This window comes from Protopterus annectens, chromosome 2.part2, assembly GCF_019279795.1.
Source record: "Protopterus annectens isolate FY-2018-M chromosome 2.part2, PAN1.0, whole genome shotgun sequence".
Taxonomy (NCBI): domain Eukaryota; kingdom Metazoa; phylum Chordata; order Ceratodontiformes; family Protopteridae; genus Protopterus; species Protopterus annectens.
The window spans coordinates 175,737,536-175,881,714 of NC_056730.1; the positions used below are offsets into that span (position 1 = coordinate 175,737,536).

Here is a 144,179-nt window from a genome sequence, read left to right on the forward strand (position 1 = left end):
ACTGGAAGGAGTGTCCATATCATTTTTTTAGTAGAAATGGGCAAATTAAGTCACCAAGTTTTAAGAACAACAACAAAAATTTGGCAGGTGGGTGAACAAAAACATGGAGATTGAATCAGAGCAGAAGTAAAGACCTTGGAACTTAACTCTGAGATATGTTCACAATATACAGCCATTGCAGAATACTGTTAAAAACTACAACCTAAGAGCAGCACAGGATTGTTGAATATCACTGAAACAGAGCAAAACATATATACTTATATCAGCTTTATATACTTATATCAGCTTTGGATTTCCAAATGGCTTTAAAGCAGTAATTCTTGTAGCCAGCCACCGGTGAAGGCACAAAAGAGCAGAATCTTACAGAATTAATTCATTTTCTAAAGTTAAACCCTCAGGGCAATCAGACAGAAACACAAAGAGCTGTAGACCAATATTTCACACCTACATAAAATGGAGACTGAATCAGAATAGAAGTAAAGACAAGTATGGAAACTTTGGAACTTAACTGTGATATATGCTTACAAACTACAACTGTTACAGAGTACTGTTAAAAACTACAACCTAAGAGCAGCACGGGATTGTTAAATATTACTGAAACAGTTAGAGCAAAAATATATAGCTGTATCAGCTTTATATATTTATATCAGCTTTGGATTTCCAAATGGCTTTAGAAGCAGTAATACTTGTAGCCAGCCACAGATGAAGGCACATTACATTACTTATCTCCTTATGACTAATCATTTACTTTCACCACAGAAGTCTATTAGTAGTGCCTTTGTTCCCTTTGGGACAGATCTGTGTCATATATGTAGCCCCCCCCCCTTTGATTTGCCTTGACTATAATTATTTTGAATCTGAGTGGTATATTAGTCTGCTTAGTGTGTCTCTAAATTACATACAGGAAAATACACTGCTTGAAAATAACTCGGGTAATATTGTTATGGGGCTCTAACATATCTCAACTCCATGGAAGGCAAACTATCTAGTCTTGCTTAAAATAATATATATGATGTTGTCCTATCTTGCCTTCATTCTTACTAGGTGGGGTTCGGATTCGATCCTTGGATCCTTCTCTGCCTTTATTTTCAAGTGCAAGGCCCTTTGCCAGCTCATGGCTAAATCCCTATCCCAGCATGCACTAGAGCCATCCCCAGATATAGTTTGCCTGTAAATAAGATTGAGCGTTTGTCTGCTATCTCTGGCTAAGTACAATCTTTTTGATTACTTTTTGGTCTATAATTCTTAAAATTCTTGAATATTGGATATTTTATGATTTTTATAATAGAGTGTGTTTACTTGCGACATGATAGTTGTCATTTTTGAGGTGTTTCTGACTTTGGCAGTCGTTTCTTCACTAGGCCTTGAATTTTTTTCTTCCCGGCTTGTGTTAACTGTAGTTGCCTTATGAGTGAAACAGTTCATTTAATTTAGCAAACTGTTATATAGCCCATTTAAGTTAGAGGGCTTTTGACCCTATTGTTCTTGCCCTTTCCTTCTTTGTTTTTCACTTGTGCAGTTGCTGATTGTAGTATTGCAGTTTGTTTAACTTAGAGAATTGTAACAGGGCCCATTTAAGATAGAGGGCTTAGTCTTTGTCTTTTCTGTGTGTGTTCTGTGTCATGGCCATTTTAGTTAGAGGGCTTAGTCTTTGTTTTTTCCCTGTGTGTTCTGTTTCCTCCATAGCTCAACCTGTTTAAGTTAGAGAGTCCAGCTTATATATATATATATATATATATATATATATATATATATATATATATGTTGTCGCCTCACAGTAAGATGCTGTCCGGTTCGTTTCTCAGCAAGAGCATCTTCTGCGTTGAGACATGCGTGAATGGGCATACCTTGGTTGAAGATTGTGCATCAGGGCTGGTAACTCGGCATGTAAAAATCAACTACCAATCATTGGCGGACTGGAGTTCCGCTGTGGCGACCCCTAAACCGGGAAAAGCCGAAAGATACAACATATATATATGTGTGTATATATATATATATATATATATATATGTATATATATATATGTATATATATATATATATATATATATATATATATATATATATATATATGTATATGGATCTACTACTACTACTACAACGAATTGTCACTTAACTAAAAATGAAAAGTAGAACCTCACTTCAGCAAAAGTGCATGTTCACTGAAGTCTAGGCGCCTGATCGCCTCACAAATAAAAAAAATATATAACAAAAACATGCTTTTGCAGGGGGGCAAGCACCCCTGCACCCCCATGTGTACTTAAATATACCAACTCCGAGATCCCACTATAGTGAGGAAAAGGGAATATTCCCATTCCACACTGTATTGTGATCTCCGTAGACAGTTTTTAAAGTTTCAGTACTTCGAAAAAGTGGGTTTGTACAAGTGAAGTTCGGAGTACTGAAACTTCGACCATAAACAGTAGACCCATGAACATTCAATGTTTCAAAGTGAATCTATATATAAATATATATATATATATATATATATATATATATATATATATATATATATATTTATATATAGATTCACTTTGAAACATCGAATGTTCAGAACATCGACGTTCTCATCATTGAGACCAGAACATCGATGTTCAGAACATCGAAGTTTCAAAATGAACAACACAAACACCAAATAAATTACACAAACTATGTTATGCAGGGGGGCTTTGCCCCCCTGCACCCCCCACACCCCCCCTACTTTAATATTCCAACTCCAAGATCACACTACAGTGGGGTAAGGGAAATCTCCCATTTACTGCTATATGCGGTAGCGCTAAATGGGAGATTTTCCGTACCCTACCTGCAATGCCAACACTCAGATGGCACACACACACAACATGCAGGGCACCTTGCTGCCCTGCATACACACCCACAATTCTACATTTTCAGTTACCTGGCACTTCCACTTTAAACCTTCGATGCTCTGAACATTGATGTTCTGGTCTCGATGATACCACGACAGCAAACCAAACACATAATCACACAAAAACATACTCGGAGGCTCTAAATAAAGATCTGCCAAAGCAGCAGAGACCTCCAAAGCAGACACCCAAGCAGCCGCTACCCCAAAACAAAACACGTGCAACACATATCTCACAAAGCCAGTGTGCCAAACAGTCACAGCCCTTAAGACTAAACAACACACCTGATACACTTGTAATAGGTGACTCTATCGTCAGACACACTGACGTCCCGCTCACCAGGCTGAACAAGGAGAGGGTCACGGTGAGCAGCCTGTCGGGTGCTAGGATCCGCCACATAACACAAGCACTCAGGTCACTCCAAGGCAAGTACAAATATGACTCAGTCATTGTCCATGCTGGTGTGAATGACCTGAGACGTACCTCCCTGGACTACATGAAAAGAGACATAAAGGAGCTCTCTGAGCATGTAGCCCAGGCCGATATGACCCTGACCTTGAGTAGCATCTTACCCTCACCAAGAATGATGCCACAATATGAAGACAAGATGATCAATTTCAACAATTGGCTTAAGTACTGGTGTCATTCAAAGGGGATCCAATGCCTGTCAGCTTGGGATGATATGCTCGACAAGCCACGATGCTTCGCTAGGGACGGCTTGCACCTGTCACCCCTGGGCTTTCGGATATTGGCAAAGGCTCTTGCTACCCCCATAGTGCCTTTTTTAGGCAAGGCTCAAAAGACAAACCCACCTCCATAGGTATCACAAGGGATAAGAAACTAAGAGTAATGCTGCTCAACGCCAGAAGTCTAAACCTCAAGATGCACGCACTCGAAACTCTCCTTAGTATGGAGAACATCGATATCTGTGCAGTAACAGAAACCTGGTTCAGAGCTCCCAGCACTACCAGGTTATACCTCATACCATGCTTTTCGGCCCCAAAACTTGGACCGAACCACAAAAGGAGGGGGAGTATCGATATTCATCAAAGATACCCACACCTCCAGGTTGGTGGCAAAGCACGAAGCATCAGAGACTATCCATGTGCAACTAACAGTGGGTAAAACTGCCTTCCAGTTTATAGCCTGCTACAGACCACCCTCCCAAACCCAGGAACCCCACTCGGCCTTCCTGAGAACACTGGAAAATATGAAGGTCTCTCCAAACACCATTATATTGGGCGACTTCAACTACCCAAACATAGACTGGGAGCATTACTCTAGCTCCAACACCCTAGCCCAAAGGTTCCTAGAATTTATAAACTCAAATGCTATGGAACAACTTGTTACCACTCCCACAAGAGGGGAAATCATACTGGACCTGATCATCACCAACATGGGGACTCTATGCTCCAGACCAGAAGTGTATCCCTCACTGGTAAGATCAGCCCATAAACTAATCTCACTGGATATTCACATCCCGACCCCACCCCCTGCCCAGAAAACCACAGTGAAAAACTTCTCTAAAGCAAATTTTACACTCCTCAAAACTGAGGTGGAATCCTTCAAAGCCCCCGGGCCTGTGGAAAATACGGCCCAGACCGCAGAATCCTTTATAAACGCATTCTATGAACACCTTCAGGAATGCATGGATCATGCGATCCCAAATAAAACCAAGACCCAATCCTCCAAAGGCAGACGTCCTGTCTGGAGGACCCCAGCCATAAACAAACTATACAATAGAAGGAGGAAGCTACTAAATGATAAAGCAAAATCCCAAAAAGGGAAGGCATCACTGATCAGTATTAGCAAAAACTACGGGCACACATAAAATTGTCTAAGGCCAGCTTCGAGAGAAAAATTGCACAGGACACTAAGGATAATCACAAGGCTTTCTTTAGTTATGTTAGGAACCTGGGTGGTAATTCCCAGATATGCTCAGAATTAGTCCAAAATGACAAAAATACACGAACCCACAGACATTGCCAACATCCTAGGTGACAGGCTCAGCGCAAACTTCTCCCCTCCCCACCAAAAGGGCAAATATCTATCCCAGCAGAGTGCTGCCCCCCTGACATCTCAGATGCTCAGGTAAGAGCCGCCCTCTCCAAAGCAAAAACACAGCATCAATGGGACCAGATGGTGTCCCGGCTGCCTCCTACATGAACTCAAAGAAGAGCTAAACCCAAACATAAAACTACTGTTCAATCTCAGCCTTACTACAGGATATGTGCCCAAAGAGTGGCGCACAGCAACAGTGGTCCCTCTCCATAAAGGTGGTGCCTCAACGGATCCTGGAAACTATCGCCCCATAAGCCTGACTAGCTTGGTCTGCAAAGCTATGGAAAGGATCATCATGGACCTCATAAATAAAGATATTGGGGACCTACAAACACTGGATGCTACCCAGTTCGGCTTTGTTAAGGGCAGATCCTGCCTCTTAAACCTGGTTGATTTCTTTGAAACAGTCACCAAGGCCTTTGACGAGGGGAAGGTGGTCCACACAGCCTACCTGGACCTCGCAAAAGCCTTCGATACAATACCCGACTCAGGCATTATAGATAAGCTCACCAGCTTAAATATAAACCCCTATGTCACTAGATGGATTGCAAACTGGCTCAAGGACAGAACTCACATGGTTAGAATTGCTGGAGCCATGTCAGACTCCAAACCAGTTACAAGTGGTGTCCCACAAGGCTCAGTCCTGGGACCTCTCTTGTTCGGTATATATTTCTCGGAGGTACAGGCCAACACAGAAGGACTGTGGCTGACCAAGTTCGCAGATGACTGCAAACTGGGTGCCATAATCGACTCTCCAGCCGACACAAGCATCCTCCAAAAGGGCCTCATAGAAACAGACAACTGGTGCCAGTGCCATGGCCTCAAGCTAAATGCCAAAAGTGTATAGTCATCCCTTTGGCAAAAACAAAGTGCCTACAAATTACCACATAGGTGGAAATCCATTAAGTACAGAAGAAGTAATTAGGGACCTGGGGACCCAAGTTGATAGCAATCTCTCATTTGACAACCACATGGCCAAAGTGGTTAGAAAAACATTTTATATAGCCCACCTAATCATGAAGGGATTCACATCTAGATCAGGGAGGTCATCGTGCCTCTTTACTCATCCCTCATCAGGCCCATAATTGAGTACAATGCCCCTTTGGGATGTACCTTACCAGACACCTGCAGCAACTGGAAAGACCCCAAAAGTACCTCACCAAGAGGATCAAAGGGCTCAAACAGATGCCATATGCTGCCCGGTTAAAGAAACTCCAGCTCTACTCAGTGGCATACCGCCTGTTCAGAGGCGATCTGTGCCTGACGTATAAAGCCATGTCCAACCCGAATTAATGGACATGCTGCACCTCAGAAAATCCAAATCCCATCGAGCTACACGCTCGAGAGACTTGAACCTCAGCACTGAAATAAATAGGACATGCTGGAGGGACAGATTCATAACCCAGAGGCTCCCTTCACTCTGGAATAAAATCCCAGTCCAGGTTAGGCAGAGTCCCTCATTGACTCTCTTCAAGAGGAATCTTGATGAGTGGATGGGAGATCGTAGGTTTACCCCGGGTATCACTTCTGTGTCACTGTTAGATAGAGGCACAGTATACTAACCTCGAAAAAGGGCATAGCAAAATAAATTTAAAATGGGTGGCGAAAGCCAAACACATTCTGGCTAGGCTTATAAATGCCCTAGGGCAGATAGCCTAGTATGAACCTATGAACCTATGATCAGAACATCGATGTTCTGAATATTCGATGATTTAAAGTGGAATAAAAAACTAAAAAGGCAAGAAAGTGGAATCATATATATATATATATATATATATATATATATATATATATATATATATTTTTTTTTTTTTTTTTTTTGTGGTTTTCTGTTCTGGTTTCCTTTAAAATGTCTAGCAAAAATCCCAACCAGTGGGTTTCAGAAAGTGTGACAAGTGTAGCAAGAAGTTGCCCCTTAGCAATAGACACCCTCTTTTTGTTTATTGTCTTGGGGCCATTCATCTCCAGGAGTCGTGCTCCATTTGCCATTCATTTAATCATAAAGCACTTCTGGAGGGGAAAAATAAGCTGACCCTAAAAGGTCTTCTTAAAACCCCTTGTTCAGAGGCACTGAAAGAAGGCTCAGGTTCATCTAGATTTGATATGCCTTCTTCTTCTAAGTCGGACAATTCAGACAAATCTGGAAAAAGACCTTTCTTTTCTACTTCATTGGATCCGACATACAAAATTCCTAAACTGTCCTCCTCAGATCTGAAAACTACTGGATCAGACAAAGCTACATTGGTTTCGACACCTTTTGCTCGGTGCCAATGGAGTTTGAACTTAGGAGCCCGTCTCCCCGATTTTGAGATCTGCCATACTTCAAAAGGTGACATCTCCCACCCACTCAACCCAGTCTTCTAGGAGGCTTTCTGATGATGACATGAATCAGGTGGTACAGAAGCATTTACAGACACTGGTGCTGGCTACATTACTATTGGATCTGACCCCCAGGGCTTTGGATCCGTCAACATCCTCCTCCTCTGCTCCAAGTTCTCCTCTGATTCAACCTCTGTCTTCAGAGTCGGAAGGTCCAGAGTTGGAATTAGTGGAACTGTCAGATCTGAGACCCACCACGGGTTCCATGGATCTAGCCATGGCTCAGATGTCCTCTGCTCCATCGGAGCTGGAGGAATCTAGGAGCTGACACTCACCAGTCGGGTCCGGGGGGGGGGCGAGTTGAATCGGACAGCTGTCGAATCCAACTTTACCTCTCGGGGCCTTGGCTCAGGTGAGTTTGACTCCTACCTCAGCCTCAGGTCCACTGTCTTTGGTTCCAGTGGTCATTTGGCTTCTTTAGATTGAGGGACATCCTTGGATCAAGGAATGGGGGCTTTTGAGGTAATGAAGAGGGTGCTGTCTCCAGAGACACATCCATAGTCCTCTCCAGATATTCCTCCTTCAGAGCACTGGTGCCTGCTTCTATACCCCTGCATCTACAGGGACACAGAGCTCCTAGGCCTCAGGATGCCCCAGATGGCATCCCCCACTCTTCCTAAACCTCCTCAGAGTACCCCTCTGAGGAGGTCCCTCGGAAGAGACTGTGCAAGAGGAAGCACTTAGACTCCCCAGAAGAGTCCATCACTTCTGATACAGACCCACAGTCACCTCCTGATGATGTCTCCTTTGGTGACATCCTGGAAATGCTAAAGCAGAGAGGTGGCTGTAAGTCCTCTAACCCTTCAACAGTGGGGTCCATATACCTGAAGACCTTTGGCTCTCACCCTTCCACCTCTTGGGTGACTCCACCTTTCAATGAGCTCCTTGAACTGGTTTCTAGAAAGGCATGGAAGTCCCAGGATTCCATGGAGCCTACTCCTAGGAGGCCAAACAAATTCATTACATCCCCTTCTGATAAATCTTTTCTAATGAAGAGAGTCCCAGTTGATGTCATGGTCATGGCAACTGCCACTAAGAAGGAACTTTCAGAGACATCTTCTTCTGTCCACCCCACCCCCCAAAAAAATAATGAGTCTAGGACCATGGACAGGTACATAAAGTGCAAATTTTCTTCAGCAGCCTTTTCTCTCAGATTGCTGAACTACCTCACCCATTTTACGAGACTGCAGAGGGATCTCCAGAAAGAGCTAGGAGATACCCTTCAAGGTTTAGTAGTTGAAGGGTTGATGAAAAAGTACCTTCTCAGCTTGCTACCTTAAATTCAGTTGTTAATGCCTCCATGAGACTCATCTCCTATGCAGCTGATGGAGTAAGTAGAGCAGCGGGTTCTGGAATTTTCGTAACTAGATTTTCTTGGATGCGCTTATGGGACTTTGTGAAACCCTTTAAGTCTTCCTTTGTAAATGCCTCATTTAATGGCTTGTCCTTGTTCAGGCCCAAGGTAAAGGGCACACTCACCAGGTGTGAACAGGAAGGAAAGACTGTGTCTGCCATAGGAGTCCATTTTTCCATACCTACTAGACCTTATCCCAAATGTCAGAGAGGTAGTGGTAAGATGTGGTTCCGGAAATCACCGAGATCTTTTCAGGATGCACATGGTGAAACTTCCCCCAGAGGCAGAGGGAGAAGTAATAATGGAAAATGCTGACCACATGGCAGAGGAGGTCCGCAAAATCAGGGTGACAGAGAATCCTTCTTTGGTAAGCCCTTTCAGCTCTCCTGAAAGGAGGCCCAACTGTCCAGCTCTGGAGGCAGTCGAGGGTAGTTTATCTTTGTACCCAGAAGCCCGGCGTCAACTAACAAAAGACAAATGGGTACAAAGCATCATATCCAGGGATTATGTCATTCTTTTCTCCCTTTCCATCCCAAAGATGAAAAAAGTTCCAGACATTTTACCCAGTCAAGAGGAACAGGCAGCTCTAGAAATTCAAAAGTCACTAGACAGAAGAGTCATCCAAGAAGTCCCCGCAGACCAAATAGGATCTGGAACTTACACAAGATTCTTTTTAGTTCCAAACAAAACAGGGGACTAGAGACCAGTTCTGGATCTCAGCATTCTAATCAAATTAGTAAAATAGACCAAGTTCTGGATGGTGACTGCAGTCAATACTCCCATTCCAGGGAAAAGACAATTGGATGTGCTCTATAGATTTCCAGGATGTATACTACCACATAAAAATGGACAGATTATCCAGGAGACACCTTCACTTTTGGCTGGGAGCCAGTCTACCAGTTTTCAGCTCTGCTTTTTGGCCTCACTACTGCCCCTAGAGTGTTCACTGAATGTATGGCAGTAGTAGCAGTTCACATGAGATGTCTAGGATTCCAGGTGTTTCCATACTTAGACAACTGGCTCTTGACCGCCACAACCAAGCATCTGCAAATCAAGGCCAGGAATACAACCTTGCAACCCTGCTCCTGCTTAGGGATTACCATAAACTATGAAAAGTCTGCCTTAGTGCCTTCTCAGCATGTGGTATTCATAGGGGCAGAATTAGACTCAATACGAATGACGGCGAGAATTCCACCAGAAAGGATCCAATCTCTAAGGTATCAGGTGAGATATTTTTTAAGCAGGAAGAAAGCCCAAGTGAAGATGGTCCTCACAGCTCTGGGAATCTTGGTGGTATTGATAGTCTTGGTTCCCCTAGCACATCTGCATATGAAGATTCTTCAGTGGTTGCTATCCACTTAGTGGTTGATGCAAAAACTGCCAGTGTCTCATAAAATAATCATAGCAGAAACTTGCAAGAAGGATCTTTGATTGTGGCTACACTCCACTCAAGTGACTCTAGTTCAACCATTTGTTCCCCCCAACCAGTGGTCATGGTGACCATGAATGCCTCTCAGATAGGGTGGGGGGAGGGAATTATCTGGGAAAGACAGTCCAAGGCACCTGGCAAGATCACGAGGTCCACTTGCACATCAATGTCCTAGAGATGACAGTAGTGCTTTTAGTTTTGCAAGCATTCCAGGACTCTCTTCCCCTGGGAACAATTGTCCAGACAGACAACATGTCAGTTGTATGGTATATAAACAAACAAGGAGGAACCAGATCTTACCTCGTTTGTCAAGAGGTCTTGAGAGTATGTCAATGGGCAACTTCCTCCCAACATTTTCTGGTAGCAATGCACATCCTGGGGAAATCCAACGTGATAGAGGACAGACTCAGCAGAGCAATTCTGATGCCTCACAAGTGGTCTCTGAAACAGGAAGTAGTGGAAAAAATTTTTGAAAATTGGACCAGCCTTGCTGTGACCTCTTTGCGACATCTATGAATGCCAAATGCAGCAGCTACTTTGCCCTCATCCTCCCTCTGGGGGTGTCACCAATGGATGCAGTTGTTCACGATTGGCCTCCAGGCCTCCTCTATGCCTTTCCCCCTTTTCCACTAATTCCCAAAGTTCTTCAGTCCCTCAAACTGACAGCATGGCTGCTCCAATTCCAACAATAGCCAAGTTTCCAACCCTCTCCTCTCGAGTTAAGCACATCCTAATCTTTTCCATACCTCTTAACCATACCGAATTTCTCAGTAAATATCAGTTTTGAGGGCAAAATATTGGGGTGCCAGGAATTCATGAGTGGCCCCTTTAATTTCCAAATTTTTCAGGTTTTAATTTGCTCCTGACGGCATCACATGTAGGGTGTGTGCGATGACATCAGCTTCAAGAGGCAGACAAACAGTCTGTCTGTCAGAATGCAGAGCCATTCATTAGTAGTGTATTTCATTTAATTTAACATGCTGCGAAGGCATCAATGCCACATATGTTTTATTCAAGCAGTGCAGCACAGCATAGCATATCTTTTTCTTCCTCCAGAGTCCAGGTAAAGCAAAAAAAGACTGTAAGGCTTATTGCCTTATGTGCATGTGAGAAAAACTTAAGCTGAAAAGAGAAACGGCATTCTGCAGAAGTGAAGTGTATTTATTGCTTTTCTGTTAAGCTTCTAATTCTGGTGCAGAAAGTGTATTGCTTTTTTATTGGTTAAGCTGAAATGAGAAACGGCAGTTCTTATGTGCAAGAATGGCAGTCTGCAAGTGCAAAAGTGTATGTACATATTGATTCTGATAAGCTAAAGCTTCTAATTGTGGTTCTGGTGCAGAAAGTGTATTGCTTTTTTATTGGTTAAGCTGAAATGAGAAACGGCAGTTCTTATGTGCAAGAATGGCAGTCTGCAAGTGCAAAAGTGTATGTACATATTGATTCTGATAAGCTAAAGCTTCTAATTGTGGTTCTGGTGCAGAAAGTGTATTGCTTTTTTCTGGTTAAGCTGAAATGAGAAACGTCAGTTCTTATGTGTGAGAACGGTAGTCTTTAAAAGTGTATGCATTGCTTCTGTTAAGCTAAAGCTTCTAATTCTGGTTCTTCTGGTGCAGGAAGTGCACTGCTTTTTTCTGGTTAAGCTGAAATGAGAAATGGCAGTTCTTTTGTGAGAGAATGGCAGTCTGCAGAAGTGTATTGTTTTCCTATCTGTTAAGCTTCTAATTGAAAAACTGCAGTCTGCAGAAGTGTATTGTTTTTCCTTTAAGTTGAAACAGGAAACAGAGTTATGGCAGTCTGCAGAACTTGCACTGCTTTTCTAATAAGCGTCTAATTGAGAAACGGCAGTCTACAGAAGTGTATTGCTTTTCCTGTTAAGCTTCTAAGCTTCTAAGTGTGTGTGTGTGTGTGTGCGCGCGCGCGCGCGCCCATGTGTGTGTGCGTGTGTGTGTGGGTGTGTGTGTGTGTGTGTGTGTGTGTGTGTGCGTGTGTGCGTGTGAGTGTGTGTGTGTGTGTGTGTGTGTGTGTGTGTGTGTATGTGTGTGTGTGTGTGTGAAAGTTTCTAATTGAGAAATGGCAGTCTGCTGTTAAGCTTTTCTGAGTTTTTCTGTTAAGCTTCTAATTGAGAAATGGCAGTCAAGTCTGCAGAAGTGTATTGCTTTTTCTGTTAAGCTTCTGATTCTTTGTGTGTGGTATTGCTTACTGCAGAAGTCAATTGCTTTGTTGTATTGCTTACTGCAGATCACTCATACTCGTAGTCTGTTCCTCTTAAAATTTGTGATTTTCTGGCAAATCGGTGAGAACTGAATTTACTAAATGATATCCACTGAGGTTTCAGTCTTCCTATCTTTCTGGAAATGTATGGTAACACAAAATATTTTATTCTAGCAACTTTTCTAGGACTATCCAAGCAATGTTTAAAATGTGTGCCTAGTTTTGGGCCTTTGCACCCCCCCCCCCATAAATTTTGGCTTTTTCCAGATTTCTTGTGCTGCATAGTTCTTCAGGGGGAGAAAAGTTTAGTGCTGCTTATGCAAAGTCTATTTTTGTTAGTAGCACAACTGGTAGAATGCTTGCTTTTAATGCAGAATGTTGTGGGTTCTACTTCCACAGTTTTGTAGCTAGATTGCTGATACTGTACTGTGTACTTTTAAAGGGGGTGTGGATGCTGTAGTCCTGAGAATGTCCTCTTTGGAGGAGAATGGAGATACCTAGTAACTATGAACCTGTTATCAGTTTGCCATCCATTCCCTATTGCAATAGTACTAGCTTATCATTTTTTAATGTAATATAGACAAGTTATTCTTCAAGGGCAACCAGTACTTTATTTTTAGATGAAACAATGAAATTTAAAGTTGTTTGCTAGCAGCAATCTCTTCATTAGTTACAGATCTCTTTAATGTAGAATTATTTAGATGACTTTTACTTCTGCAGAGATTGTGCATATTTACTGATACTGGTGGATTGTAGAAGTTTGAGTAAGGCTTTCATGATGGAAATGTTCTGAATTGGGTAAGTTTTGTTATTATTGGTTCATGCATTTTGTTTCATTGCTTACTGGAAAAATGTTCAAACAAATTTAAAACATGCTCTAATGCTGTATTATAATACAAGGAATATAATTTAATACAATCAGGAAGGTGCATCAAAAAACACATGTATGTTTCGCTTTTGTGTGCAAGGGGCCTATGATTTGAAAACAGCCCAAAGGTAATCTTTATCCACCACTGCCAGATACATTTTCTTTGAATGTGGGTTTCAGTGCTGTTTCAATGAATGTGAGTTTCAAGGGCAGTGAAGTTTTAATGCTAAGTCTATTTTCAATGTGAGCCTGTATTGCTTTGTTTAGCAGATGTTTGTTATTGTTTGTGCTGTAAAATAAAAGTTTTAAATGAAATCCAAATAATCATTGTAAAAGTAAAACAGTATGCAAATTCCAGTGTTTATGGTAAATGGGGCGAAATAACCATGTAATGGGACATTGGAATAGCTGCAGGGGGGAGGGCTGTGTATGGCGGGACCCCCATTCGACCATGATTTTGTGATGGGGTCACGGGGGAAGGGTGGCAAACTCAGACAGCCTCGGGCTGTACAAACTCTAACTACACCACTGATCAGTAGGCCATGGAGAATGACTTTTGGAGGTCCTAGCAAACTATAATATGTTTTTGCTAAGATTAGAATATTGCCTACCATTAAAAGCCCTACTTATTTATTGGCAAGCTAGAAGTGCATTAATTCCCATGTCTAAAACATTTTTATGTATGTACTTTTACCACAAAACCCATGTGGGTCACCAAAAACAAAATCCTAAGGTTCATCTTCTCCATTCCCAGTGAAAATCACTGCTACACATTTAAAAAAAATGGTTACCATTTACTACAGGGTCTGGGGCTATATTTTGCTTATCTGTTCTTCAGTTTGCATTTGAAAGTCGGTATCCCACAATTCCACTGGAGTTGGTGGGGTTGCATAATTATGTATACAAATTTTATATCGGCATACAGATTTGTACCTATTTTTCATGGGCCTTTGTCCTGATTTTTGATGTTTCCAGGCTGCGAAGTATGACCTCTTCTCATAAGGCTTTAGCGTGAAAGATTTATAAAAGCAAATGGAAAAGATTCTGCTTATGGGCTACCGATAATCATGTTGATCCCTTTTCTGGTCCTTTTAGTTTCATTCTGGACTTCCAAGCAAAACCCTTTAATGATGGTGCAGCTGCAGCTGCTATTAGGGTTCAGCTAGCAGCAATCTTGAATTTTCATTTGGAAGACTCTGGCTCCAATATAATGTCTCATAAACTATGCAAAGCCTTTTTCAAGGGTATTATGTTATTAAGACCTCCTATCAGAGACCCTCCAGTGCCATGGGATCTAAATTTCATTCTGTCCTGCATAGTTTTTCCTCCTTTCGACCCAGCATTGTCTTGCAAATTAAAATTTTTGCCTTGGAAAACTATTTTCTTGATAGCAATCACCGCTGCTAGAAGGGTGTCAGAGTTGCAAGCATTGTCCATAAAGCCCCCATATTTGCTTTTCCATAGAGAAAAGGTGTCTTTGTGAACAAACCCTTCCTTTTTCCCTATGGTGGTTTCAGAGACAAATTTGAATCAAAGTATAGAATTACCAGTTTTCTTCCCAAATTATGAAAACAAGGCAGAGTACATGTTGCATCAACTGGATGTAGTCAGACAGTTATGTTTTTACCTACGTAGAACTGCACAATTCCAAAAATCTGATCAGTTGTTTCTTTTTCAGATTCAAAGAAAGGATCCCGTCTCTAAAGTTACACTTTCTAAATGCCTATCAGATTGTATAACATTTATTTACAAGTCTCAAAATAAAGAACTTCCAAAAAAAGTTAAGGTCCATTCTACAAGAGCAATTGCAACTTGTTCAGCCTTTCTGGCTAAGCTGCCAATTGATGCCATTTGTGCTGCAGCAATGTGTGCTAAACCACATACTTTTATCACTCATTACAAAGTTGATCTGGCCTCCAGGAATAGAGCCTCTTTTGGATCCATGGTTCTGAGGCATATTCTCCCATGAGCCACCCAGGATTCATAATGCTAGGGATGCTGTCCCAACCTAGTAAGAATGAAGGTGAGCTAGGACAACATCACATAAAGAGGTTATGTAATAACCATAACATTCCATGTGTGTTGTCTATCTTTGCCTTCATTCTTACATCCCACCTCCTTCCCCCTTCCCCTTGTTTTACTCCTAGAAGACTGGGTCTATACAAATTGGATTACCGGGTCTATACAAATTGGATTACCTTGACCTCTTTCCTTCATCATCATCATCTGAATCTTTACTTGGAGTACACATAACTTTATAATTAGGGCAAACGAGATCTGGAGATGGTTCTAGTGCATGTTGGGATAGGGATTTAACCATGAGCTGGCAGTGGGCCTTGAGCTTTTAAATAAAGGCAGAGACTGATCCGAGGATCGAATCTGAACCCAACCTAGTAAGAATGAAGGAGAAGGTGGACAACACACATGGAAAGTTATGGTGAGTACATAACTTTTTTTGGCAATATTTTAGTCATAAGTATTTATTTAACAATCTGAATAGGCAGTCATCGCTGTTTATTTTGAAGTCAGTTTCATTTGATAAATGTACATATCTGCATGTTCCTTTAAAATAAGAGATGTAAGTTGTATAATCAAATATTTATTTGTTCACATGAGAAGACATTTTGCTTATTGCTGTTAAATATTACATTTAACTAGATGGAATGAAATGTTTGCTTCTGTGCTTGGAAGTAGTTTTATTGTCTCTCTGGAATACAAAGTTCATTGGTATGGTAAAACTTCAAACTTAATACTGAGGTATTTTGATTTATGCTCATTTCATTTAGCTTTACTTTTCATTTGCACTAAACTATGATTTATGCTCTTCAGACATTATTAGCTAATTGCTGCTTTATGTTTCATTGTCCTGTTCTCATTAAAATATGTTTACAAAAAAGGAACTAAGTTGTTGATTTCATATTTGCCACTTTTCAGGTACGGGAATCATAAGAAAGCAGAAAATAGATGAGGTTGCAGCAGGAGACAAGGTCACAAGTTATTATCCAAATGATGCCATGGTCTCCCGTGAAGAAACTGCGAAGCTTGCATTGGAAGCTGTAGGGAAACCTTATGACTATGATCTTATACGTAATAACTGTGAGCACTTTGTTACACTTATGGCCACTGGTAGAGGTTATTCAAAGCAGGTAATAGACATTTTTAGGTAATTTTATGTGTAGAAGTTAAAAACATTATCATATAGTTGGATATTTATTTTTCTTGCATTCAGAATTAAATTAAGTCTGATTGGATTCTTTTGCTTCGGTAAGATTGGGCAAAGCTGCTTTGGCCAACTTCAGTGTCACCAATGTAAATACACCCTTGTCAGTGGACAGATTACCTCAACCCTCATATGCAGAATTTTACCCTGATGCACCTTACTGTTTATCCATAATCTGACATGACAGCACCTTTGGTAAGTTTTGAAATATTGACAGACATGTCAATGGCCAAATCAGTGGTGGCAAAAATATTTGTACCCACTTCTTGCAGTTAGCACATGGATAGCCACATATTTTGTGTTACACTAACAAGTTTTGGATTGTACAAACTTTAATTTATAAATATACTCTGATGGGGGAATACCTTCAGACAGAATGTACCACTAACCACCAATGAACTATGAAGCAAAACTTTACAGAAGACAGACAAGAATACTGCATCATTAAAAATAGTGGCTGTCATAATCATTGAGTGCACAGTTTATTTAGACTCACACTAGACAATAGGCATTATTTCTGTTTTCTTCTACCCTATACCTATAATACGTACAATCTTAGCAGTAGGTTTTGTGACAGGAGCAGAGCATATTGAAAGTGTAAGACCTTCAAGGACATCTCCCTTTACATAAGGGAACACTTATGATAACAGACAAAACCTTACTACAAAAACACAGGGTAGTAAGGGAAAAGAAGGGGAGAAATAGAATGCCATCATAAATATCGAGTAGAGAAAACTATAAAGCAATTAAGACAAGAAGTGTCACTGTTAGAAGAGTATAGAAGAGGGAACAGATCAACAAAAATACTCAAAGATGGGCATGATAAAAGCAACACATGGTATTGGAACAGATCAGGATCTATTGTCCACAATCGCAAATAAAACTAAAAATATCAGCACAGGCAGAAAAACTTAGAATACATGCAGTTAACTATAAAGGAAAAGCAGAAAATAAGCAAGTTATTGATGTCCCAAAACAGTTTTATAGAGAATTGGGAAACAAAGCAAAAGGAATCGAAACACCACCAAAAAAAGAAGAAATAGATACATTCTGGACAAATATTTATGAAGATCCTGTAGAACATAACAAAGATGCTAAATTGATAAAAGAAGTAAAAGAAAGAATAAGAAGTTCAAATGTACAGGATATGCAATGAGATGAAATAATGGCCAGATAGATTGAAACAAAGTTAAGAAAAGCTCCTAACTGGAAAACCCTATGGCCAGATACAGTACCTAACTTCTAGTTAAAAATATTAACATCTTTACATGAAGATTTAGCCATGAGTAAGAACTATTTATATGCACAACCTGAATTAGACACCAGACTGGCTAACAACAGGAAAAACAATACTCCTACTTAAGAGCGAATCTGCAAGTTATCCTAAAAACTATAGACTGATAACTTGCCTTCCAACAACGTATAAACTATACACTGGAAATAATGCTGACAGAGTTTATAGTCATTTAGAAGAAAACTCAACCACGGCAATAGAACAAATAGCAATGAAAGAAAGTCATATGGGACAAAGGATCATTTGAGACAAATGATCATTTGATGTTAAATAAAGTCATAATGGAGAACTGTAAAAAGGGGAAGTAGAAAATATGATACAATAATATGACATGGATAGACTACAAAAAAGCATTTGACAGTTTCCCATATTCATGGATAAAAGAGTGCTTAAAAATGTATAAGATACACCCTACACTGATTGACTACATTGCAGCAATCATGAAACAGTAGCAAACCACTCTGCAGTTAAGCCATGATAAAGGACAAATTATTATTCCAGTGATAAAAATTCAAAGGAGGATGTTCCAAGCTGACTCGGTTTCACAGCTTCTCTTTTGTTTTGCCCTTAACCCATTAAACTGTCTACTTAACAGATTAAGTCATGGCTATAATTTGGCTGCTAGAAAACAACAAAGTGTAAATACTTTTCATCCTCTTTTTGTAGATGATTTAAAACTGTATAGTTCATCAGGTGAGGAACTGAAAGCATATCTGTAAGTGGCCAAAACTTTTTCAGATGATATAAGAATGTAATTTGGTCTTAATAAATATGCAAAAGCAACTTTTAAAGCAAGAAAGCTGCAGCACCAAGAAAACATCAGTTTGGGACAGGACTTCGATATAAAATAACCTGAGCAAGAGGGAATGTATAAATGTTTTGGAATTGATGAAGAATCAATAGTAAAGCATGAGCAAGTGCAAATAAAACCCAGTAATGAATATTTTAGAAGGCTTAAATTAATACTAAAAACAGCACTGACATCCAGGAACAAAGTTCAAGCTATAAACCAGTTTGCTTTTCCTGTCCTTACTTATAATTTTGGAGTGATTGACTGGCCCCAAAAGTTGTTGGATCGTTTGGACAGGAAAACAAGAAGGATGCTTCATGCTCATTAAAAGATTTATAAATATCAGTGCATACCAAGACTATGTACTCCCCATTCTGAAGGAGGTACGGACCTCCTCGAAATTGACTACATGTATAGATCTGCGATAGTAGGACTGCATACATATCTGCTAACCTCACAAGACCCAAATATAGTCATAGTTTTAAAACATGAGGAGAACAAGTCTAAGATGTCTTCCCTGCTTAATCTAGCAGAAGCATATCAGCATCAAGCGGGAATGGAAATCAAACCCAAAGTAGATAAAAATTAGGTAACAACTGATTTTGCCAAAAAACAAAAGAAAGAATATAAGGTGAAGGATCAGATGAGAAGGCAAGAAATGTGGAAAATGCATAAATATAGTTGCAAATATAGGAAACTCTTGGAATAACCTCATGTTAATCTGTATTGAAAGCAGGATTAGTTAAGGAGGGGTGAATTTAAACCAAAAGATGAGAGGTTAATATTGGCGGCTCAAGATAGTGGACTACATACATGTTGGTTTACAAAGTCCACTGAGCATATGGGAGAAACAGACAAATGTAAGTTTTGTAAAATAGAATTGGAAACAGTTGCACATCTTGTTGTTAGTTGTGATATACTTATGGCAGAAGGACTGTATACTGAAAGGCATAATAATGTGGCAAGACTGTCACATTGGGGATTGTGCAAACATTATAATATTGAAGTAGCTGAAAATCACTTGAAACATGAACCACAAAGCATCATAGAAAATCATCATCTTCTTTCAGCTGTTCCCATTAGGGGTCGCCACAGCGGATCACCTGTTTCCATTTCTTCCTGTCCTCTGCATCTTGCTCTGTCACACCAACCACCTGCATGTCCTCTCTCACCACATCCATAAACTGTATCTTAGGCCTTCCTTTTTTCTTGTTACCTGGAAGCTTCATCATTAGCACCTTTTTCCCAATATACTCAGCATCCCTCCTCAGCACATGTCCAAACCAATGTAATCTTGCCTCTCTGGCTTTATCTCCAAACCTTCCAACCTGGGCTGACCCTCTAATATACTTATTCCTAATCCTGTCCACCCTCGCCACACCCAGTGCAAATCTTAACATCTTTAACTCTGCCACATCCAGCTCAAACTCCTGCCTTTTTGTCAATGCCACTGTTTCCAACCCATATAACATAGCTGGTCTCACTACCCTCTTGTAGACCTTTCCTTTCACTCTTACTGGTACTCGTCTGTCACAAATCACTCCTGACACTCTTCTCCACCCACTCTATCCTGCCTGTACTCTCTTCTTCACCTCTCTTCCACACTCACTGTTACTCTGAACTATTGACCCCAAGTTTTTAAACTCATCCACCTTCACCACCTCTACTCCTTGCATCCTCACCATTCCTCTATCCTCCCTCTCATTCACGCACATATATTCTGTCTTAGTCCTGCTGACCTTCATTCCTCTTCTCTCTAGAGCATATCTCCATCTCTCCTGGGTCTCCTCCACCTGTTACCTACTCTCACTACAGATCACAATGTCATCTGCAAACATCATAGTCCACAGAGACTCCTGTTTAATCTCATCTGTCAACCTGTCCATCACCATTGCAAATAAGAAAGGGCTCAGAGCTGATCCTTGATGTAACCCCACCTCCACCTTAAACGTATCCGTCACTCCCACTGCAGACCTCATCACTGTCACACTACCCTCATACATATCCTGTACTACTCTTACATACTTCTCTGACACTCCTGACTTCCTCAAACAATACCACAACTCCTCTCTAGGCACCCTGTCATATGCATTCTCTAAGTCTACAAAAACACAATGCAATGATGAAGTTTATATCACATGGGATCATCCATTACCAACAGTTCAAAAAATAGATGCAAGAAAACCAAATATAGTAGTCCATGAAAAGAAGACAGAAGTAGCATTAATTATTGAAATCACTACACCCAATGACTACATTGTCTTACATACAGAGAGACACAAAGTCATAAAGTGCCAGGGTTTACAGGCAGAAATGAGGGCAATATGGAAGAAAGATATCCAGACAGTTCCAGTAGTAGTAGAAGTGACCGGTCTTATCAAAAAGAATTTACAATCGTACTTGGCTCTGTTACTGATACATGTAACATTACAGGGCATGTTCTGGGTGCTGCGAAGAGCACTTCTAGCTAACATCAAAGACTAAAACAACACTAACTTCATGAACTGTAATCATCTTTGACTTAGGAATGGAGTCCATTCCCGTCATGGTATTAGAAACCCAAAAGACTTGGAGAAATTAAAAAGCAAAACTTTTGAAGCTGTGAATCACAGTGTTTAAAACAATAACCATTTGAAATGGTTTGTACTATAACATGCTACTTTGTGATTTAATATATTTGTACTTGATGTTTTGTAATGTAACATAATACTTTGTGATTTAAACTATCTGTACTTGATTTTTGAAAGATTGCAATTGTGCAGCTTTTCTCCCCGGGCCTGCACTGAAAATAGGCACTTTCTGGCCCACTCGGACTTTCCCGGTAAACAAATGTCAAATAAGAAAATAAGCAAATGTCGAGACCCACTAGTGTGAGTCCCAAAACACATAGCCTGAATGGCCGAAAAAGCAGAATTACATATACCAAGTACAAGATGGCCATTTACTGGAATATTCTTTTCTCCTAGGTATGGCAAGATCAAAGTTGGTATAAATAAGTTTGGTGATAGGAGAATGTAAGAATTTTAAAGGAGAGAGTGATCTTCAAGATTAGTTCTTTGTAAAAACTGATATGAATATAGGACACTGGAATGAACTGGAATGAACTGGAAGAAACTGGATGAGACTGGAATGAATGTCTTTATCTGTTAATTACCCAAACTTGTGCTGAACAGGTGCCAGTCTCTCCTTTATGGGTCAAATCTTCAGAATAAAGTCTGCATACACTCCTAAAGGGCGCCATTTAGAACTGCTAAAATATTTTAATATCTGGAGAATCTTTCTTCATTCTGAGATGTCCTAATTAATGTTGTAACCCTACAGTCACGCTTGGCTCTTCCACTGTAATTGTAATTTGCATTTGATTTTAAAAACTGTGCCAGAAAATGAAATTATAACATTATTTCCTTCCTAAATGATTTTGTTTTATAGTTGCAATACTGAAAATTAGAAGTTTTGAGGCTGCCTTTGATGGTAGTTGGAAGACATAACTAGATATTTTCAGCAACTTTGCTCCAAGTTTGAAGTATACACTTTTATGGCCCTTATAGATAAACAAAAATTCTAATTATTTTTGCTTTTAATCCAAAGGTGATTTCTCTGCATTGAAAGTAAAGTCTATATTAAGGTTAGGGAAAAATATTTGGGCCTAATTCTGAGAAACAGCACCTATCAGATTCATGTCATGAATGCTATACATTTCAGATAAAATAATATTACAGTTCTCAGAACTGTATGCTGCATATGTTGATTTATATGTTGATTTATAATATTGGTCATTCCAGTACTTCAGGCTCACATTTGAGAAAAAAATAACTTATGACTGTACTTCATGAAATAAATAATGAAAACATAAAAATCCTGGGTTCTGCATCGCAGGCTGGGTGGCTTCTTTGTGGAATCTGCATGTACTTCTTACATCTGTATGGGTTTTCTCCAGGTGCTGTGGCTTTGTGCCACTTCCAAAAACATATCCTAGGTGAACTTTAATTTTCCAAATTGCATATTAGTGTGTATGAGTGAAAGTGTGCATTCTGTGATAGACTGGCACCCTGCAAAGAATGAGTTTTAGTGCCTTGCACCCACTAGCTGCTAGGGCAGGCTGTGGTGTCCTGCAGTAAGGAATAAAGTGGGTTGTTTGAAAATGGATGGATTAAAAACCCTGCTGGAAATAGTACTACATAGTAGCCAGCTAATTACTGTTGGGACCACAACTGTATGATTTTAGGGTGTAATTCATGGTGAAAGGACCTATGAATAACAAAATGGAAAGATAAATAGGTAGTTATTAAGTTTGCAGTACAGGGGACCATTGATGAGGCTAGCCCAAATTCCCTGTTGCCCCCAAGCACTTTTTGGTTAAATGACTTGCTGAAGATCACATAGCAGGCAAATGAGGGCATCCAACACTATACCACAGGAACTACAGCTCATAACCTAAACCCTCTGTGCCAACTGGCATTCTGAGCAATCTACAGTATTGCAAAATAACATAGAGGAGCCTCCTTGATGCTTCACAAGGCTGGATTTATTCTATGACTGCACTATTCAATGCTTGGTATCTTTTTTCTAGATGTTCTGTCACTCAGGTACAGCTGCTTGGCTGTGAAAATGCATGCTGCAGCCTTGCTTAGCAACAACACAAGTACTCTGGTACTCTCATCCCTTGTACCCTTTGATTCATTTTGTTTTATGCTTGCACAGTTTGGCTGTCAGTTCTTGCTATCATGTGTAATACTTATTTCTTTTGCCTGCCCTTTGTGTTTATTTTCAGTGCTGAAAGTTTCAGAATTTAAAGTGATGATGGAAGTAGGCTTCTTGTGAAGCCAAGAGGAGGGAGTGTTTGTACAGTTAAGAGCTAGGGCAGACTTTTGGTGCCCAAAACCTTGCAGGACTAGTTGCAGGATAGTTCCTCTAGAGGAATGTCCATATAGTCTGTAATACCCAGGCAGGTATCATTCCCAGTTAGCTGGAGATGGATCCCATCTTTCATTCCTGTGAAGGACTTCAGACTTGAAGAGAAATACACTCAGATCCTACCCTCAGTATGCATTCCAAGGTTTGCTCACCAACTTTTTCCCATCAGATTACCAAAAGATCATATTGGTCATTTTAATGCCCAGCCATATATAGGGCTCAGCCCATCAACACAGCCAGTCATGGATCAGGTGTATTCAGTGTTGAGACTTATTCTCTTTGGATTTCCCACACAGTCTGGCTAGTCTAGTCAACACAGTCTGGCTAGTCTAGTCAGCTGTGGAATAGTAAAGTTACAGGGTGAGCCCACACTTGACATTTCAGGTACTTTTCCAGTTTATTAAGACCCCCCCAAAAAATATAGCCTACTGAAATGAATGACATAAAATAAATTATTTGCATTCTGGATAAGTTCTTCTTTGATGTATGGGGTTTCATCCCCTGCACCTCTTTACTTAATATAACTAACTCTGATATTGCATAAGTTTGTGCTAGGTTATATTGTATTTAGCACTGATCACATTCATAAAAATATGTTTGTTTTGTCCAATATCAGTGAAACAAGTCATTGTAAAGCATATTAATGCCAGTACCAATGTCAAGAGTGGCAGAATTCTCTTCCCTTCAACTTCCATGTTTAATGCACTTGAGTGTGTGCATTGCCCCCCCCACATTCCATACAGAGGTCTTGCATTCACCATGGTACTAATCCTAGAGCATTCAGAGAGTGTAACATTTTCTCCTGTTGGCTCCCCAGGGGTCTGCAGTGGGGAAAACTTCATTCTGAAGACTGATGAAACTTACAAAGTGAAAGACTTATTACACTCATCATGGCATGGTGTCCCTGAAAGGTAGGATATGAAGTGCATTATGGATTGCTTATCCTTTGTTGCCTGCTTCCAGAAAGCCATTGTCCAGCTCTCATAGTATCCTTTACCATCCTTTTCTCACAGCCACTCTTAGAGAATGTCACTGTGCCAAAGCCCCCAGGGAGGACTTGTCTTCCCCCATTTCACTGGAGTAAATGTTTTGTAATATCCCTAGAATTTTATATGAGCTTAATGGGGCTGTAACAGACCAAATGCTATGTTACTCTCTACTTCAGTTAGGGGACGCTGAAGAGAAGGACTGATTTTACAGGTAGATTTATTCTTCTGCCATGTCAGGACTTAAGGCCATCAACTATTTGTTTTAAAAGCCTAAGATTCAGTCCCTCCTGTTGGATTGTTTGATAACTATGCTCAAAGATAGAGTCTAGTTTCAAGGAGGACCTGCTTCTGGCTTTGATAAATGCTATACTTCTGCTGCTAACCTTAGACATTGACTGGTGTCCAAAATGAATACCCTAGCTCAGATAGTGCTTACGAATGTGTGCCTGAATTGCAGGGCATGATTGAAAATGTACTCCTTAGGGGGCAGCCTCAATAATTTCTTGCTAGTTGCACCATTTCACAGGAGTGGGCTATTCAGGCAAAGATTGCTGTCTTTGCTCAGGACTATCCAAGGTGGGCCATAATATTGGAGGATCTACCACTCAGTCTAAATTTCTATTCTTCAGAAAGAAGAAAGAGACAGCCATATGCATACTGATAAAGTCTTAACTTTAGCACAGATAACCCAAGTTAGATTAGTTGCTTGGGTGCCTTTAGTAACTGGCAGGGAGGATTACAGGGAGAAGCCACTGCCAGCTCACCCATCCTTGCCACTTGTGTAACATCTAGTGGTAGCTCTGTGTATTGCACCCATAAAGCATCATCCTACGAGTACATGCTGGCTTTGTACATATGTACATAACTCGGAGAGCATGTAGGAGCATAATCCTTGAGACAGGCAGCAGGTTTGGACTTCAAAAAGCTACCACAAGGTGGGATTGCTCCTAAGGATGAGGGTAAGCTGCCCCACCAGATGTGGTAGTTTGCCTGCTCCCTACCTTCTGACTCTTGCCACAGGGGAAATGAACATGGGCTGATACCTGTGCAAGAATAGTTGGGTCATAGAACTCTTGCCTCTTCCAGGGATGCTTTGTTTTCACCCCTCAATGAAACAAGTATTCCAGCTGGGTAAATGTAGTAGATCTTCAGGAAGATCAAATGGGATTAAAAAAGAAGAAAGAGGCTCCCTAGACACCATAAGTAGATCATCATAAGCATATATCTCAACTGTCCCTGATTTTGAAGAATGCCCTTGATCTTGCCTAATATTTTTGTACCATCCCCTATAAAATTTTTGATTTTTCTGGTAAATCATTGAATATTATAGTCAGCCAATAATGTTATACATTAGAGTTTCATATTTCATATTGTTTCAGAAAATGTATACTGATACAAATCCTCTTGTTCTATTAACTCATTAATGCCTGTGCAGGGGCAGCTCGTCCTATCGGACTGCCGGACTGCAGCCCTCCCACCTAAAAAAAAACAAAAAAAATCTGTAAAACAAAAAATTCACGAGCCCCGATCCCCTCCTCCAGACTGCCTTACCAGCAGTCCAGATAGGGATAAACAGGTACCCAGCAATCATTGCTGTGAGATACCAGGATTCTGTGCGGTGACGACCGCACCGCACAGAAGAGCTCTGGACTGCTTCAGCTGCAGTCAGAACCAATGAGAGGACTGAGCTGCTCTCGCGGGACTTGCGAGACTTTCAGTGCGGTGTCCGCAGGCTTCATGGATAGAAACAGGTTGCTTCAGTCGCTGGGCTGGTAGGTGAAAGAGCAAAGGGTGTGTGCGGATTGCTTCATGTGTTCGTTCGGTTGCAGGGGTCGCTGATCTCTGGATTTCGTTCGGTGGATTACTTGGGCTGGTAGGAGGTCGCTGAAGGAGTTGATCGCTGGATTTTAGTACCGGGTGGGTGTGTTTGTTCGATGGATTACCTGGGCTGGCTGGTAGGAGGTCGCTGATCGGTGGATTACTTGGGCTGGCTGGTAGGAGGTCGCTGATCGCTGGATTACATAGGCTGGTAGGAGGTCGCTGAAGGGAGGTGTGTCTGTTTGTGTGTGTGTGTGTACGTGTGTGTGTGTGTGTGTGTGTGTGTGTGTGTGTGTGTGTGTGTGTGTACTTCATCTTATATCCAGGAGGTGTGAGATGGGAGTTGGATGTTGTCTTGCTGCCATTTATAATTGGTCTGGATTTTGTTCCTTGCACACTACACCTTTTTGACAAACTAGCCCTGCATGCAGAACATACAGTGTCTGTAATGTCAAACCAAATGTTCCTATGTGGACATGTCGCTATGACCCATGCTGGCCAAAAATGTATCCACCTAGGATTAACTTCTTGGATTTCATTAGAGGCCCCTCTACCCATTGGGAAATCCCATTTCTTCATTCCTGCCAAAATAGGAGAGCCACCATTCAGTTATTCACTCATACATTATATGGCCACCCACTCTGGTGCAGGGTCCAGTACTCAGTCCTAGCTCATCTGTTCCATTCTCAAGGCTTAACCTCTGTGTCATTGGAACCAACTCACTGACTGCACATTTAACAGACCCTTACCACACTCTGTTAGACAAAGTGCTCCAGAAGACAAACATCTGACCAAAATCCTTACTTTAAGTCCCAAAAAAAAAAATTAATATGCTGAAGACAGTTCTCCTACCCACACCCAGCACTCACCTTGTACCAATAGAAATGTTCATATTCTGTTATTGCAACATATCCTGTTATCCTCCTTAGTTCTCTCAACATCTGGCAATGCAATTAATTCCACAAGGGTGATGATCCAGAATGCAGACTCAGCACACCCCTGTGAATCACCGCTGGATAACTGGAATCACAGACTACATGCTTTTGACCCAACCTAGCCTGAACATTTTTGGCCTATGCTAATTGAAGCATCTAACCTTTCCAACAGTCCATTGAACCTTTGGCTCCCCTGTCCCACTCCTGTATCACCTAGCTTAAAACCTCTCATCACCATAATGAAGGTTTCCCATTACAGAGTGAGTGAGTGTGTGTGTGTAATGCCCCAGTTACTATATACTGGTGGCTAGAGAGAACAAATGGTGGTTTGGGTAGGGATACCCAGACTTGAACCCTGTACCTTGTATGCAGGTGTTAAGGACCTGAATCCCCTACCCACCACCATTTATAAAAAAAAAATGCAGATTTTTGCCTCATATTTGATCTGATCTGTTCCTCATAATATCTGTGGTATCTAAATGTTGCAATACTTGATATTTGATGGTTCAGTGGTAGCATTGCTGCTTCACAGCTGAAGGTTCACAGGTTTGATTCTTTGCTGGGGTGCCTTCTGTGTGGGGTCTGCATCTTCTCCCTGTGTTTGTGTGGATTTGCTTTTGTGTCTTCCTATGTTACTTACAAAGACATGTCTGCATTATTTCTTCCTGGGACTCTGCTGAAAATTGTTTTTTTGTTCCAAGTCAGATTGTCCTGATTAACAAATGTTAAATAAAATTGACAAGCATTTGAATTTCAGACTTCAGGTTTCTGAATGGTTAATTCCTTGACGTATTTAATGGAGCAATGGTAGCATTGTTGCCTCACAACTGTAGGTTTTCTGGTTTGATTCTTGGTTGGGATACCTTCTGTGTGGAATCTGCATCTCATGTTTGTGTGGATTTGCTCTGGTGTCCTGCCATTTTACAAAGACATGTGTCTGCAGTATTTCTCCCTGGGCCTCTGCTGAAAATTGTTTTTGTTCCGTTCCGTCAAGTAAAATTGACAGGCATTTGAATTTCAGACTTCATATTCTTCAGAAAATACATAGTAACACAACCTTTTATTCTAGCAATTTTGTAAGTTTATAAGATGAATATTTGAAATTTGTCCTTATTTTTGGGACTGTATTACCCCATTATTGGCTTTGTCCAGGTTTTTTTGTGCTAAGGTTGACAGCTATGGCAAGAACTGAATTCACTGAATATGTTTTGAGGGCTGTATTCCCTCATTACTGGGTTTGTCCAGGTGTTTTGTGCTAAGAGGTTGAAAGCTATGGTGAGAACTGAATTCATTAAATGATGGCCATTTAAGTTTCAGTCTTCCTCTCTTTCACAAAGCAGCTGATTTGGCATAGTGGTATGTTGCTCTGACTGTTTTGCACAGGGACATTGGTAGTAAAATGTATGGTGGTAACACAGCATTTTCTTTCACAAAGCAGCTGATTTGGCATAGTGGTATGTTGCTCTGACTCTTTTGCACAGGGACCTTGGCAGTAAAATGTATGGTGGTAACACAGCATTTTATTCTAGCAACTTTCCAAGATTATACAAGCAATGTTTAATGTGTCCCTGGTTTTTGGCCTTTTGACTCCCCCCCCCCCCCAATAAATTTGTCTTTTTCCAGATTTCTTGTGCTGCGAAGTTGAGATACAGTTGAGTATTGAGTAGATTTTACAAGGAGCTGAGAGCTGCAGGGGAAGGAAAGTTTAGTGCTGCTTATGCTAAGTCGGATTGCATTGGTAATAGCACAACAGGTTGTGTACTTGCTTTCGATGCAGAAGGTTGTTGGTTCTCCTCCCACAAGGGGTGAATGCTGCTGTACTGAAAAAGTTAAGATCTTAATTATGAGCCTGTTATCAGTTTGCCATCCATTTCCTATTGCAATATTACTAGCTTACAGGGGCGGCTCGTCCTATCGGACTGCTGGACTGCAGCCCTCCCACCAAAAAAAATCTGTAAAACAAAAAAATCACGAGCCCCGATCCCCTCCTCCAGACTACCTTACCAGCAGTCCGGATAGGGATAAACAGGTACCCAGCAATCATTGCTGTGAGATACCAGGATTCTGTGCGGTGACGACCGCACCGCACAGACGAGCTCTGGACTGCTTCAGCTGCAGTCAGAACCAATGAGAGGACTGAGCTGCTCTCGCGGGACTTGCGAGACTTTCAGTGCGGTGTCCGCAGGCTTCATGGATAGAAACAGGTTGCTTCAGTCGCTGGGCTGGTAGGTGAAAGAGCAAAGGGTGTGCGGATTGCTTCATGTGTTCGTTCGGTTGCAGGGGTCGCTGATCTCTGGATTTCGTTCGGTGGATTACTTGGGCTGGTAGGAGGTCGCTGAAGGAGTTGATCGCTGGATTTTAGTACCGGGTGGGTGTGTTTGTTCGATGGATTACCTGGGCTGGCTGGTAGGAGGTCGCTGATCGGTGGATTACTTGGGCTGGCTGGTAGGAGGTCGCTGATCGCTGGATTACATAGGCTGGTAGGAGGTCGCTGAAGGGAGGTGTGTCTGTTTGTGTGTGTGTGTGTACGTGTGTGTGTGTGTGTGTGTGTGTGTGTGTGTGTGTGTGTGTGTGTGTACTTCATCTTATATCCAGGAGGTGTGAGATGGGAGTTGGATGTTGTCTTGCTGCCATTTATAATTGGTCTGGATTTTGTTCCTTGCACACTACACCTTTTTGACAAACTAGCCCTGCATGCAGAACATACAGTGTCTGTAATGTCAAACCAAATGTTCCTATGTGGACATGTCGCTATGACCCATGCTGGCCAAAAATGTATCCACCTAGGATTAACTTCTTGGATTTCATTAGAGGCCCCTCTACCCATTGGGAAATCCCATTTCTTCATTCCTGCCAAAATAGGAGAGCCACCATTCAGTTATTCACTCATACATTATATGGCCACCCACTCTGGTGCAGGGTCCAGTACTCAGTCCTAGCTCATCTGTTCCATTCTCAAGGCTTAACCTCTGTGTCATTGGAACCAACTCACTGACTGCACATTTAACAGACCCTTACCACACTCTGTTAGACAAAGTGCTCCAGAAGACAAACATCTGACCAAAATCCTTACTTTAAGTCCCAAAAAAAAAAATTAATATGCTGAAGACAGTTCTCCTACCCACACCCAGCACTCACCTTGTACCAATAGAAATGTTCATATTCTGTTATTGCAACATATCCTGTTATCCTCCTTAGTTCTCTCAACATCTGGCAATCGCAATTAATTCCACAAGGGTGATGATCCAGAATGCAGACTCAGCACACCCCTGTGAATCACCGCTGGATAACTGGAATCACAGACTACATGCTTTTGACCCAACCTAGCCTGAACATTTTTGGCCTATGCTAATTGAAGCATCTAACCTTTCCAACAGTCCATTGAACCTTTGGCTCCCCTGTCCCACTCCTGTATCACCTAGCTTAAAACCTCTCATCACCATAATGAAGGTTTCCCATTACAGAGTGAGTGAGTGTGTGTGTGTAATGCCCCAGTTACTATATACTGGTGGCTAGAGAGAACAAATGGTGGTTTGGGTAGGGATACCCAGACTTGAACCCTGTACCTTGTATGCAGGTGTTAAGGACCTGAATCCCCTACCCACCACCATTTATAAAAAAATGCAGATTTTTGCCTCATATTTGATCTGATCTGTTCCTCATAATATCTGTGGTATCTAAATGTTGCAATACTTGATATTTGATGGTTCAGTGGTAGCATTGCTGCTTCACAGCTGAAGGTTCACAGGTTTGATTCTTTGCTGGGGTGCCTTCTGTGTGGGGTCTGCATCTTCTCCCTGTGTTTGTGTGGATTTGCTTTTGTGTCTTCCTATGTTACTTACAAAGACATGTCTGCATTATTTCTTCCTGGGACTCTGCTGAAAATTGTTTTTTTGTTCCAAGTCAGATTGTCCTGATTAACAAATGTTAAATAAAATTGACAAGCATTTGAATTTCAGACTTCAGGTTTCTGAATGGTTAATTCCTTGACGTATTTAATGGAGCAATGGTAGCATTGTTGCCTCACAACTGTAGGTTTTCTGGTTTGATTCTTGGTTGGGATACCTTCTGTGTGGAATCTGCATCTCATGTTTGTGTGGATTTGCTCTGGTGTCCTGCCATTTTACAAAGACATGTGTCTGCAGTATTTCTCCCTGGGCCTCTGCTGAAAATTGTTTTTGTTCCGTTCCGTCAGAAGTAAAATTGACAGGCATTTGAATTTCAGACTTCATATTCTTCAGAAAATACATAGTAACACAACCTTTTATTCTAGCAATTTTGTAAGTTTATAAGATGAATATTTGAAATTTGTCCTTATTTTTGGGACTGTATTACCCCATTATTGGCTTTGTCCAGGTTTTTTTGTGCTAAGGTTGACAGCTATGGCAAGAACTGAATTCACTGAATATGTTTTGAGGGCTGTATTCCCTCATTACTGGGTTTGTCCAGGTGTTTTGTGCTAAGAGGTTGAAAGCTATGGTGAGAACTGAATTCATTAAATGATGGCCATTTAAGTTTCAGTCTTCCTCTCTTTCACAAAGCAGCTGATTTGGCATAGTGGTATGTTGCTCTGACTGTTTTGCACAGGGACATTGGTAGTAAAATGTATGGTGGTAACACAGCATTTTTCTTTCACAAAGCAGCTGATTTGGCATAGTGGTATGTTGCTCTGACTCTTTTGCACAGGGACCTTGGCAGTAAAATGTATGGTGGTAACACAGCATTTTATTCTAGCAACTTTCCAAGATTATACAAGCAATGTTTAATGTGTCCCTGGTTTTTGGCCTTTTGACTCCCCCCCCCCCAATAAATTTGTCTTTTTCCAGATTTCTTGTGCTGCGAAGTTGAGATACAGTTGAGTATTGAGTAGATTTTACAAGGAGCTGAGAGCTGCAGGGGAAGGAAAGTTTAGTGCTGCTTATGCTAAGTCGGATTGCATTGGTAATAGCACAACAGGTTGTGTACTTGCTTTCGATGCAGAAGGTTGTTGGTTCTCCTCCCACAAGGGGTGAATGCTGCTGTACTGAAAAAGTTAAGATCTTAATTATGAGCCTGTTATCAGTTTGCCATCCATTTCCTATTGCAATATTACTAGCTTACAGGGGCGGCTCGTCCTATCGGACTGCTGGACTGCAGCCCTCCCACCAAAAAAAATCTGTAAAACAAAAAAATCACGAGCCCCGATCCCCGCCTCCAGACTACCTTACCAGCAGTCCGGATAGGGATAAACAGGTACCCAGCAATCATTGCTGTGAGATACCAGGATTCTGTGCGGTGATGACCGCACTGCACAGAGGAGCTCCGGACTGCTTCAGCCGCAGTCAGAACCAATGAGAGGACTGAGCTGCTCTCGCAGGACTTGCGAGACTTTCAGTGCATGGTGCGTGGGCTTCATGGATGGAAAATGGTTGCTTCGGTCACTGGGCTGGTAGGTGAAGGAGCAAAGGGTGTGTGTGGATTGCTTCATGTGTTTGTTCGGTTGCAGGTGTCACTGATTGCTTGATTTCATTCGGTGGATTACTTGGGCTGGTAGGAGGTCGCTGAAGGAGTTGATCGCTGGATTTTAGTACCGGGCGGTTGTGTTCATTCGATGGATTACCTGGGCTGGCTGGTAGGAGGTCGCTGATCGCTGGATTACTTGGGTTGGCTGGTAGGAGGTCGCTGATTGCTGGATTACATGGGCTGGTAGGAGGTCGCTGAAGGGAGGTGTGTGTGTGTGTGTGTGTGTGTGTGTGTGTGTGTGTGTGTGTGTGTGTGTGTGTGTGTGTGTGTGTGTGTGTACTTCATCTTATATCCAGGAGGTGTGAGATGGGAGTTGGATGTTGTCTTGCTGCCATTTATAATTGGTCTGGATTTTGTTCCTTGCACACTACATCTTTTTGACAAACTAGCCCTGCATGCAGTCCATACAGTGTCTGTAATGTCAAACCAAATGTTCCTATGTGGACATGTCGCTATGACCCATGCTGGCCAAAAATGTATCCACCTAGGATTAACTTCTTGGATTTCATTAGAGGCCCCTCTTCCCATTGGGAAATCCCATTTCTTCCTTCCTGCCAAAATAGGAGAGCCAGCATTCAGTTATTCATTCATACATTATATGGCCATCCACTCTGGTGCAGGGTCCAGTACTCAGTCCTGGCTCATCTGTTCCATTCTCAAGGCTTAACCTCTGTGTCATTGGAACCAACTTACTGACTACACATTTAACAGACCCTTACCACACTCTGTTAGACAAAGTGCTCCAGAAGACAAACATCTGACCAAAATCCTTACTTTAAGTCCCAAAAAAATTAATATGCTGAAGACAGTTATCCTACCCACACCCAGCACTCACCTTGTACCAAGAGAAATGTTCATATTCTGTTATTGCAACATATCCTGTTATCCTCCTTAGTTCTGTCAACATCTGGCAATCGTAATTAATTCCACAAGGGTGATGATCCAGAATGCAGACTCGGCACACCCCTGTGAATCACAGCTGGATAACTGGAATCACAGACTATATGCTTTTGACCCAACCTAGCCTGAACATTTTTGGCCTATGCTAATTGAAGCATCTAACCTTTCCAACAGTCCATTAAACCTTTGGCTTCCCTGTCCCACTCCTGTCTCACCTAGCTTAAAACCTCTCATTACCATAGTCAAGGTTTCCCATTACAGTGTGTGTGTAATGCCCCAGTTACTATATACTGGTGGCTAGAGAGAACAAATGGTGGTTTAGGTAGAGATACCCAGGCTTGAACCCTGTACCTTGTATGCAAGTGTTAAGGACCTGAATTCCCTACCCACCACCATTTATAAAACAAATTGCAGATTTTCACCTCATATTTGATCTGATCTGTTCCTCATAATATCTGTGGTTTCTAAATGTTATAATGCTTGATATTTGATGGTTCAGTGGTAGCATTGTTGCCTCACAGCTGAAGGTTCACAGGTTTGATTCTTTGCTGGGGTGCCTTCTGTGTGGGGTCTGCATCTTCTCCCTGTGTTTGTGTGGGTTTGCTTTTGTGTCTTCCTATGTTACTTACAAAAACATGTCTGCATTATTTCTTCCTGGGCCTCTGCTGAAAATTGTTTTTTTGTTCCAAGTCAGATTGTCCTGATTAACAAATTAAATAAAATTGACAGGCATTTGAATTTCAGACTTCAGGTTTCTGAATGCTGAACTCCTTACATATTTGACGGAGCAGTGGCAGCATTGTTACCTTACAACTATAGGTTTTCTGGTTTGATTCTTGGCTGGGGTGCCTTCTGTGTGGAGTCTGCATCTTATGTTTGTGTGGATTTGCTCTGGTGTCCTGCCATTTTTCAAAGACATGTGCCTGCAGTATTTCTCCCTGGGCCTCTGCTGAAAATTGTTTTTGTTCTGTTCCGTCAGAAGTAAAATTGACAGGCATTTGAATTTCAGACTTCATATTCTTCAGAAAATACATAGTAACACAACCTTTTATTCTAGCAATTTTGTAAGTTTATAAGATGAATATTTGAAATTTGTCCTTATTTTTGGGACTGTATTACCCCATTATTGGCTTTGTCCAGGTATTTTGTGCAAAGGTTGACAGCTATGGCAAGAACTGAATTCATTGAATATGTTTTCAGGGATGTATTCCCTCATTACTGGGTTTGTCCAGGTGTTTTGTGCTAAGAGGTTGACAGCTATGGTGAGAACTGAATTCATTAAATGATAGCCATTTAAGTTTCAGTCTTCCTCTCTTTCACAAAGAAGCTGATTTGGCGTAGTGGTATGTTGCTCTGACTGTTTTGCTAAGGGACATTGGTAGTAAAATGTATGGTGGTAACACAGCATTTTTCTTTCACAAAGCAGCTGATTTGACATAGTGGTATGTTGCTCTGACTCTTTTGCACAGGGACCTTGGCAGTAAAATGTATTGTGGTAACACAGCATTTTATTCTAGCAACTTTCCAAGATTATACAAGCAATGTTTAATGTGTCCCTGTTTTTTGGCCTTTTGACCCCTCCCCAATAAATTTGGCTTTTTCCAGATTTCTTGTGCTGCGAAGTTGAGATGCAGTTGAGTATTGAGTAGATTTTACAAGGAGCTGAGAGCTGCAGGGGAAGAGAAGTTTAGTGCTGCTTATGCGAAGTCAGCTTGCATTGGTAATAGCACAACAGGTTGTGTACTTGCTTTTAATGTAGAAGGTTGTTGGTTCTACTCCCACAAAGGGTGAATGCTGCTGTAGTGAAAAAGTTAAGATGTTAATTATGAGCCTGTTATCAGTTTGCCATCCATTCCCTATTGCAGTATTACTAGCTTATCATTTTTAATGTAATAGATTTATTTAATGTGGAATTATTTAGATTACTTTTTTACTTCTTCAGAGATTGTGCATATTTACTGGTAATGGTGTGCATATTTACTGATAATGGTGGACTGTAAAATTGTGCATATTTACTGATAATGGTGGACTGTAGAAATATGAGTAGACTTATGATGGAAATGTTCTCAACTGGGCAGTTTTGTCAATATGGGTGCATGCATTTTGTTTCATTGTTTACTGGAAAGATGTTCTGAATTGGGCAGTTTTGTCATTATTAGTGCATGCATTTTGTTTCATTGTTTACTGGAAAAATATTCAAAACAATAGGAAGGTGTATCAAAGAGCACATGTATGTTTCATATGCAAGGGGCCTATGATTTGAAAACAGCCCAGAATTAATCTTTATCTGCCACTGGTAAAATGTATTATCTTTGAATGTGGGTTTCAATGCTGTTTCAATGAATATGAGTTTCCAGGGCAGAGAAGTTTTAATGCTAAGTTTGTTTAGCATATGTCTTAGTGTTTGTGCTGTAAAATGCAAAATAAAACTTTCAAATGAAGTCCAAATCATCATAGAAGTAAATCAGTATGCACATTAGTGTTTATGGTAAATGGAGTGAAATAGCCAAGTAATGGATCATTGGAATGGCTGCAGGGGGAGGATCCATTCGACCATGATTTTGTGAGGGGGAAGGGCGGCAAACTTAAAGACAGCCCCAGCAGAACTATACCTTCCAACTGTCCAGATTTTCAAAGAATGAATTGATTTTTGCTTCTTATTTTTGGTTTGTTCCTCATAAAACTTGTGGTTTTCTGGCAAATCATTTAGGAATTCAGTCATTAAATAATGACGCACTGAGTTTCAGACTTCATAACCTTCAGAAAAATGCATGCTAAAGTAAGACCTGTTGTTCTATCAACTGTCTCAGTTAATACAAGAGCAATTTTTAGTACTGTTTATATGTTCCTTCAATATATTTGGCCCTGTCCAGATTTAGTGCATTAACAGGTTGAGAGGTACATGCAAATAAATTGCTTTATAGAATTAGGCATAGCCAAACCTCTCAACGGTCCCTGATTTTGTCTCAAAATGTTGCTCTTCCCCCTAATAATCCCTCCACAAAATAGCAATTTTGGAAGAAAACACGGAGGGTTTACAATTAAGAAATAACTGTAATGATCAGAGTTATAGATTACTTTTATTTCAGAAATGCATGTAGATTCTTTTATTTTGTCATCTGCTCAAGTTAGCAGTACTAATATTAAAGTGTCCCTTCTTTGACAGGTTCCCAGCTGTATTGTGTGGCTATTTTATATTTTTACATCACATTTTTGGTCCATTTTTCATAAAATTGTGGTTTTTTTGGCAAATTAGTGACAAATCATTAAAGACTGAAGTTAGAAAATAATGATAGACATTTGAGTTTCAGATTTCATACCATTCAGAAAATTCTAAGTTTATAAGAGCAATATTTTAAAAATTGTCCTTATTTTTGGGCCTTTGTCACACTTCTTTGTATGGCTTTGTCCAGATTTCTTGCTCTGAGGTTGAGAGGTATGACAAATGTGTCAGGGCCATCACAGTCAGCCAGAGACATTTCAAATTGTGACATACTTGATGCACCCCATTCCCCCATGTAGTGACTCTGGATGTGTTGAAGCAAGGCAAGGAGTAGTTATGCAGTGTAAATGTGCAGAGTATCCCCCCATCCAAGGTAGACACAAGTACTAGAGTGGCTTTTCATCTGTCCTTGATTTTTGCAGAATGGTCTGGTTTCAGTCATATTTTTTGTACTGTTGATTTATGCTTATTACTCAAAGTGCCTGTTGCTCTGTGTTTAAGTAGCAATACTTTAATGACCATCAGGTAAGCTTGGCTGAGATTGTAAGATGCAAGTAAGCTTTAATAAGCATACTGTTAAAGAACTGCCAACAATGAAAGCCTTTCTGTTGTCGCCATGTAGAGAATACTTAACTAGATAATGTATAAGTCTTGGGTATTGAAATGCATATGACAGTATTTGTAATAAAGGACAGGATTACATTATTTTAAGAAGCTCATTACACTTGGAGACTTCCAGTCATCTCTGCAGGCTTTACCTGTAAACTAAACAGAATGTCAATCGTGTGGTCCATAACCTGTACAGTAATCCTTTTAAGCAATGTATCATGAGCTTAATTCTTGTTTGCTTTTCATTTTTTACTTTGATCATGTTTTCCCCATGAAACAAGTAGATAGTTGTCAGGCAGCAGGTCTTTTTTTGGATAAGAAACATTTTTACAAGTGGGGGCATCAGAGATTTCTACTTTCAGCATGTTACTTGGTACTTTAATAAAGCTGAATATAAATTATAATTAGAACTGCAGTGCAAGAAGTGGTTTGAGTTGAGTGCTGCTTGTTTTTCTTATACTTGATTTTGACTGGCATTCCATTAATGTATTTAAAGAAGTAATTTATTTTTTCATGCCTCACAACCTTTTTGTTTCCATCTAGATATTAAGTAAGCTGTCATGCAGCCAATGCATTGAAATATTTTTATTCTTCTACACTTCATTTTGTCTTGATTGGACTCTCATAATGATGGTTTGGCACCCAGGGCAGTGTATTTAGTTAGTTTTTGTGGTTTTGAGCATAGCTCCTCCCCTTTCTAGTTGGCCACACCCCTTTCCATTGACACCACCCATTTAGCTGTCTCCTGCAGCCCCCCTTTGATTTGAAGTCACCGGCTGCCAAGTGTTATATGCAGTGTCACACCTCTAGTAGTCTACACACATCTTTATATTCTAAAGCATTTTCTGGGAAATCAACTTAAAAAGCAGAATGCAAATAAATGTAAATATTTTATGAACAGTAAAAGCTATTACAATGGTACAGGTGGGACCTCACAATTGAACCACATCGAAACTCAACTGTTTCACAGTTCAACTGTGCTTTTGGCCACCCAGGCATCCCACAATTCAACAACCATATCACAGTTTGACCCAGAAAGGAGGCTGAAAAGTTGTTCATTGTTTCCTGTTGCTGTTGTTGTTGTTGTGTTGTTTATGTAGTGCACTTGTTTCTTTTAAGTGTTGTGAAGAAGTGAAGAAATCAGGCCAAAGAAGAGTGAAATGAAGAGTGATACTGGCAGGAGAAATAAGTGTCTGAGCATCAAAAAGAATAAAGAAATCATAGACGAAATTGAGAGAGGAGGTAAAATAGGATGAATAGCAGATCTACCATCTCAACATTTTGGAAAAATAGCAACAGCATCATGGTGCTAGGGTGTCAAAAGGACCACCAAAGGTTTTAGACAAACACAGAAAAACAATTCATGACGATAAGGAGAAGATGCTTCTTGTTTGGATCCAGGAGAGGCAGATGAAGGGAGATCCAATAACTCAGACCATGATCTGCAAGAAAGCTAAGCTTATCTTTGAAGACCTAAAAAAAAACACTCCAGGAAATAGCTCACAGTAAGCAGAGGAATTTAAAGCAAGTAAGGGATGGTTCCACAGATTTAAAAAAAGAAGTGGCATCCACAGTATTCTGAGACAAGGAAAGGCAGCTAGTGCTGACAAAGAAGGTGCACAGAAATTTGTCAAGGAATCTGAAGAATTGATAGAGAGAAAAGGCTTTCTGCCAGAACAGATTTTTAATTGCGACAAAATGGGGCTTTTCTGGAAGAGATTGTCATGTAGGACTTACATAACCCAAGAAGAAGCTAGGATTCCAGCTCACAAGCCCATGAAAGACTAGCTCACACTCCTCCTGGCAGCAAACACCAGTGGATACATCAAGCTGAAGCATCTGCTGGTGTATCACTCAGAAAACCCAAGATGCTTTGGAAAAAAGATTATAAAATCAAAACTACTGGTAATGTGGAAATCAAACAATAAAGCTTGGGTCAACAATTTGCCAATGAAAGCTCTTCTGCTTCTGGACAGTGCCTCTGCCCACCCATGAGAGTTACAGGAAATTCTTCAGATATACTATGAATTCATCAAGGTTCAGTTCCTGCCTCCTAACACAACTTCTTTCATTCAACCTGTGGATCAACAAGTCAGTGCCTGCTTCAAGAAGCTCTACACAAAAGCAGTCTTCTCAGGGCTCTTCAATGTGACCCATTCTTCAGATAAAACACTGAAGGAATTATAGAAGACTGTGTTCAGCATTCTTCATGCCATATCATTCATCAAAATTCCTGGGATGGAGTGTTGCAGAAAGCCCTTCGTGCAGCCTGGAGGAAACTGGGTCCGTCCTTTTCCCAGGGTGAAATTGTGGATGAAGCAGCTGAAGTGCTGAAGCAGCTGAAGTGCTGAAAGACACTGTTTCCACAGCAGAGCACCTAGAAATAGGGGAGGTGGATGAGGTGGATGTGGAGGAACTGCTACAAGGCCATGATGATGAGCTCACAGTGGAGGAACTTACAGCACTTTGCAATGCGCAGTTCACAGATTAATAAATGGAAATTTCTTCTGAAGATAAGGATGCCAGGGAAAAGGACTTATGCCAACAGCTTGCTTTAAAAAACTTTTATCCGACTGGAAAAAGGTACAGGCTACAGTCTTGGAGTGGCACCCCAACACAGGTGACATCAACAGGATGATGGACTTGTTTAACAACAGAGTCATGCACCACTTCAAGAGACAAGTCACCCTGGACAAATTCTTTTCACCTACACCTGCCAAAAAAAAGAGGAAACAGGCAGGACAGGGTGAAGAAGACTCCCCTTCCAACAACTAAAGACTAGGTGGACTCTGTAAATAGTGTAAATATGATGACGTGTTTAGTTTTTGGCATTAACACTGGTGGGGGTGGGCAGAGAGAATGGACACAAGTGTATGATCTTGACTCACCTGAATGAATGGGCCAAATAGGGGAGCCACTGCGCAAAGTCCTGGAGAGGGATTAAAAAAAAAACAGACACACCAGTATACACTGTATTGTGTGTTATTATTTCTTTTGGGACTGTGGATAGGAGACTGTTGTAAGATGTTTTAAGTTATAATGATATTATTTCTTTTGGAGTTGTGGATAGGAAAGTGTTGTAAGATTTTTTTAAGTTATAATGTTATTTTTTGGGGGTGTTGATAGGAAACTGTTGTAAGATGTTTTAAGTTATAATTTATATCACATTAATGTGAACTAAATAAAACATTAGTCATAATCAGAGACAACAGATATTCATTTCATAACTGCTATCACACAATAATGTAATGAGCATGCATTTTAGCTGAAAGGAAACAAGTTAGCCTGCATTCTTAGATGGATTTAACATCAAATATATTTGTATGTGACATATGAGCCATAGTTTTAGGAATGTACAGTAGTGCAGTACATTCCTTCTCCATCCCTCCTCCACATTGTCTCCTCCATGGTGAGCTACATTTTTAGTGTATTTTTTTTTAGTTTTGTTTGAGCCAGGAACGAGTAAAACCATTTTCCATACATTTGTATGGGAAATGGCATCTTGCAAGTCAACAGTTTTGCGATTCAATTGCTGTTCCAAACAGATTATGGTGGACTGTGAGGTATCACCTGTACATGCATAAATGTTATCAGTAAAAAGTCTTCTTTGCATTGATAATAGTCAGTAGAGTCAGTCTTTATATCACTGCTGTAATATATTATGCATACAAACACATAAAAGTATTTTTCTCTAATGTTTCACAAATTATGTCTTGTCATGTCTTGAAAGCTGTGCAATGTAAATATGTTTTGTCAATTTACTTTGGTTAGCCAGCCGTAAGCTTTCACATAACTGCAAACAGTTCCTTTCTATGTGCATGTTTACTAAGATATTTATAGAAATATAAAGAATAAGAAGAATTATGGTTATTTCATTATTATGGTTATTTCTACAATTAATAATGCAAATATCCATGAATACATCTTAAGATGTGCAATGTAGAGTGAAAATATTAGCCACAATTTTATTCAGCATCATCTAAGGTTTCATCTGATGTCATATAATATTTTGTATGTCACCTAGTTTTAGAAATATTAAGCAAATAATTAAATATTTCATATTTTCATAATTGCTAGTAAATAACCACCAATATCTCCAGTACAGTGTACTGTATTTGGACATTGACAGTGCACTTTTATTTCTTCCACCAGGGCATTTCAATCTATGTCCCTCTGTAATGTGCAGGTCTGTTGATTATGAAAATATGAATGCGAATATGAAAATATGAATAATAAGGGGAATCATTGGTTAATTTCTCCATTGCAGAACATCTGAGATAAGCAGGTTTTACTATCTTAGATTCATAGGTGTGTTATGCTAATGATCACAAGGGCCTTTATAAGCCTAGCTATGCATCCCATTTCAGGAAAGTTCTAGTACTCTTGGTAAGTGTAAGCAGGGGCTTGGAAGATGAACCATTTACAAGCAGGGGCCTGAGAGAGATGAACCATTTCCAGGCTGCCTGTGTCCATTAGAGGCACAGGTGCCAAACCAGGGATGAACTTCCTGTTCCCCATCCAACTAAGTTACACTTGATTTGGGTTAGAGAGGAACTGTGCTTCGCATAGCTGAGGAGACTGTTTCAGAAAAGGGGTGGTCTCTGGGATATATACCTGGGTCTCCAGCAGGTCCTATTTATATCATTTTGTTAATTATACCATACTCTTTCAAATACGGCCTATTATTAATTGATGGCTCTCTTTGCTAAGGAAGATAGACCCCAAAAAATATCTAAACGCTATAAGGAGCTGTAGGTGTTAACTGGAAGAATGCAAAAAAGGCATTTTAGGCTTGAATGAGATAACTTTTTAATCTTTTAGAGTAATACTTAAAAATTGCCCTTGATTTTGGGTCTTTGTCTCTTCATTATTTTTGGCTATGTCCAGAATTCTTGAGCAGAGAAATTGAGAGGTATAGTCAGAAGTACTAGGGCTGCTAGTGGTCCTGCTAGGATTTCCTAAGAGATTTCTAAGAGATCTGAGGAGTCCTGGACATCCTTATTTTTGTAATGTGACCAGCATGTTGATAGGTTCCCTCCGGGTGCTCCGGTTTCCTACCATATCCCAAAGATATGCAGTAGGTGGATTGGACACTTTAAATTGGCCCTAGGTGTGAGTGTGTGCATGTGTGTGCCTTCTGTGGAAGGTTGGGCGCTGGGCTGGTAACTCAACACTGTAAAACTCCACTGCCAATCATGAGCAGACAGATGATCTGCTGTGGCGACCCCTAACCGGGAAAAGCCGAAAGAAGAAGAAGATAGTTTCATTGGTGTGTACTAGGCTAATGGCCCTGGAACCTTTACAAGCCTAGCCTAAAAAAATTGCCCAGGCACTGTGCCACCCAATGTTAGTTCTCAGTGCCCCTATCTAGTAGGGCACCTGGAATGATCCCTGGAGTGAACTTCCTGTTACCCATCCACTTGTCAAGATTTCTCTTGAAGAGGGCCAGCGAGGTGCTCTGCTTGACATGAATGGGAAGCTTATTCCAGAGTATGGGCAGTCTTTGGGAGATGAACCTGTCCCTCCAGCATTTTCTGGTAATTGTGGCAATGAGGTTATTTATGAAGCATGTGGCGCTGGAGGATTGGGATTTCTTTAGGTGTAGCATTTCAAGTATGGCAGGGTTGGACATAGCTTTGTAAGTCAAGCAGAGATCACCTCTAAGTAGCTGATAAGAGATTGAGAACAGCTGAAGTTTCTTGAGTCTGTTCATGAAGGACATGTGTTTAAAGCCTAATATCCTTTTTGTGAAGTACTTTTGTGGCCTCTCCAGCTGTTGTAGGTGTCTGGTCAAATATATGCCAAATGGGTCATTATATTCAATGATTGGTCTAATGAGGGATGAGAAGAGAGGGATGATGACCTCTTTCCTCCTGGATGCGAAACCTATGGTTATGAGATGTGCCAAGTAGAAGGACTTTCTGACCACAGTGGCAATGTGGTGGTCGAAGGTGAGGTGGCTGTCAATCTGGGTGCCCAGATCTCTTATGGCCCCTTCAGTGTTCAGTGGGCTCCCATCAATGTGGTAATTCATGGGAACTGAGCTTTTTCCAAAGGGGATGATAACGCATTTTTTGGCATTAAGCTTCAGGCCATGGTTCCGACACCAGTCACTGGTCTCAGAGAGGCCCTTTTGTAGGATGCCTGCATCACTTGGGGAGTTGATAATGACTCCTAGCTTGCAGTCATCAATGAACTTGGTCAGCCGGAGTCCTTCTACCTGTGGGACTCCACTCGTGACTGGTCGACAGTCTGTGGTAAATGCCTTCCTTGAGAATTAACAGAAGAGAACTTGACTGTTGAATTCCATGTTCTCTTAGTTCATCCCTTCCTTGTCCTTGTACAGAGTTGAGGGAGTGGAGATGGCAGGTCTAAACTCCATCTCTCAGTAGAAGACAGAAGCTTCTCCTGTCAAAGGGGGAAACAAACTCCCACTCCATCCCCTTAGAACAGAGATGGTGGATGGCCTGTTCCTCCTTAAATACCCCTTTCTTTCTAGAGGGCTATTATGCCTGTCCCTTTCCCACACCATAATATGGGACACCCTTTGGGATGATTGCCCACCCTTCATGGAATCTTTAGTGGTAGTTCCTCTGTGTGCTTAGTGAGATGAAAGGGGATGACCTTTAAGGTTCCTCAGTCCCTAGATCATTCATAGTGTTGGTTCTTGGAGTCTGGACAAGGTATGATGCTCTCCCTCCACATTCTCTTCCTATGTTTCTGACATTAGATTGTCTGCAAAGGATTCATAGTGCAATGGGGGGGGGGGATTAAACTGGAGGTTTCCCTTTCTCCCTGTTAGAGTTCATTAGACTGGCTTCTCCTGGCTTTGAAGTCCCTTTGGTCTCCACTTCAAAGACCATCTGGTCTAAGCAGATTTCCTTGCTAACAGTGCTCTGTTTCCTTTCCTTTGGGATGGCCTATGTTACTTATGCATGTTAGCATGGTTGTGGGGTGGCAGACTAAGATCCATTTGGCCTGAACCACTTGTGGCTGTGTTGCTTCACTTTCCACTGTGTATTTGGGCATCCTGCTTGCAGAAATGGTGTGGCCCTTGTAAGGCTGGGGATTGTAGCTGGACTCTGTGATGCCTAGATGGTGGATAAACAACAGATGAACTGTAGATGTTGATTTAACTTCCAGTATGATATCTTTGCTTACAATGGAGAGTCCAGAAGAAAATGTACTGCATAACAGAAGTATATACTGAATACCTTGCATTCCAGTTTTTTTTTTTTTTAGTTATTACATATGTATTCTGTGTAAATTCTAGAAGGTAGCCCTAACCATGTTATGGCCAATTTCTATCAAATAAAATAACTCTTGTGCACATTTAAAGGCATTTTGTAAATGCAGTTTTCAAGTCTTTTGATAATCTTCCATATCTTGACAGTTTGTTAGGTCTATTCATTCTGGATACCTGATTTTCCTTTTGGGAAAGTTCATCCTGCACTTTTCTTAGACACATAACTTCTAGAGTTCTGCCTTCAGCTCTTGGCTATTAAAGTTTTCAAAGTGTCTTTTTGCCTGTGACAGTACTAATTATGACAATTTTCCCTTGATTTTGGTATATTTGCATTATATAAATATTTGTGATTTATCTTAAATAGATTTTTATCTTCCCCATGAATAATGTTGGAACTTGGCTCAACAGATGGACCAACTACTTCAGGTTCAGGTTGCATTATTTTCCATAGCTTTTGTGTTTTTACTCTTGTCTCTTGACTCAAAAAAATTGTAGTCTTGTTCAGTTTTTATCATGGTAGTATTTCTCCCTCTGATGGCTTATCACCAACACTTCCTTTACTCTGTACTTACTTTCAGGTATCTGCTATGTACTTGAGTAGGTAATTTGCTTTTTGGTCTTCTGACCATCAACAACTGAGATGGTGAGAGACTGAGTCCAGCAATGGAGTAGATCAGTAGTACTGAATTGTAAGATAATAGTTGTTATATTTTTTTCTGCTGCTGTTTATCAGGAGAATCTTTACTATCTTGATAATTTTCTCAGTTTGCCCATTACTGGAGATAGTGTGAACTGAATGTGCAAATTCTCGCTCATGCAGAAATCTTGTATGAATTTTTAACTTTTGTATCACTTACCACTAGCAGATCTGACAATGTCAGATATCCTGTCTCAAGCACACAGACTTCAGTGCACTAATCATAGTTTCATTTGTTGCATCTATCAGTTTGATTATTTCAGGAAGCAGGATATAGTAGTCTGCATGTACCAATTTTACGGCTTAATTTAACTGGAACAAATCTGTACCCATTTTGCTTTATGAACAGTCTGGTACTGGGTATGCTAGCATCATTTCCTTTGAGTTTTTTAAGGTGCCCTTGACAAATGACACAACCCTTTACTAATTGAGTTCAAATTCCTGGCTCATGCATTATAACTCTTACATTTTCTTTGCAGTTGGCTGTTCATAGGTTCATAGGTAGGTACTTGGCTATCGGCCCTGGGGCCTATATAAGCCTAGCCAAAAAGGTTCCCTGGCTTTCACTATCCAAATGTTCTCAGAATATAGTTCACGAATCCTCAAGCATTTGTTTCCTTGGTGTAAAGAGTGTCTTATACTGTCTATCATCAGTATATCCACTGAGACAGAAAGCATTTCAAGGCAAGATGTTTATTATTCATTGTAGGTTTGACAGGTACTGAGATTACACAAAGGCAATATAACATGACAAACTAAAAAAAAAAAACTAAGGACATCATCCAAAGCACTGGCCAGCTTACATGGCACCTTCTGGAATATTATTTCCAGTCATAATGTATATTCTTAAACTGGCAGCAACATCATGCGATTGTTATTCAGTTAGGGCTCACACTGTTACTTCTCGAAATGTTCTTATATTGAAAGTTTCTCATGATCTCACCTGTAATTTTCCTTTCCACAAACAATGCTGCATTCATTACAGTACTTGTAGTAAAAGCAAGGACAAAATACAATGGCAGACTGGCCAAGTGTCTAACTGCTGCTCATAGGCAGGCGATGTTCCTTATGTTTTTATTCTGTAACAAGGCAAGGTTGTATCTTCTATCTAAACTTGTAATGCACAGCTGGAGCATTGTATCTTACTGAAACAATTCTTACAGAACCCTAATATATTTTCTGTCTCAGCTTGCTTAGGAATAATTCTCTAATACAGAAATCATTTTTTACAGTTGTTATGGAACTTATGCTTTAGTGATTCAATATATATCCAACAGTTCTTGCCTTATCTCATTCTGTATCAATTAATTAAGCTTGCATCTACTCAAGAAAGGGGGTATAAGACATCTGGGCAAGAGCCATATCAGATAACCATCTGATTATTTTATCCTCAGATTTGTACTGATAAATAACTAGTAGAATTCATGCAAGGTGCAGGAAAAATGAACACTAAGTTGGAAGCACACTCACTGGATTCAGTATTTGAATGGTAGCATGCACTCCATGCATTTATATGCATACATAATCTATTATTATTATTAATTCCATGTTTAAGTGGTAGTATAAACTCCAATATTAATTCCTTAGCATTTGTTTTATTCAATTTATCATTAATGTTCTACACCTGAAGCACAGCAAAATCAGAATTACAAATGTCGCAGCTAAGGGCCTTTCAAAAATCTTTTTCCCCAACCTGGAAAGAAATTGATTATCCATGCCATAGTGAATGATCAGCACCTTTGACATATAAAAATTGTGCAACTTTCTGAATTTATACTCAAATGATCTTTAAATCTAATTCCACTACTTGGAATCATTGTCCCTTTGCATTTCACACAGTCTCCCTTTTCTCACTGAGAATGAATATATCTCATTTCCCTTTGCTAACTTTAGAAATACCTGTGCTGTCTGCTTGACTTCATATTAACAAGTTCTGGATTTAAGCTACATGAATCCTGCTGCATATAACAGGTATTCTACATTTACCCTATATGTGTTCACTACCCATTACACTTCCACAAGCCAATATACAAATTACATTTTTCACTTTTTGTGTCCTAACATGTATTAAAGTAATGTCTTTTGTAATTGCTGTTTCCCTTAGTGAAATGTCCTTTAATTTCCCATATTCCATGACCATTGATCATTTAGTAACTCACATACTTGAAGCCTGATTCATTATATCCTGAATTTCATTAAATAACCTTTACTGCTTGTTTTCTCAGGTAGTAATATAACTCATTTTGACCAGCATGTCACAGTGTACATATCACTCCACACTATATGCAAATTCCTGAATAGTGTCAGCGGTAATGCTATTCTACAAAGTCTGTTTGATCTGTACATATGTGATGCATATCATGGAAAATATGCACATACTGTGTATATTGTAATAATAATATACACATACTGTGGATATTGTGAAAACTATCTGTGGTTGTAAATGTCATACTGAGCATTAAAATAACTATTTCCTACTGTTATAAGTCTAACAAAATCTTGATTTGCCCTAAGAATACCCATTTATGGAATAGGTAGGCCCACTGGACACACGGTCTATTTTCAGAGACAACCTTAGAAGGCTAATTAAGTAACTGGCTCAAGGTCATGTCTGTCATTCATGTGATGCATCAGATTAAATTTTGCCTCTTAAAAGACCTAGGGAGCAGGCTTCATCTGATGAAGATGTGGATTCTGATGAAGAATCCTTGACCTATTCTTCACAAATTCCCTCTCCTTTGGATTATGGCTCTGAGAAGGAAGAATCTATTAGTCCTGATTCTCCTTTTGAGGAGATTTCTTTTTGTGACAAAATCTCTGGTATGATGGAGTTTTTTTTAAGTGTAATTGTACTCTGGTCTCTGATGCCCAGAATCAAATGGAGTATCCTAAGCCTTCTGCTGTCCCTCCTGTTCTTGCTGCCTTGTTGGATGCCTTTTCTAGAGCTTCTCAGGCTCCTGACTCCCTTCCCCCTGCTCCTAAAAAAAATGATAGGTTTTATAAGGTGTCTGAGGATTGCAGATTCCTTTACAAGTGCCCCTTTGCTGACTGTTCTGTTGTTTCTGTTACTTCTGATAAGCCATCTAAACATTTGCTTTCTACAAATCTGCTTCTTTCGGACAAGGATGGCAGAACTATTGAGAGGTTGGGTAAAAAAGTATATACTTCTGCTACCTTGGCCTTTAGAGTGGTAACCTACCAGACCCATATATTTTACCTCTTCTCTTAGGCCTGTCAGTTTTTTTAGTTCTTCCCGACTCTGAGGGGAAGACTCCAGCTCTATCTTTACTAGGAATATCTTCTGAAGTAGGTCACCATTCTATTAAATGCAGCTGTGATGCAGCTGATGCTTGCCTAGAGCTGCTGCTTTTGGTTCTGTGTTGAGGAGGTATTCCTGGCTTCACCTCCAGCCTTTGCCTGATGATATTAAGGCTAAGCTGATGAATGCTTCTCTAGATAACAAACATCTTTTTGGTGGTGCTGCTGCTGAGCTGTATACATCCTTTCAGGAAAAGGGAAAGGCTTTACAGGATTTGAAACATATTTTTGTTTTACCTGTTCCCAGGTTTCATAAGGATTACCCAAATAAACCTGCTTTTGTCCACAGACAGTCTCACCATACCCCAAAGGTAAGAAGGCTGGTAAAAGGGCTTCTCCTGCTAAGTCTACTCAGACTCCTTCAGCTCAGATGCCTCCTTTTCCAGATAAGCCAGGTGCTGTCTGACTATCTTTGCCCCTCACTTCTCAGTCACATTCCTGTCTTTCTTCATCTTTTCCTGTCTCTTGCTATTTGATTAAAGAGCAGTCAGGATTCTTGTGTTCTATCCATAATCTGCCAAGGGTACTATATGGTTTGGAAATGTCTTCCCCTCCCCTTTCTGAGCATCCCTCAGCCTCATCAGAAACAGCTGTCCTTTTTTCCAGAGGTGCTTCAGGACCTGTTGTCTCCTGAAAGGGGGAAGGGGATTTACTCCAACATATTTTTGGTCCCCAGGAAAGAAGGCACCTGCAGACCCATTCTGGATCTCTCTCAGCTAAACACCTTTTTGAAGGTTCCTTCCTTTTAGATGCTATCCCTTCAAACCTTGTTTCCTATTCTTCCTCAGGCATTTCTAGTGTCCCTTGATCTGAAGGATGCCTATCTCCATATCCCAATTCATTCCCTTTGCAGGACGTTTTTACATTTCTCTGTTGATTCCTTGCATTTTCAGTTCTCTGCTTTCCCCTTTGACCTTTCTATTGCCCCACGGGTCTTCACCAAATTCCTTGCTCCTGTGATTGATTTTTGCAAGATGTGGGCAATATAGATCTTTCCCTTCTTGGATGACCTGCTCATTCTGGCCTCTTCTCCAGAGATTTTACTTCAGCATCTTCAATTTGATGTTTGAGAGTATTTCTCAAACAATCTGGAAATATAGAGCTGATAAGTATATGTTTTGGCACTTTAATTGTTCAGGGTTCTGCACTGTCTTTATTTTTGCTTGACTGAATTATTTATATATTTGCTGGCAGAATTTTGTTTTGTGATCTGTCCTGAAACTTTTTTTCTCCCACCCTAGTGCAGTTGTGTTCTTAAAGTTGGTAAAACTAGTCTATCAGCTTTTGTGTTATGTGATTGTCTCAGTGTTTGGCCTTTGTCTTGCTGGTATAAAAATATAAAACCCTGCATATCATTGCTAGAATCTCCTTATGTTCTGACTGAGAGTGCTTCTCAAACAATCTGGAAATATAGAGCTGATACATATTTTTTTGGCACTTTAACTGTTCAGAGTTCTGCACTGTCTTTATTTTTGATTGACTGAATTATTTATAAATTTGCTGGCAGAATTGTGTTTTGTGATCTGTGCTGAAACTTTTTTTCACTCACCCTACTTCTTTGTGTTCTAAAAAAAATTGGTAAATCTGGTCTAACATCTTTTGTGTTATCTGACTGTCTCAAGGCTTGGCCTTTGTCTTGCTGGTATAAAAATATTAAACCCTGCATATCATTGCTAGAATCTCCTTGTGTTCTGACTGAGAGTGTTTCTCAAACAATCTGAAAATATAGAGCATATTTTTGGCACTTTAACTGTTCAGAGTTCTGCACTGTCTTTATTTTTGTTTGACTGAATTATTTATATATTTGCTGGCAGAATTTTGTTTTGTGATCTGTGCTAAAACTTTTTCCCCATCCTGCCACCCTATTGTTGTTGTGTTCTTAAAGTTGGTAGCTTTTTCAGTTGCCCAACCTTACTGTAAATTTGATCTGGGACACTCCTCCCAGTTCCATCTATTTAGCTCATTCTACTTAATACAGAGATCATTTTGGAAAGCCAACCCCCTTAGTCCCTTAACCTTGAATTATCTTCTGTTCCTGCTCTCTCCCTTTGTACTTTTAAAAAAAAGACACTTTAATCAGCTGCTTATATTTTTCTCATTTGTGTTTCTTCCTACTACTCCTCTATTACTTAATCTTGCTTTGCTTTTCTTGCTACTTGCTGCCTGTTCTCTAAAGTGTTCAACTGCATCTTTTCTGCTGCGTTTATTACTGCTTGTTCATAGCCTGTTTAAATTGTTATTCTTAACTGTTATTCTGAGCTCTTAGTTTTGGTTTAAGCACTTGGACTTTAGGCCCATCCCCTAGCCTTTCTCCTTTATATTCTGACAAATATGGATGGACAGTTTCTTCTGCCAGTCTGGTTGATATGGGAATCCTGAGACAGTGTAGCAACTGCCTCATGTACATGGACAACCATCTACTACTACCATCTAGGAACACAATTTGTGAGAGATGCAATTACATTAGGAACCTAGAGTCCAAGCTCTCTCCCCCCCCTCAAGCCAGTATATCTGGCACCAAAAAGGTTGTCAACACAATCACTACACATCAAACACCACCCACACCTACACAACACACATCTACATATGCAGAGGTCCTCCGCATAAACATACCCAAACAAAGGAGACCTCTAAGGCAAAAACACACGCAATCTCCACAGCCCTCCACACCACATACCACACACAGTCCACACACTTGTGCATCACAGTCACTAAGGCTTCACCATAAAACCAACACATTAGTCATATGAGACTCCATTGTGAGACACACAGATGTGCCTCTCACTAGGCTGGATAAGGAGAAAGTCATGGTTAGTTGTCTGTTAGGTGCCAGAACCTGCCATATCACATATGCACTCAAGTCTCTTAACAACAGGTACTGTTATGACTCTGTCATAGTCCGTATTGGAGTGAATGACTTGGAATACCTCTCCAGACTATATGAAGAGAGACATGATTGAGCTCGCTGATTATGTGTCCCAGGCAGTTATGTCCCTAGTATTAAGCAGCATTCTGCTGTCACCCAGAATGATGCCTCAATACAAACAGAAAATTATTGGCTTTAACAATTGGCTTAGTTTCTGGTGTCATTCCAGGGGGATCCAGTGCCTGACAGCCTGGGAAGATGTGATCGACAGACCATGATGCTTTGCCAGAGATGGCCTGCATCTGTCTCACCTGGGTTTCAGGATTCTGGCAAAAGCTGTTGTCTCCCCTATAGTGCCTTTTTTAGGAAAAGTGATGAGGTTAAAATTACCAACATGAAAATTTCAATAAAACACAAATTAAAGGTCATGCTGCTAAACGCTAGGAGTCTAATCATGAAATTGCACTCATTGCAAGCATTCCTAACCCTGGAAAATGCTGACATCTGTGCAGTCACAGAAACCTGGTTCAAATCTGCGGAGAGCACCCCAACCTTACCTGGTTACTCATCCTATCTTACATTCAGACCCCAAACTGTGGGCTGTAAAGCCAAATGAGGTGGAGTTTTAATATACATTAAAGACATGCACACCTCCAGGCTGGTCAAAAAGTATGATGCACAGGAGACACTCCAGGTGCAGTTAGCCATTGACAAGATCCCTATTCAAATAATAGCTAGTTACCGGCCCCCAAATCTGACTCAAGTTGCCCAATCTGCCTATTTGGACCTGTTTAAACCTATCAAAATTCAACCCTTTACCCTGATTCTGGGTGACTTTAACTTTCCAAATATAGATTGGAAGAACTGCTCATGCTATAATACAAATTCACACAGATTCCTTGATTTTTGTCAATGCAATGCCTTGGAACAACTAGTCGATACCCCCACAAGAGGTGATAATATCTTGGACTTGGTGTTAACCAACATGAGTAACAACTGCAGCATCCCTATAGTATCATCCTCCCTGGTAAGATCTAACCACAAGTCACCATCTCCCCCAAACCCCCTCTAGCTAGGATCAGACATAAAAACTTCTCAAATGCTGATTACAGACTCCTGAAGGATGGTATAAACAGATTCACAGCCCTCCCCTCCTTTGTAGAAACTGGCACCAATATCCAAAACTACACCAAAGCACTATATGAGCATTTATATAGATGCATGAAAGCAGAAATGCCCAACAGGACTAAATTATCTTCCGCAAGGAAGAGTAAACCTGTCTGGTGGACATCTGCAATAAATAAACTCTATAACAAAAGGAAACAATTGTTGTCCAAGACCAAGAAGGAGCAGGTGCTCAAATGGAAGCAATGTCTCCTTAGCCTGAACAAGCAAATAAGAGCACTAGTGAAATCCTCCAAAGCGAACTTTGAGTCCAAATTGGCCACATCTGCTAGAGACAATCATAAGGCCTTCTTGATATATGTCTACAACCTCAAAGGAAGCACCTAGATCTGTTCAGAACTGGTGGTCAAGGATACCACATATACAAATGTCGTAGATATAACAAACTTGCTGGCTGATAGATTCAGCAAAAACTTTACCACTCTGTCCCCCCATATATCAGGACATCCCCAGTACCTGCCCCCTTCCCCCTATATCTAGGGAACAGGTCATCACTGCCCTCTCAAAGGCAAAAAATACAGCCTCCATTGGACTCGATAACATCACAGGCTGCATCCTATGTGAACTCGGGCAGGAACTTGCAACACCATTAGGCCTACTCAACCAAAGCCTGAGTACTGGCTTTGTCCCAGCTGAGTGGAGGACAGCCACTGTCATCCCTTTACACAAAGGTGGAGCGTCCACTGATCTGGGAAATTATAGACCCATCAGCCTAACTAGTCTGATCTGCAAGGCCATGTAAAGGATTATCATGGACCTCATTAACAAGAACATTGGCAACCTCCATACACTTGATCCCACATAGTTTGGCTTCATCAAGGAGAGGTTATGTCTGCTAAATTTGGCTGACTTCTTTGAGACAGTCACCAAAGCCATGGATGAGGGGGGAGACGGTGCACACCGCCTACCCTGACCTGGCCAAAGCCTTTGACACTATTCCCCACTCAGGCATAATAGATAAACTCTCTCAACTAGGCATCAATCCATATGTTACCAGATGGATAGCAAACTGGTTCACTGATAGAACCCACGTAGTCAAAATAGGGGAAGCCACCTCAAGCAGTAGACCCATAACAAGCGGCGTACCCCAGGGTTCAGTCTAAGCAGTAGACCCGTAACAAGCAGTGTACCCCAGGGTTCAGTCTTGGGGCCTCTGTTATTTGGGATATACTTCTCTGAGGTGCAGGCCAAAACCAGTGAGCTATAGCTGACAAAGTTTGCCGATGACTGCAAGCTGGGTGCTGTCATCAATTCCCCTGTTGATATGGAAATCCTCCAAAAGGTCTCACCCAGACAAATGAATGGTGCCAGAAACATGGTCTCAAGCTGAATACCAAAAAAATGCATCATCATCTCCTTTGGGGAGAGTGACGTCTCCACAAATTATCACATTAATAACAACATGCTAAGTACGCAATCAGTCGTGAGGGATTTGGGTACCCATGTTGATAGCAACCTGACTTTTGACCACCATGTTGCTCCTGTTGTACAGAAAGCCTTCTACATGGTCCACCAGGGTATCTCTTCCAGGAACAAGGAGGTCATAACATCCCTGTGTTCTTCCCATATAAGGCCCATTAGTGAGTGCAACACCCCTTTCAGCATATACCTCACAAAGCACATGCAGCAGCTGGAGAGAGCACAGAGGTTCCTCAACAGGAGAATCCAGGGCCTCAAACAACTACCATATATAGATAGGCTAAAAGCCCTATCCGTCTACTCAGTTTCATGCAGACTCCTCAGAGGTGACCTCTGTCTGGCATACAAGGTGATCACAGACCCCACCTTGATGGGACTGCTGCATATCCACAAGTCAAGCTCCACTCAAGTAACCCACATGAGCAGCCTTAGTATTTTAATGTCCTAACTTTTGCTCCTGACAGAATTTGACACTTTAAATGCTCTTTAGCTACAATGTTACTCTCTGTAATTCTGTTTATAAATGAAAGTATTTTTGGAGCTTTTCTCCCCAGGTCTCCACTGAAAATGGACTCAATATCCAGTTGGACCAGCCCGGTTAACAAATGTAAAATAAAATAAAAATAAATAAAATAAATAAACCTGGTCTGTGACATCAACAAGACTTGTTTGCAGGACAGATATTTGTCCCAGAGACTCCCCCATCTATGGAATAGACTCCCTCTCCACATCAATCAGAGTACCTCTTTACCCCTTTTTATGCACATCCTGGATAACTGGATGGGAAACAAAAAATATACCCCTGGGATTCCACCCATGCTCCTGCTGGACAGGGGCATCAGATACTGACTTGTCTAAACATGGGCTAACCTCTTGGCTAGGCTTATAAGGGCCTCAGGGCCAGTAGCCTAGTAACCTCCTATGATCCTATGATCCTATGATTTAATTTTGTTATTCCTTTCAAGGGAAAAGCCTTCCTTCTTCTGTTAAGGCTCATTGTACCAGGACTGTGGCTTCTTCTGGTGCTTTTTTCAAGGGTTTGGGTATTAATTCTATTCTTGATGCAGCTACTTGGACTTCTGTGCATACTTTTACTAAGCACTATAAGTTGGATGTTGTTTCTAGGGCTAGAGCCACTTTTGCCAGGGCTATCCTCCATGGTTTTCTTGAAGGATCTGCTGGTCCTTCCTCCTCCCAACTTTCTTCCTAAGCTTTTGTACTGTCCCTGTTGTAAAGAATACTGCAACAGTGATATGGAAGGACACAGTACAATTGTATAAACTCTTACCATAATGGTAGATGCCCTTCTTTTCACTGTTGCAGTATTCATTCCCTCCCCCTTTTCCTTTTCTCCTTTTGAATGTACTTGTTGCCTCTTTGTATCCTTAGAGTGTCATTCCTGCTGGGGCTTTTCATTTCTGAGGATGGTATGTTTGTACATCAACTTTATGCCCTACACCATGCGTGGGGAGCATATGTGTGGCATACGGTGTCCCTATTACAGCCTAAAGGCTTTGTTATTCTGGCTTGACATCGGGTTATCCCTGGTAGGGAATCCCTATTATAAAGAATGCTGCAACAGTAAAGAAAAGCGCATCTACTGTTGTGGTAAGATTTTACAGAACTGTATTTTCTAGTGTAGTTTGGCTAGAAAGTTCCACTAAAATCTTATTGCACGACATGTAACCCACATAATTATTTCTTCTTCCAAATCATCCATTGCAATCTATAAGAATTATGCCTCTCAAAAATCAGAATATTCTCAGTTTTGTCCTCAATGAATATGGAATAAAGAAATTCTAAAGCAATGTTTATTCTTATGATGTCCATGGGCTCAGTGGATATCAATATGAATAACATTTTTTCTTTATTGCATTTCCCAGGAAGACAGAACATTTAATTATCTAGTTAATACTCAAGAATACATTTTTCTGTTGCAGCACTGCAAATGCATAATGTTCCAGGAAAATTTATCTAGAATGAGCTGAATCCCTGTTACTAATAATTTAACAGTCTTGTGTGCATGCGTTCTTGTGATTAAAATTCTGTGGTTCAAATTTCATAAAAAGACATGAACTTGTACAAGCAATTTGCATTCCCTTCATGAAGTCATCATCATTAATAAAATGCTATACCAAAAAATTCTTGCATAAACCTTAGACTGCCTGTGCTAAGAAAGTTAAATTATTTTTCAGGGCAAGCATCTGTGTGTGGGTAGTGTGCTACATGCATGTGCATTATTTCATTTTCACTCACCCATGAACAGATTTACAAATACCTTCTACAGAAATGCCCTGTTAAAAGTCTTATATGTATGTGCATACATGCATGTGTACATCTGATCTCTAACTACTATGCACAAATCTGCAAATACCTTTTACAAACATCATACAGAAAATACCCTACAGAAGTACTGTTAACGATGTTATACAGAAAATTCTGTTATTAACACAACAGAAAAACATCAGCACTAACCAATTCTCCCTGATTTTCCTTTTTACATCTAAGGAAAATGACATTTGACAACTTTGAAAGTCTAAATGTTCAGACTGTAAGCATATAAATGTGGGAGAAATCCAATCCTGGCATCCTAAAATGTCACAAATGCATGAAAATTTTCTAAAAAAGCAATAAACTATTAGGTTAAAACTTAAAAATCACTTGGCTTACAGCCAGCAACTGGAATTTGTATATAAAAAGAAAACTTGCATTGCTGAAACCATTAAATTGTTAAAACATGTTGGGGAAAAATATTAAAATCAAAGTGTATCCTTGTACGTAACATTCTGATCATACCTCTCAGCCTAGAAACATTAAAAATCTGGACAAGGCCCATGAAAAATAGGTACAAATCTGTATGCTGATTAACATCAAATTTGCATACATAATTACATAACCCCACCCACTCCAATGGAATTGCGGGATACCAACTTTCAAATGCAAACTGAAGAACAGACAACCAAAAGATGGCACCAGAGTCCCCCTGCAGTCATTCTAATGTCCCATTACCTGTCTATTTTGCCCCATTTACCATAAACACTAATGTGTGCATACTGCTTTACTTCTACAATGATTATCATCTGCTAAATAAAGCTACTAAACAAAGCAATACTGTCTCACAAGTCACAATGGAAATAGACTGGGCATTAAAACTTCTCTGCCATTGAAATTCACATTCATTGAAACAGCATTGAAATCCACACACCACATCCAAAGAAAATGCATCTGACCAATGGTGGATAAAGATTACCTTTGGGCTGTTTTCAAATTATTGGCCCCTTGCACACAAAACAAGAAACATACACGTGTTCTTTGATACACCTTCCTGTGTTTATTAAATTATATTCCTTGTATAATACAGCGCACTTGTTAGACAGAATGCATTTTAAACGTATTGTTTGAACATTTTTCCAGTAGGCAATGAAACAAAATGCATAAACCAATAATGACAAAACTACCCAATTCATATATATATATATATATATATATATGTATGTATATATATATATATATATATATATATATATATATAGCATGACAGTAGTGTGAGCCATAGGCATCTTGCACAGCGGGGTGCAAAAATTTTGAAAAGTTGTTAGAATAAAATGGTGTGTTACCACAATGCATTTCACTACCAAGTCTTGGTCCCAAGACTGTGTGTATTACAGTCAGTGCAACATACCACTATGCTAAATCAGCAGTTTTCTGAAAGACAAGAAAACTGAAACTTAACAAGACAGTGTAAGAATCTTCTCTATGTGGAAGATTTTCAGTCCATATATCTCTAGTTAATCACTGTATATTACTCATATCGGACAATAGTAGTAGACGTAGTGAACTTAAACTCGTCTTAAGTCAAAACAAAACAAAACAAAAAATAATAATAAAATATAATAAAAAAAATAATAGAAATATATACATATATATATATTTTTTTCTATTTATATATATATTTTCATATATATTTTATATATATATATATATATATATATATATATATATATATATTTTTTTTTTTTTTCCTATTATTATTTTTTGTTTTGTTTTGTTTTGACTTAAGACGAGTTTAAGTTTGTTACTTCTACTACTATTGTCTGATCTGATTAATATACAGTGATTAATTAGAAATATATGGACTGAAAATCTTCCACACAGAGAAGTTTCTTACACTGTCTTGTTTTTGGACCCACTACACTTTAGTGGGTTGTTTTGAGACTTCGGGGATACCACGGAGAGTACTTGTTTTTTGTTGAAAACTGAAACTTAAATGGCTATCATTTAGTGAATTCAGTTCTCACTTCTCACCATAGCTCTAGTCTCAACCTCTTAGCACAAAAACCTGGGCAAAGCCAATAATAGGGGAATGCAGCCCCAAAATAGGGACAAATTTCAAATACTGATCTTATAAACTTACAAAATTGCTAGAATAAAAGGTTTTGTGTTGCCATTTAGTTTCTGAAGAATATGAAGTCTGAAATTCAAATGCCTATCATTATTTAGTGAATTCAATCCTTCAGTGATTTACCATGATCTTGAAAAAAATCAAAGATTTTATGAGGAACAGATCAAAAATATGAATCTGCAATTCAGAAGTGGTGGTGGCTAGGGACTTTAGGCTCTTTTACTGTGTACCCAAGGTACAGGGTTTGAGCCTGAGTACCTCTAGCCACCAGGTGTATTACATTGGGGGAATTTACACACACACATTCTGCAGAGTGCATTTGAATTCATGTGCTTTGAATAAACACACACACAGACACACTCTGCAGAGTGCATTTGAATAATCTGCAGAGTGCCGTTCGTTGTACTATAGTGCCAGAAATGTGTTTTGAATAAACACAGTCTGCAGAGTGCGTTTGAATAATCTGCAGAGTGCCGTTCGTTGTACTATTAGTGCCAGAAATGTGCTTTGAATAACCCGCTTGCTCGCCATTCCAAAAAAGCTCAATTGCGCATAACTGCTTGAATAACCCGCTTGAATGAAATAAAGCCCTTGAGCTTGCTTGTTTGAATAAACCCACTCGCAGAATCACGGACACATTCAAGCTAGCCAGAAATGAGCCCTTGAGCTCAATTCCAACAGGCTGGGAGCCCTGACGGAGCTGACATAATTGCGCACATGATGATGTCAGCTCAAAATAAATAAAATGGGGAAAAATTAAAAAATAAAAGCTGGGAAAAGTTGGAAATGGAGGGGTGCCACTCGGGAATTGTGGCACCCCAGTATTTGGACCCCATAACTCAGTAAAAACCGAGTAATTCGGTATGGTTGGGAGATATGATTCTGATCTGCATTTGATATTTAGAAACTTACTTGATCAGCTAAGCATTTATTCGTAGGTTCATGGATTCAAACACAATTACTAGTCTAATGGCACAACAGCCTTTACAGGATTAGCCAATAATACCCAGGATATGACAATATTACGTCTTAATTCCTCAGGTATGGGATGGGGTAGTATCAGGGTAATGGGTCTTTGGATGTTCATAGGTTCATAGGTTCATAGGTTCATACTAGGCTATCTGCCCAAGGGCATTTACAAGCCTAGCCCATAGTTTTGTGGCTTACGCCACCCCTTTAGTATGGGGAACTATACCCATTATTTTGCTGTGCCTCTGTCGGGCAGTGACACTGAGGTAATCCCTGGGGTATATCTGCGATCTCCCATCCATTGGTCAAGATTTCTCTTGAACAAGGCCAGCGAGGTGCTCTGCCTCACATATACCGGGATTTTATTCCACAGCATAGGGAGTCTTTGGGTGATGAATCTATCCCTCCAGCACGTCCTATTAATAGCCATGTCGAGGTTTAAGTCTCCCGACCTTGTGGCTCTGACGGATCTAGATTTTTTGAGGTGCAGCATATTCATCAAATCTGGGTTTGACATGGCCTTGTATGTTAGGCAAAGGTCACCTCTGAGCAAGCGGTAAGTGACTGAATAGAGCTGGAGTTCTTTCAGTCGGGCAGCATAGGACAGATGTTTGAGACCCTTTATCCTTTTGGTGAGGAACTTTTGTGGCCTCTCCAGCTGTTGCAAGTGTCGGGTCAGATACATTCCGAATGGGGCATTGTACTCAATCATTGGTCTGATGAGTGATGAGTATAGGGAGACTATGACCTCCCTTGATCTAGATGAGAATCCCTTCATGATAAGGTGGGCAATGTAGAAGGTCTTCCTAACTACTTTAGCTACATGGGTGTCGAATGACAGACTACTATCAACCTGGGTCCCCAGGTCCCTGATAACTTCTTCTGTGCTCAGTGGATTGCCACCTATTTGGTAGCTAGGGGTAACCTTGTTTTTCCCGAAGGGTATGACTATGCATTTTTTGGCATTTAACTTTAGGCCATGGCTCTGGCACCAGTTATCCGTTTCTGTGAGACCCTTCTGAAGGATATCTGTGTCAGATGTGTTTTCTACTATGGCGCCCAGTTTGCAGTCATCTGCAAACTTTGTCAGCCATAACCCTCCTGTGTTTGCTTGTACTTCGGAAAAGTAGATGCCAAACAAGCGTGGGCCCAGGACTGAGCCCTGTGGTACACCACTTGTGACAGGCTTTGAGTCTGACATGGCGCCAGCAACTCTGACCCTGTGGGTTCTGTCACTCAGCCAGTTTGCAACCCATCTTGTGATGTATGGGTTAACATTTAAGCTGATGAGTTTTTCAGTGATACCCGAGTGGGGTATTGTATCGGAGGCCTTCGCCAGATCGAGGTAGGCTGTATGGACTGCCTTTCCCTCATCAATGGCTTTGGTGACTGTTTCGAAAAAGTCAACCAAGTTTAGAAGGCATGATCTGCCTTTGACAAAGCCAAACTGGGATGGATCCAAAGTCTGCAAATTCCCTATGTCTTTATTTATGAGGTCCATTATGATCCTCTCCATGGCTTTGCAGATAAGGCTTGTCAAGCTAATGGGCCGGTAATTTCCAGGGTCGGTGGAGGCACCGCCTTTGTGAAGTGGGACCACAGTTGCAGTGCGCCACTCCCTGGGTACGTATCCAGAGGTAAGACTATGATTAAACAGCTGTCCTAGCTGTGGGTTTAATTCCTCATTGAGTTCGTGGAGCACACAGCCGGGGACACCATCAGGTCCCATGGATGCTGTGTTTTTTGCTTTGGAGAGAGCAGTCCTCACTTGGGCGTTGGAGATGTTTGGGGGCTGCAATCGCTTGGTATAGATATCTCTCCTTTTGCGTGGGAGGGGAGTTTGCACTGAACCTGTCAGCCAGTATGTTGGCAATGTCTGTAGGATCAGTAATCTTCACATCATTTTGAACTAGTTCTGAGCATATCTGGGAGTTTCCTCCCAGGTTTCTAACATAGCTAAAGAAGGCCTTATGATTGTCTTTTGAGTCTTTAGCTATTTTTCTCTCAAAATTTGCTTTGGATGATTTTATGAGAGCTCTTAGTTTTTACTTATAGTGATCAAGGGTGTCTTACCTTTTAAGGATTTTGCTCTATCTTGTAGTAGCTTCCTCCTTTTGTTGTAGAGTTTGTTTATGGCTGGGGTCCACCAGACTGGATGCTTGCCTTTGGTACAAAGAGTCTTTGTTTTGCTTGGGATTGCCTTATCCATGCAGTCCTGCAGGTGCTGGTAGAAGGCATTTGTAAGTGATTCAGCGGCTTGAGTACTGTTTTCCGCCGCTCGGGGCCTTAAAGGAGACCACACTAGTCTTTAGAAGTGTGAAGTCAGCTTTCGAGAAGTTCTTTACTGTGGTCTTTTTATTTCAGGTGGGGTGGGATGAGGACCTCCAGCGAGATTAGTTTGTGATCTGATCTCACCAGTGAGGGTATACTTCGGTGTTGAACATTGTGCTCCCATGTTCATGATGATGAGATCAAGTATGTTTTCTCCTCTTGTGGGGATGGTGACTAGTTGTTCCATGGCATTTGAGTTTATGAATTCCAGGAACTTTTGGGCTAGGGTGTTTGGGCTTGAGTAGTGTTCCCAGTCTATATTAGGGTAATTGAAGTCACCTAGTATGATGGTGTTTGGTGATACATTTATCCCCTCTAGTGTTTTCAGGAAGGCCATGTGAGGTTCCTGAGTTTGTGAGGGTGGCCTGTAACATGCTACAATTTGCAGAACAGTCTTGCCTATGGTTAATTGCACCTGGATGGTCTCCGATGCATCGTGTGTTGCCACCAGTCTTGAGGTGTGGGTGTCCTTGATGAATATGGATACCCCCCTCCTTTCTTGGTATTGTCCGGATTTGGGGGCCGGAGCATGATAAGAGGTAAAACCTGATAGTGCTGGGGTGCTCTCAGGAGCCTTGAACCAGGTTTCTGTCACTGCACAGACATCGATGTTCTCCATACTGAGAAGGGCCTCGAGTGCATGCATTTTGAGATTTAGACTTCTGGCATTGAGCAGCATTACCCTTAGTTTTTTCCTTTTTGTGTTCTAGGATGGTAGGTTTAGAATTTGAGCCTTGCCTAAAAAGGCACTATGGGGTGGCAAGAGCCTTTGCCAATATCCGAATCCCAGGGTGACAGGTGCAAGCCGTCCCTTGAAGCAGCGTGGCTTGTCCAGCATGTCATCCCAGGCAGACAGACATTGGATCCCCTTTGAATGACACCAGAGTTTAAGCCAATTGTTAAAGCTGATCATCTTATCTCTGTATTGTGGCATCATTCTTGGTGAAGGTAGGATACTGCTCAAGGTCAGGGTCATACCTGCCTGGGCTACATAATCAGAGAGCTCCTCAATGTCTCTTTTCATGTAGTCCAAGGAGGTACGTCTCAGGCCGTTTACACCAGCGTGGACAATGACTGAGTCGTATTTGTACCTGCTGTTGAGAGACCTGAGTGCTTGCGTTATGTGGCGGATTCTAGCGCCCGACAGGCAGCTTACTGTGACCTTCTCCTTACTCAGTCTGGTGAGCGGGACGTCAGTGTGTCTGACTATGGAGTCACCAATGACTAGTGTGTCTGGCATTGTGTTTGGCCTTAAGGGCTGTGACTGTTTGACACTCTGACTGTGAGGTCTATGTGTTGCAGGTGTTGTGTTCTGAGGTGGTGGTTGTTTGGGTGTCTGCTTTGGTGGCCTCTGCTGTTTTGGTAGATTTTTGATCAGAGCCGCCGAGTATGTCTTTGTGTGTTTATGTGTATGATTTGAGGTTGTGATGGTACTATGTGAGACTGGGTCTATAGTGTGTGTGGTACATTCTCCTCCTGACTGGTCTTGCCAGTCCTATGTTGAGAGAGCTCAGCCTCCAGTTTGGCCGTATAGTTGCATCTCTCGCATATATTTGTGTTTTGTGGGAGGAGGAGGAGAGGGTTGTCTGTGTACATGAGGCAATTGTAACATTGCCTCAATATTCCCAGGTTCACCAGCTGAGCAGGAGAGGACACTAGCAACTGATCCCTCGACATGCTAGAAGGACTAGACAAAAAAACTTTAAAAGAGATTCCGGGGGACGTGGGTGACCGAGCACTGAGTCATTTTACAGACTGCCTGTACCATAAGGAATGTGGGCAGCACACCTGGAGTGAATTTACAGTTCCCCATTCATTTATCCAAATTCTTTTTGAAGAGACTAAAGGACAGGTTTTGTTTTACCAGGATGGGAAGTTTATTCCATAGACAAGATAGCCTTTGGCATATGAATCTGCTAGTCCAGCAAGTTCTGTAGAGTCACAAATAAGGTTCAGCTTCCATGGAAGGGTAACCCTCATACAGTTTTTCTTGCAAATATGTAACAGTTTCTTCAGGGGAGGATCAGAGAATGCCTTATATGGCAGGCATAAGTCACCTCTCAATAAATGATATGAGGTGGAGAAAAGGGATAGGGCCTTTAGTCTGTCTGCATAAGAAATGTCTTACAATTTATATTTTTTAGTGAGAAACCTCTGGAGTGGCTCCAGTTGGTGTAAGTGCTTGGTAAGGTACGTGCAGTAGGGAGCATTGTACTCGACTGTAGTCCTGATGAGGTCCGAGTACAATGGCACGATGACTTCCTTTGATCTTGATGCCATGCCTTTACTTATAAGTTGAGCCACACAGAAGGATTTCCTCATAACCATAGCCATCTGATGGTCAAAGTTTAGATTACTATATATATCTGTGTTCCTAAGTCCCTCATCACTGTGTCTACTTTTAGGGGTCTGCTGTCAATATTATCATTTGCAGGGATGTCTGATTTACCGAAGGGTATGATTATGCATTTTTTAGCATTTAATCTCAGACCATGGTTTTGGGACCAGTCATTTGTCATTTTTAGGTGTGTTTGTAGGATGTCAACATCATTTGGGGATTTAATAATTCCTCCTAGCATACACTCATTGGCAAACATGGGGAGCCAGAGACTCCCAACATTGGTTTCTCTTCAGAGAAATATATACCAAACAGGAGAGGTCCTAACACTGAGCCCTATGGGACACATCTAATAACAAGTTTCTTATAGTTAGGGGATTCACCTGAGTGGACAGCATGTGTCTTGTCAGTAAGCCAGTTTGTTATCCGTAGGGATTTATGCTTAACTCAGTAAGTTTATCTATGATCCCCAAGTGGGGGATTACGTTGAAAGCTTTGGCCAGGTCTAGATAAGTCATCTGTACTGTTTTACCTTCATCCATGGCCCTGGTGAGTTTCTCAAAGAAGTCCACCAGATTGAACAGGCAAGACCTGCCTTTGACAAAGCCAGATTGGGGGTGGTCCAGTGTTTGGAGATCTCCTGTGTTATTACTGATTAGGTACATGATAATTCTGTCCATGCCTTGCAGATAACACTGGTCAAGCTTATGGGTCTGTAGTTCCCAGAGTCAGTTGATGGGCACCCTCCTATGCAATGGATGACTGTTGCAGTCTTTTATTCCTCTGGGACAAAGCCGGTCCAGAGACTGTGGTTAAAGAGGATTTCTAGTGGCCCTGATAGAGTCACTTGTAAGCTGTTTAAGAAGCATTCTGGAATGTTGTTGGGACCCTTGTAAGCTGCATTTTTAGCTTTAATGAGCGCAGTAATGACCTGTTCCTTCATAATGAATGGTAGAGGGATGGTTGTGGGTGTTTCTTTGGGTGTCGTAGGAGGTGATGCGAGACAGAAGTTTGAAATGAACTTGTCTGCCAGCAGGTATGTTATAGCTTCAGGCTGGGTGTAAGTGTCGCAGTTCATGATTAACTTGGCACAATGTTGAGCATTTCCCTTATGGTTATCTTTCACCTGGGAGGCTATTTTTTCCTCATAGTTTGCTTTGGCAGATTTAACCAGCACTGTAATTATTTTGTTTTGACTGGGGAGTGTCTTTTTGCATGTTTTGCCTGTTTCTTCTTGGCTTTGGAGAGGATTTTTTTTCTTTTCTTTGAATAGCCTATTCATGCTAGGGGTCCACCACTGTGGGATTTTATTGCCGGTAACCATAGGTTTGAGTCAGACAGGTACTGCCTCCTCTATGCATCTATAAATGTGATTGTACAGTGCTTTTGTGAACAGGTCAGAGTAGACCTCGGTGTTATCTGGGTTCGGAGGGGCTCGAAAGTTTAATAAGCTGTCACTTACTTTGAGGTAATTGGCCTTGGCAACATTCTTAACGGGTTTAGAGTTTGATGGGGGTTCTAGGTAAGTTTTAATACTAAAGGAGATCATTTTGTGGTCAGATCTTACTGAAGGGAGTTGATGCATGGGAGAGAGCAGCATCCCCCCATGTTCATGAATACCAGGTTTGGGATATTTGTGCTTCTAGTTGAAGAGCCAACAGGTTGCTCTAGGGTGTTTGCATTGACAACGTTCAAAGCCTCTAAGTGAATTATGGGTTATATAACTCTCCCAGTTTATGAAGGGGTAGTTGAAGTCACCCATAAGTATGGTGTCAGGCTGAATGTTAATAGATTCCAGTAGGTTTAGGTAGGAGGTGTGGTTTTTCAGCCTCATATTAGGGGATCTTTAGCTAGCAAGGATATGATAGGGGATTGCACCAATGACTGGACATGGAGCAGCTCAAGGGAGTCATGTTGCTGGACCAGTCTAGTAGTGTACTTGTCCTTTATGAATACTGAGGCATTTCCTATCTTTGTTTTATCCTTAGCTGAGAGGGATCGAAATGCATGAAAGGCATTGTAGCCTTTGATAGCCGGGGTGCTTTTCATGGTTCTGAACCTTGTTTCTGTGACTGCACATATATCTGCGTTCTCCAGGGCAAGGAGTACTTCCATGGAGTATGTATAAAGAGAAACGGCTTCAGGTAAAACCCAGGTGCACAAAACCAGAACTATATATAACTAAAAATACACCGAGGTACCACACAATAGCGTGTTTAATAACACAAAAAATAAAGAAGAACAGTGGTGAGTGCTTTCGCAAAACTAATTGCTTCATCAGACAAGAAAATAAAACACTCCATTGCTTATATACAGATGGAACCATTGACTCAATCACTGATGTCATAGGTCAATTAAGGCATTAAAGCTATATAAAACTTATAAATATAGAAAAGGCTACATATAGAGAAAACTGCATATAAAAGACACATATAAAATACTGCATGTAAATGCATATAAAAACTGCATACAAAAACTATATACAAAACTATTGGTAAAAGACCTAAGTAATGTGCATAGATATAAACTCCAAAAATACTGTAGCTATGAAAAACATAGATAAAAATAAAAGGCTAAAAATCTGGATCTAGTCATAAAATCTATCTACAATATGTATGTATAACTAAAAGTAGTCTATGTCTCTAAAATATGAATAAATATAATATGTGTAATGGGTGTATGAGGTGCCTAAAATTAAACATGTTTGAGGTGTCTTGCTTTCAAGAAAGGAACCAAGGAAGTAAAGCCATTAAGGCCTGGATATTTATCTGCATTCAATTTAATGATCCATCTCTGTTCACAACTTTCAGTAAAATTTTCCATATCCCCTCCACTGATGTTTTTGTGTATGCGCTGTAGCACAAAAAACTTAAAAGAATGTGAATTATCTGTATTAATAATATGCTGGGGCGAGTGCATTAGTGGGTTTCTTATTTTTGACATCACGAAGATGTTCTAGAATTCTGTCTTTAAGAAATCTATTTGTTTTACCCACATAAAACACCGGACATTTCTGACAAAAACAATAATAGACAACATCAGTGCTCTTGCAATCAGCATAAGTATTAAGCTGTAACTGAAAATGCTTGGTGGGGTGGACATAGGTATTAATACTGTAAATATAGGGGCAGGCACTGCATGACCTGCAAGGAAAAGTGCCCTGACGTGAAGAGGATGGCTTTCTTAGGCACATCCTTGTTACATAACTGTTTCTTGAGTGACATATTGTTCTTGAAACTGAATAGTGGATCTTTACAGGTGATAACCTGCAACTGTGGTACCTCTTGTAATAGGTGCCAATATTTAATTATGTCAACATATTGGTTGGCGTCACCATAAACTGTAACACTACTCTAAATTCATTATGTGGCCTAGAGTTTATGTTAGATGGATTATTACATGGAACTACCTCGTTGTTGTTAAAATAAGGTCTACATTTAGTTGATCTCATATGTCATGCATCAGATATAGTTTTATCAATTTCATCAGGTTGGTATCCTCTAGCTATAAACTCAAATCTTAAATTATTTAATGCTAGTAATGCATCCTCATCATCATCATGTAATCTTAATGTCCTATAAACTTGCCCTTTTAATACATTTCTCGGGATGTGCCTGGGATGCATACTAGTTTTGTGTAGGTATGTATTCTTTCTGGTTCTACTCTTGAAGCAGTTAAATTCAGCTTTAGCTAGATGTACATCAAGAAAATCAATCTCAGCTGCAGATAGCCGGTATGTGAATTTGATGTACATCTAGCTAAAGCTGAATTTAACTGCTTCAAGAGTAGAATCTTCCACAAACCAACCAGAAAGAACACATACCTACACAAAACTAGTATGCATTCCAGGCACATTCCAGGCACATCCCGAGAAATGTATTAAAAGGGCAGGTTTATAGGACATTAAGATTACATGATGATGATGAGGATGCATTACTAGCATTAAATAATTCAAAATTTGAGTTTATAGCTAGAGGATACCAACCTAATGAAATTGATAAAACTATATCTGATGCATGGCATATGAGATCAACTAAATGTAGACCTTATTTTAACAACAACGAGGTAGTTCCATGTAATAATCCATCTAACATAAACTCTAGGCCACATAATGAATTTAGAGTAGTGTTACAGTTTATGTGACGCCAACCAATATGTTGACGTTAAGAAATATTGGCACCTATTACAAGAGGTACCACAGTTACAGGTTATCACCTGTAAAGATCCACTATTCAGTTTCAAGAACAATATGTCACTCAAGAAACAGTTATGTAACAAGGATGTGCCTAAGAAAGCCATCCCTTCTTCACGTCAGGGCACTTTTCCTTGCAGGTCATGCAGTGCCTGCCCCTATATTTACAGTATTAATACCTATGTCCACCCCACCAAGCATTTTCAGTTACAGCTTAATACTTATGCTGATTGCAAGAGCACTGATGTTGTCTATTATTGTTTTTGTCAGAAATGTCCGGTGTTTTATGTGGGTAAAACAAATAGATTTCTTAAAGACGGAATTCTAGAACATCTTCATGATGTCAAAAATAAGAAACCCACTAATGCACTCGCCCAGCATATTATTAATACAGATAATTCACATTCTTTTAAGTTTTTTGTGCTACAGTGCATACACAAAAACATCAGAGGAGGGGATATGGAAAATTTTACTGAAAGCTGTGAACAGAGATGGATCATTAAATTGAATGCAGATAAATATCCAGGCCTTAATGGCTCTACTTCCTTGGTTCCTTTCTTGAAAGCAAGACACCTCAGACATGTTTAATTTTAGGCACCTCATACACCCATTACACTTATATTTATATTTATTCATATTTTAGAGACATAGACTACTTTTAGTTATACATACATATTGTAGATAGATTTTATGACTAGATCCAGACTTTTAGCCTTTTATTTTTATCTATGTTTTTCATAGCTACAGTATTTTTGGAGTTTATATCTATGCACATTACTTAGGTCTTTTACCAATAGTTTTGTATATAGTTTTTGTATGCAGTTTTTATATGCAGTTTTTATATGCATTTACATGCAGTATTTTATATGTGTCTTTTATATGCAGTTTTCTCTATATGTAGCCTTTTCTATATTTATAAGTTTTATATAGCTTTAATGCCTTAACTGACCTATGACATCAGTGATTGAGTCAATGGTTCCATCTGTATATAAGCAATGGAGTGTTTTATTTTCTTGTCTGATGAAGCAATTAGTTTTGCGAAAGCGCTCACCACTGTTCTTATTTATTTTTTGTGTTATTAAACACGCTATTGTGTGGTACCTCGGTGTATTTTTGGTTATATATACTTCCATGGAGTGCAGTTTTTTATTTAGACTTCTAGCACTGAGCAGCAGTACCTTTAAGTAGTTGTGAGTGATTTCTGTTATGTTGGAGGGCTTAACAACTTGGCACAGATTTAAAAAAGCACTATGGGGAGAGTTAAAGTTTTTACCAGTATCCGGAAGCCAAGTGTTGACAAGTGCAGACCAACTCTGGCAAAGCATCATGGTTTGTCAATCATATCTCCCCAGGCTGACAGTTATTGGATTCCTTTGTTGTGACACCAGAAACTAAGCCAATTGTTAAAGCCAGTCATTTTTTTGCTGGTACTGTGGAATCATCATTGGTGAAGGTAGAATGCTACTCAAGGCTAGATGCATACCCATGTGGAACACATATTCAGAGACCTCCATTATGCCTCTGTTCATATAGTTCAGTGAGGTACATCTTAGGTGATTTACACCCACATGGACTTTGACTGTCTCATACTGGTACTTATGGACTCTGACCATCTCATACTTGTACTTGTGGTTTAAAGACCTAAATGTATGTGTGATTTGGCAGATTCTGGCTCCAGACAGACAGCTCACTGTGATCTTCTCCTTTTTAGCCTGCTAAGGGGACTATCAGTATGTATTACAATGGAATCCCAATAACTAAAACCTTTGGCTGTTTGGTGTGTTGCCTTATGGGCTTGGAAGCGGTTCTGATTTGATTTTCAGAGTTATGTGTTGTGTGAGGTGCTGTCTTTTGTTGAGTGTGCTGATGGCCACTGAGAAATGCTTCTAGCATTTCTTAGGACGTTTGGGTAGATTACATGTGAGTACCTCCGCATATGTGTGTCTATGTGTTTGCTCGTTAGAGTTGCTAGTGAGTGTTTTGAGTGTAACCCTGACAGCCTGGTTTGTATTTTTCATGTGTGTATGTGAGAGCTTTGCCTCCAATAGCATTGTGTATCTACATCTCTCACACAGTCTTGATAATAAGCTCTGCCCTTACAGCAACCAAGCAAGCCAAGTACAAGCCTCTCCCGTAACATTCCCTTATACAACACAAAATAGGGATCTGTAGCCATGGATATGCATTTCTCTACAATCTTTGCAGCTAGTGTGGTAATTATGGGAGTTCTGAGCCAATGCAGCAATTGCCTCATGTATACTGACAACCACCTACTCCTTAAACAAACTCATTATGTATGTGAGAGATGTAGTTACACAATGTCACTGGGAGCAATGGTGACATAGACAAGCATTTATTAAACCAAACAGGTTGCCAGTAATGCACACACTATCCACCTCACACAGCCCATACCAGACACATAGACCCACATATGCTGAGGCTCTTAAATGCAATATCCCCAAACCACAAACACTTCCTAGGCATTAAAAAATAAAAGTAAATATCCTCTCTCTAAGCACAAAACTGTCAGTGAAAAGTGAAAAGCAACAAAAGTCTCTATTCCCCATTCATTCGGAATCACCATGAATAATGATTCTATATCCATTGTTACCAAGAAACAACGATTGTTGGTATCTATATTCATCCATTTATCCTAAGAGTTTCAAGAAAGACCTTAGAATCTCTTAGCACAGTCTCACAATTAGATAGGAGTGTATGTAGATTCTTCTCAGTAAAAATAGATAAAGGTTCAGTAACCCACCCTTTACCCGAGACTATGGGGGGCATGGGTGGAATTTGTGAGACTGTGCTAAGAGATTCTAAGGTCTTTCTTGACCATAAGGGAACTACTTCACAGTGTAGATTATAACAAGAACCATTGTGACCTCATTTGTGCTTTGTTGGATATAGTACTGACCAATAATGTTTTCTTATTTCAACAACAGAAATACTTACAGAAGGTTGGTGTGGCTATGGGCACAGCTTGTGCGAATAGCTACACCAACCTTTCCTTGGTTCAATGGGAACGCGAACATGTGTTAACCAATAGTACACATGGCAGGTATATCGAGTGGTATGTCAGGTTTGTGGATGATACTTTTTGCTGTGGAATGGTACAGAGGTAGAGCTAAATGCATTTTTCAGTTACCTCAATAATACCACTCAATTCCTTAGAATACCTCTCAATATTCCATGACTGAAATTGACTTTCTTGATGTCAAAGTAAGAAAAGATGAATTAAACCAGATTAGAACTGGTTTGTTTAGGAAACATGTTAGAAAAAACACATTCCTACATAACACCAGCATGCACCTGAATCACACCAAGGTCAACATCATCAAAGGACAAGTATACAGGATTATGAGACTGTTTAATGATGATGATGAACTACAAATAGCCCTGGACCAACTTAAATCTGAGTTTTTAAACAGGGGCTATGATGCTAGAACTATAGATAGGTGCATTCTAGATGGTTGGAGCAATAGGGCGGGTAGATGTAGACCCTATTATGATACGCACACTACAACTCGAGCAAGCGGGCAAGTCAATGATCGCGATGAGGTAAGGCATATACATACAGACATAGACAACACACTTAGGATGCCACTCACTTTTGCAAGCAACATAAGTGTAGTATGTGATGTAGTAACCAAAAATTGGGGTATTCTATCCACGATTGACAACCTACAGGGTATAATTGGTACTAAGCCAAGTTTCACTTTTAGGAACAATGGAACATTGAGAAATGAACTATGTTATAGTAATGCCGCAACCAATACTGTCAGTAGATCAGATAGATTGGGCACATACATGTGCAGAAATTGTGGAGCATGTAAACACATACACAATGGCAGGACTTTTACACATCCCTCGAAGAAATTCAGCCATAGCAGTAATCTCTACGCTGATTGTACCACATCAAACATGGTCTGCTTCACCTACTGTGTAGTATGCTACAGCTTCTACATAGGTAAGACCAATAGACGCCTGAAGTACAGGATCCTCGAACATTATAGGGATATTAGGAACTGCAAGGAGAATAGTGTGATTGCTATGCACAACATGAATACAGGACCTGAACATATTTTTCAATTTCTGGTTTTACAAATATTGCCTGAGAAATTAAGGTGGGGTAATTTATCTAGTGACACAGAAGCTGCTGAGCAGAGATGGATTATTAGATTTAATGCAGACAAGCCCCCAGGGTTGAATCAAATGGTGTCACTTAAACCTTTTTTAAAAGCTCGACCTTTGAAACATTGATTCTGTTGAATTTTTAGATTTTTAATATGTTACAATACATTTTCTATATATTTTTTACATTGTATTTTAGATTGTCTGATTATTTATTTCTATATATATATATATATATATATATATATATATATATATATATATTAGCATTTTATATTTCAAAACATTTTAATGTATGTATCTATATAAGCTAGATGCACTAGTATTGTATATATATGTATTTTATATATATATATATATATATATATATATATATATATATATATATATATATAGTGCTGTCGCTAGGATTATCAGGTTTTTATTATATATAGTTATACACCATACAAGGTTATACACATTTCTTATTTATCTTAGCTATAATTCCTTTAAGTGTATGGTCTTTTTATTTGCATAACTGTGCTAATATGTACTGATGCACTAATTGTTATGTTCTTATTAGATACAACTGAAATTTTGAAACATCATGTGACTAATCTCCAGTATTTAATGAATTATGGGATTTTTAACTGTTGTCTGATGAAGGGGTAGATCCCTGAAAGCGCTTACCACTGTTTTGTAAGGATTTATTCTTTCTAACTTTGTTTTGATTTTTTCTTTATTTTTGTAATAAATTTCCCAGCTGTGGTACTGTCAGTGCTCTTACTTTTGGTACTTCCTAGGCATTCCAGTCACAATAAGCATCATCAGTAACCTCAAAAGCACTGTACAAAGACAAGACCCAACAAGACACTTACTGTCACATCCTGCTGTGTCTCACCTTCTAATCCCATAAGGCATATCACCACACCCCACTGTGTCTCATCTTCTAAGCCCACAAGGTATACTGCCACACAATCCAGTATTTTGGTCATAGGAGACTCCATTGTGAAATACACAGATGTCCTATTTAGTAGGCTGGGTAAAGGGATAGACATGATCAGCTGCCTGTCAGGCAGCAGGATACATAAGATCATGCATGCACTTAGATTCTTGAAGCATGACCGTGACATAGTTCGTGTTGGCATAAATGACCAGAGACATACCTCCCTGGACTGCATAGAGACATGATGGAGTTCTTGGACTGTGTGTCCCAGGCTGGAATGAACCTAGCACTGAGCAGCATTCTTCCTTCTCCAAAGATGAAGTCACAGTATGAACAAAAACCACTGGCTTAGAGTATGGTGATATTTGAAGGGGGTACAATATTTGTCAGCCTGGAAGGATATGTTTGACAGACCACTCTGCTTTGTCAAGGATGGTCTGCACCTGTCACCTCTTGGATTTTGAATATTGGCTATAACATTGCCTATGCCCGTGCTGCCTTAGTTAGGTACTGCCAACCTGATAAACCTTCCAGTATAGTTGAACCAACCCATGAAAAACTGAAGGTGTTATCGCTCAGTGCTAAGAATCTAAACAAGAAACTTCACTCCCTGCAAGCTCTACTCACCCTGGAGAATGTAGACATCTGCACATTTACAAGCATCCTGGCAGTGCAGGACTACAAATCCTTCTATTCATTTAGACCAACTACTTCACAGGACGGACAAAAGATGGAGATGTCTCTACATCAAAAGGAAACACAGCTCTCGGCTAGTCCATCCGTATGACAAGCTTCAGCTTCTCCACATCTAAATTATCACAAAGTACCATACCATATCCTAGCGAGCTATAGGTCCCCTTCCATAACCCAGGATAACCATAATTCATACTTAAATGAACTGGAGACACTGCTATTCAACCTAACACCATACCCATTGGTAACTTTAACTGTTCCAGAGTAAATTGGAATTATATATATATGACCCATAACTTACAGACCTAGAGATTACTGGACTTTGCCAGCAACCTCAGCCAACTAGTCCATACAACCACTTGGTTCACAAACACCATTAATCTGGTCCTCAAAACCAAAGCTGAATGTTGCACCCTCCCTGGTGTAATGTCTACACCTAGGTAGGTGAGACCATAAGGCTGTCCTAGTTAAAGTAAATGTAAAACTGTAAACACCTACTAACCCTGAAACTTTTAGGAATTACTTTAAGGAAAATCTCCTCTTATTAAGTAACACCCTGGATAAATTTCTAGCCCATCCAAACCTAAGAACACCTCTGCCTATGTGGAAGCATTTTCAGAAACCTCATATAATCATAGTTATACTAACATATGCATAGAGAGAGCTGTACCTACCTGGAGTAAGCACAGGACTAACTGAAAGAACAAGTCATCCTTGTGGAATCCCAGCATCAACAGGTTGTACATCAAGAGGGAAAACTCGGCAAACATTAGGAGGTGTAATACCCAGCAAGGTAAAAACACCCTCATCAACCTAAACAAGCAACTCAGGAAGCTAATAAATCTACCAAAACCAAATTTCAGGTAATAGTAGCCTCCTAGGCCAATGACAGTCTCAAAGCTTTTTTCAGCAATGTCTGTAACCTCAAAGGCAATATGCAACAGTGTACTGAATTGATTGTAAATGGAGCCATCTATATAGAACAGGAAGTTATAGCAAATCTGGGTGACAAATTTAGCTCCAAATGTACCACCCGATGCCCCTTAGGAAATACCCACACCCATAACTCCTACAAATATCACAAGAGAGCAGGTCTTCACTGCACTCTGCAAGGCCAAGAAAACTGCATCAGTGGGTCCTGATGATATTCCAGGTTGCCTCCTTAATAGCATGAAATGTGAACTATTGGGCCCACTAGAGTTACAGTTTAACTTCAGTCTCCAATCAGGATTCACACCAAATAAATGGAGGACTGCAGTGGTTACCCCAATGGACAAGGGTGGGACATCAATGGACCCAAGAAACTATTGACCCATTAGTCTGACTAGCCTGATATGCAGAACTATGGAAAGAATAATCTTGCCATCCTAGATAAAGATATAGGTAACCTAAAAACACTGGACCCAAATCAGCTCAGTTTTGCCAAGGGCAGGTCTTGCTTGCTCAACCTGATGGACTTGTTTGAGAAGGTCTCCAAGGGAACAGACAATGGCAAATTCTGTACGTACTGCCTACCTCAAATTGGCTGAGGCATCTGATAAAATGCCCCACTTTGGCACTGTAGAGAAGTTCATTAGATTAAGAATAAACTCATATGTCACCCACTGGATAACCAGCTTGGTCACTGATAGGACCCAAGACTTTACAGTAGATGAGTCTACATCCACAAAAGGCCTTTTACTAGTGGAGGTGCATTAGGGCCCAATTCTACAGCTGCTTCTGTGTCTCTCAGGTGGAACCTAATGTTAAGGGCCTCTGTTTGACCAAGTTTGCAGATGATTTGTAAATTGAGTGTAGTCATTGATTTCCCTCAAGACACAAATATCCCCCAAGAAGTCTTGACACGGACTAATAACATGCCAGAGCCATGGTCTAAAACTCCAAAAAGTGCATCATAATGTCTAACTACTTTATTGAAAATAATCCCCTAAAAGTAGACCCTGTAGTCAGGGACTTAGGAATGCATGTAGACAGAGATTTGACTTTTGACCATTGCTTGTTGCTGCAGTGAAGAAATAATTCCACATTGCACAACTTATAAGCAAAAGTATGGCAACTAGGTTCAACCAGGTCCTCATTCTGCTGTACTCTGCTCTCATAAGACCAGTCATAGAGTGCAATCCCCTCTGTGATATGTACCTCAACAGACATAAGCAAAAGCTAGAGAGTTCAGATGTTCCTCACAAAAAGAATATGTGCGGGTAGAAAACAAGTCCTGTGCTGGCTGCCTCAAAGCCCTGTCCTTAAACTCTAAATCATACAGGATACTGAGAGGTAACCTATGCTGGCCTATAAAGTATCTTCTGATCCAGCCCAAATGGACCTGCTGCAAATAACTAGCTTGAGAGACACCCTCACCAGGGACCTAAATGTTGCCTGCAGGATAAATAGGACATGCTGGAGGGACTAGTATGTTTCAAAAAGGGTCTCCCTTCTTTGGAATAAGCTTCCATCATTGTAAACCAGAGTTCTTCCCTGCACTTATTCAAGCTAAACTTGAGTCAGAAGATGGAGAACCATATATATGTCCCAGGTCTCTGCTGGAAAGAGGTAGCCTGTAAATTCATTGACCATCCATGCCCAAGTAATTTACACCTCACCAAGCCCTTGGCAACAAATACATGGGAAATTTTATTGGGTATATGCCTAGACTTAAAAAGGCCACTTGGGTTGTTGGTCTAAAAGGCTGGTATGATACTGTGATAATACTATGATTCTTTCTGTCACTCTCTCTCCCTCTCTGAGCTAAACATGCAGGCTGAAGTTCAGAAGTCTAGTATAGTGGAATGTGGCCTCTTTGTATAAAACAGACACTATGATTTTCTTCTGTCTCTCTGTCTCTTCCTGCTGGCTGAACAAACAACCATTAATGTCTGTCTCAGGAGCATAAACTGCTCAGCACACATTTCTTCTGAAGAATGGATTTCATCTTATAGTGGCAATTAACAGAGTATTGCACAGAGTTCAGTCTTTAATTTATCTAGGAAAACAATTTTTTCAGAAGCTAATTTCCCATGCACAGTCACATGATACAGCTTTTCACTGAAAAATGATCTCATTGTGCTGTTTAATTTATAACATCTTTGAAAAATACTGCTACGTCAGAAGATTTAGTCACGCGTTTACCACTTAGGAGGACACTATTGATTCAAAGTTAAACTTTGAAGTCTCTTGTTTTAATAACCTCCCAGGCCCCTGCTTTAAAGGCTTCATCTCCCAACCCCCTGCTTACACTTATCAAGGGTATCAGAACTTGTCAGAGATTTGGGATGCATGGCTAGACTTAAAAAGCCCTTGTGGTTGTTAGCATCTATGAACCTATGAACCTAATAGATGTAATGAAAAAAAACTCTTGTCTGTAGGACATAACAGTTTACTCTGAGAAACCTGAGAATTTAAATTTGTCTTTTTATGATGCATTCACTCTAAGAAATGCCTTCCATGCACATTACAGATATTACTTCACCGACTCCAGACTAAACTGCACTGATTCCATGAATGCCTTCTAAGAATGAAAAGCATTAATTTAGTAGCTTCTCATCTCCAAAAAAGCTGCCTGTAATAACTTTCCAAGTCATTGCAAAGAAAAATAAAATATGTTCACCAGTCATCCATCTGGAAGGTGGATCAGAATGAAGGTAGTACTTGAAGACCTCACAACATATATTTCCCATTATTCAAATTTGACACTGCTTCTTCTCTCCCTCTCACCTGCTGTGCTGCATTATAAATTTTACAGGAGATAAGATAACATGCTAGATTCTTTTAGAAAAACTGTCTGGTTGTGCCAGTGTAAGTAGTTCTTTAAGAGGCTGTCCATCATCAGTATTTCCACTGACACAAAGCATTTCATGGTAAGACATTTATTATTCAGAATAGTATTTGAGAGCTGTTGAGATTACACAATGGCAAATCTAACATGACATACTGCAAAAATTAACTTATCTGCATGAACTGAGGCACTAGTCAACCTGTATATCACCTTTGGAATGTTATTTTCAATCATAATTCATATTCTTAAACTGACAGCAATGTCATGCATTTATTATTCACTGAGGGCTCACACTGTTACATGTCAGAATGTTCTCAAACTGAAGGTTTCTGTTAATCATAGCTGTATTTTCCTTTTGGTAAACAATGCTGCATTCATTACAGAACTATAATAAAAGCAAGGACAAAATACAAATGGCATACTGGCTGTGTTTCTAACTGCTTCTCCTAGGCAAGCAATGTTCCATAATATTTCTTTGTATGTAATAAGGCTCCTATCTAAACTTGGAACACACAGCTGGAGTGCCGTGTCTTACAGAAACAATTGATACAGAATCCAAATATATTCTCTGGCCTATCTTGCTTAGGAATAATTCTGAAATACATACATCCATTTTGATAGTTCTTCTGACAGTTGTATGTCTAGTACTTCAATATATATAGGTTCATAGGTTCATACTAGGCTATCTGCCCTAGGGCATTTATAAGCCTAGCCAGAGTGTGTATGGTTTTCGCCACCCATTTTAAATTAATTTTGCTATGCCCTTTTTCGAGGTTAGTATACTGTGCCTCTGTCTAACAGTGACACAGAAGTGATACCCGGGGTAAACCTACGATCTCCCATCCACTCATCAAGATTCCTCTTGAAGAGAGTCAATGAGGGACTCTGCCTAACCTGGACTGGGATTTTATTCCAGAGTGAAGGGAGCCTCTGGGTTATGAATCTGTCCCTCCAGCATTTCCTATTTATTTCAGTGCTGAGGTTCAAGTCCCTCAAGCGCGTAGCTCGATGGGATTTGGATTTTCTGAGGTGCAGCATGTCCATTAATTCCAGGTTGGACATGGCTTTATACGTCAGGCACAGATCGCCTCTGAGCAGGCGGTATGCCACTGAGTAGAGCTGGAGTTTCTTTAACCGGGCAGCATACGGCATCTGTTTGAGCCCCTTGATCCTCTTGGTGAGGTACTTTTGGGGTCTTTCCAGTTGCTGCAGGTGTCTGGTAAGGTACATCTGAAAAGGGGCATTGTACTCAATTATGGGCCTGATGAGGGATGAGTAAAGAGGCACGATGACCTCCCCTGATCTAGATGTGAATCCCTTCATGATTAGGTGGGCTATATAAAATGTTTTTATAACCACTTTGGCCACGTGGTTGTCAAATGAGAGATTGCTATCAACTTGGGACCCCAGGTCCCTAATTACTTCTTCTGTACTTAATGGATTACCACCTATGTGGTAATTTGTGGGCACTTTGTTTTTGCCAAAGGGGATGACTATACACTTTTTGGTGTTTAGCTTGAGGCCATGGCTCTGGCACCAGTTGTCTGTTTCTATGAGGCCCTTTTGGAGGATGCTTGTGTCGGCTGGAGAGTCTATTATGGTGCCCAGTTTGCAGTCATCTGCGAACTTGGTCAGCCACAGTCCTTCCATGTTGGCCTGTACCTCCGAGAAATATATACCGAACAAGAGAGGTCCCAGGACTGAGCCTTGTGGGACGCCACTTGTAACTGGTTTGGAGTCTGACATGGCTCCAGCTATTCTAACCATGTGGGTTCTGTCCTTGAGCCAGTTTGCAACCCATCTAGTGACATAGGGGTTTATATTTAAGCTGGTGAGCTTATCTATAATGCCCGAGTGGAGTATTGTATCGAAGGCTTTTGCGAGGTCCAGGTAGGCTATGTGGACCACCTTCCCCTTGTCAATGGCCTTGGTGACTGTTTCAAAGAAATCGACCAGGTTTAAGAGGCAGGATCTGCCCTTAACAAAGCCGAACTGGGTAGGATCCAGTGTCTGTAGGTCCCCAATATCTTTATTTATAAGGTCCATGATGATCCTTTCCATAGCTTTGCAGACCAAGCTAGTGAGACTTAAGGGCGATAGTTTCCAGGATCCGTTGAGGCACCACCTTTGTGGAGAGGGACCACTGTTGCTGTACGCCACTCTTTGGGTACATATCCTGTAGTAAGGCTGAGATTGAACAGTAGTTTTAGGTTTGGGTTTAGCTCTTCTTGGAGTTCATGTAGGACGCAGCCTGGGACACCGTCTGGTCCCATTGATGCTGTGTTTCTTGCTTTGGAGAGGGCAGCTCTTACCTAGCATCTGAGATGTCAGGGGGGCAACACTCTGCTGGGATAGATATTAGCCCTTTTGGTGGGGAGGGAGAAGTTTGCGCTGAACCTGTCAGCTAGGATGTTGGCAATGTCTGTGGGTTCGGTGTATTTTTTGTCATTTTGGACTAATTCTGAGCATATCTGGGAATTCCCACCCAGGTTCCTAACATAACTAAAGAAAGCCTTGTGATTATCCTTAGTGTCCTGTGCAATTTTTCTCTCGAAGCTGGCCTTAGACGATTTTATGAGTGCCCGTAGTTTTTTGCTAATACTGATCAGAGATGCCTTCCCTTTTTGGGATTTTGCTCTATCATGTAGTAGCTTCCTCCTTCTATTGTATATAGTTAATTAGCTAACTACAGGAAGCTGCATGTCATGTGGTACACTTTCCTTTAGAATATGTACTCTGATTAAGGAAATAGAGATGGTTTGTTTACCTCATCAGTTACCCTGAGATGTTTACCATCCATCTAAATGCCATCCAACACCGGAAGTGGAGAAATATATCTACAGAAGAACACATTTATCCGCTTTTGAGAGTTTACGTGATTGTATTTAAAAATGTGATCTAGCTGCAACTACCAGGAATTATGTCACTTCAGAGAAATTTAGCAAAAAAAAGCAAAAACAAAAAAAAGATATTAGCTCTTTTGGTGGGGAGGGGGGGGGGAAGTGTTCTTCTGTAAATATATTTCTCCACTTCCGGTGTTGGATGGCATTTAGATGGATGGTAAACATCTCAGGGTAACTGATGAGGTAAACAAACCATCTCTATTTCCTTAATCAGAGTACATATTCTAAAGGAAAGTGTACCACATGACATAATTCCTGGTAGTTGCAGCTAGATCACATTTTTAAATACAATCACATAAACTCTCAAAAGCGGATAAATGTGTTCTTCTGTAGATATATTTCTCCACTTCCGGTGTTGGATGGCATTTAGATGGATGGTAAACATCTCAGGGTAACTGATGAGGTAAACAAACCATGTCTATTTCCTTAATCAGAGTACATATTCTAAAGGAAAGTGTACCACATGACATGCAGCTTCCTGTAGTTAGCTCATTAACTTTTTATGGTATGTACCTAATGTCTTACATATGCTACAGATCTAGGAACAAGTTTCAGGCACAGGTCCACTGAATTCTATTATCTGACAGGGGCCCTTTTTATCCAGATCTACCTGCCTCATTTAAGGTTGCACCTGTAGTGAAGGATGTAGAGAATAGTTTGACTTCTTTTGGATCTGTGTGTCCATACATTGGTCTATGAGCCTCCCTTGGCATGCAAATCTAATTTAGATGATGTCAGCATTTGCTGGGTTCAAAATGTTGTCCAGTTTTGAATTCTCTGAGATGCAGTAGCTATCCCTTGATTTTGCAGGGGAGCCCATATCAACTATGGGAGCCCCCATTTCTGGTGGATTTCCTTCAACAGGTTTCATTCATGTCGAATGGGTTTCTGAAGAATGTTGGGTACATTTCATCATCAGTTGTGGTGGGAGAAAAGAACACCCATTAAGGCTGTACAAGTATGATGCCTCTGGAAGTGGAATTCAGAGATTAATACTATCAGAAATTACAAGGCAGTGGGGCCATGTGGCCATTTATACCTTGCCAGTGCCCATCTTTAGACCTTACATCCTTTTCAAGGAGTAATATACCAGACATACTGGATGTGAATTTATGAATACCTATCCAGTTGTCTTATTTCCTTCTTAAAGGAAATCAGTGTATCACATTGCTTGATCTGGAGTGAAAGCTTGTTCCAGAGTATGGGTAGTCATGTGACAAACCTGTCTGTCTACCCTGATTTGTTTATTTGCTGGAGCAGATTCAGATCTCTTATCTTAATGATCACTGGACAATTTGATTTAAGGAGATATGAGAAGTCTTGGATGGAGTGCTGGATCCCTAATGCCCTGGAAGACAATGCACAGATTGCTCTTAAGGAGTCTGTAGGGCACTGAATATAGGGATAAGGCCCCCAGCCTCTTTTGGTAGCTCAGATCTTTTAGACCCATGATCTTTTTTGTCAGAAACCTTTGGCATCTCAAACTGCATGATTTATCTAGCAAGATATATTCCAGAGGGGGTATTGTATTTGATAATGACTCTGATCAGTGCAGTATACAGAGAGTTAAGGACTTCTTTGTATCTAGAAGAGATACACTGTGGGATTAGCTGTGCCAAATAGAAAGATTTCCTCACCACTGTTGCAACATGATGGTCAAATGAGAAGGAATTATCTACCCATGTTCCAAGGTCCATCACAACATCTTCATTTTTGGAGTGGGCTTTTTCTATACTGTGAGCTGGGTGGTAGGTTTGTTTACAAAATGTGACAATATTGCTTGTTTAATGTTTAGTTTTAAGTTTTTTTCTGAACACCAACTGTTAACATGTGTAAGTTCACTTTGTAGCTTTTGCATATCAAAAGGATATTTGATTATGACACCCAGTTTACAATTACCTGCAAAGCTGATTAACCAGAGATCCTTGTTTTTGATTTTGAGGTCAGAGAACTATCCCAACTAGCAGTGGTCCTAGCATGGATCCCAGAAGGATCCCGCTGGTTGAATTCATTCTCTCTGAGGACATGATGGCCACCCTCACTGTGTGGTTTCTGTCCCTCCACCATTTTGCTATCAACCTAAGTGCATAAGGATCAACATTTAGCTTGTTAATTATGTAAGCCAGTGGTATGGTATCAAATGTCTTGATTAGGTCATGCTATGGTGTATGGGCAGTGTGATCGCTAGCTATGGTTTGTGTTACCCTCCCAAAAAATTACCAGATTCATTAGATGGTATATACACTTAACAAAGCCAAACTGCTAGGAGTCAATTCTTAGTATGCTGTAGTTATCAGAATAGTTATGACCCATTACATGGCCTTCTAGGTGAGGCTTACTAGATTGTTAGGCCACCCTTTTGAAGTGGCATCACAAGGGCTGTGAACCATACATTGGGGACAAACCAGGTGGATGAACTTGGGTTGAATAGCTGTAAGAGTGGGTCCATTCCTGCATGTTTAGTGGTGCACATTAGGCAAACTGGATGTTATTAGGTCCAGTAGAGGATATTGTGACACTGCCAGTCTAGCTCTATGGAATTTTGTAAATAATTATATGTCATTTGTGAATATTGATATGATTTATACAGAAGCATGTGTTGAGCAGGGTTTGTACAGTATGGAGCTTCAAGAATGTAACCACAACATACCGTTCTAGAACATAGAAGGTTAATTTGCAAAACCTCAAGAAAATAAGTTGAAATTAAATTGTTTTACAATTGCGTTATAAAAGTTAGTTTCAATGCAGCAAGGAGACAGGATGTCTAGAACTAGAGTGCCTTCTGCATTGTTTTGTAAGTGTTTTATTGTTTTATGACTTTCAAGATCTGCAAACTTCTGAGAGATATGTATTTTTAACACAGATGTTAAATTCTGTCAGTTTCTGTTTAGCTTGGGAACTTAAGTCAGGTGACAAAAAGTGATGTCATCCAAGCTAACCCAGTAGTAATATTTGATATTAATTTAAGAACTCCCCGACAGAAACTGGACATTTTGTATTTTGTCTTTGACCTGTAAACATCCACTCATCATTATCATCATCATCATCTGTACTTGCCTTGCTGTAAGTAAGATTTAGGGCATAGTATCTTTTTTAGATATAGATAGGAATATAGTAAAGATTAGTTTAGATGTTTTCTGTATTTATTTGAGACTGTCATGCAATGCTATTTTAAAATATTTCCTGTGATTTTGAAATATGAAATAACTGTGTTTGTGTACTGAGTATTGTCTTCTTCTTTTATTATTTATTATTAAATATATTTAAACCTTTCTGGCTGATATTTGTGAGACATATTTAAGCTCTTAGGGTACTTGCATATCTATTAAGCGACACTGTACAGGCCACTCCTAAATAGCCTTGTGTGGTCAGACTACCATTTGGATAATAGCAACATTACACAGTAGGATTGGACACCCTTTGTAAGGGCCTTGTAGTAGCTTATAAGTAGGGGTTGGTAACAGTGGAAACTACCTTATAGTCTGGGCAAAATGGGGCATAGCTAATAAACCTGTGCCAGCCTTTCCCAGGTGTGTGTGTGTGTGTGTGTGTGTGTGTGTGTGTGTGTGTGTGTGTGTGTGTGTGTGTGTGTTGAGTTTTTGTATGTGTGTGTTTGTATATAAATCAAATCTCAGTGTGTGTGTGTGTGTGTGTGTGTGTGTGTGTGTGTGTGTGTGTGTGTGTGTGTGTGTGTGTGTCAGTTACTTGGGCAGGGACACAAAGCACTTTTTGGACAGAGAGGATGCTGGAGGTCTTGACTTGGCCCCTCAGCTGAGATCCTAACCCTATATCTGTGTCAGTGGGGAGTCTTATTGGGGATCTGGAGAAAGAGGGAGAAACCAGACCCAGACTGATTGTGAGTTCTGTCTGCACTTAAGGGAAATTGCACTTTACTGTGTGTGTACTTGTCATCCTCCCAGTGTATATGTCCCCTAGCTGTTGCCAGTGGTGAGGATTGAGGCTCCTTGAACACTAGGCCAGTGTACGGGCATCACAGATATATTTTTTTGTTTGTTTGATTTGAAGAATAGTTTAGCAAGTGTTCTTTTGTGTTGATAGGAGTTTGAAGTCCTTTTGTACAGAAGTTTCTGGGGTTACACTTGCACTGAATTTACGTGTTAAAATATTTTTACTGCCTATTAGATCTTTGTAGATAGCACCATTCTGAATATGTTTAGAGTAATATTGGGTGTTATTTTGCAAAGAAAGATTTGTAGTCATCCTTAACTTCTGATGCCAGCGCAAGCTCATGGGTTTCCTTTGTTTTCCTGATGGTATTTTTAAGTATCTTAGATAACATTCTGATGCTCACCTTGAGTTGTGGGTCTTTAATTTTGTTGTGTATTCTAAGAAGCTCTTTTTTTCTTTTTATTGCATTATTTGTTTATGCATGTGGACTACCAGACTGGTTTGCTGTTAGACATTCAATCTTGTTTATTTCTGGTTGGGACTGCCAGATTAATACAGTTTTCTTAATGAGCATATGATTTCTTTGCATAATTACTATCCATGTCAATGTTTTAGGGTTAAAGTTATACCTGAACTTTGAGACTTCATCATAGAATTGCAGGAGGTTTGTACGTTTGATGTCTTTGAATACTGTTATATTTGCATCTGCTAGTTTAGAGATTTTAAAGAAGGCTACCAGATTGTGGTCAGACTTGACTGGGTAAGGGTATACTAGTGGGATAGTACATATAGATGCCATAATTGTAAGGACATCAAGAATATTTTGTTGACTTTTTGATTCAGAGAGAATTCTTATACACAACGTTGAGGAATTTTGAAGTATAGCCTACATTTGAGCAATAGATTTCCCAGTTTATCAGTGGGTAGTTAAAGTCACCCAGGATGTTGGAGGTTTTGGAGATTTGAAGGTCATCCAAAATACTATAGAAGCAGATGTGGTTTTCAACAGCCATCAAGGCAGTCTTGTAGCATGTTATGATCTGATAAGTGGTTCTATTTAGAATGAGTTTAATCTCATTAAGTTTGATTTGTAGGTCTCTGAGAATCTGCCTGAGGTAATGTGGTCTTTAACAAATATAGATACTTCACCACAGTTCCCTATAGGTCTAAAGGTGTGGAAGGTGCTATACTCCAGTAAACAGACAGTGCTTTCTGCACTTTTAAACCAAGTTTCATTAGTAATACACACATGAATGTGTTCCAAATGTAGGAGGGCTTCATGGTCAGGCAGTTTGTTATTTAGATTCCTGGCATTGAGCAGCGCCACCTTATTGTTGTCCGGTGTTTGATTTATGTTTTTTTAGGCAGAAAGAGGCATTAGCTGGACTCTCCCTACAAAAGGTACTATGTGGTTAGCAAAGGCTTTAGTCAGTATGCAGATGCCCTGGAATGAGAGGTGCAAGCTGTTCTTGATGAAGCAAGTAGGGTTATGCAGCAGATCGCCCCTCACTTATATATACTAAATCCCCCACAGATGACACCACTTCTTTAGCCAGTTATTGAAATCAGTCATTGTTTCAATGTATCTTGCATCGTTCTTGGGTAGGAAGGATTATGCTAAATACCAGAGTTTTTCCAGCATTTTTTACATTCATGAAGAACTTGGACATGTCTCTCTGCGGATCACCTACAGATCACCGACAGCTCAAAACACCATCACCCATATAGCTGACGCCATATGGTCCATACTCACAATATTGACAGTGCCAGAACTTCACAAAAAAAGGAAATTAAAATTTCCTTTTTTGTGCTAGCAGGGGGGATCCGTCACCCTGCGCCCAACCTCCCCATACCTTTAATATACCAACTCCGAGATCGCACTACAGTGCAAGAATGGAAATTTTTCCATTCTACACTATTGTGTTACTCTATCTAACAGCGTTTCCCCATTGTTGATATTCTGAATGTCGAACATATGGCGTCGGCTATATGAGTGTCGGCGTTGTGAGCTGTCGGCGTTCTGTATGGGACCCCTCTCTGCACACCCCTTAGGGTCAGGTCATTTTCACTCACATGGACCACAACCATGTCATAGTCATTCATGTTCATCTTAAGGATATTTAAGCCCATGGAACATCATAGATTTTTGGCACTTAAAACACAATTCACTGTCACTCTGTTTTTGTCCAGCCTTGTGAGAGTACAGGCTGTGTTTCGTACTATGGAGTTTTCAGTCACCAGTACATTTGTATTAGTAGAGGGTGTAGATATTCAATTTTTCCAGGTGACTGTTGGGTATGCATGTGACAGTTTGTATTGTGCTTTTTTAAGTGCAGATCAGTACAATATCACTAAGCTAAGGCTTTAAAGAAACCATAGAAACATATAAAAAAACATCCAAACACATTCAGTAGGTGCAGGTCCTGTTTGGTTCTGGTGAGATCACTCCTTACTTAGGTAACAGAGCACAGAGAGAAGACTGGAAAGTTGTATCACTTCTGAGAGTTTTGGTTCCCTAATCCAATCCTCATCCCATTTTGTTCAGTTACATAGTTGCAACCATCTGCCCCAAAGATGAATGAGGATGGCATAGTTTGACTGCTCTTCACTGATGTGGAAACCATCCATTACTTTGGATGGAGAGCGTCCTCCTGTGTGGTAACCTTTGACACCCTATTTTGCTTATCTGAGGCGTTTACTTCTACCTGATCCTGCTAATTTCTGGCTGCATCCTTTAGGAGGAGCTGTGAATGACTGGAAAACTTTATTTTGTGTTCAAGAGGTAGCAGTTCTCCACATGGATGCATTAGTACATTTTTCTTTCAGCAGGCATCAAAAAGCTTTTGGATCTTCTTTCTGGGCTTTTGTTTCACTGCAGAGACCAGCACGTATCTTGCCCTTAGTGCCTGGTGGAGGGAAGGCTTGGTGTCCAATTCTGTCTGTTAAAGCAACTTTTTCTTCAGGGATTCTGATCATCTTGTTAACAAAAATGACTGTCTTTTATACCTTGGTCTAGGACGAGTATATCCTTGGATGTTGCCTACCTAGTGGCTCCATCTCCGCCTAATGATCATGTTATTTGTACCTCCGAGAGGTTCTCCTCTTTGAGGAGGTTTTTCAGGTTTGAGGTAATAGTTTTTATACACAAATAGATTTCTTTTCCTCCTACTTCTTGGCAGTGGACATAAGTAGTGACAGAACCTCTCTCTCCATAAGCAGTGCATTATTCTGGGGAGTTCTGTCAGTCTCTTGGTTACAAGTAGTTAGCTATCACTCGACACCCTTGGAGTAGGGCTGCTACAGTTCTCTCCCCAGTGGGGGAAATCAAGATATCTCTGTTTTGGGGAATTCTGGCACTGGTTGTTGTCTTGTCCACTCATTTTTAAGTGTAATTGGCTTATTTGTTGTCTTGGTCTGTTCTTTCCAGTCTTTGGTGATGCAGATCTTTGACCTGGGAAGCTTCCTGCTTAGGTAATTTTCCTGTCCATGGCCAAGGGAATAGACCTTCTGAGCAGGTATTTCCCAATACTCAGTGTTCTAGATGGCTGTGATGTGGTTGTCCAGATCCTACCTCCTTGGTGGTTTTACTGCTTGGAACCAATGATAGAATACTTCTAAGAGAATCCTAAACATTAGATATTATAGATGCTTTCCTACCATATCATTTAATGAGAAGGTACCCGGTAAATTGCATGAAGAAAATGTAAACCCAGAATATTACAAAGTGATCAAATTAGAGATATCTGCCGAAGGGCCAACAGAAATGAACTGAACCATAAAACTGTACTGTAGGCAATAGTCATAAAAGAATTTGGATAATTTATTCCATCCTAAACCTCTTTGATTCTGAAGACAGGAAAATATGTCACCCCACTGCATAGCTAAAGGCAGTTGAAAGACCATCTCATGGAGATCACCATGGGAGCCTAAGACATTTAAGAAATGTGCCCAGGAATGGATTACAGAAGGGGACATCCAGCAGTTGCTCATTCCATATGGCCCATATTTCCTAAAACATATAGTATATCAGTTTCCATTAATGTTAATTGTAATCATCTTTCTATATCCATTATTCTGTTTTATGTCCTGTAACTATGAAAATGTAAGACTGTGTTAGCCCGCCTTTTGTTACTTCCAGGAACTTATTAACCATCCTCATTCTGTGACAGCGTGGTCCAGTTGAATAAGATTATACAGCAAGCTAAATGATTTCTAAAACTACTACTAATCTCTGTCTTCTAGAAACCCCTTTCATGACTATTGTCCTTTTTAACAACTGTGTACAATTATATAAAATGTAAGAAAGGTCAGGCTTAGTGAAATAGTACAGATTTATTGGGGGTTTATGTAAACTTTTGGGATTCTATGGGAACATGTAATAAGTATATTTCATTTAATTATGTTTAACATAGCATTACTGGATCATTAATATGCATGTCTATTTTACTAGGTGGAAGAAGTAAAAATGAATGCTTTTATAGCAGCAGTCGGAGAAGAGGATCGACTTCCACAAACTGATGTGAAGAGACTTGTCGATGAAAGACACACAAAAAAATGAGAGTGACAAAGCTGCAACATCTAACTATGCTTATAATGCATATCTCAGTAAATGGCTCATATTATCTGATTTCTAATATACGCAAATGAGCATTTATTATAATATAAGCTGCATTTCTTTTATGATAAGGTATGAACTATCAGTTAATTGGTATTAATATAGCTGCAAACATATTATGGATACAGTTATTTACCCTAACAACCACTCAGATCTCTAACTTAGTAAATGCAACACATGAAGGAAAGCATAATTAGAAAACAAAGCTTAAAGGCTGAAACACCTAAGGGTGCAATAAATCCCCAAATGCAGACAATTTTAGATCCAGGTTTCAGAAATAGTAGGAGTGCATGCTACAGTGGATTTTTTATGCTTTGGCAAATGCTTTTTGATTGGAGAGGCGTGTGTCGTGTGTTTCTAGACTGCATTGTTATGATCTGCATCTAGTTAATATACACATTTCTGTTGTATAGCAGCATCCCATAGTTCAAAGAGTTTCTATTATTTTGGTTTCTGACCCTCAGAATATAAGTTTAAACATCTGAGAGCTGAAAGCATTGACAAACTCCACCAGATAGCCCCTTTCACAGATGAGGTGGTTCATTATTATGTTTCCAGGGAGTAAGTAGGGATATCAGAACAATTGCTTTGTCCACCCAAGGAGGGAATATGAATGACCACTGGACAGTTGTCCTTCTTTAAGAGATTAGGACAAGAACTGTAGAGACATGGATACCTTCAGGAAGCTAGATATATTTTCCTCCTTGTTTGACTCCTCATGGCTGACCTTTGGCTGCACCCAGGGCCTGTCCTTGTCCATCAGGTATACCAGCCACTCCCTTCTTCTCACAGACTTACTCCAGTCTCTTTCTGGGGCCAGTGAAGAGGATGAAACATGTGGCAGCACCATGCTGCTGCAAAGGAGTATTTTATTTCAATATATCACTTCAATTGAGTGTGCATGTGCATCTAGGGACAAACATGCAATGGGGTATGCTGGTACATCACCCTGCCTCTGCAGTGACTTAGCCAATATCCCCTCTCCCTAAGGACAGTGCTCTCTGTATGTCCCCATTTCCCACGAGGGATCACCTAAAAGGAACATCTGAAGGCACACCCACCTCCTCAATCCAGCATCTTATATGTCTGAACCACTAATTAAATCCTGGTTGCCTGGGCTATAGTCAGAGCTATATTCTTCTACAGCATGATACTGGCCTGGCTAGATGTACTTATTGTATGCATACTAAGAGGGTATGTGCAGGGGCTTGGGAAGTAATATGTGTGTGTGACAGTGTATGTATACTTCAGTGATGTGACTACATGAGTGATCAGGGGAAGAGCAATAGGAAAAGGATGAGGTGCCAGGACAAAGAGCCATGTCTTGAGGGAGTAACCATTATGAAATGCACTACATCCTTGATGACAGGGGTCTGAGCACAGATGTTACATGTTTTGTATAGGTTATGGTGGAAAAATCAAGACCCATGATAATTAAGACTAGAGTATGAATACAAGTTTCACAGTAATTCTATACCTGAATATTTCACTGGCTGCTTGTAGAGAGGCCAGTTCAGTGTACGGCATCTGCCATTCTCCAGTATGCAGCCCTGGACTGCAACCCCTCTTGCCCATCTCTTGAGTCTATCTTACCATCCTACTCCACACTGTCCATGTAGCGATGCAATGCTCCCCATACCTCCCATGCCTACAGCCAGCATTCAAGAATCTAATCCAACAAACAGAGTTTCTAAATGGGTGTTAAGTAAAGTAACAGTAAGTTTGTCTTAATCATAAACTTAGTGATACAATAGTAATATATTTCTAGTATTATCTGATTGACTCTGCATCTATCTGCTGAATGTCGATGACTTAAGTCCATTCAGTAATTTTGCTGACCACTGTTCATCCTTGTAAAATCATGTGATTTTTTTGCCTTCTGCCTAGGTAATGATTGGTCTGCATGTGTAATAAAGTAGACTACAATGACCTTTTTTAGCAAACAGTAAATAAACAGTTTCACAAACAGATACATGTGTGTGTGTATATATCTATATCTATCTCTCTCTCTCTCTATATATATATATACATATACACATATATATATATATATATATATATATATATATATATATACACATATATATATATATATTTATATATATATATACACGCATACACATACACACACACGCATATATATATATATATATATATATATATATATATATATATATATAGATATGTGTGCGTGTGTGTGTGTGTGTGCACGTGTGTGCACGTGTGTGTGTGTGTGTGTGTGTGTGTGTGTGTGTGTGTGTGTGTGTGTGTGTGTGTGTGTGTGTGTGTGTATGTGTGTGTGTGTGTGTGTGTCTGTGTCTGTTTTGCATTATTTGCCTTTTCATAGTTTTCTTCCTAAGTTATATCTCTAAAGTCCCTTGGAGGTGTGTTCATAGTTTATTTTATGATTTGTTCTTGCCTTAATAAATTGTACCATGTGCATTTTGCTTTTTTGTGCATACAAGAATAAATGCTTCAATTGATATTTATGGCATTTGATTTGTGATTTTGCATTATTTGATTTTTTTTCTCCTTAGGTTATATCCGTCAAATCTCTTGGAGGTGTATTCATAGTTATTTCATGATTTATTCTTGTCTTAATAAATTGTACCATGTGATATTTATACTACTTGGGGAAATTTGGCCAGGCATCTTCCCCTACCTTTTTTTACAGATGCCATGTGATCTTTTACATCCACCTGAGCTACCACCAATGTAGGCAGATGGGGCAAATGGAGCCGCTATGTAACATCTTATCTGAAGGAAGGATGACACACTCAGGAGTGCAGTACCCCTGTTATGCCATTATGCTGCATTGTAATGTCGGCCATCCGTCTACCTTGTGTGGGAGTTGAACCACAGCCTTCTGCATTAAAGGCTACCTTTCCCTACTGCCACTGACTAATTTAGCTACTGCTGTCACTGACCGCTTAACAAACCAAAGCAATTAACTGTCTTTACAAGAAACCATATAAATAAAGGTTATTAGAATTTGCTCAAGAGAGATGTGAGGAAATCTTTTTTTTTTTTCTGCAAGTGTGGTGGGTGATAAAATAGCCTTCCTAAAAGGTATAATGCCAGCAATGTGTCAAAGTCAGAAATGTATAAGACAGACATGAGGTATAGACTTATTGGAATAAAAAACTCTTTGTTAAATAGGATCTACAGCTAATCCAGAAACTAGTCAGTAGGCAGACCAAGTGGACTGAATTGTCATTATTTGCTGTGAAACTTAATTTCATATATCTCCTGGCAGGTAGCTCCTTCTTTTCTAATTCTCTCATATTTTATTATATTGAGTTCAAGAGCAAAGATATTTCATGGAAATAATAATATGATCAGGAAAAGCATCAGAAAGACCCACATCCTCCTGTTACTTTGTAATCCCATTAACAAACTACATTTTTTTATTTTCATTAAAGTTATATATTACATGGTTCTTTCTGTTACTTCAGCCATTAAGTGATATGGTATCAGACTTCATGGTAATTAATGACTACTTAATACACCCATTCTAACCTGCTATTCCTGGTTTAATATGATTGCATAATACCTCACTGGTATACAGCAAGCCCCATATGCATATATTCCCCTGAATCTCTTTAGCTCTTGCTTAAACGTTCATTTTTTGCCTTTACTGTTTTTGTTCCATGTCTCTTTACTGAGATTTTCATAAAACAGATGATAGTGTACTCAAAAAATTTCAAAACTAAAAGCCAAAAGAAAGGAATATAAATGAAACAAAAAAGACAGTGGTACATATTCAATAAAGTTTACTTGGTATCGTGAAACACACACAATAATGTATTGTTTTGTGTTCAGTAAGCAGCTCTGCACACAGTGTAGATCCGCGCAAACACAGTAAACATAGTGGCATGCTAATTACAGCATAAGCGGCTAAACTGTACGCTCATCAACCAATCCAAGTTGGAGGAGCTATTCAACAAGCTATAAAGCAACTGTGTAGACTCAGTGCTGGTTTTCCCTGTGAATTCCAAAAAGTACTGGAATACAGCCACAGAAACTAGGCTACATGGAAATAATGTTAGGGGCTGCTGTTATGCTTATTCATATGTATGTACAGTAGGCCCAAGTCTGTGCTGCTGCTGCTGCTAATAGATCATGGCCAAGAAGGAGAAGGGTGCTTAGACCCCATTTAACTTTTCACAGTCTGCATGAGGTGGAAATTGTAGAGTGCTACATGGTGGAGGGAGACATACTACAGGAACTCTGCAACCTCTGTTGTCCTCAACTGAGAGCAAGGGAAACCAAGGGGAACCAATACCATTGTTGACTAATGTATGTGTAGCCTTAGAAATGTAGGTAAAGAAACCTCCCAGAGACCAACAGGGGACAAGCTGGGGGTATCATAGGCATCAGCATCCAGGATCCTTCATCAATTCCTGAATGTTATGCTGCAACAAGCCAGTGACTAAATATATTTTCCCTGTACATCTGATGACAGAGTCAGAACTATGCAGGAGTTCTACCAGAAAGGCTCATCCAGACTCTGCTACACTTTGCTGTGAAGGATATGTTAGTTTGCTTTTATTTGTTGTATTCTGTATTACTTTATTGCCTTTTTATATTTTGAATACTGTGGTTTGTTTTCTTTACCTTGTGTTTTACTTGCATTCTGCTTTAACTGCATATTAAAACTTCAAAAGAGACCACAGCTCTGTCTCTTCTGAGTCAGGCAGAAATTAGAACTGATCAATTAAGGACTCATTCATGCGATAGAAGAGGTCACTTAAGGTTAATCATTTGTGAACTGAGGGGGGTGGAGCCAGGAACTAAACCTTCTATTTAAGGGGCAAAATAAAACATTTCAGAACTTTACCAGAAAAGGCTCATCCAGAATCTGTTACACTTTGCTGTGAAGGAAAGGTTAGTTTGCTTTTATTTGTTGTATTTTGTATTACTTTATTGCCTTTTTATATTTTGAATACTGTGGTTTGTTTTCTTTACCTTGTGTTTTACTTGCATTCTGCTTTAACTGCATATTAAAACTTCAAAAGAGACCACAGCTCTGTCTCTTCTGAGTCAGGCATACATTTTTCCCACCCTCAAACCCAGTTACAGTTGTCTTGTTAAATGCCACTGTCTTTCTAGTTGCCTGCCTCTTATGTTAATCTGACCATATATCTCATTTCCTCTCTGCTTTCACTGGCTTGTGTGAGTAATCACAAAATCACCATTTTTGAAATCTCTCCCCTTCAACTATTTAAATGTATTGGCCATCCTACTGTATTCCATAGTACCAGAATACAAAAGTGACCACCCCTTTCAATCCATCTTGCTGTTTTAAAAATAGTAACTCTCCACTAAACTTTAATTTTTTAAACAGGTAAAACTTAAGTTACCTACTTTCACATCTAACTTCTCTAGTGCACACTGCAGTGTGCATTTTTTTATCTTACCTTTAAGCATCCTTGTGACTAGCACTTGCTCTAATACCTGCTGGAAAGCACTAGGAAGCCTTAAACTGATACAAGCACTCAACTCTCCTTGTTAATCAGGAGAAATTAATCACAGGCCCTAAACAGCCTATAATTGCAATGTACCTTGCTAAGGTAAGGGAAAACAGCTTCTGTACTTTACAAAAAAAAAAAAAAAAAAAAAAAAAAAAGCACCAAACCAGGCATGTCCAAGGGTCAGCTTCTGGTGATTTCTCCTGTCCACCTGGTGAATCTGAGCATACTGGGGCAATGCAGCAATTGCCTCATGTACACAGACAACCCTCATCTCCTACCACCCAACACTACAACCTGTGAGAGATGCACTTACATAGCCAAAATGGAAGCAAAGCTCTCTCCACCCAAGATTGTGCTAGACAGTCAAGAGGAGAAGGTTAATACCTACACTACACCTCAAGCAACACACAGCCCTTCTAAACCCACACCACCAACAGCCATATATAGCAACACTAAATCCATATATGCAGAGGCCCTTAACTGTAACCTACCCAAGCAACAAGGACCTCAGAAGCTGAAACACAAACAAACACCAATCACAACCAAAGTGTCACATAGCTTACAACACCAGTGTGCCACCTAGCAACAGCCCCTAAGGCAAGACAATGTACCTAACACTTTAGTCATAGATGACGCTATAGTCCGGCACACTGATGTTCCACTCACCAGGTTGAACAAGGAGAAAATTACAGTCAGCTGCCTGTCGGGTGCCAGGATCCGCCACATAATGCATGCACTCAAGTCACTCCACAACAAGTACAAATATGACTCTGTCATTGTCCATGTTGGGGTGAATGACTTGAGACGTACCTCTCTGGACAACATAAAAAAAGACATGGAAGAGCTCTCGGATCATGTGGCCCAGGCAGGTATGACCCTAGCCCTGAGTAGCATCCTGCCTTCGCCCAGAATGATACCACAATATAGGGACAAAATGATTGACTTCAACAATTGGCTAAGCTTGTGGTGTCATTCAAAGGTGATCCACTTTCTGTCTGCCTGGGACAACATGATCAACAGACCACGATGCTTTGCCAGAGATGGTCTGCACCTGTCGCCCCTAGGATTCAGGTTACTGGCTAGGGCTCTTGCCACCCCTATAGTGCCTTTTTTAGGCAAAGTTCAAAGGACAAAACCACCACCATAACAGGTACAAGCATGCAAAATCTGAAGGTAATGCTACTCAATGCTAGAAGTCTAAACCTCAAAATGCACTCTCTCCCAGCACTCCTAAAAATGGAGAACATCGATATCTGTGCAGTAACTGAGACCTGGTTCAAGGCTTCAGAGAGCACCCCTGCAATTCCATGCTACAACTCTTACCACACTTTTCGGCCACCAAACCAGGAGCGAAACACTAAAGGTGGAGGAGTGTCAATATTCACCAAGGATATTCACACCACCAGGCTAGTTGCCCAGCACAATGCGTCTGAAATTCTCCAAGTGCAATTAACACTAGGTAAGACTGCAATCCAAATTGTAGCTTGCTACAGATCCTCCAGCATGCCCCAAGATTCTCACTACACCTTTCTAAACATACTGGAAAATATTAAGATAGAACCAAACACCCTAATACTGGGTGATTTTAACTACCCTGCCATTAACTGGGAAAACTACTCGTGTACCAACACCTTTGCCCAACGGTTCTTGAAGTTCATAAATTCCAATGCCCTGGATCAACTAATCCATAGTCCCATCAGGGGCTCCAATATCCTAGACCTGGTCATTACTAACGTGGATAATCGATGCTCCACACCTATGGTCACCCCCTTGTTAGTCAGGTCTGACCATAAGCTAATCACCCTTAACATCCACATCCCACCCCCACCCCCCAGTAAGGAAACCTCCATAAAAAACTTCTCCAAAGCCAACTTCGTGCTACTCAAGTCAGAAGTGACAAACTTCATGACACTCATGCAGACAGGAACTGAAAGTTCAACTGCTGAATCCTACACTAAGGCACTGTATGAGCACATCCACTCATGCATGAATCGTGCCATCCTAAATAGAGCCAAGATGCTCTCATCCAAAAAAAGGAAGCCAATCTTGTGGTTCCCTGCCATAAACAAACTTTACAACAAAAGGAAGAAACTGTTGCAGAAAAGAGGAAAATCCCAGTATGCAAAAAACTCCCTTACCAGCCTCAGTAAGAAACTGAGATCCCTCATAAAATCCTCCAAAGCTAGTTATGAAAATAAAATTGCCAAAGATTCCAAAGAAAACACAAGGCATTCTATAACTATGTCAAGAATCTAAATGGCAACACTCAGATCTGCTCTGAGCTAAAACAGAATGGCATTAAATATCATGATTCCAAGGATATTGCCAATATCCTGGCAGATTGATTCAGTGCCAACTTCACCCCCCCCCTTCACCCCCTAAATGGCCCATCTCAATACCGGAAGACTGCCAAATTCCAGTAATAACGGCCACACAGGTAAAAAACACACTCTCCAAAGCTAAGAATACAGCATCCATGGGACCAGATGACATCCCAGGCTGTGTACTACATGAACTACAATATGAACTGGTACCTCACCTAAGTGTCATGTTTAATCATAGCAACTCCTCAGGTTTCTTGCCCACTGAATGGTGCAGAGCTACAGTTATCCCAATCCACAAGGGGGATCCACCTTGGATCCCGGAAACTAACGTCCCATTAGTCTGATGAGCCTTATCTGCAAGGCCATGGAGTGTATTATCATGGAACTTATAAAGAAAGACATTGACAACCTTCAAACACTGGACCCCACCCAGTTTGGGTTCATGAAGGGCTGATCTTGTCTCCTGAACTTGATTGACTTCTTCTCATCAGTCTCCAGAGCCATGGACAAGGGTAAAGTGGTTCACACAGCCTATCTAGACCTTGCCAAGGCCTTTGACACTATCCCCCACTCTGGAATCATAGATAAACTTACTAAGCTGGGCATTAATCCCTATGTCACCCAATGGGTTGCTAACTGGCTTAGTGATAGAACCCACACTGTAAAAGTAGCCGACTCCAAATCCAGCTCCTGACAAGTGATAAGTGGAGTACCTCAGGGTTCAGTCCTGGGACCGCTCTTGTTTGGCATCTACTTGTCTGAAGTACAGGCCAACACTAAGAGACTCTAGCTAACAAAGTTTGCAGATGACTGCAAACTGAGAGCCATTATTGAATCCCCAAATGATGTGGATACTCTACAAAAGGGCCTTACAGAAACAGATGCTTGGTGCCAGAGCCATGGGCTCAAGCTCAATGCCAAGAAATGTATAGTTATCCCCTTTGGGAAAAAAACATGTACCCATGAATTACCATATAGGTGACAGTACACTAAACACCAAAAGTGTGATAAGAGACTTAGGGACACAGGTGGACAGTGGTCTTACTTTCGATAACCACATCACCACAACAGTCAGAAAATCCTTCTATGTGGCACACCTCATCACTAAGGGCTTTTCATCCAGAAAAAACGAGGTCATTGTCCCACTATACTCATCCCTCATTAGACCCATTATAGAATACAATGCCCCGTTTGGTATGTACCTCTCAAGACATCTGCAACAACTGGAAAGGCCGCAGAAATACCTCACTAAAAGAATCACAGGCCTAAAGCAGATGCCCTATGCTGACCGCCTTAAAAAACTCCAGCTATACTCGGTCACATATCGTCTACTCAGAGGCGATCTCTGCTTAACATACAAGGCCATGTCAAACCCAGAGCTGTTGGACATGCTACACTTAAAGAAATCCCAATCCCTCAGAGCCACACACTCCAGGGATCTAAACCTTGTCATCACAATAGACAAAACAAGCTGGAGGGATAGGTTCCTGACCCAGACACTCCCCAGACTCTAGAATAGATTGCCCATACATGTCAAGCAGAGTGCCTCTTTGGCCCTCTTCAAAAGGAACCTTGACGATTGGATGTGAGAAAGGAAATTCACACCGGAGATCACATCAGTCACCCTGCTAGACAGGGGTCCAGGGAAGTAAATAGTGTGGGAAGAAATAGCCATGAAATTGTTATGGTTAGGCTTGTATGGGCCTTAGGGCTGACAGCCTAGTAGCAACCTATGAACCTATGAACCCTGTAGCACAGTACCCTGAAGTCCTGGGTTCTATAGACTGTGCACATGTAGAAATCGGAGCACCATCTGGGGAACAGGGAAGGGCATACATAAATAGAAAGGGTTACCACTCCATCAACTGCCATATCATGTGTAACACTAAGAGAATCATCCTGAATGTGTATGCCGGCAACCCAGCCAATTACCAAGATTCACATATCTGGCACAACTGTCAACTGTATGAGATGTTTATTAGGGGGGGTATCCCACATGGTCATTTACTGGGGAATACAGGTTATGCACTGGAACTGTAGCTGATGACTCCTGTCAGAAATGCACACACACACCAACTGATGAATGCTATAATGAGGCACACACTCAAGCAAGAAATATCATAGAGCATGTGTTTGGGCTGCAGACATAGTCACAGTTCCAGTGCCTAGAGACATTTGGTGGAGCCCTGGAGTACAATCCCTGTACATGCGTTGAAATATTCACCATCTGTGCAATGCTTCACAACATTATTCTGAGAAAACAGTTTCAGCAGAAGCAGCAAGGGAAAGGGCCACACATCCCACCACTACTGGCAAGGAGACCACAACCACACGCAGGTGAGGAGTAAGACGTGAACTAGCAGCTGCTGCGGGTATAGGCAGACTTAGGCGTGCACTATATGCTCTCACACTGGCCAAGAGGCAATGGATAGAATGCACGCTCACCACCCAGGGAGCTTCATCCTACGCATACACATACAGTAACATTGATGCCAGGCAATGCTCACAACCTTTACTTACCCATGTAATGGCTGTATACTGCTAGCATCAGACAGAATCAGCTATGAACTAAAACTCTTGCAACTATCAGATTTCCAAGGTAAGTGTTGAAGCTGGAATAGAAAAATAAATGTCTAAGAATACAAAGGAATGGCATATCCTTCACTACTGTTACTTGATAAAGTAAGTACGTATAAGGTGGGTGATTTTTACAGCAATTACATCAAGATGTGACAGTAACGATTTATGTGAATATGTGTCCTCTATCAACTAATAGGCCTTGTATATCAAAGATTCACACATTCATGCATCTAAAATGTACAAATTTTCATTGAATGTCCACAGTTTGGCTTCATACTTTTGTACTGGCAAATCATGAAAAAGTGAAGTTAGAAAATAATGACACACATTTCAGTCTCAGACATCATATCCCTAGAAAAAAACGTACAAATACTAATGCTAAACCTGTTATTCTGTCAACTAAGTTTATAAGACCACAATTTAAAAAAAATCTCCCCATTGTTGGGCCTTTGTCACATTTTTATTTATGGCTTGGTCAAGCTTTGTTGGTCTAAGAGGTTGGGAGGGATGTACACATTACAAAAACCGGTAAGAAAGCAGTACAATTTGTAAAACAGCATCACAAACACAGATATACTTAGCGCTAAGTCAGCTATACACCCTGAGCATCAGACAAAAGACATATGTATCCCTGAATCCAAGATAGAAAACAAAGGATATGGCACAGTTATCATCCTTTGCACTGGGTGTTTTGTGTGTATGTGTGTGTGTGTGTGGGGGGGGGGTAGGAGGCCTTGGCTGACACAAAAGGTAGTAAGTGCATGTGTGTAGTGAAAGAGAAACAGGCAGACATTCACACAAAAGGTAATGAGTGCATGTGAATAAGAAAGAGAAACAGGCAGACATTTGGATAAAGTATAAAATGGCCTCCGAGACACAATGAGCTGTAAACATCACAAATGAGTCATGTAACTGTTATGTGTGTGTGTGTCTGTATGGGCACTCCAGGTGAAATTGTTGTGAACACAACCAAGCTCTGTGCTAGCTCTATGTCCTGGTATGTCAGACAGGTGTGAGCCATGCATGGTAGAGGTGACATCTCATTGTCATTCCCGACCCTGAGCACTAGCTCTGTAAGGAGATCCACTGGCACGTCTATTCCCATGGTCAGATGCACTGCTGCTAACCTGAACATGACTGATGTCTAATGAACAAGCTCTCACATGTACACCCAGGACCACAACCCCATGGTCTGCCCCATTCTGGGTGTGAACACCTCAAACCACTGATGGAACAGTGGAAATAGTTCCAGTACAGGAGCATGATTGGGCATGGTCATGTCAGTTAACATCAGATGATGTGGATGCCATCCCCCTCCCAGCAGACATTCCATCACAGACACTGCAAATTCCAACATGTCATTTATCCAGTCCTTTGAATCGACAACATGGTGGAGGCCATCATGCATGTCAGCCTGTGCCATATCTACAGCCTTAAACATTTCCTTGGATGCCCTATTGGAACATGCTTGGACCTCCATGATGGCCTTAAACATACATTGAGTGGTACAGAAAGGCACACCAGGATCAGGGGGAGGATGGACATCAGGCCTCCTCTGAGCACCCCTAACAACCCTCCTGCATGGCACCTTATCCACACTTTGGCTATGGCCAGAGTTAACAGGCACTGAAGCCACAGTGACCACACTAACCTTATCAAGTGTCTTACCCTCCACCTGTCCAATATCTGAGGACTCAGTGGAATGGGTTTACATAGGCTTACTGGCTGTGTCAGATGGAATTACAGGGGATGGCTGAATGTCGACCTCAGTGTCAGATTCAACCTCTGCACCCCCCCCCGACTGTGCCTGTGTATGGCCACCATCATCATCAGAGTCTGCCAGTACTGTGACATCAGGTAGTAAGAGTCCTACACTTCCACTCAGGATCACCTGTGGTGATAAGCAACAAACACAGGAAAGAAATTAATACCTTCTCTACTAGAATGTAATATATGCTAATAATCTAACCCTGGCACCACTATCCCAGACAGTACAGCAAGGTACACACAGTCCTGACACCCAACTCACACATACGGATAAATGCATCTTTCTGTCAAATGCTCATCATTACTGAAATAAAAAAGTTTGGCTTACCATGTGCACATGACACCACACTTGCTAGGGAGGATGGTTTTGGAAGAAGTTAAGCAAAATGTTTGGATGCCATCATCACAATAACATGGGGGGGTGCCTTTATATGTCCATTAACAATACATTTAACTGAAACTTGGATGACCCATCCACCCCCAAGTCCATGTGTAATGAACCAGAATGTGTTAACTGTATCAATCTATAAATAGCACCCTCCCAAAAAAAAAAATAGTATTAAACCAGTTTAACTACTGCTTTCAATATTTTATTGTACAAGAAATTTTTAAAAAGTGATATCTGTAATCCTACCTGGAAGCTACTCCTGGGACATACTTTTCCTCCCTGAAACAGCAGCACCAACATCAATCACATGCTGTTGTGCACTTTCCACAGAGCTCTCTGAATCCCTGACAGTGAACTGGAGCTCTTCATTTGGTGTCAGTCGTGGCTCTGTAGCAGATTCCCTCACCCATAGCCAGCTGGTCACAGGAAACTGCAGCTGCTCTCCTCCAGGCCGATGAAATCATATCAGTGGCCCTATGACACACCTGATCATATGTGGTACCCCCCCAACAGCATTGACATTGTTCACTATCTGGTTCCAAATTTGCATCCTTCCAGACATATCCTGATGTTCTCTCTCAAGCAGAAAGGCACCATGTTGATGAAAGGCTTGTATAATCACATAATTCTGAGTCCTTGAATGGGTTTGTGGAGATTGGGATGTTTGGGTGCCATAGTCCTAGGTGACATAAAACAAAAAGGATAGTACACATAAATATCACTTACATAAAAGTATTGCTTCAATATAACACATATTATTAGTTTCTCAATATTACCCACTAGAGAAACAAAATCTTCAGTTATTCAAATATAAAAAAGGGTTATGTGGTTGTAACATATCACAGTCATACACAAACCAAGGTTTGATCTGAACAAAGACTAACAATAAGAAAGTAAACCACTGTAAAAACATTTTTTTGGCTGTGAAAACACAGACATGGAACTCGGCTACCCCACCCACAAAATAACAAGAAATGACATTTTGTACCAAACAAAGAATAACACACCAGTCAGTTCTAAGTGCTTTCAAACAAACTGTCCCAAAAACATGTGGGCACATTTACCACAGAACAGTCAGATGTGTTGTTGCCCTATCTCACCTTCATTCTCGGATCTGACTCAGCCTTTATACTCAAGCTTGAGGTCTTTCACTAGCTCATGGCTAAACCCGATCCCAGCATGTACTAAGAAATCTCCCCAGATCTTGTTCGCCACTAAACAAGATCAGGTGCTTGTTCTACTGGCTCTGGCTAAGTATACTCTTCATTATAATCACTATTGTTGGGAATTGCCTATTCTTCTCTATTTTTGAACTAAATAGTTAGTTATTGTACTCATTAGTAATTTCCGCTTTGTGGTGACTGTTTTTTCTGCTGTTTTGGCCGTCGTCTTCCATCTAGGCCTTTTTTCTCCTATCCCGGTTTCCACCTTAAGACCTTTATTGAGGGCTCTTCTTCCGCTTGTTTTTTCTCTTTCAGGAACTTTGTTAAGGGAAGTTCATTTAAGTTAGAGAACTGCCTTATCCTTAGCCCGTTTAAGTTAGAAGACTATCTCTTTTCCATTCAGTCTCCTGGGTATAGCCCGTTTAACTTAGAGGGCTGTGCCTTCCTTTCATCTTCTATATCTGTTTTTCCACAGTTAAGCTTTACTATTTAAATTGATGTTTAAAAAAACTGCTCTGGTTAATTTCCTTTGTTACTGTTTTCTTTTTTCAAGATGTCTTCTAAAGAGTCGAAATCATCAGGTTTCAAAAAATGTGAAAGATGTGGACATAAAATGTCCTTAACTGATAGCCACATAGTTTGTGTCTATTGCCTAGGAGATATCCATCTCCAGGTGTCTTGCTCCATTTGTCACTCTTTTAATCACATATCTCTCCTGAAGAGGAAAAACAAATTAATTCTAAGAGGACTGTTAAAACCCCCCTTCTTGGAAGCAATACAAGAAGGCCTGGGTTCATCAAAAACTGACCAATCTCCAACTACTAGATCAGACCTATCAAAAGCTTTTGACATGGTAAACCACCCCTTACTCATAAAGAGTAAGTTAGTAACTTAGTTAGTAGTTAGGAGATACTCTCCATGGTTCAGTAGCTGAAGGGGTTTCAGATAAAGTTTCCTCTCAGCTCTTTACCTTAAATTCAGTTGTCAGCTCCTGCATGAGACTGATTTCTTATGCAGCGGACAGAGTGAGTAGAGCAGCAGGTTCAAGAATTTCCCCTAAGGAAACATTCTTGGATGCACTTGTGTGACTTTGTGGAGCCCTTTAAATCTTTCTTTGTGAGTGCCCCATTTGAAGGCTCATCCCTGTTCGGGCCCAAAGTCAAGGACACACTAACCACGTGTGAGCAAGAAGGAAATACTCTGTCTACAGTAGGAGTCCATTTTTTTCTACCTACCAAACCATATCTCAAAGGTCAGAAAGGAAGTGGAAAAATGTGGTTTTGAAAATCTCAGAGAGCTATCCAGGACACATGTGGTGAATCTTCCCCCAGGGGCAGAGGGAGAAGTAGTAATGGAAGATGCCAACCATGCAGCAGAGGGGGACCCACAGAATCAGGACGACAGAGAATCTTTCTTTGGTAAGCCCTTCTGGTGCTCCTGAAAGGAGGCCTGCCTGTCCATCTCTGGAGGCAGTCAGGAGCTGTTTATCTTTGTACCCAGAAACCTGGCAACTAATAACAAAATACAAATGGGTACAAATCATCTAATCCAGAGGTTACTCCATACCCTTTTCCTTCCCTGTCCCAAACATACAAAAGATCCCAGATATTCCACCCAGTCAAAGGGAACAGGCAACATTAGAAATTCAAAAGTTGCTAGACAAAAGAGTCATCCAAACAGTCCCCACAGACCAAATAGGATCGGGAACTTACTTAAGATTCTTTTTAGTTCCAAAAAAAAAAAAAACAGGAGACTGGAGACCAATTCTGGATCTCAGAAACCTATACAAATCAGTAAGAAAGTCCAAGTTCCAGATAGTTACACTGCAGTCGATACTCCATTTTCTGGGACAAGATGATTGGATGTGCTCAATAGACCTCCAGGATGCGTACTACCACATAAAAATTGACAGGTGATCCAGGAGACACCTGCGCTTTTGGCTGGGAGCCAGTCACTACCAGTTTCAAGCTCTGCCCTTTGGCCTCACTACAGCCCCCAGAGTGTTCACCAAATGTATGTCAGTAGTTGCAGCTCACTTGAAGCGCCTAGGATTCTGTGTGTTTCCATACTTAGATGACTGGCTCCTAACCGCCACCACCAAGCATCTACTAATAAAAGCAAGAGATACCACCTTGCAGCTCTGCTCTTGCCTAGGAATTCCAATAAACTATGAGAGATCTGCCTTGCTGCCTTTTCAGCATATAGTATTTATAGGAGAAAAATTGGATTTAACAAATATGATGGCCAGACTTCATTCAGAAAAGTTCAAGTTCTTTGATGTCAGGTTCTACATCTCCTCACAAAGAAAAAAGTGCAAACAAGGTTAGTCCTAAAGGCCTTGGGGACCATGGCAGCAGCAGCAATACCCCTTGATCCCCTTAGCATGTCTACGCATGAGAATTCTACAGTGGCTACTGTCCACTCAGTGGTTGATGCAGGAACTGCCAATGTCCTACAAAATAATAAGAAAGTTGTAAAAGAGACCTTTGTTGGTGGCTTTACTAAACTCATGTGATGCTAGGTTAACCATTTGTACTTCCCCGACCGTTGGCCACAGTGATCACGGACGCCTCTCAGATAAGGTGGGGGGGCATTACCTGGGAAAGGCAGGATCACGAGGCCCATTTGCATGTCAATGTCCTAGAGATGAGAGCAGTGCTTCTAGTGTTGCAAGCATTTCAGGACTCTCTTCCAATGGGAACTATTGCAATACAGACAGACAACATGTCAGTTGTATAGTACATAAGCAAACAAGGAGGAACCAGATCTTACCCCCTTTGCCAAGAGGCTCTGAGAGTATGGCAGTGGGTGACATCCTCCCAATGTTTTCTGATAGCAACGTATATCCTGGAGAAATCTAATGCGATAGCCGACAGACTCAGCAGAGTGATTCTGATGCCTCACGAGTGGTCCCTAAAACAGGAGATAGCGGAAAAGATTTTACGCAAATGAGGCCAGCCTTGCTGCGACCTTTTTGCAACATCCATTAATGCCAAATGCAGCAGCTACTTTGCCCTCATCCCCCCTCCATGGGAGTCACCAAGGGATGCACTTGTTCATGATTGGCCCTCTGGTCTTCTCTTTCTGTAATACCCAAAGTTCTTCAGAAAGCCAATTGCTTAGGAAGGGACTTGATACTCATTGCCCCATACTGGCCTCATCAAATCTGGTTCTCCTTCCTGTGGCCTCATCTTCGGGAGGAGCCTTGGATTCTGGACCCAGTTCTGCACCTTTTGACTCGTGCATCAGGAAAGCTCCATCCTTCCCTTCAGACCCTCAAATTTATAGCTTGGCTGCAGCAATTCCAACCATAACCAGGTTTCCTAATCTCTCTTCATCAGTTAAACACATACTAATCTCTTTTCATAAGGCTTCAATGAGAAAAATATATAGAAGCAAATGGAAAAGATTCTCATTATGGGCTTCTCGTAACCACATTGATCCCTCTACTGCCCCAGTTAATTCCATTCTAGAGTTCCTAGCAAAATTATTCAATGAAGGTGCAGCTGTGGCTACCATTAGCGTTCAACTAGCAATGATATCTAGTTTTAATATAGGTGAATCTGGCCTCAACGTCATGTCTCATACACTATGCAAGGCATTTCTTAAAGGTACTTTATTACTTCAGTCACCTATCAGAGATCCCCCTCCAGCATCATGGGACTTAAATTTCATTCTATCTCACTTAATTCCCCCCCTTTTGAGCCAGCATTATCTTGCAAACCCAAGTTTTTAACATGGAAAACTATTCTCTTGATAGCAATTACCTCTGCTAGAAGAGTGTCAGAGATGCAAGCCTTGTCTGTAAAGCTCCCCTACTTGCTTTTCCATAGAGGCAGGGTCTCCTTATGAACAAACCATTCCTTTTTGCCAAAAGTATGTTCAGAGTCAAATTTGAACCAATCTATAGAGTTACCAGTCTTTTACTCAAATTACGGGAATAAGGCAGAATACATGTTACATCAACTGGATGTGCATAGACAATTATATTTCTACTTACACAGGACTATGAACTTCAGAAGATCTGACAAGCTATTTATATCCTTTTCAGATTCAAAGAAAGGTACTCCAGTCTCTAAAGTGACTCTTTCAAAATGGCTTTCAGATTGCATAAACTTCATCTATAAATCTCAAAACAGAGATCTTTCCCATATAGTTAAAGCCCACTCTACAAGAGCCATTGCAACCTCTTCTGCCTTTATGGCCAGACTACCAATAAATACCATTTGTTCTGCTGCAGTATGGACAAGACCTCATACCTTTATCACTCATCACTCATTACAAACTCGATTTGGCCTCCAGGAACATGGCCTCCTTTGGTTCCATGATTCTGAAGAATATTCTCCCTTGAGCCACCCAAGAAAGATGGAGCTAGGGACACTGTCCCATCCTGGTAAGAATGAAGGTGAGATAGAACAACAGCACATAAAGATGTTATGTATTCTCAAAGATGTTATGTACTCACAAAAAGTTATGTACTCACCATAACATTCCATGTGTGTTGTCCATCTTCGTCTTCATTCTTACATCCCAACCTCCTTCATCCCGGCCATTTCTACTCCTGGAAGACCGAGTTGGTACAATTGGATATCATTATTCTCTGGCCTTCTTTATTGCACTCTGAATTATTGAACTGCCTTTACTTTTATTACTCTTATTATAACTGCAAACAAGATCTGGGGAGCTTTCTTAGTGCATGCTGGGATAGGGTTTAGCCACGAGCTAGTGGAAGACCTCAGGCTTGAGTATAAAAAGCCAAGTCAGATCCGAGGATTAGATCCGAACCCATCCTGGTAAGAATGAAGGCGAAGATGGACAACACACATAGAGCATTATGGTGAGTACATAACTTCTTTTTTTATGCAACTGTCAGTCACATTTACCTGTGCACAGCACTCCCCTAGAGGTGTCTGTAGGCCATCCTAGATGGCTAACACCCCTGTGTCATTCACAATATAAGACTTTTACAGTTCACTGAAATAACACAGAAGAGTGTAAAAAGAAACAGTTGTAACAGTAACATTTGTGATGAAGGTTAATAAGGCTGTGTATCTGAGAAAGTAAAAAGCCCTGACAAAAATGCCTATGCCATCAGTAAACTTTTAAGACGTGCACACAGATAAAATTTAACTTTGCTATATATATATATATATATATATATATATATATATATATATATATATATATATGTGTGTGTGTGTGTGTGTGTGTGTGTGTGTGTATAAATAATTTTCCTAGTTACATATGAGCAAATTCAGTATGTAATTGGCAAAGTCAACCATACCTTATCAAGATCAGTAGTCTTCTGTGCAGACAACTCCAAAGTAATAGCAATCTTCTTTTGTGTTATCCATATACATAACTCTTCTGACCTTCAGGTTCTCTAGCTAAACTGTTACCTTTTTATAATGTATTCAGGCCCATAAGCATGGTGAAGATGCAAATTAGGTGTGAACTCATTAGAATTGCTGAATCCCAAATTCTTGGCTCCATCTTGCAGGTGTAAACATAGTACAGGCACTCCCCAGTGTTTGTTGCTAATGGATTGCAACTGTGAATGATTACCAGTAGGGAGAAGGAAAACACAACAATAATTCAGGCTCCCTTACCTCCAGTGGGTGTATCAGCCAGGTTGCATTTACAAAGTGTATACATAATTCTATCAAGATTTTAAATGTAAGTAAGCAGCACACATTTCTCAGTTTCTGTTCAGTAATATTCAAACTCCCCCTGCCTTTGTTGAAAATGGTATATCATTGCCATTTAATATTCTCATATATTTTAATAACAATGATACAAAATGCCTTACTGACTGCATGTCTCAGATTACTGCTCAGATAACAGAAGAATGAACAACCATACAAAGATAAGACAGAGCTGCTTTGCTGCAAACAGTAGTCATATATGGTTACATGATCACTCATTGCACTACATCTGAAATTAGTCACAAACAACTGAGAGTGCACAAGTGCCATATGTCTTGTTAATACTGTAGATGATTTTGGACTTGTTTGTATGCAGAAAGGTGTTCATTCCTGCTGCAAACCACTTTCTGTGGCAAAGAAGGATATGTTTTGTAGGCTCATTGGTGTGACAGTTCAAATCCAGACCTGTGTAAAAATATTTAATGTGTACTAACATTTATTTTGTGATGTTGTTTATTTGATTTTTTTTAGTACCAGTATTTGTGGGGCTTAGTGCAAACACAGGAAATGGATAAATACAATAAATGTCATGTAATGTACTTCTATGATAACCAGTCCATAAACTACACCTGTGAATTATGTGTTTGTGTAGTATATCTGCTAGATACAGTGATCCACACATTATATACTATCTGTACATCACGGTTCAAGTCTCACATTTGTCAATTAAGAATGAAACCTAATAAACATTGCTCACAGGGACAAAACAAGGTGAACTTTGTTTGTCACATTTGTGCATCACTTTCACTTACCTCCATGCAAACCTGGACTAATGGCCCACACATGAAGCATACAGAATCCCTGCAGACAGGATGTAGACATTCTCAATTTCAAAAAGGATACATTGTTCCATCTTTTGCTTCCTTTTGTGCAAACTTACTAAGCAGCATTGCTTGGTAGTTAGCAACCTTCCCTAGCACCTGCAGGTCTAGAACATCTGCAGGCAGGAAGCAGACAGTAGATGATTTCAAAACCGATACCCTGTATCCTCTATTTTTTTGTGCCATGCAAACATACTAACCTGCGTTTTGCAGAAGTTAACACACGTACTTAATGACTATGAAATATACAGCTGAGTCTTAACTGTTCCTGTGGTAGCAGATGTAAGTGTAGGTCTGCAATACAGGTGAGCTTGGGTTCTAATCTAACACACATCCAATTTTAGTAATGTTTGTCCACTCAATTTTTAAAAACAAAAAAATTCAAACATAATTATAAATAACAATAAGTATGTGTAGAGGTGGAGATCATATGAATTATATGTGTGAAAAAGACTATACTGAATATTATGTTTCTGTAATTATAATTTGTCTTCTCTGCCTTGGGTGGCCTTCAAACCTCAGTGATAATTCTACATGCATAAATGTATAAACCAGGACCTTTTCTGGTCACACACATACCTGGTTAACCAGTCATTCTATCATGTGTAGCTATATAAAATTAATGAGCATGTTCAACAAGCACTTCTGTGGCAAGTATGAAGAATCGCCTATGTGAAGGAATATCTTTTTTCTCTAATGTATAGGTTTGAATCCCACATTGTACAAATTAATTTTATCAGTGTGTAAAGCTACACCAAAATTTGTCAGATCATATAATTTATACCCCCAATACATGTCTGCTAAGTTAAATCAAGTAAGAGGTACAGCAGCATCCAAACCAGAAAGAATGCCTATTGTCACATTACCCTTCTTAGTGCATAAACTGCTTTCCTGTTTGGCACTGTTGCTCCCCACTTAATGTCATGCAAACTTGGTTGGCATGGTTCTTCAGTTTGCGCACTAGTAGCAAATGTGATAACACACATTGGTGGGAAATAATTCCTAACTATTGATCTGATGCTATCTATGTCATTATTCATCACAAATGGGTCTTGGATCTGACCTTAGATCTGAGCCAGCAACTGTCAGACAGATCCAGAGCTCAAGCTCCTCCCCTTCCCATAATCCCCTGCTACTTTCTAACCCCCAGATCTCATTTGCTGCTGAAATGCTTCAGACGTGATCCCAGAGCTCAGGCTAATCTTTCAGATAAGTGCTTTATATTTTGGGGTTTTCTTTTCTTGTCTTAGAGTTTAGTTTAGCTAAGTTTAATTAGTCTTTAGTGTTAGTGTGTTTACCTCCCCTCCCGTGCTCTAGTCTTGTTATTTTTGGGCAGGGTTCCCTCCCCTAGCATTGGGTTCTTGTTTCTTGCCCTTTTTTCCTTTAAAAAAAAAGAAAAGAGATTTTTAGTTTTAAATTGTAGTTGTAAGTTTTAGTTAGGGGGTTTTATTGTTTGCCATGTTTATAGCTGATGCATGTGTGTGTGTGTGTGTGTGTGTTTGTGTGTGTGTGTGTGTGTGTGTGTGTGTGTGTGTGTGTGTGTGTGTGTGTGTGTGTGTGTGTGTGTGTGTGTCTGTGTTGTGTTCTATACTGGCATGGCTCATAAACCCTCAGGGTTTAAGAGATGCTCCTTGTATGGTTGGAAAATGCCACGTTCTGACTCACATGAGGACTGTCTTTATTGCTTAGGGGCAGCACACCTGGAGGTTGCATGCGACATCTGTGCCACATTCAACTCCAATGGCCTGGAAGAGCTCTGCAATACCTCTTTCTGAAGGGTTTGGCTCAGGGGGGGGTCCTCTGACCTTGGACTCCCCTTCCATGCCCCATCAGGAACATAAAAAGAGGTCTCCTCCTTATCCCTCATGGGGGTCCTCTTCCTCATCCTCTCACTCTAAGAAGCTGAGGCTCTCAGATCACAGATCCCCAGATCTAAGTCCAGCCTCTTGAGCTTCATTTCCGAGAGCTGCCATTCCAAGAACCTTGTATCAGACTTTTGGATCCAAGACCTCCATGGAGCAGAGGTCTTTAGATCCAAGCAGCTGAAGCTGTCCTCAGATCTGGCCAGTTTGTTGGATCCAACCAACATGCCGTCCAAGCCCTCACACCCAACTAGGCTGTCAGATCCAACAGTTCTGTCAGATCACATTATAATTGAGGGTTCCCCCTCTCAGTCCTCCAGGAAGTTGGATCCAACTCATTGGAGTAGATCCCCTTCCTGGTACCATAGGGCTATGGGATCTAGGGTCAGATCCCCTTCAGGGTCTGGTCACGCTTCACTCTTGTTTAGGTACTCCAGAAGTCTACTACGCTCTGACATGGATAGGATGATGGGGAGCTTCCTAAAAGCTCAAACTGAGTTGGGCTTGCTGTCCCCTGTCCAGATAACTAAGGGACCCTCCCCATCTACAGGACTCCACCATCATCTTCCAATCTCACAGGATTTGGAACATCAGGACCAAGGGATTTCCAGTGAGAGGCCAAAGGTGTCAGATATGCCCCCCTTCTTGATGCTGTCAGGCTCTGTTCCATTGCCCTTGGATCAGGGTGCACCTTGCCTCTGAGAGGTAGGTGTGAGTTTGCTGGGGGTGGGTTCAGGCCGGGATTTTTCAGATTGTTCCCCTCCACTGGAAGCTTCAGCACTGGACAGCTCAGAGCTGATATTGTCAGGGGGTTTTGGTCCTGTGTCAGGGTCCCTTCTCCCTACCCAGATGGCCCTGGCTACTGGGGAGGGAAAGGAGCTTTCCAGTCCATAGGCCTTCTGGGCGGAGAGATGACCTTCTCCAGTTTGGCAGTTACCTCTCTGTCTTCTCTAGGTCCTCCCCAGTCTTTCACGGGTTTGCTACTGAAGCCAAATCATCTATCCATCCATCCAGGGTCAACCCTTCAGCGAGCACCTTCAGGCGAGCACTCCCCCACTTTGGGTACCTGTCTCTTCCAAGGCCTTCCCTGAGCCCATCATGGAGGAACCCTCTCGGAAGAGAATGTGTAAGAGGAGACACTTGGACTCCCCCAGACAGTCCCTAGCTGAGGACATAGATTTTGAGGAGGGATATGGGTCCCCTTTCTTCTACCTGAGAAAGTGTCTTTTGGGGACGTCCTTGAGGTTCTCAAGCAAAGAGGCATTTTGGTCTTCCCCAGCCCCATCTTCGGAGGAATCCATGTTCCTGAAGGCCTTCTGGATGGGTCCATCTTCTACCTGGGTGTGTCCCCCTACTTATGGGCTTGTAGACCTTATCGCCAGCAGAGCTTGGAAAGAGCCAGACATGGTGTTACATGTCTCCAAAAAGGCTGATAAATTCCTCAGTCCTCCCAAGGACAGGACATTTTAGAGCAAAGGGATCCCTGTCAATGCCATAATAGTGGCTGCTGCTACTAAGAACCAGCTAGCTGAGAAAAGCACCTCAATCCATCCCCCAAACAGGGAGTCCTGGGAGATTGACCATTTTGGAAAGCATGTGTTTGCCTCACCTACTTTCAGCCCATTTTCCCAGCTTCAGAGGGACTTGGTTTCAGAGCTTACCATTTCCCTTACAGAGTTGTTGCTTCTGGAGAGTCTTAAGTTGGTATCTCTGAAGCTCTCTACTCTGACTTTCTTGGCTAATGCCTCAATGAGGTTCATTTCCAGTTCAGTGGAAGCCACCTCTTGAACAGCTGGCACATGTATTGCCATTCAACAGCACGCCTGTCTTTGCCTCTGGGGGTTTGCGGAACACTTCAAGGCATCTTTCACTAACGCCCCCTTTGACAGCTCCACCTTGTCTGGCCTGTCTGTTAGGGAAACTTTAACCTGTACTGAGTAGGAAGGGAAGACTCTTTCCACATTAGTGATCAAGTTTTCTACTCCCCAGTGATCCTTGTTTAAGACCCAGAAGGGAAGTAAGAAACTTTGGTTCCTGAGGACTCCGTCTTCCTTCCAGGATGCTCCCCAGGAATCCCATTTCACAAGCTGGGGAAGGGGATTCAATGGCAGATGCTGCACCAGGAGCAGAGGGGGTCCTTACACCAGGTCCCCTGAGAACCTTTCCCAGAGAAGCCCTTTCAGCATTCCTGAGATGCTGCCCAATTGTCCTGCTATGGAGGCAGTTGGGGTCGACTCTTCCTTCACCCGCTAGCCTGGACAAATCTCATTTTCAATCAGTAGGTGCTAAAAATTATTTCTAGGGGTTACTTCATTCCCTTTTACTATCCCCCTCCTTTCTCCCGAACGTTCCACCCTGCCAAAGGGAGCTGACCCATCTTGAGGTTCAAGACCTTCTTCAGAAAAGAGCCATCCAAGAGGTCCCAACAGGACAACAAGGGTCTGGAACTTACTTTTACTTCTTTTTGGAGCCAAAGAAGACTGGGGACCTCCATCTGATTTTGGACTTCAGCAAGCTAAAATATGTCTGTCAAAAAGTCCAAGTTCTAGATGGTCACTGTTCAGTCAATTCTGCCTGTCTTGCACAAGGGCAATTGGATATGCTTAGTGGATCTCAAGGACATGTACTGTCATATAAAGATCGACAGATGCTCCAGGAGACACTTACACTTTTGGTTTGAGGCCCATCATTAGATCCCTGCCCTTTGGACTCACTACAGCCCCCTAGGTGTTTACCAAATGCATGGCAGTAGTGGCAGCTCATCTCCGGCTGCAAGATTTCCAGGTCTTTCTGTACCTGGACAATTGACTCCTCACAGCTCCCATAAGGTATCGACTATCAATGGCCACCGGATATGCTGTCAATCTTTTCCAACATCTAGGTATCACTGTGAACCCGCCCAAGTCCAATCTTGTCCATGCTAAAATCTTGAGTTCATCGGGGTCCAGTTGGACACAGCATCAGTAACTGCAACACTGCCTCCCCACAGGATTCAACTCAAACTCAGGTTTCTCTTTTGCTGGAGCTACAGTGCCCATGGGCTCATCTGATTCTCCAAGTATTAGGTTCGATGGCAGCTGTCATTCAATTAATTTCTCTCACCATGTGAGTGCTCCAATGGATCCTGGCAGTCGAGTGGGGCATTATGGTTCAACCCATGTCCATGATGATAAAGTTGACTCAGGTATGTAGGAATCATCTCGCTTGATGGCTTCCATCTCAGGAGTTATATCTAGGCAGGTCATTTTGCCCTCCTCCACCCAAGACGACAGTGACTACAGATGCCTCCCTGTTGGGGTGGGTGGGCATTTTCATGGCAGGACAGTTCAAGGCACGTGATCCCCCTCAGAGACCAGATTGCCCATAAACTTCCTGGAGATGAGAGCAGTCCTTCTAACATTCCAAGCCTTTCAGGATTGTCTCCCTCTGGGGACCATAGCAACCCAAAAGGACAACATGGTGGTGGTCTGGTATATCAACAAGCAAGGGGGAACACGGTCTTATCCTGTGTACAGAGAGGCCATGAGAGTGTGGAAATGGGTGATGTTTTCCAGGCACTTTCTTCTTGCAACTCATATTTTAACTCCTTTCTAACTCCTGCCTTAGGTGAATCCACTACCCTCCCAAATAGATCCTACAGCTGTGCTGCTCATCTCACTCCAAGCCTGCATCCTTGGGTGCACCCTTCCTGCTCTAAGAACACCCTATATAAACAAAATGCTTACAAGGAACACTCCCTCCCATCTGACACCGTGAAGACTCCAAGTGTACTGCTTGTGTGCAGCAGTGTGACTTTTCCTATATTACCAAAGAACCCATAGTCCTGCATCCTCAGGTGTGCCCTTCCTGCTCTAAGAACACCCTATATAAACAAAATACTTACAAGGAACGCTCCCTCCCATCTGACACCATGAAGACTCCAAGTGTACTGCTTGTGTGCAGCAGTGAAACTTTTTCTATATTACTAAGGAACCCACAGTGTATGTAGCCTATAAAATTAGTTGTGTGCTTGTTAACTTTGCATACTGTAACCTACCTCCTGAGTAAGATAGTGGCCTGCCGCAGCCTTCGTCCTCCTCCTCCCGCCTCTCTCACCTCCCAATGTATGTGTCTTTTCTAACATTAAGATCCCTTTAGATTTAAACTTTAAAGGAGTTATAGCCTTCCTTAACTAAACGCAGTACCTCCATATCTGTAAATCTAACCATTGAGCCCTACACTCTCTATAAATTGCCATTACTCCACATAGCCACTAGGTGACAGCAAATAGCAGAGCAGAAGATCGCTCCAGATTTTTTGCTTTCCTTATTCTCCTTAGGTGTACCATTACCAGTAGACTTGTCTCCCCTTCCCTTTCCAACCTACATTATTTCCCACTATTTACCTACTCTTTCACACATAGCAATACTGCCTTATAGAATAATAAGACACTTACCCTGTGTCTCAGAGACTGATTGTTTTTTTAGTCTAGCATTTCCCTCTTGGTGTTTCCCTGCTCCGTTCGCCCTGTGGGCCCACTCCACTCCCCTACCCTACCCCCAATTCCCACACACCCCCAGTGGTCCTAATCTTATACTTCCTAAACCACACCTTCCCCACAACCCAACCTATCCACTACTCCAACCAATCTGGAGAACCTAATCACACCCCTCCTCAATTACCTATCTCCTTATCCCATCTTGATCTAGAACCTTTACCCTAAGTATCTTTCCCTCTCTTTTTCCCTTTTAACTATTTCGTCTAGATTCTACCCACTATCACTTCTACTGTCTCTTATCCCTGCCCAAGCTTTTTAAAGTGTACTAGCAACCTTATTGCATATGTACAAGTAATCCTAGCAATATGCCTACAACAAATACAACTATCCAAGCTAAGTTAGTACTCATAGTCATACTTTTACCAGTCCTCACTTCCACCTATCTACTCACCTCCTTTGAAAAGGAGAAATACTTCCATTTCAACTACTCTCCAAAACAAACAGCTATTCATATTTCTACCCCTTCACACTTTCAATTATATATCACATCTACTTCCTGCTACCTACTATCCAAATACCATCGCCTCACACATATCAAATTCCATAACTCCATTGTAAGGAAATTAAAGTACCCAACTAGCTACATTTATAACCCAGTTTATATGCTAAAAGCTCCAACCTAAAAAAAATGGTGACATCCACCCCAACCAATGTTTCCACACAAACATCTCACAGCAACACTTCAGTCACCCTACCTACCTTGACCTATCTCTCCAACTCCTTAGTAATAGGACATCTTAATATCCGCAGTATCAACAACAAAGTTGACCATCTCCATGCCCTTCTTGATATTTATTCCTTTGATATCTTCTGTCTTACGGAAACTTAGTTAAAACCGGGAACTAAGGACATTGAAATAACTCCCTCAGGTTATAATATATTGAGACTTGACCGGACAAAACATAAGGGTGGAGGTGTAGCCCTCCTATTTAAAACTGGATTACAGATTTCCTCATTATCCTTTGTTCCCCCCAAGATAGTAAAGCAGAAGTCCTTATCTCTAGGCTTCAACTCAATACTAGTAAATCCCTAAACATCATCTGCATCTACTTACCGCCTGTAACAACACCACCACAACAGAGGATATTCTTAGCTGGGTATCTACTAATCTCCCACAAGAAACAATTATACTAGGTGACTTCATTACAGACTGGAAGTGTGTCACTACTGACAACCCTTCCTCACATATTAATCTTCATGGATTCAGTCAAACTATTACCACCACTACATGAATTAACAAACCAAACAAAAAAGAGAGTATCTTAGATTGGATACTTATTAACAGACAACAAAAAACGTATAAAGTAGGAACTCTGCCTGATGATGTAAGTGACCATACTTTAACTTACATTATAAGACAAAAGAAAGATATTCCCAACTCCTGCAGGTTGCAGGATCTCACGGTCCGATAAACACTTTAACTCTGAATGCTTCCAAATGGAACTTAATGCCTGTAACTGGAACCCTCTAAATTTTCTCCCACTTGAAGAGGCTGTTAAATATTTTAACTCAAAATTCTTAACAATCCTAGATGAACATGCACCCAAACGGTCTATTAGAATGAACGGAACTTAATGCCTGTAACTGGAACCCTCTAAATTCTCTCCCACTTGAAGAGGTTGTTAAATATTTTAACTCAAAATTCTTAACAATCCTAGATGAACATGCACCAAAATGGTTTATTAGAATGAAGTCTAAAACAGCCCCCTGGCTGTCAAAAGACATTTCTTAGGAATAAATCTTGGGCTAAATGGAGAGCTACCAGATCTATCCCTGAGCAAGAAAACTTTAGAAAGCTGAGAAATACCATAAAAATGCCATATTCACAGATAAAAAGAACTATTGTAAACTCCAGCAAACTCACCATAACAATCCTCAAAAGTTTTGGTCAGGGATTAATACACTCCTTCACCCTGGCTACTCTAGCACACCAACTCCAGAAGGAGCTGATAATAATACTCCCCAGGAAACTGCAAATGCCCTCAATTCCTTCTTCACTGACACCATACAATCCCTAGCCCATCAACTATCCAGAGACAATTCTAGTCTCCCTATTTCCTTACCTGGTACTTTACCAACCTTCCAACTACAACCCATCCCTACTTCTTACATCCAAAAAATCATCCAAAAGCTTAAGCCATGTACTCCCTCTGCAGACCAATTACCCTCAGAATACCTGCAAAAAGTAGCTAAATCAGTTGCCTACCCTATTCCTTATCAATAGAACTCTAACTGAGGGAATCATCCCAGACATCTGGAAAATCTCACACATAATCCCCTTACATAAAGTTGGTAACTCTAATGATTTTTCCAATTACAGGCCCATAGCTCTATTATCTCCCTTAACAAAAGGTTATGGAAAAATGTGTTCACCATCGGCTAATAAACCACTTAACCAAACACAACATTTTAGCTAACTGCCAACATGGTTTTAGACCATTTCATAGTACCACCACAGTTCTCCTTTCGTTCACCAACTCTATCAACCGCAACAGTAATAACAATTGCCTTACTTCAGCACTCTTTATTGACCTATCAAAAGCTTTTGACATGGTAAACCACCCCTTACTCATAAAGACCCTTGAATCCCTCTCTCTAGACACCAAGGCTATCCACTGGTTCACGTCCTACCTTAACAACAGGCAACAAGCAGTTCTCTGGGAAAATAAGCTATCTTCTCCGCTGCCCATCTCCCTTGAGGTCCCTCAGGGCTCTATTCTAGGACCTCTTCTTTTCTCTTTGTTCATCAATGACCTCCACTCAGCAATCCCTCAAGTCACCTGCATACAATATGCAGATGATTCTACACTCATCTGCTCTGCCAACTCCACAATTGAACTACATTCCCTAACCCAAAAAGTATTCAGCACAGTAGAGACTTGGTTCTTGAAACATTGTCTCATTTTGAATGCCAAAAAGACCAAACTCTTACTCTTTATACTTTCCAGTAAGTCCTCCCCCATAAACTTCACAATTAAATCCAACAATGACACCATTATATCCCCAGACTCTACCACCAAACTGCTATCACAATTGATAACAACCTCACCTTCGATAACCATATTAACAACACCATTAAAACAGTAAACAGAAAGATGGGCTCCTTATATAGAATAAAACACTTCTTAACTCCAGCATCCCGAACTACAATTGCCCACTCCCATTTAATCTCTACTCTTCTATATGCTTCACCCATATATACTAACCTAAAAAAAGTAATCTGGTCAAACTAGCTAACTCCTATAATAATATAGCCAGATTTGCCACTGGAAACGCTTTTAGAACACACCATTGTCAGAACCTACTACACCTAGACTGGTTAGAATTAAACAACATTTTGATACTATCCCAACTTACCATTGTTCATAAGATATTTTACCAACCAAACAACACCCCTATACTTTCTGACCTTATTACTCCCTATAGGAATCTCAACTCCTTACATTCTTCTAGCAAACTTCTTGCTAGCACAAGCAAGTCAAACAACTTGGCAGGGGACTCCTTGTTCTCCAATACTGCAGGAAAAAATTAGAATCTTCTGCCACCAGATCTAACTTTACAACCCTCCCTGCAGCTCTTTAAACAAAGGCTCAAAAACATCTTAAAGCTCACTGGGTATGTCCCTGTTGCAACCCTGACTAATTCCTCTACTCTCTCTACTGCTATCTCTGTACTGCCTCCCCATATCAATATTTACTACTTCACCCCTCCAGAAGTAGTATTTATCTCTAGTAAATTAAACTACCTATGTTAGTAATGTAATTAAATTAAACTACCTATGTTAGCAATGTAATTAAATTAAACTACCTATGTTAGTAATGTAATTAAATTAAACTACCTATGTTAGCAATGTAATTAAATTAAACTACCTATGTTAGTAATGTAATTAAATTAAACTACCTATGTTAGTAATGTAATTAAATTAAACTCCCTATGTTATTAATGTAATTCTTCTGAATGTACTGTATCTTATCTCAGATATCCTTTCTGCACAGTGACTAGCTTATTCTGTATGTCTATAGGACATTAATGTTAGTTTTTCCTCTCATTAATACTCATGACTAAGATTTCTTAACATCCTTTCTTTGTATAATTTGTACTTGATATATTTAAGTGTTATATTATCTCTGTGCTTCTACTGGAGCTTTTCTCCCCGGGCCTCCACTGAAAATGGAAATATATCCAGCTGGACTAGCCCGGTTAACAAATGTAAAATAAAATAAATAAATAAAATATTCCCAGGAGTTCCAACGTGCTGGCCAACAACCTCAGCATATCTATCTTGAGCCCTCACGAGTGGTCCCTGAACCATCAGTGGCAAAGAAAATAGTCAGCCGTTGGAGTCAACCATGCTGAAATCTTTCAGCCTCCCCAGTCAACCATAAATGAAGCAATTACTTTGCCCTGATCCCTCCAGAGAGGGAGTGACCCAGGGATGCTCTCATGTGCGAGTGGCTTCCGGGCCTTCTCTATGCTTATCCTCCTATTCCACTAATGCCCAAAGTATTACAGAAAGCTCATCACCTGAAGACCCCTCTCATCCTCAATACATCTTTCTGGACTTGCCAGGTGTGGTTCTCCTTCCTAAGGTCTCATCTGAAGCATCCGCCCTGGATACTGGATCCCATTCCAGATCTCATCTCCCAGCTCTGGGGGCTCTCACTTCCAAATCTTCCAAATCTAACTGCATGGCTTTTCCACTTCAGTAATCCTTTCATAGGCCAGGGTTCCTTCGCCAGTGAAGAGCATTATCTTGCCTCTGAAAATATACCAAAAAGCACAAGAAAATTTACCGAACATAAACTGCAAGCAAAATAACAAAAAAACGAATGCGGAATAGTCCAAAGAGCAATCCAAAACACTTTATTCACCGCAACATATGAAAAAACTGTTGGTTAAGCACTTTCATCACAAAGTGACATCATCAGAACCGAGAACAGTAGAAAGGAAATTTTTTTATGTATAAAAAGGTGCCAAACAAGTGCTAAACCCCTCCTCAAATTAAAGAGAAAGTATCCACAAAACTGCTGATGCAACATTTTAAGAAAATGTAATTAAGAAAATACAGTTAAGAAAAATACAAAATAAAATAGAAAATGTAAAAATATCACAATAATAAAATGTAGTATTAACGAATAGTGACCGTTCTTTTGAGCTCACTGGAAATAGAAATAGTGTCATTCAAACCCGAGAAACTGCAGGCATCAAAGTATAACTGCCAAAACATTTCCCTCTGCAGTAAAACATTCTGCCAGTCACCAGGAAAAACACCAATCTTGACTTGCTCTAAAACCAAAAATTTAAAATGTCTAAAACCAATTCACATCCCAGCATGTCTAGCCAGAGCACTTTTATTGTCATTTTTCCTGATACTGTAGTCATGCTGGTGAATTATTTTATTAAGGGAATTGACAGCCTTACCAATATAAAAAGGCATGCAAGAGTCACACAAAGCAAGGTAAACAACCCTTTCAGGATCACAGTTAAACTTGCCCCCATGGCAAACAGTAGTCAACCTGGACAACCATGTGTCACCTGGGAATAAACAAATAAAGAGACATTGATTGCAGTTTCCACATTTCCTACTGGTGGTGGGCTGACCCCCCCTCCAGCCATCTGCATTTCTAGTAATGACTTTATATTCCTCTTATTTTTAAAAGTAAATGAGGGAGCGGCAGCAAAATGCTTGTTGATATCCACATTGCTAGAAAGTAGGTACCAGTTCCTTTGCACAATCTTCTGGATATCTCCAGCATCAAGTGAACAATGTAAAACCATGTTGTGTTTGTTGTCTGATGTGCTGGCACTATCCTGCAAGTGCACCAAGCTGGAAAGGATGATAGGAGGATATTGGTCATGCCTGAGGTCCCAAATTTTATCCTGCAATTTATTCAACAAGTCCTGTGGATATCCTCTATTAAAGAACATACTTTTCAAAAGTTCAAACTGCTTCAAACAAGCACCATCATCTGATGTCAACCTAGAAATTCTAATACGTTGCCTCTTGACCACCCCCTTCCTTTGATGAAAAGGGTGGCAGCTGTCAAAGGACAGAAAAGCATTGCAGAAAGTAGGTTTCCTGTATATTTCTGTTCCAAACCCTCCATCAAGTAGCTTTGTAATCTCTAAATCCAGATAGTGAATACTTCCTTCACTAATGGTGTATGTAAACTCAAGGAATGAATTACTGGTAGCCAAGACTTCCACAAATTTGATGAAATCCTGACACGAACCATCCTATATTATCAACAAATCATCCAAAAACCTGAAATAGCCCCTACATTTCTTAAATTCAGGGCATTTGAAGACAAAGTTCAGTTCCCAACTCAGCAGAACAATGTTGTCGAAGAGGGGACTCAGGATGCATCCATGGCCACACTTGATATTTATTTGAAAAACTCACCATCAAATGATAGAAAGTTATTGCCAAGTACAATCTGTATCAACTCAGTGACCAAATGCACCCCCTCAAAATCAAGGCCACCAAATTTAGTGAATACCTGACCAAACCAGTCCAATCCCACATCCTGTGGGATGACCATGAACAAACTTTTGACGTCACACATTGTAAGAAAAATAGTACCGCTGGAGTCAACCCCCCTTAACTTGTCAATGAGAGCCCAAGAATACTTGACAATGTGTGAGAAGGGAGGCAATATCTTCTTGAGCTGGTTTTCAATAAATTTGGCCAGGGGCTCAATTATAGAGCCTTGCACTGACACAATAGGATGTAGAGGTGGCTCATCCAAAGAATGAATCTTCGGAATGCCAAACATCTTGGGAATAACAGGATGTTCAACCATCAAATAATCATAAACACTCCGAGAAATACAATCAAGTGCCAAAAGTTCATCCAAAGCTATTCTAATAGCTCAATGGGCAATGTTGATTTTGTTGACCAAAACAACAATGTATACACTGGAGTCATTCAGCAATTTATACAATCTCCCAGCATAGTCACGGGTGTCCATAATAACAAGACCCCCCCTTGTCTGGTTTCATACACCTAATGCTCCTCTCCTTAATAAATTTGTTAACGAGTGCCCTTTCATTAGATGTCATATTGTAGATTTTTTCTTTTCTCTTTGATCCCTCTAACTCAGAGGACAAAGCCTGTTGAATATCTCTATCACACATCTTTTCGAAGACACCTAGAGCAGGGTGCAGTGGGGGGGGGGGGTTGATCACATTCTTTTTCTTTGGACCAGTAGCAGCATGCTGGTAAGATACATGATCCTCCATAATTGACCCAAGATTCAGTTTCCTAGTAAAGATTTTAAGATCAACAATGGAATCCTCTATGGAGGCTTTACTAGCTTGTATACAGTTAAATCCTTTCAAAAATCTTTATGATGTTTGGGCGTTATAAATGGTAAAATCAAAAAAAGATGTAACTGAAACAGTATCTTGGTAATCCAGAGACAAAATGATTCAAGATACCTTCCTCAAGGACCATTAGCAAATCCTTTGTGAATTCTTCCTGTATGAGTTCTTGTTCTTGGGGCGATGGTTGGAGCCCCCAGCGTACCGTTGATTCTGTACCTATGTTTTCCCCTTGTCCACCAACCTCACCGAGTGTCTAAGGGAAGAATCCTCAGCCACATCCACAACATCATTGCCCCCATCAGCCTCACCAGCAGCATTGAAGTTGTGTGATATGACCTTGGTATTCTCCGAGCTGAATCCACCAGTAGGCACTGGATAGGCAGTATGGTTTTTATAATCTGTCTCATCACGAATCAACTTACAGTCCTTTCTGGTCTTATACTGAATAAATTTTCCTTCAACAGTCACAAAAACTTTGTTATAGTGGTCATGTTGCCTGAAGAAATCCAAATCATTCACAATGGAGTCAGTGAGTTTGGAAATTGTTTCCTTCAGCTTGGCCATTCACCTCTCTTTGTCCTTAATAAGTAAATGAGTCAACTAAAGCCCTGTCCTATTGAACAACTCCACCAACTCCAAATATAAGGGTGAATTTCACCCAACACCCTGCAGATATTTCCAAGGACGTAGTCCCTTAGGCACCTGTTGCCTCCTGATGCTCTCTGCCAGGAATCCGTTATCTAGTTGGAATATTTTAAACTTGAATACATTCTTTTCTACCATTAATCTCCAGTTACTGGCCATCCCTAATTTTCATCTGAACATGGAGCCTACCTTTTATTCTAAGCTGTGTAAAGCTTTTCTGAAAGGGGTCTTTCTTCTCAGACCTCCTGTTAAGGATCCATCCCCACCATGGGATTTGATATTGGTGCTGCAGTCCCTGATGCAAAAACCTTTTGAACTGGCTGCTTCTTGTGATACCAAGTTCCTTGCTTGGAAGACAGTCTTTTTAATGGATGTTACCTCTGCCAAAAGGGCCTCAGAACTCCAAGCCGTAAGCATTAGGCCTCTGGTCTTGATCTTTCATGAGGATAGGGTATCTTTCAGAACAAATTATTCCTTTTTTCCTAAAGGCTAACCTCAATCAATGTATTCAACTACCAGTCTTTTTCCCTAATTACTCTAACAATGGAGAATATATTTTACATTGTTTAGATTTCCACAGGCAATTGTGTTTTATCTGAAAAGGACTGAGGAATTTAAGAAGTTGGACTAGCTCATTGTAGCCTTCTTTCAGAACAGAAAGGGCCAGGCAGTTTCCAAAGTGACTATTTCCAGATGGATTGCTAGTTGTATTTCCTACATTTATGACAGCAGGCATTTAGAATTATCCAGACTGGTTAAGGCCCACTCTACTAGGTCTGTTGCTATGAGTTCTGCCTTCTTGGCTAGACTTTCCTTGGATGAGATTTGTGCTGCTGTGACTTGGTCTAATCCACACACTTTCATTTTGCACTACAAATTGGACTTGGTGTCTAGGAACAGGGCCTTTTTTGGTTCCTCTGTGCTCTGGTATATCCTTCCTTGAAGCCACCCAGGGGACTGAAACCTATTTGTGATGAATAATGACACAGATAGCATCAACAGTTATGTACTTACCATACTTTAGCATCTGTGATGTCATTATTCATCACATTCTCACCCTCCTTCCTCCTTCCTTCTGGGGATTCTGGCAAGCTGGAGTGGCTAGTATTTTATAATTTTTTTTTATCTCTGCACATTTTCCTCTGCATTTCTTTTGGGGTTTAGCAAACTCAATCTGAGGATTAAAAGGTAGCAGAAGATTATGGGAAGGGGAGGAGCTTGAGCTCTAGATCTGTCTGAGATTTGCCGGCTCGGATCCCAGGTCAGCTCCAAGACCCATTTGTGATGAATAATGACACTGGATAGCACAGATGCTAGGTTATGGTAAGTATATAACTCTTTATGTTTTCCCTGGTCAGACATGTCTGGTGTTAGAAGGGAAAGTGCCCAATTTAGGGTGCAGAGGTGGGGGTGTTGAGGAGCCCAGAAACTTCAGTGGACTCCTTGTAAAGTGCCACAGCTGAAGGCTCTTGAAGGGGGACTATACTGTCTCTCAGTACAAGTCTGAGAAATGGAATAGTTTGGCTAAGGCTGTCTCCAGTGTGACTGGCATTCTACGCACTGGAGAACAGTGTAGGCACCACTATAATGACCTCAAAAGGAGCAAGCAGGATACACTCAACCAGTGGCTGAATTAGTTTAGGACTGCTGACATCCCACAGTTGTGTAAGTATGCAGATACAGAGAATTAAAACTAGATAGGCAGTTGCATGTATGCAAGACTGGTATGTTTAATGCTCTTCTCTTGTTCTCTTCTTTTTATTTCAGTCAGCCAAGAGATTGTGGAAAGTAGGGAGGCCCATACTGAGCATCTAGAGAGAGACTGAGGAAGCATGGGATAGGTACGTGGCACAACATAACTATTAGTTTAGCTAAAGTATTGCTGCAAATTAAACACGCATATCCTAACTGTAAAAATAAGCATGCATGCTTCAGTCTGTAGCACAAACCAACTGCAGGAGTTACGTCTAATAATGTAGTCAGACATTGTGGGTTCAAATACCACAAGTAACAAATATGTAGCAAAATCCATTAAAAATCTTACATAATTTAATTTCAACAGAAGTGGCGTAAATGCCCTGCTATTAACTTAATCTGTATAATCTGGTCAAGCATATGTGCAATATATGTGCATTGCAAGGATTACTTTGAGCAGTCATTACTTATAGTTTGTACATATGATGGTACTAATTATCATTTTTTTTTCTTCTACCCCAACCCTTATCTCTCTTTTTATTTTTTTCTGTGTAACATCAAAATGTTTCCATGTCCTCCATCTCTGACAAATTACAAAATGCTTTACAGCACAGGGAGATAGGCCAACCCCCATAGCCCAGCATACCTCCACTCCACCAGCTCCTGCACTGATGCCCAGCCTACCCCCACTCCACCAGCTCCTCCACTGATGCCCAGCACATCTGGAACCCAACCTGGCAGTACTGCCTCCACTGCCCCTGCACTACTTGTGTCCTTCACATCAGGTAGTAGTACCCTGGTAGCTGGTGCTATGGTGCTCCCTTACCTAACATTCCTCTCTTACTGCAGTTACAAAAATGGGCAAATTGTCCCACAAAAAAAAAAAATATATATATATATATATATATATATATATATATATATATATATATATATTCTTCAACACACACTTGATTCAGTCCAGTTGGGTGTACAACATGATTCCGTTGCTGTCACCTTTCCTTTTTGAGGTGATAGTCCAAATTAAGCTAATATTCTGTACATATTTTCATTTTACACTGTTGAAAAGTGGATAGCTATGGTTCTTTCCTACCTCTCTCCTGCACATTCCTATATTGCTTTCCCTTTTGTCCCCCATTTGCCCCCTGTTTCATCACTTTCCTATCTACCCCATTTTAACACCTTTAATTTGGTCAAAAAATAAAATCACACACCACACAAAAGTGAAAAAAATAATGAAGACCTTCACTTTTTGTCTTCTGTTTGTGCAGTGTTTGGCATTGTGCACCAATACCAAATGATGGTGAATGGCTCTTCAGTGGTGTGGTTACCTCTGCGCAATGCTGCTTAAAGAAGCTGTGCTAAAGTAACACACACAGTGAAAGCAGAATAAAGAAGTATTTCATTGCATTATAAATACATATTTAAAACTATTAAATGCATGTGGATTTGAATCCTGTATCATCTGGGCTCAAAAAAGAAATCTCTCAATTCATTTGCTCCTGCTGCCAAGTTAGCTAAGCAGCAGGTGTGTTTCTTACACTCAGTACTGTCCACATCACTGAGTGCCATGCCGCTCAGCCTAACATGTTTTTGTGGAGGTAAGCAAACCAATAGAACTCTCATAATTTTATCAGTGAAGCAGAGGCTTGCATTTGCTCACCACTTAACTACATACAAATGGGGTAAGCAGAATAAATGTGTATTTCGCATGTGGAAAAACTTTGCCATTGATTGTGCATTGAAAGTGCACATTAGCATGTATTAGTTATGTTTACTGCCCATTTAGTCTTCATCCCATGAAAGTACATGTAAAAACACAAACAAAGGAAAGGCACTTTTTAAGAAAAATACACATATTTACACTGTAGCCATGTGTTACCTGCACCCATGCACTTGAAACTTTGTCTCAGCATTTGTTCCCAAATATATCAACTACACTACATAAGTAAATAAAAATGCTTTCCTATACAGCATGTATATCTTTATACTGACAATAAACATTCAGATTTTCCAATAGTTTTAGTAATGTGGATAGCTGTTTGCATATTGTTTGCAAAGTTATCTTTTTAAGGTATACCTGCACATTGTAAATGCAACAGCAAATGCTACACTTTGCAAACTCATCAATCTGGTAACATGCAGATCTTTAATATCTTGACTGTTGTACATGACTAGCCATCCATTTCATTCAGGCTTCCCAACATCTTCTCTCAAACATCCAGTGATGATGTCATCCACTATACATTGTCCTGCAGCATTGTAAAAGTGAGACTTGTGCCTTGATGCGTGCATTAATTATTGAGTTCTCCAGTTGGTGTACTTAGTTAAATAGGAGTTCTAATTTCACTGCAGTCAACTGGTGTATGTATGTCTGTCTAGTCAGAAAAGCATAACTGTGTATCCTGCAGTCATCAGTACAATACCACGCAGTACCAGTACTTTGACAGTAGTAAATGCCTACACATCCATTCCATTCAGGCCTCCCAACATCTTCTCTCAAACATCCAATGCTTATGTCATCGACTATAAATTGACCTGCAGCATTGTAAAAGGCAGACTTGTTCTGTGACACTTGCATTAAGTACCAAGTTCTCTAGATGGTGTACTTAATTAGGCAGGGTTTCTGTTCTAACTGCAATCAACTGGTGTGTGTGTGTGTGTTTGTGTTTGTTTATTTGGTTAACATTCAAGAGACCATTTTAAACCTGCATGTGGGTCACTGATATTACCATCCTCTTCTCACCAGAATTTGCTGATGTCATCAGCTATAAAATTTTCTCCAACACTATAAAAGACAGAATTGTGCTGTGGCGTGTGTAAGTACTGTGCTTAGTAAATAGTTAAGTAGGGGTTCTTTTCTCACTACAGTCAACTGTGTGTGCATTTAACAATCACTGTGGTGACAATTTTAGAACAATATGTGAGTCCACAACTATATCTAACCCACCTCCCAACATCTTGTACCATACTATGATTATGTCATCCTGTGTAACATGCACTCTGACAGTATTCAAGACAAACCTGTGCTGTGGCAGTAACATTAACTACTGTATTTACAAGCTACTTTAACTACATATATAGGTGTTCTAATCTAACAGCAGAAAATTTGGTTGTCTATACATGCAACTATCACTTTTGAGACAATTTTACACAGGGATGAGACTCCACATCCATGTCCTACACACTTCCCAATATGTTCTCCTCAGCATACAATGATGCTATCATACTCCATAAAATGCAAAATGACAGTTTTACAGTCAAACATATCTGGTGCTGCTACTGTGACACTGCATGACATTCATGTTCTATGTCTACACAGGTGTAATGTTCAAATCAGGCCCAGTCTACTGTTGTGTGTGTGGCCGATGGTACATTATGGTCATTGTATGATCTCTGGAATAGCTCTTCATTTCACTACCATTTGGGGCATCTTCCATGTAGCCCCATGCGTCCTCCTATTTCCTCTGTTCACATGACATCCTTCCTGCAGAGAAATTTGGTTGTCCTCATGCCAAATATGCATACACACATCATGAAGAAGAGCTCTTCCATGAGCCTCTGCAAGCCATTTGCAGACCACTGCATGTGTGATTGCTAATTCTGTCATGGTGTGGTGCACATGTCTCATATGGACAGTGGCAGGATGTAATGCAATCCAACAAATATACACATATACTCAATAGTCTTACCATCTTCCAAAATATAAATATAGGGATTTTTATTTACATGTTATATTACTGGCTAGGATTTCATGTAATGCTGGCCATTAACCTAATAATGTCCTATGACCCTATGAACAGTTGACATGTCAATGTTACTGTCATTGACATGTGCTATATTGAGGTGTGGGTGTACAGTATGGCTGCAAGATGATATTGCAATCTGTGATGTGAGCTAAGGTATTGATAGCTATTGATACCATTGCATTATGTGCTCCTTCTAGAACAACAATAGTAATTTTATTTATTTATTCTTTGTTTACCAGGAAAGTCCGACTTGGAACAAAGCCAATTTTCAGTGGAGGCCCGGGGAGAGACGCATGTCTCTGTGATGTAGAAGGAAACCGGAGTACCCAGAAAAAATCCACATGAATGCAGGGAGGACATGCAAACTCTGCACAGAAGGCACTCCAGCTGAGAATCAAACTGGAGAATCTTTTGCTGTGAGGCAACAACACTACCGCTGCACTACTAAGGTGTCTGTAATATGTCCCCTGAGAAATGTTGGCATGGTATGATACACTTGTATGTATATTGCTGGCATATTAAGACATGTTGTTGTAGTGAAGCAAATTAGCTGTCTACACAGTTCACATTCCACTATCACAGTGACAGACAGTGTGTATGTCTAAATATCATCATTACATGCTGTATAAATTCATATTGATTACATGGTCACATAAGTCTTGTTTCATACAAATTTTGTTATGCTGTGATATACACAACCAGTTTTATCATGTTTTGATATATTTGTAACCCTGTGGAATTCATTGTATATGCAATTGTGTTGCTGTACCCAAGGATTATTGAGGTGGTCAGCAGCACTGCTGTGTGAGTATTAGCATTGGTGTCAGGAAATGTTACGCATGAGCTACAAAAAACTGATTTGCAATGAGTCCTGATATTACATCAGGCAGCTCAGACTTAACTTGTCCAGTAGGCATATATAGGCATATGTTGTGAAACTGATGTAAGTACATGACATCGGTACAGTTGCTCAACTGTATGCATAGTACCAGTGTGTGGAATATGATGAATGACCAATGTTGTATTTGTAAGTTTTTTTACAAATACTTTATTCCAACAAATTTAAAATGTTAAGTGGAATACACAACTAAGCACAGATCTGCATGTGGATGCCACCAGACATACCCAACTGGAGGAAATAGACAATTTGCTAGCTGACAGTTTGTCTCCCATGCCACCACCCTGTCGCCATTGGCCATCAGCCACAGTATACATGCAAACATTACTCAGTTTCTATTCTAAGGAGAGCATCATGTCAGTGTGCTCTCTCCTGCTAATAACACAGACTCAATGGGCCCTGGCAACATCAGAGGTTGCTGGTAGCATAACTCAAAACATGGACCTACCAGACACGGTTGGATCCATACTTCAACACAGCCTCCAGACAGACTTTGTTCTCATAGAAGGGTGTACATCAACATGCATCCTTCTGACTTTGCAGGAAACATCACCTGATGCATGCATGTATAGACACATCATGACTCTCATCATCTGTGAGATAAATCAACAAATCTTCTTGGACCTTTTCTAAAAGGACACATTCAATATCCCAACTCTGTGCGTAAGACATATGTGGTTTGTTCAAGCTATGTCTGTTACATCATCTGTTCAGTGTCCTCAGGAAGGTTAGCAAGGCCATGCATGATGACAACACTATCATCCTGTGTAACCTGACATGGCCAAGACCTTTGACACAAATGCACACTGAGGTATTACTGAGACATTGTCACAAGTGACATAAATACCTATATCACCAAGTGGGTAGACCACTGGATCACATACATGACAGATAAACTTGTGGGCAATCATTGATTTCAGATGTGATTTTAGTATAATGCAGACAGTACAAACACCCACAAAGGATTGCTGCCACAGCCATGGAGACACAGGAGATGAACAAAAATCATTGGGGAGGGATTTTTATGTTATAAAAGCAAACACACAACCTAATTATAATATAGATAGCACACCCCCATGAGCAGACTGATTTGTATGGGACCTGTCTACTCAGGTAGATGGTATGCAGAACGTCCAACAGCATGTGCCCACAGTGGTCACTACTCCTGAGTATATGTGGAACACCCACATTAAAGGGCATTATAGTTCCATAGTTCTCAGTCCTTATCACAGCAACTGGGTGGGAGGTTAGCATAGTGGTTAAGATGCTCAGATGTTCACTTTATAGGCACAAGGTGCAGTGTTGGATTCTCATATGGGGTAATTGACTAGGCTTGGAATGACCCACAAGGGCAGTCAACCTGGTACTGATTTATGGGGTTGAGGGTCGGCGTAATAGCTAGGGTGTTTACCTTACAGACACAAGATACAGGGTTTGATTCTCAATTAGGTTAATTGCCCAGGCTTAAAATGGCCCTCAGGAGCAGTTAGCCTAGCACTAACCTATGAAATGAGTGCACCCTTTTTTCATGTACCTCACAGCACATCTTCCAGGGATGAGTTACTCAAGTGTACCACATTTGCCACAGTGACCTCCCATACATCTTATTGGCTATATCAAAGTATTATATTTGTTGCATACATATTACTGGCTGATGGTGTGGGACCCCCATCAAGGTATTATACAAGATGCATGTGTGATACATGTGCCTGTAATGCACACAGTAAATACTTAGCTGACTGACAACATTGGTGGCATGGGTTACATTTGTGTCAGTGTGGAGTGTACCATATATATGACATGCACACCAGTCAACTAGCCAGGATTGCTTGTAATTGGAAATACAGGTGGCACTATGCCAGGGTAATCCAAGGCCATTAGCCTAGTACACACCTATGAACCTATGAACAATGTCACTCCTAACACCTCCAGAAGATGTTAAATTTTGAGGAAGGTATGTTTGATTCCCCTCAGAGATTGCTGATAGATTATAATAGTTGTGCAAGTCTGTTCTTGCAGAACCATCTATGATTACTCACAATCACAGATGTTTGTCACAGACATAAGATTACTGGTGGTATTATTCTGATATTGTTCATGATTGTGCATGCTTCTGTCTCCTGTTGTCCATTAGCCTGTTACTGTGTGTCCTGCTTGGTTGAGACTTGTGCTGACATTACATTTAAATTCAGGCAACTCATTTTGTACAGCTTCACAATATGCACCTAACCCCTATTGTATATACATACCATTCCTGATATATGTCCTCTCTATTGTTCATGTCAAGATACTTATATTACAAAGAATCTTTTCTGCTGATATGTCACCTTGTGTGACAGTCACATAACATAAAATAACTGTGCAGTCCATACTGTATCATGTCGATATGTGATTAGTGTTCATGCTACCACTGTCTTCATTGACATGCCAACATCTGCTATACATTACCATGTTTCACTTGTCCTCTTCCCATGTGTTCATTTCTACAATTCATCTGTGTATCCCTTTTCAATATGCACACTTCCCCTGACTATTTATTTATAATGCAGTATATGTACCCTTACTGACCATTTACAAAACTTCTATTCAGTAGGCCTGAAATTGGTTTCCATAGTACTCTGCATTGTATACACTTTCATGTAATGTGTTGGAACTATATACATAGCTTTATTAATAAACCTGGTAGTCGTCGTGGCTTTTCACACAATCTTGCAGACCTAGTTTGCCTGTAGGTAAACAGGTTTATATGTATGCTGCTGTCTGTGTTGCTTTACATGGTTTCCTGGCCAGCAACTGTGCTTGTTTAAATTTAAATGTGGTGGCATGTGTGTGGCATGCATATGTAAGTAGCACTGCTGCTCACCACGCAAAGATGTAAACTCAGTGTAGGCTTCCAGCTAAGCCTACACGGAGTTTGTTGAATCTCCAGGAGTGAATATTGTACTGATAATCAGAAACCAACACCAGCAATACCACACACCAAGCATTCTAAGCATAGATATGCTGCAGTCATACTTCAGTTTGGACTTAAGGCCTCCCCATCATAACTCCTCTTTATGACTGCCTGAACTTCTCTATCACACTAAGATCCATTCCTCCATGCTGCTGCTACCACCTTAATCCATTCATCATACATCTTTTGCAGCAGTCTCTCTCTCTTTTACTCCATTTTTATCCTTTTCAATTTTAACAAAGAATGCCCTACACTCCTCATCAGCATGCCTCACCCTTTACATTTACATTTCCTAGCCATTGCTAACTTAACCCACCTTGCCATAAAAAAATATCTCAATTCCTCCATTCCTACTCCACTTTCCCCATGTTTTGCCTCCTTAAACATGCAAAATCCTCTAAATATTCTGCCTCTACCATACACATTTCAGATCACATCCTCAACATACTGGCCTGTAATTAGACCTCCTGGCAGTTCAGCCACTTATGAACAAAATCAGCCTTGGGTGACCTGAAGTTCCAGCAACACCAATTCCCTTTTCTCTTATTCTCATTCCCATCACTGTTATGTACTACCTGCACACAATTCACATATAGATCCCATGTTACCCGCATAACCTAATGTCATACACACCCCACAGTTTCCTATTAGAACTCATCTGTCACAAATACCTCATTCACCATAACCTTTCTTTTCTTTTCTTTTCTTTCTCAACTTGTTGAATCCTCACTCCTGCTTCCATGCCCTCATATCCGTGTATCATATCTACCCACCTTTCCTTAACCCCACTGACAATCCAGCCACCTAACTATACTCTTGTCATGCAATCTCCTCTGCTCTTCCTTTAAATAAATTCTTGTAGTTAGCATTCATATTCAAACCTCCCACCTCCAAGACCACACACCAGTCCCTTACTTCCAACTTCCTTACATTGCATATGTTCTGTTGGTCTTCCATATAATCCAGTATCTTCATGCCTGTCCATCTGCCAAACAGATAATAATCCTCAAGACCTCAAATGTCTCTTGGATATTAATCTGCCATGCCATTTTATTTCCCCTACCTAGGACCATCACCCCCTCCCTCTCTCTCACAAACACACTGTCAACCATCTTATCTTTCACTTTCCATGCAAACAGTCTACTATGCACCTCCTCTGTGCCTGGCAGTACTCCTTTTTCTTTCTAATCTCTTCTGTACTTGTCACAAGAGTCCAGAAAAGTATCCTTTAAAACATAATCCTCCTTGGAACCTCTCCCTGGCTGGATGTCTCCTCTGATCACTCCATTTTGCAAGATCATATTAGTTATTTTTTTGTACTTAAAGCTGCTCATTCAAAACTAATTTGAAGGTACCTGTGTGTGAGGCTGTTCTGTGTAACCCAGTGACAGAAGAATACAAGAAAAATGAAGCCGGAGGAGTTTTTTTTTTTTTGAAGAAGAAGAAGAAATTGAGAGTGAATTTGATAGATTTCACCCCAATCTGAAAAGGATCATGATGATAAGAAAACATTAAAACACTTTAACACAGAATTACACTAGAAGGGATTTTTGTATTATCTGAGGCATGTATCAGGACTGCTGACTGAATATGCTAAAAGACTAGAAATTTGCAAGGTTGCTGATTCTGACTTTTTGCATGAACAGTATGAAGCTGTATTGCCAATAAAGTAATTAGCACACAAGGTATGCATCTTCTGTTTTTTTTTTTTTTTTTTTTATGGCCAGATCTCTGGCTCTGAGCAAAACATTTCCTCATAATTACCTTTAGAACAATTTTCTTACCTGAATCTATATATGAATGGTCCATCAGTGTCAGTGGGAGCAAGTTGACATTCCCTCTTCCCTGAGAATATTATGGCATGATTCAACTAAATATTCCAGTAACCACACCTCTACTTCCTCTTTTTCCAGCTTTGGAGGCTGTATTTGAGGTAGTCTGTACTAAGCCAGACATACAACACCCAGTCCCTAAACAGTCTGGCAGACTTTACATAGTCCATCTTTCATGTAAGTATTTCTTTTCTCATCATAGATGTGACCCTAAAGGTTCATAGATTAGTACTAGGCTAACTACATTTGTAGGCCATTTTAAGCCTAGCCAAGGTGGAGTCTGGTGTGACTAGAACCTTATCAAAGAAAATTCAGGAGCTTGCAATAGAAGCTCTATAACTCTGCAGAACCTTCCTCAAGTGTGATTATGATGCCATGGATGTATCATGCAGTGCAGTTGTCACAGATTCTGTCATCTGCATACGCACATGACTCAGAACCCAGCCCCTGTCAGATCAGGTAAAGGCTGAACTAATGGATGCTACACTAGATAAAGTATTCCTTTCAGCCCCCAAGTTGAACAGACTTTTGAGAAGCTGAATAAAAAAGGAAAATAAATCAAAACTGTGAAGTAATTTAACCTGCCTTCTACTTCAAGGTATGATAGGAATTAACTCTCAAAACCTTGGCCACTTCCTCCTAAACAAGACAAGGGGAGGCCTCCCTATGGTAAGAGGCCCAGACAATCCAAGAGATGGTAACCAGAGCAATCACACAGAACAGGGAGCTCCAAAGAGCCCACCCAACACAGAGACCAACTGTGATTATCTTCTACCCCCTCCATCATCCCTCTTGTGGGAAGACTCTCTTTCTTCCTACATCAGTTTGAAGCTCATAACCAGGGACCAGTGGGTCCTCAGCATTATAGAAAGGAGGTATTACATCCAGTTCAGAGGAATGACACCCTTCTTAGGCATACCAAAACCACCAAATGAACAAGAGAACTTGCTACTACCTATCCTCAGGAGACTACTTCACCAAAGATCCATTCAACCCATTCCTCCAGGTCAAGAGGGAAAAGGATTCTACATGAGGATCTTCCTAGTTCCAAGAAAGGAAGGCACCTGGAGGCCCATCTTGGACCTTTCAAAACTAAACAGGTTTCTCTACATCCCAAAATTCAAAACGCTTACTTTATACAAATTACTCCCTATGATCTTCCAAGATGCCTACATGGTCACTCTAGACCTAAAGGATGCTTATCCTTCATGTCCCCATAGCAGACAGTCACAGAACATACCTGTGACTTGTAGTAGCAGGTTCTCAGTTCCAATTCTGTGCTTTACCATTTGATCTGTCCACTGTCCCCAGAGTGCTCACAAATGCTTAGGTCCTCACACAGCTGATTGCAGAACTCTGGAAGTTCATATTTACCCCTACTATGGCAACAGTCTTATTTAGGGAAAGTCCACAGCAAAGACCCTAGATGCCTTACAGATTACTGCAGACTGCTTTCAAAAGATAGGTCTCATCTTAATCTTTGCAAGTCACAAACTCTTCTACAGGTAAAGATCCTCTTCCTGAGAGCCCTCATAGATTCAGCCCAACAAAAAAGACTTCCTTCCCAAAGACAAGATATCTCTCCTGATGAACAGACCTCATAACTGTCCATATTTTCACAGAATGTCCAGATTTTTACCTCCTATTTTTGGTTTATTCCTCATAAAGTTTGTGATTTACTGGCAAATCACTGAGGATTGAAGTTAATTAATAGTTATATCCATTTGAGTTTCAGAATTCATATCCTTCAGAAAGTGCATGCTTAAGTAAAGCCTGTTACTTTTTTAAAGTTTGTAAGAGCAATTTTAAAACTTGTCCCTTTTTCGTAGGCCTTTGTACCACCATTATTTTGGCTTTGACTAGATTTATTGTGCTAAAAGGTTGAGAGGTATTCTGACAAACTATCTGACCAGCCTGTTACCAAAACAACACATCTCAACAAGGGAATTTCTGAGGATTCTGGGTTATATGGTATCCTGCATTGTCATAATTCCAGAAAACTTCAGTGGTTCCTAAAAAATGCTTGAAAATGGCATTCTCAAACTCTGGATTATAGCCTCTCCTTCCATGCCTGAAGAAGGAGCTGCTATGGTAGAAGAACACCATGTACCAAAAGCAGACAAGACAACCACCACATACAGTTCAGCAATAGATTGGGGTAGGTCTCACTTAGTTTCAATGAAAATGCAGGGCATCTGGACAGCCCAGCAAAGAAAACTGCATATGAATCAAAATAAATTACTAGCACTTTACCTGGCCATAAAGGTCTTTCAGCAGCTTTTATGCCCAAGGAGCTTGCAGAGTTGTACAGATAACACCATAGTGATATGGTAGATGAACAAACAAGGAGGCATCCTATCCTGCTCTTTGTGCAGTCTCAAAATGAAGAGTTGGATGCTGACTCAAGAGCTAAAACTGTATCTCATTGCATCTCACATTCCTGGCCAGAACAATACCCTGGTAGATTGTCTAAGCAAGAATTTTCTAGACCTCAATTAATGGATGTAGAAGAAAAAGGTTTTCCTCGACCTGACATTACTGTGGGGGTTCCCTTCAATAGACCTGTTTGCCTCTCACCAAAACAGACAACTACAAAAGTTCTGCTCCAAAACTCAATCAATAAGGAATTGGAAAACAAATGCCTTCTCTTTCAGATGGACGGACCATTTCCTGATACATACCTGCACTTAACCTCTGATTCCCTAGGGTACTGATATAAACAAGGGCAGACAGACCCAGTATGATCCTAGTAGCCCAGTTCAGGCCCAGGCAGCACTGGTTCTCTCTTCTCTTGGCGGGGGGCCCTCAGAGAAGGGAGATTCCACACTTTGTCAAAGGAAATAGATCCCTTCAGCCAACTCAAGGGATCTGTATTCCATCCTCATCTAATCACTGTCAGATTAACAGCCTGTCAGATTTGGTTTTGATACCTAGTAATGTTGCCTATCCCAAGGAGGTGCTTTCTATTCTAAAAGAGGCAAGGAAACCTAATACCAGAAAATCATATCTGGCAAAATGGAAGAGATTTTCCTCATGGTGTCACAGCAAACACTATCAGACATTCTCAGGCAGATATCAGTCCAGTTTTGGAGTACCTTACAGACCTGTTTAGACAGGGACTTTCCTACTCCGGTATTAAAATACATGAATCTGCCATCTCATCTTGTCTGCATCACCCTCCATCCAACCAAAAAGATGCAGTGGGTCCAGAAAGTCAACACAAGCACTAAAAAATGTTCTGGACTTAACCAAAAGGCACAGAATGAAGGCAGGCACACAATGAAGGCAAGAAACTGCTGTATATGCAAGCCACTCCTTATAAAGAGTGGTTTGCATCTACAGGAGTTTCCTGCCTTCATTCTGTGCTTTTTGGTTATGTCCAGAACATTTTTGGTGACTCGCCATCCATCTTCTCACACCACACATGAAACCTTTCCTAAAAGTGGTTAGTCCCCCCGAAAGGAACCCTATTCCTTCCTGCGATCTTAATTATGTGCTGGAGAAACTTACCTTGTCCCACTTTGAACCAGCAGCCTCTACCTATCTAAAATGTTCATTTTGAAGACCACTTTCCTTATAGGTGTCACCTCAGCAAGGAAAGTCTCAGAGTTACCAACCCTAATGTGCAAAGAGCCTTTCACTGTCTTTCACAGGGATAGGGTAACCCTCAGAACAAATCCATCCTACATGCCTAAGGTGGTATTAGAACATATCATAAAGCAAGCTATCCATCTGCCAGTCTTCTTCCTAAATCCATAGAAAAGGTCAGAACAAGTGCTTTATTCCCTTGATGTATACAGACAAATCAGGTACCATCTAGACAGAACAAAAGCCCCTAACAGAGCAGAGCAATTGTTGGTGGATTTCACAGAGGGAAAAATGGGGTAGACCTTTCTCAAAACAAACTGTTTCCAAATGAATAGCAAAATTCATTAAGTTCTGTTACTTTCATCATGGGAAATCTACACCTGGCTATATTAAAGCCCACTTCACCAGGCATTAGGCAACTACCACTGCATTCCTCAAAGGAGATCCTACCCAGGCTATCATAGAGGCAGCCACATAGAACTCAGTGCACACTTTTACAAAATACTATAATCTAGGCAATATATCCAGGCGGGTTACCTTCATTTGATCGACAGCCCATTTGACTGAATCCCATTTGACTGACAACTCATTTGACTGACAACTAGTACTTCAGTACATTTTAAGGCAAATAACAGGGATTTGTCCCCTTCCCCAATGTAGTGCGACCCTGGAGTTGGTATATATAGTTAGGGGGTGTGGGGGACACAGCTCCCCACATTGGGGGGTGTGGGGAGCTAAGCCCCCCACCTAGTTTTGTTTAAAAAAAGAAAATAACACAAAAAGTACCGAATTTAAACCAAAATAGGTGGGGGGCTTTGCCCCCCACACACACACCCCAATGTGGGAGGCTGTGCCCCCCACACCCCCCTAACTATACATACCAACTCCAGGGTCACACTACATTGGGGAAGGGGACAAATCCTTGTTATTTGCCTTAAAATGTACTGAAGTACGAGTTGTCAGTCAAATGGGTTTCAGTCAAATGAGTTGTCAATCAAATGAAGGTAACCCATCCAGGACTATAACAGGCTTCTCTACTGCCATTCAGTAAAACCTTATTGTCTAGGGTCCAGCAGATTGCCTATCACCCGACAGTTAGCTTTGGGAACCCTCCCAAGAATTAGTACTTCAACACTGATTACGAACAACATAGTACAGTTGTGTCCCACTTACTGTGATTGTAGGTGTTCAAGTAAATCAGTGTTGCAGTACATATTTCCACCTTCCAATCTGCTCACCACTTTTCTCCCCCCTTGCTGGGTGCAAGGGATAGAGGAGTTCACTGCAATTTTTTTTATCTCTATCTTCTTCCCTCTGCCTTCTATAATTTTCCCTTTTTCTCACTCAGATTCAGATAAATGGAGAGGTTATGCTATCCTCAGGCATCAGACTGCTTGTTCACTGCTTAGAAAGACCTGAAGGTGGTGGCAATGGCTGCCCTTATTATACCCTGACATCCAGATGTCTGTCAGACTGGGATGATGCAAAGACTCTGGACGTTGGGCCAGTCACTGTCTTCTGCATGGCAGGAAGGCCCAAGAATTAGTACTATAAAACTGATCTACTTTAACATCTACAATTATGGTAAGTGGGACATAGATTTACCTTTCATTTATATCACAGGTAACTAAACATACCTTAAAGTCTATTTATGAATGTGGTTGCTGTATTCTAAGGGCAGCTGCTACTGCTACTGTTATGAAGCATTTTTGTCTGGGTTCATACTCTGAGATTTTCTGAAGATGTTAAATCTGAAATCTTTGGTTCTGCTGAGTACAAGAAGGTTATTTTTTGGGTCTTTTGCTACCCAACTCCTTAAACATTTTGATGAAATAGGGAAGCTTTTTCAGAGGGAGTTACCAAGATTTTCAGTCCTCCTTTTCTAAGGCTTTCAAATCTGTTTTTTTTTTTTTCAAACAAACCCAACAATTCTCTAGTGAGCTGAGTTTTAAGAAAAAGTATCAGGAAGGGGCTAACAAAAAAGAAGAGATCTTCTGGAAAAATGGACAATCCAGCAGTAACGAATAACTATTACAGCATTTGTCTCCACCTCCCCTTCCCCTACCACTCCTTTAAATCTGTCCCAGAGCCTGGTTCTTCATTTTCCTCTTTGGCAAATGATTGTCACTGACAAATAGGTTGTACAGGTTGTACAGGAGGGCTACAAATGGCATTGAGAGAAATAATCCTCTTCCTTTTCTAAAAATTCTTTCTCACTCTCCCAGTCTGACTTACCTGTTTCCTCCAGACATCAGTCGGATGCTGGCTGTAGGAGACATAGATCCAATATTTCCATTTCAGTGAGGAAAAGGATTTTATTTAAGAGTTTGTCTGGTGCCAAACAAGGAGCCTTCCTTGAGACCAGTACTCTATCCTTTCTCAACCTGTTTGTAGAGGTTCCAAAGTTCAAAATGTTGACGCCACAGCATTTCTTACATGTCATTCTTCATTCAGGGTTTCTAGTAATTCTAGAAATGAAAGAGGCTTATTTTTACATTCCCAATGCTACAGATTTCAGAAGGAGGCTTATTATCACATTCCCAGTGCCGCAGATTTCAAAAAGAGGCTTATTATCACATTCCCATTACCACAGATTTCAGAAATTCCCTAGGATTTTCTGTGTCTGGGTTAAATTATCAGTTCTCTATATTGCCCTTTGGATTATCAGTTGCTACAATGGTGTTTACAAAGTGTCTAGCTCCTGTTGTGGCCTCATGTAGACCACAAGGCATCCATGTCTCTCCTTATTTAGACAACTTCCTTATCTTTGTACAGTTTTTTTATAAGTGTCAAGAGTCCTTTACAAGGGTTAGAAATGTCATTGTGAACATGGTATTACAGATCAACAGTAAAATCTTTGTTTGATCCCTTCTTACAGAATTGTGTTTATAGGGTATCTTCTGGACTCCTCCCTGCAAAAAAGCATTCCTGATCCAAGAGAAAGTAGATCTCTGTTTAAAATTTTTTCCTGGACTTTTCTTATCAGTCTCAGGCTTCAGCAAGATAATTTATTAGGATTCTAGGTTTCATGGCATCTATAATTATTGAGATTCAAGCCGGATTACATGAGAAAAAAGTTGGTGTTTTTAAAAATTCTTTAGAGCCAGCATTCTCACCCATTAGTCTTCCAGATTCCCATTTTGGGCTTTATGAAGAGAGAAATTGTTTAGTGGACAGAACAGATCTCCCTGAATTCATGCCTGCCTTTCTGTCTCACTCCACCAACTCAATCCTTGACAACAGATGCACAGATTTAGCATGGGGAGCCATTTCAACAATATAAAAGTTCAGGGTCTTTGGAACAAACAAGACAGGCCAAAGCACATAAATGTGAAAGAGAGTTTAGTTGCAATCCATGCTACAGAATCTATTCAACACTTGTGGTTTCTGATAGTTGTCCTTTGCTATTTCATTTTGTTATTCCCACTATAATAAAACACTTCCAGGCAGGGTCAAGGCATGTTCTACTAGAACCTTGTCTTCTTTAATTGCATAGTGGAAAGGAATGGACTCTAGAAGCATTCTAAAGGCAGCCAGTTGGTCTTCTGTACATACATTTACAAAGCACTACAAATTTGATTACTTTTCCACGTATAGAACAGGCTTTGCAAGGACCATTTTCCAGAGGTTCCTGGACTGTAATATTCCTCCTTGCAGATTATATAAACTGTGGTAATCTACCTATTTAGCTAAAGGCTACTGTAACAGTGATTTATGATGAACATAGCACAGTTGTGTAAGTAAGTCTTACCATAGCAGTAGATGTTCGATTAAATCACTGTTACAGTAGCTGTACACACACCTTCCATCCCCTATTTTTGTATACAGTTTGTTGGGGTAAAGCTATGTGTTCCTAACTTTACAATTTTTTAGGACAATAGCCTCCCTTTCTCTGTTGGCAAGAAAGTCCTGAAGGAAGTCCACCCTGAAAGTCTGGTTAATAACTGCTTCACATTTGCATTACACTGCCTTTCTCTATGTTGCTGTTGTTTACCACATTATTTAATATATCAAACCTTAGCCGTATGTACTGCAGCCATTCAGTTCCTTCCTTCAGCTAAATGTCCTGTTTATCCTACCTGCAAACTATATATCAAATGTTGTCTTTTCCATCCAGTTTCAAGCTGTGTGGGTTATCAAATTCGACTTGGATACAAGACCAACCAATTCCAAAGACTTTTGCACCAGAGAGCTGCCTTCTCTACCCAAAATACACCGCTCCCTGTACAGTTACCCCAGATTTCATTTGCTGCCTTTCAAGACAGCAGCTAGATCATGAGGTCTGCTATGGTTTCTGCACTTGCATCCTTTGTGGATTGGAAACTGTAGTTTTCTATGTTATTTCTTCATCCTTTACCTCTGCTCTGATATTTATATCTCAATTTAGGTACTTAAGTAGTCATTAGGATAAGTTAGGCTGGGTTCTTCTCTCTTAGTTTTCAGTTCCCACCATTTGCAGTTTCAAAAAGGTTTTCAGTATTTTCAGCAGAAATAGAATATTATTAGCTTTAACGTGTTGTTTTCTCTGCGATAAGATTGTTTTTATAGTTGATTGTATGTGTGTGATTAATAATCCTTTCTTCTTCTGTAGGTATGGAAAAAGGTTCCAGGAAATGTGTAGTGTGCAGTCACAAACTTCCAATTGTAGGGCGCACATGAAAAATGCATTTACTGCCTCTGAGCAGCTCACCTGGAAGCTCAGTGCTTGATCTGTGCTGGTTTTGGCACCTAGGCCATCATCAAGCAGTAGGCAAAGTTAGCACTCATGGGGCTGTTGCCCTCAAGAAATTTCACCTTGTCCACCACTTCTATAACAAAAGCTGAAAAGAACAGCTGGAGTCAGGCAAGGGAGGTTACTAAGGACCCCAAAGTGCACAAGAGGGATCACAATGAAGTGGCTTCCCTGTCTTGTGACCAGCCAGATCCGAAAGTCCAAAGATCTTCAGCATCCCCAGCTGCTACAGTGTCTGCCTCATATTCAGTCTCTTGGACCCAATTTCCTTTGGCTCTGATTGATGGGAAGATCTCTTCCCCGACCTTTAGTATCCTGAGACATTTTTTGACAAAAGGGGCTTATTCAAGTTGGGTTCACTCTTCCTTTTCTCCAGCCACCCCTAGGGAGTTTTCCCCAAACTCATGCCATTCGCTGCCCTCAATCCAATCCTCTCAGGCTCAGGCCCAGTTGTAAAAACAGTATGCTGGTAGGTGGGCTTTCAAGCACTCCTCAGTATCCTCTTTGGCTCGGTCTACTCATTTGGTGGGGAGTATTAGCCACTCAGAGTTGGAACAACTGATGCTGTCCTTCTTACAGGCCCAGATTCAGCTAGGCCTTATCCTATCTACATCGGTTCCTAGACCTGAAATGTTGGTGCCATCTGGTTTGTTTCCCCCCTCAGAACCTTTGGTTCTGGTGTTTCCAGAGATGGCTGCCTGCCTTTAAGCTTCACATCTGTCAGTACACAGGACACTATTATCACTAGGTACTGCTATTTCATTGATTAAGCTGCATTACCTGATTTTCTTGCTTCAACTTTTTTGAGTTTTGGCATTGGATGATCCCATGTGATCAGTACTTCTTCATTTTCAGTAATTCTTTGTT

The 144,179-nt window shown here is 40.6% G+C and overlaps 1 long non-coding RNA gene across 1 annotated transcript; it reads left to right on the top strand.

The window, feature by feature from the left end:
• The first annotated feature begins 10,981 nt into the window (after positions 1-10,981).
• Positions 10,982-91,282, top strand: LOC122795587. Its single transcript, XR_006363836.1, has 3 exons — positions 10,982-11,149; positions 16,100-16,311; positions 89,109-91,282. It is a non-coding gene; the product is annotated as an uncharacterized LOC122795587 (long non-coding RNA).
• The last annotated feature ends 52,897 nt before the right edge of the window (positions 91,283-144,179 follow it).